Genomic DNA, 144,179 nt, shown 5'->3' on the forward strand with positions numbered 1-144,179 from the left:
ATATGGGCTTATACTATATTCATCTAGATGTATATTGTAGTCGTATAACGGACATGCAGGCTTCACATTGTAAAGGTTTTGTTAGCGTTAAAACCAGTTAATATTGTGCTAATTCTTTCTATCTTTTGTGGTGAGTATGCCCTATCAACTACCTCATTTTTGTGCTAATTTATTCGAATGCTTCTTTTAGTGCTAGGCTTCATTATGATATTTGGTGGTCCATAAACATTAAGTAGGATCTTCTTTTTTAACTGCACAAGAGAGAATGTTTTCATTAAAATCAGTAACACAATCAGATTGGCATTTTTGTATGTCATAAAATTTTAAGTATAAGAAGCCCCTTGTTTTTTACGCGAACACACATAGGCACACATGCAGCCATACCCAACATGCACATAGCAAGGATTCTATATGCCTAAGTATTCTTGAGAAAGTACGCACATCGATAGGATAATTACGTTTGGAGATGTGTACAATATACCAAAGAGATTACGGTCACCTCCTCACAGGACGACATAATTGATAATCCAAGCACGATGATCATGGCTACAACCAACGAAGTAAACACATGTAGTTTTTGGCTATACTCAAGTTGTATTGATCGAGTTCTTATGTTGTCTACAAGGCAAAAATCTTTAAGTATAATATAAGGTGTTAAACTCGACATGTATTTAGGAAAACTTTTTGCTCAGAAAAAAACATCATGTAGATAGAAAGAATAAACATGGAATCAAAATCCTCCTACAAGGTCTCCAACTGGAGTGTGTATAGCAAGGCTTTTTTTTTAATTGAAAAATAGTCAAAATTTTGCTGAAATTTGTCCAAAAAAAATGCTTTTAATAAATTATGGTAAGAAGGAAAACTTATCAAGAAACAAGAACGTGGATAACAATAAGCATACATAAACAATAACTTCTCTATATGTAGACAAGTGTAAAAAATATTATTCAAAATCCTCCTGTAAGGTCTCCAAGTAGGAGTGTGTATATAAGGTTTTTTTGAAACTTTAGTGAAAAACATTCGAAATGTTGCCAAAATTTTTCCAAAAAAGTATGAGAATTACAATAGGAAGAAGGGCAAAAAACTGAGTCGGTACCAATAAAACCCATGACAAAGTAGTATTGCTGAGAGTCAATAATAGTACATGCTACTTGGAAAACAAGGGGACATTAGGAACAACATAAATCTTGAATACTCCAGTACGAGATAGAGGTATGCTAGTAGCACGTTAAGATATAACCAATAGTGAAACTTTTTTTTTGAAGTACTGGCATATCCATAACTTTAACACTAACATAGCGGATCTCTTAAATAGCAAAATTATTGATGATTCTACCTCTAATGCTAGCATGAATTCAAGCAAACTACTTGGATGAGCATTACTCGAGACCCTCGTAAGCTATAGAATATTCAAGACAAGCTCAAAGCATCAGAAAATAGACAACTTAAAGCTAAACCATTAGGAATTGGAGATCCGTTCATTAAACCCAGTAAACCTCTTAGGGTGTTCAAAGGTGCTACCAAGCCATATCTACATAGGAGAGCAAAAGAAAACATTGTATATTATGACTTGGAGTGATAGGAGGGATTTCTCGAGTGTGTAATATCAAGCAGCAGGGGCTACTTGGATACCTGTCACCCATTATGTACAACTTAATACTAATTCAATTTACTAATGGTTGGCTGGCAGGTAAAGGTCCTAGCTTTCATCAAACAGGAGTTTTTTGCTTATGCTCCAAATCCAAGTTTTTGATGTATTGAGTGTATCATTGTTAATGTACAACTAGAATATCATATTTTGATTGACATTTCATAAGAAAGTTACAAATTGGGTGCATATTGTCTATTGGTTTTTATAGTCTTCAAACAATAACTAAGGGTCTCGGTATATGATTCAATTTGAAGGGACTTTCAAATTTAAACACACACACACACACACACACAATTTGAAGGGACTTTCAAATTTAAACACACACACACACACACACACACACACACAATTTGAAGGGACTTTCAAATTTAAACACACACACACACACACACACACACACACACACCTTGGCTCAAATCGACAAAAGAAGAAGAAGTGAAACACGAGAGAGGGAAGCTCTCCGTCGACGGCCTCTCTCGACATCATTCAAAGAGAGGGTGTGAGCAGAGCAAGGCTCTACATCACACACACACACACACACACACACACATATGTCACTTTCATCTGTGGCTTATTGTTTTGAGAATGGATACTGGCTTATATTTAACACTACATGGATGGTAGGTATAAATTAAAAAGGTTTTAAGTAGGACATGGATAACAACTCATAGGTTCGCTGACACATGTAATACATATTCAATGCTAACGAAACTATTCTCTTGTTTATATGGATGTAGGTGAGGACTCTATCTTTACTTAGGATCTTTTTGGCTAAGATGTTGTCCATCACTATCAAACCTAGCCTCTTTCACTTTAGAATAAGTTGTTCTTGACTATCTTATGTACAAAACTCTAGAATGATACCTCATTCTCACTATAATGTACAAAAAGAGTCAAAGAATGAGTTGTTTTTGTGTTAATCATTGTCTTTTGTCTAAAGCTAGGTTTCTTTTGAGTTGTTTTGTGTATAACTTTAATAATAGCAACACACACGTCATGAACACAAGGTCCTCCCAGAAAGCTGGGAAATGTGTATAAGTCTAAAAATAGCAACACACACGTCATGAACACAAGGTTCTCCCAGAAAGCTAAGAACCAGGATGTTGGCTTTGAAGATTTTTGTCTATAGGCTTTGATGGACCCACTGTTTATAATTCCTTGTTAAATTGAGAGGTGTTAGGTGGTCTTTCCTTGTCTATAGATCAGATTCCTGCTCATAGCTATTGTAGTCTTTGACTCTATTGGTTTTTGGTTGCAGATTAATCTAAAATTACTTACCCTTGTGTAATTATTTTGATTCTTATTATTTCAGGAACATTTTACCTATAAACAAACTACTCTTGGATGGACAAGTCGTTTGAGGATTATCTATAGAAGCTGGTTGAAGCATGGAAAACTTCTACAACTAACTATGAACGACATTCATACTGTCTGGCTAACAAAGCCTTAAAACTTTGACTAGAGTATAGTCCTTTTTGTTAACATTTTCACTTGTAGCTCCAATGAGACTCATGGATTTTTTGATATGATACAGCTCTTTGGCTTTAGACTTGACTATTCTATTCTCATCAACTTTATGAGGTAGTAGGTCCATACTCAATGGTCCTACTGCCGACTCATTGAGTATGGTGCCTACACACACACACACACACACACACACACACACACACACACACACACACACACATGTCACTTTCATCTATGGCTTACTGTTCTGAGAATGGATATTTGATAATATTTAACACTACATGGATGGTAGGTATAAGTAAAAAATATTTTGAGTAGGACATGGATAATGTTAACATATACATGTGGTAGTGATGTGTGTGAACACACTAGGACCGCCGGGGCAATTTTTCCCTCTTTAGGAGGTTTTTTCCCCCGTGCATTATATATACACCCATCACTCTAGGGCTATCTATCTTTCCATTGTGCACTAAGTGTAACATACTCTCAGTTGTGTGCCTTGAGCTTCCTTTGTCTTCTCCAAGCTATGTGCGTTTCTCTGCAACCCTAATTCCAACAATTGGTATCATACCATGTGCCATCCCCCGGGCTTAGTCATGTGAGCTTTAGCAAGCATTTGCAGGTCGAGAAAATTTCTATCATTGCCGTTTTCTACATAACAGGTCATATACAGTCTATTGCGGGTTGTACTATATAGCAGGTGCTAGTCTCACTCAGTTTCTCCTCATTTCAGGCAGTTTTCACATCAGGTGCAGACATTTTCCATGGCTAACAACAACACAAATGTGTTCAAGATGTTTGTTGTTGGAGACAGGTTGGATGGGGACAATTACCCTATGTGGGCTTACATGATGCAACATGTTCTTGTGTCAAAGGGTGTCTAGAATATTGTGCAGGGCATTGACGTAAGTCCTGATTCTGCGGATGTTGTAGGTCTTGCTGCAAGAATTGCTGCTATTAGAGTTGTTTTTCCTACGAGAGAACAACCTCATTGGGATGTAAAGGATATGTAAGATCGTGCATTTCTAGCAGGTCTTTATGCAAGCCGCAATGAGACTAAAATTGCTTTTCTGTGTAAAGAGCTGGAATTGAAGATTATGCATGAGGAAGATGATATGGACACTTTTCCTGCTAGTGTGAAGGATATCAATGAGCAACTTATTTCTACAGGTGAAGTCATTTCAGATAGTTCCCTTGTGAGGAATGTTCTTGATGCCTTACTAGATTCTTACCAGACTTTTGCTAGTACTTGGAGACTTATGACCCAAGGAAATCCTGAAGTTGTCAAGTTTGATGCATTATGCACATTGCTGTTGCAAGAGTTACTTTCCAAAAAAAACAAGACTAGACAGCGTGCAGTTGAACATGCTTTTATTGCTTCTCAAAGAAAGGGCAGTAACAGCAATAAAGCCACTTCTTATGGTTCTGTTGCTGCGAGGAGTGGCAAAAATTATGTTCCTAATGCTGCTACTGGCAGCAATTCATCTGGAAATTCTGGTGATAAGGGAAAAAAGAAGATGCGTTGCCATTATTGTAAAGCTAATGATCACTTGATAAAGCAGTGTCCTAAGTTGAAGGCCAAAGAGGCTAAGAAGAAATAGGGTGGTTCCACTGCAAATGCAACCATTCTTGAGTCTTCTGTGAAAGGAGACTCTGATGCTCATGTTGATGCAGAATGGGCTTTTAGTTCAGAGTGCACTTACAATCATACTATCCATGACACATGCATATCAGTTTTGCTGCAGATTCACATGTGTGGTATTTCAACAGTGGTGCTACAAAGAACATTACCTCACATCGTGAATTGTTCACCTCTCTTGAGTTTGTCCCTCATGGGAATTCATTCACTTGTGCAAACAATGCCTCTTATCCAGTTTAGGGGGTTGAAAAGATTGTGCTTATTGCTACAATTGGCAGTTCTTTCACACTTGTTGATGCACTTTATGTACTTGGGATCAAGAAGAATCTTTTGTTTGTGTCTGCACTTGCTAGACTTGGACTTGTAGTCAAATTTGTAGATGACAGATGTACAGTTCATGATCTCAGTTTTGGTGATGAAATTGTTGCATCTGGCCTTTTGTGTTGCGGGCTGTATAAGCTCACTTTGTATGACAAGTGTGGACAAAATTTTGCAAATGCAGTTGTAGATTCAAGGACTGTTTCAGATGCAAAACTATGGCATGCACGTTTTGGGCATCTCAATTTTGCCAGTTTGCTGTGTTTGCAGAAATCTGATATGGTTGCTTCTTTGCCGCCTCTTGAAGCACTTGTCAAACATGTTTGTGAAGGCTATATTTTGGGTAAGATGCAGCGTTCTAAGTTTCCAAAGGATGGTTCAATTGGGGCCACATGCAGGTTGCAGCTTGTGCATAGTGATGTTTGTGGGCCCATGCAAACTCCGTCCTTGGGCAATTACCTTTACTTCATGACTTCCATTGATGATTACTCCAAGCATGCATGGGTATTTCTGCTTAAAGCGAATTCCAAAGTTTTTATGTGCTTCAAACAATTTTTGGCTATGGCTGAAAATGTATCAAAATGTACTATGGACACCCTCCGTTCCGATCAAGGGGGGAGTATATGTCTCATGAATTTTATGCATTTTTGGCTAGCCGTGGGATAAAACACTTATGTACAGTGTCTTATACGCCTCAGCAAAATGGTGTTGCTGAGAGAAAAAACAAGTCACTTACGAAAATGGCACATGTATGGTCAAAAGTCAAGCTTTGCCGCATTCTTTTTGGCTTGAGGTCATCATGTGTGCCACTTATGTACTTAACAGGTGTCCTACTAAAGCTTTGCAGTCTATTACTCCATATGAAGCATGGCATGATAGAAAGCCTTCTATTGAGCACATGCGTGTTTTTGGATGTTTGGCATATGCTTTGGTGCCACAAACACAGCGCAGAACATTGGATGATAAGGCTGTCCAATGTATTTTTGTTGGTTATAGTGCTGAAAGTAAAGGTTACAAGTTGTATCATCCGCCGCAAACAAAGCATATTCTGGTTTCACGAGATGTAGTATTTGTGGAAGATTCTGTTCAGCCCTTGCTGTCATGTACTAGAGACAGTAATGTAAGCTCACAGGACATTTATGACACTTTGTTGACTCTTTTTAGTGGTGGAAGTTGGAATGTAAATTCCAATGAGGCAAATGTACAGCCTATGGGGGTTTCCAAAAATGTTACAGATCAGCCTATTACTGATGCAGATGTACATGATGTACTTGATGAGGAAAGGGCTGAAAATGAGCAGGCTAGAGGTATGCCAGAATGACTGATGCATACATTGTGTGCCAGTAAATTGGATGCACCTTTGTCTAGTCGTACTCGTTCACGCTCTGGCCATGCATCTTATGCATCAGATTGTTATGCTTCTGCTATGTCTAGCTTACATGATGTTGAGGAACCTTTGTCTTTTGATGAAGCACAGAATTCAAGAAATTGGATGGCTACCATGCAATTAAAATATGATGCACTTATAGAAAATGACACATGGACTTTATGTGATTTGCCTCCTGGAAAAAAGACCATGGGTACAAAGTGGGTTTACAAGTTGAAACACAAACCAGATGGTTATGTGCAGCAAAAAGGCATAGATTATGAAGAGACTTTTGCTCCCACTTGTCGTATGAATACTGTGAGTTTTCTATGTGCATTGGCAACTCATTTTGGTTGGGATGTACATCAATCAGACATTGTTACTGCTTTCTTGAACGGTGACATATTTGAGAAAGTTTATGTAACACAGCCTCGTGGTTTTGTCAAGAAAGGACAAGAGGACAAAGTCTGCAGATGTAAGAAGGCTTTGTATGGGTTGAAGCAATCTCCTCGCTTGGTATGAGAAAGCTGACACTGATTTGGTCAAATGAGATTTTCGTAACAGTCCAACTGAAAGCACATTGTATGTAAAGTGTGAGGGTGATGTACTTCTCATTGTGGTTCTTTATGTAGATGAACCAAATGAGAGACATATTGTTGAATTTAAGGCTGATTTGAATGCTACTTTCAAGATGAAATATTTGGGGCTATTGCATCATTACTTGGGCATAGAATTTAAACAGTGTGATGGTGGTATTGCCTTGTGTCAGAAAAGTTACATAGAGACATTGCTATGTAAGTTTGGACTTGAGGATTGCAAACCTATCGCCACTCCCATAGAAACAGGTTTAAAATTGATTCTTCATGATGTTGGCGATCTTGCACATGTCACTCTTTACCAAACTGTTGTTAGATGCCTCATTCATGTATGCAACAAGAGGCCGGATATTCAGTTTGCAGTCTCACAGGGCAGCAGATTTATGCATAGACCAGGGTCTAAACATTGGCAGGCTGTCAAGAGGATTTTCCACTACCTTAGTGGCACTTTACATCTTGGCTTGCTTTATCCCAAGGGGGGATCATTGTCGCCATACTTACATGCTTTTTCGGACTTAGATTGGGCTGGTTGTTTTGACACGCGAGTGTCCACAAGTGGTTTTTGTTTCATGCTTAGCAGTTCATGTATATCGTGGTTGAGCAAGAAGCAACCTAATGTGGCCACTTCTAGTTGTGAGTCTGAGTACAGGCCAGTCTTCACAGCTACAGTTGAGTGTGTATGGCTCAGACGCCTTATGGATAATTTGGGTGTTGGATAGGACGCTGCCACTACACTGACAGTCAGAGCGCATTAGCAGTTGCGAGTAACCCAATTTTTCATGCTCGCACAAAGCACATTGAGATGCATTACCACTATTTCAGGGAGTGGCTCTCAACACGAGAGATTAGCTTGGCTTATGTGCCAACAAAGGACAACCTTGCATATCTTTTCACAAAGGCATTGTCTCGTGAGAAGCTCGAAGCTTTCCACAAAGCTTTGGGCTTACTCCCCTTTGTGGATTGATCATGTCCTCAAGGCATGGCACTTCCCTTTACTCATGTGCCATCTCTCGTTCACCACATCACTCCAGGGGGGATTTGTTACCATATACATGTGGTAGTGATGTGTGCGAACACACTAGGACCACCGGGGAATTTTTTTCCTCTTTAGGATGTTTGTTCCCCGTGCATTGTATATACGCCCATCACTCTAGGGCTATCTATCTTTCCATTGCACACTAAGTAACATACTCTCAGTTGTGTGCCTTGAGCTTCCTTTCTCTTCTCCAAGCTGTGTGCGTTTCTCTGCAACCTTAATTCCAACATATAATAATTGATAGGTTTGTTGACACCTATAGTACGTACTCAAGGCTAATGAATATGTTGTCTTGTTTATATGGATGCATATGAGGACTCTATCTTTACTTAGAATTTTTTTGCTTAAGTTGTTGTCCATCATTGTTGAACCTAGCATTTTTCACTTCAAAAGAACTTGTTCTTGACTATCTTATGTACAAAACACTAGAATGATACCTCATTCTCACTATGATGTACAAAAATGAATCAAAGACTAAATTGTTTTTGTGCTAGCTATCTTTTGAACTGTTATGCACTTTTGTGTATAAGTATAAGTCTAAAAAGAGCGACACACAAATGCATCTAATGGCTCTTGCTTGTGCCTAGCGAAGAGAGAGAGAGAGAGAGAGAGTATAGTTCTCTCTAGTTTGGCAACCATACCTCTCCACCATGGAAAGTCCGAGCTCATGAGTTATGGCTATGGATTCTACGACTACGTTCTTAGCCCTTGTTTGTAGTAGATAAAGCCCGACCGGGGGGGGGGTTGAGTAGCAGACAAGGAGGACCATGGCAACATCAAATTTCAGCCCCAACCATGGCTGAAAACAGCCCATTTTAGTAGAAATTTTAGCCCTCAAACACAGTTAAAAACAGCCCATTTCAATAGCGATGTCAGTCTCAATGAAGGCTCAAAATAGCCCATAAATAGCATAATTTTCAGCTCATTAATCAATAGATTACCATCCCTCATCATTAGACCGGAGTAAGAGAGATATTGGGTTTCGTAGGAGAGGAGAGAGCATATTTGGCATAGCGAGGGAGGAAGAGAGAGCACATCGGCTCTCCTCCGGCACTTTTTGCATCGACTTCAACGGCATTGACAATGCCTAGAGCGAGAGAGTAACCTCTGATATATCTGGCATAGCCTCTACATTGAAGAGCATTCTGGGCACCTGAGATTTTGGCATCTTTGACGAGCGGTGTTTTGACGCACAGAGGAGTGCATATTGATGTATGCTATATGTGGTTTAGATAACAATTTTCTCTAATTGTCAACATAACGGTGGCAATCTACATGTATAGGTGGAGTTATATGTTGCCCTTCGCATTAGATTTTGTGCCTTCAGAGATGTCTAGATCTCTCCATGCATTTTTAGAGAAAATTTACATTACCATTTGCATTTTTTGGCTATGATGTATGACATTTGTGGCTTAACTTGCTCTAGCCTAGTTGGCTATCATAGGTCTTGACAGTTCACAAATTTGCAGATGAAAACTATTTGGAAGGTTATGGTTTTGCAGCAGCTCACAAGTGTGAGAAGTTTATGCATATAGGCTTTTAAGCGTATGACACTGAGGAGTGCAGTTAGAGTGCGGCTAGAGCTCTATCGAATGCATGTATCTTGGCCCGAGCTTGAGTGAAAAGTGATATAAAAAGTGGTTCTGTTGTGGCCTTTGAAATGGAGAGTGGATGGAGATTTTGAGAATCTTGTGAAGATTCCACATAATGGAATTGAAGTAGACCGAGGAACCGTCGTGTGTTTGAAGGAAATTTAAACGTGGCAAGCTTTTGAAAGGTTATACAAGAAAGCGGAGTGGTGATCTATACGCTCGGACGCAAGCAAGATACGGAAGACTGGTCTAGGGCTACCCATGCTATATTGTCAACTTGCGATAAGTAAAGCTTAGGATTACAGTTCACCTACTGTGTTAAGCCGCTGGGATAAGCCTCGATGAGAGGCATTAGAAATCCGACTTGTAATCTTCAGCACCTTAAGGCTCGGCCCGATCTTGAGGTTGTTTTTGTAATTTCATGATGGGCTTAATACAATTTGCTCACAAATTATGAGTTTTGCCACACACACAAAAAAGTTGGTGGGACTAATTTTGAATGAAAATTTTTAAATGGAGTGCTAAAAAATAAGTGGAAATAAAAGGGAGGTAGGAAGGGAGCGAGGGAGGGAGGGAGGGTGGGTGGGGGGGGGGGGGGGGGGGGGCTGCGCGTTTATCATTTTTTTGTTTTTGATGAATAAGGCCACATTACACACACCATTAGAGGCTTGTAGCATGATGGTTTAGCTTGATCCTTGCACTTTCAATGTGATGGGTTCAAATGTGAGTAATGGAAAGTGATATAAAAAGTGGTTTTGTTGCTGTCTTTGAAATGAAGAGTGGATGGAGCTTTTGAGCATCTTGTGAAAATTCCATATAATGGAATTGGAGTAGGCATGCCATGATTCTTTGATGTCCCTATAGTTCATAGGTATAACCTTGGAATGATTTGGATGTTAACTTGCCCTGCACGAACCCCGTTTTGCTAGAAAGACTATGAAATCCATATTTTCATCGTGGTGACGGCACAAAGAACCAAATGTAACTTTGGAAATTTTCCTCACTTTATCAAAGGCCTGACACAACTATTGGGCTAGTTTTTTTTACTTTTGCACTGGTTTTGCCACTTTCTGCCCATTTTGACAACTTAGTGCGTCTTTAGAACTTCTCTCGATAATGGTCCCTTGTGACACCCAAATTGATCATTTGTCTTTAGTACCTAGGTCCCATATGATATGATGGTCCTACTTATGAAATTTTATCGAGTTTTGACAAGTATTTGCTGTCGCATTGCAAAATGATGCTTTGCACATTGTCTGACCAAAATTGATGGTTTGGTGACAAAAAAATAACTTACATTTGTGAACCAAATATACATTGCAACTCCCTTTGACCATTTGAAATCGATGGTGAGGGCAAAACCCCATCTTGAGGAGATGGTCACTAGGGAAATTTTTTACCCCCCAAGTATGTGCTAAATAAGAAAGGTTGACTACTCTAGAGGAAGCTTTGGACAACGATATGGTTTTCTCTAGTCTAGTTGCCTTGTCCTCAACAATGGCACAAAATTTTAAGGGATTTCTCCAACCTCCCTGTATCTTAATATAATAAAGCAAGAACCATAAACAAAATTATCAATCCATGGGATGTGGCTGACTCGACTAGTGCAAGGAGGCTGCAAGAGGTTTTCAATATCACAAAAAACCTAATCGTAGGCTATAGCTTAGTCCTTTCAATTGTCACTCTCTTATGATTGTCAATCACCAAAAGCTAGTCTCACAACTGCAAGCTCTATATGCATGTTTCACAGAGCTAAGGTTCTTCAAACAAAACCAAAACTTGCTAGGTAGGTAGGCAAAACCTAATAGAACCTCTCTAAGGTCTCAAAATCCGTATTAGATGCATGGACAAAAAGAAATATTAATAATAGGCCTAATTTTAGGAGGTCAATTTTGATGTTTGATACACTCTATAGCTCTGTCTAAGTCAGCTCTATCCTCTACTATGTTTGAAATTTAATACGTACTCAATAAGTGTAACAAGAAAAAACAAAAAGAGGTTGGCCATGCAAAAAAAACTTGGAAATTTTGAGAGAAACTTACATTAATGTGGAGAGCTTTTTCCTGTGCTTGCAATGCAAGTTATGGAATTGAAATCGCACTTTGCACGTGGGAGATATGAGAACTAGAAGTAACAAGATAGATAGAGTACTCAAGAGCTAATATTCATTATCCAAAATTTAAGTGGCATGTACACCTCAATCAAAATATCAAAATGGAATTTTCACTCAAGGTAACTCTCTACTATGGGAATCTACATGCGGACGTTAAATCACATACAATCTGGAAGTTCATGGGCCCATTGTAATCAATTTGGCTCTCATATCTAATCAATTACAAAGTAGTCAAGACCCAATCACCTCAAGACTAAATTATATAACCCACTCAATTTGCTTCATGAAGACGAAATAATAAATTACAAAGTAGTCAAGACAAAATTATGGAACGCATTTAATTTGCTTCATCAAATGAGAGAAAATTACATATGAGTCGCATCAAACTGACAATTTTTGGCATGTATTAGCTTAGCAACTAGCATTGAACAATTTTTAGTGTGTTAGTGTGAGACCCAATCACCTGAATTGTTCATCGATGGATCCTTTGGGTTGCAAGGGGAGACCCCCTCTCCCCCCGCCCCCCATATTGCTTGTAACATGTCCTCTAGGATTCGGTTACCTCTTTCAGTTTGACCATTAGATTGCGGATGATCTACCGTACTCATACCCAGAGTAATATCTAGGTTTTTGAAGACTTCCTCCAAAACTTCTGATTAGGTTTTCTATCTCTATTTGACACTATATTTGCGGGCAGATCATATAGCTTGTAGAGATGTTCAATAAAGAATTTTGCCAAATCTGGTGTCTTAACCATTTTCTTCGTGGCAATAACCTTTGCCATTTTGGTTAACCTATCCACTACTACCCACACTGAGTCATTACTTCGACTAGTCTTGGGTAAACCGGTAACAAAGTCCATGGAAATACTTTCCCATTTCCCTTGAGGAATATCTAAAGGATGGAGTATTCGCCCAACCTTAGGACGCTCACGTTTATTGACCTGACATTGCAACGGAACACATAAGTCTCAACGTTCGTAAACAAACTAGTCCAATAAAATTTTCTTTTAACTAGTGCATAGGTCTTTTGAATCCAGGGATGACCTGCACTTGGACTATCGTGACTTTCATTAAGAATGTGGGTACAAAAGTCATCAATTGTTGGTACGTACACTCTACCCTTGTAGAGTAAGTAAGTACCCATCTCATCAATGGAGTAGTTAGCACACTTCTCCCCTCGATGAAGTTTATCACCCACTTTGAAGCCATAACTATCAATACGTGAGAGCTCTCTAGATCCAAACTATACCTCGAAGGCTCGGTTAGTTTCGTTGAACTAACTCTCGCTTCACTACTCGTCACATCTACAACCAACCTCTCTGGACTACACTACATACCGACGAGGGAGGTGGTCATGTCTATGAGATGGTGTGATCAAGTACAACCTGTCAGACCTCTATAAAAGATGGATTGTGCTCACATAGGCCACATAGTGACTCCAAGGACTTTTTATTGAAGAGTGTGAAGTTTAATTATTAATTTGTGGCATGCGACTAAGTGCATCCGCCAATACGTTATATTACCTCTTTTGTACCGTATCTGAAGATCAAACTCCTGTAGGATCTCCGCCCATCAAGATTTTTATTCCCTTCAGTTCATTCTTACTTGATAGTCATTCTAGACTTTCATGATCTATTCGAACTTCAAAAGTGGTAGCATATAAATAGTGTCTCCACTTTTTAGGTGTATGTACTATCGCTTGTAACTCTCAATCATAGGCCGAGTAGTTACGTTGGACACAATCTAAATTTTTTTTTTGCAAAGACAATGTCTACGGATTAGAACTAGGCCTAATAAAGCCTTTGTTCTTCTATTAACTAAATTTCCGCTTCTTATGCCTCGAAGTGGCTTAATCTGTAAGTAAGTTTGCTTATAGGTCTTAAACCTAGCATAACATCGATGCTATAGTCTACTTCTCAAGATGGCGGTAAGCCATCCGATTAACCTCTATTAAATTCATTAAATCATTTACGTACTTTTTCTTAACACTAGTTTCGTACCAAAAAGGACACTTTAGTGTCCTTTTTTCGCGAATTTAAATAAAATGGTACATGAAATCTAGAACACATCTCAAGAAATGCTTTAGCAAAATTATAAAATGTTATTCAAAGTACTCATAGAAATTATAATCCTTGACTGTTGATCATAACCTCAATAGTAACACACTCATGAAAAGAACCTACGCAAAAGAGTATTCAATGTTTCATTAAAATTAATACTCTAACCTAAGAAAAAAATGAGTAGGGTGCATGCAATAATCCGTGGTAACTATTTATATATATATTTGATATTGTTGCAATTGTAATGTGAGAAAAAAATCCTTTGTGATTAAAATTAAATATAGAAAGTTTTGTGGGTCAAATATGCAACATTCACAAATTCAATTAACGATCACAAAAAAACATTTAGTTCATCTAAATTTACAATGTCTATGATGCATATATACTAGATCTATGACTCCATTACATAAAGTGATAATTTTTAATGGTTATACAAGTTACATTTGGTGATTTATGGCATATCCAAAAAATTGTGCATGTTGTAATCATGATTCTTTATTTATCAAAGATAAGCCTTAAAATAAAGTCCAATTTTGGATTTTTCCATTCATCTCACTTATTTGTATATAAATACCTCATATGGACACAATTGGGAGATTTATAAACACACTTTCATTAGTTTTTCATAGCAATGTTTTTTTTGCAAGAAATTACGCACTATAATGTTTTTTAATTGAGCTTAAATTACAAGATGCTTATGAGTTTGAACCCTTGAAAAATGCTTAGTTGATGGGTATTGACCTACAGATACATTATACACCTTAGGTTTTGTCCCATAACCTCATCATGTTAATGAAAGAGGCCTTGAAAGATCAAAATTTTCCTCTTTGTCAGCATTTTCAGGATTTTGGTATTTTAATTATAACAAAAATTTAGTCCCATAACTAGGTTATGAAGCTCAATTTTTTGCTATAATAAGTTTTTTCTTATCCATACACCTTGAAATCTATGCAAAATCTTATTTTGATGAGAAGTTATATTCAATTTATGAAAATTTTGTTAAAACTACACTAAATTTCTATGATTTTTTCATTTTAAAACTTATCATTATAATCTTAATTTGATATTAATTTTGGCAAAAGTAAAAATTGGCTACCTCATACCTGACCTAAGATATGAACGTGATCTATGAAATTTTTTTCTAGATTCACCAAATAATTATGACAAGTTGCTAAAAAAAATAGGACACTTTAGTGTCTCAAGACATTTGAGTGTCCGATTACAGAACTAGTGTTAAGGGTCTCTTTCACCTTGGGGTTAATAGAATTGCATGCATTCCAAATAGGCTTCTCAAACATTGGGTCTCGACCAAGGCCATCTTTTTATTTTTTGCGCTTGTCTACTCAAACAATACTAACAGTTTCGACTACGAAAACAATTTTATTACTTTCATTTACAACAATAGAATCTAAAAGAGGGTAACAAGCAAATACCTCTTGTCTTTGGCCTTTGCGGACCACTCTGTGTAGCTCCATGGAATAAATGATCGGGGTGTGTGTGTGTGTGTGTGTGTGTGTGTGTGTGTGTGTGTGTGTGTGTGTGTGTGTGTGTGTTTCCAAGGGGAAGGCTCTTGTATCAAAATATAGCATTGATAAGAGTGTGTGTGTGTGTGTGTGTGTGTGTGTGTGTGTGTGTGTGTGTGTGTGTGTGTGTGTGTGAGAGAGAGAGAGAGAGAGAGTATGAGTAGAAAACTAGGATAACCTTTCTAATCATCCAAATATTGTGCTAAATGGATTATCTCAATTCAAGACTCTTCATAGATCTTTGATGTCTCTTAGGATTGTTCGTACACCACTACAAACTTCTCTTCTCCCCTTCTCTCTCTCTCTCTCTCTCTCTCTCTCTCTCTCTCTCTCTCTCTCTAATCAATGACTAATCAAGTGACAATCAACATGCTTTATCTCAGGTCTCTTGCTAGGAGAATTATGATCTATTAACAATATCAAAGTGAAAACAACATTTTGTCCCAAGATCATAAGCAACCAAGCATCAGTCAGGTACATGTGCGTAGAGAATCATTTCATTAATTTACATACTCAAATTCGTTTGTAAGAGTAAGTCTAGGGACGTTTGTGATGCCCAACCGCCTTCTCTACGTTCCACCTTCTTTCACACACAACTATGTGCATTTGAATTTTGGACATAACTCATAAACGAGATTCTGTCTAGTCACATGAGTGCTCAATGGGGCTATCTTCTAAAGACCAAAGGTGTTGACTATGTAGTTTTTGGGACCACCCCAAGGTAGGATATGATAGAGCAGTCCCCCACAACTAATGTTTGGGAAAAGTGCCTCACAGCGTAGCATGGTGTCACTTTAAGATTTCAAAATGCCAATTTAGAGCGTGAGGCAAAGTAAAAATTCCACCTAGATATATATATAAAAAATCATAAAAAGGAATTATGCATGGTTAATTAAGAAAAGGAAAATTTAGAGCATGACAATGCCCACTCTCGGGTGTCACTATATGTAAAACCTATATTTCATGTGTGCTTGAGGACTATCATAAAACCCCTTAGTTGTGAGTTTTTCACCAATAAAAAGGACCTTTTTTTCATTCAATTTGTAAAAAAAATCAAGATTATTTTTTTCACACGCTTTTGTATGTGAAAATGTGAAAAAGTATAGAATAAAATAATCTATTATGTTGAACCCACGTGATAGACATTTTTTTATTGTAACGACCCCCTCAAGGCCCAATATACATCCATATGCAACTGATTACGTCGTAGGTAGAAGGATTGAACGTGCTCTCTCTCTCTCTCTCTCTCTCTCTCTCTCTCTCTCTCTCTTTTTGAAGCTCTCAACTTAGGTGTTGCGTACACCATGACAGGGTTCACATCTGCATCAACTTGCTCACTTGTTGTACGATTTCTAATTGTCTATCATCTTCCCCGATTGGCATGTTACTTGAAGACGGTACCACACTTAATGTGGTCATAGTTCATTAAAAATATGAGATAAATTAATATTCAATGTCATGTTTAATGTTGAGGAAGGCCTTGTGTTAGAGGATGAAGGCAACTCATGTATGAGTAGAATACTCTAGAAAGATATGCATCATTGCAAGCACTAGTGGAGGCATTGAGAAGCTAGAAATTGGTGGTTAATTAGGGGAGCTAAGTCTCAATAATAGTGCTTACTATACCCAAAAATCACACCAAGGGAGGTTCATAAGAAACAAGCAGGCATTACACCCTTGGAGAGCAAGGTAATAAAGTAAGGTGATAGCCTACAAGCCCAAAGAAAAGCTCCAAAGACATGGAAGGCTTTAAGAGCCTCCATCATAAAACAGTTTCTGGCAAGCAACGCTCAAGAAAATGTCCTCACAGAATGGCAAAACATGAAACTCTCTCCCTACGAGTCTATCCAAAAGTATGTAGATAAGTTTTGGGATTTATATCTCAAAGCCACTATCTACAAAAAGATAGACTTTGGGGAGCAAGAGCAACAATTATGTGCGGGTATTTCTGAAGAGAAGGCCGAGTAAAGAAAAACTCTAAACCCATGGAAGTGAAGGATCAAAATGAGCCTAGAGGGAGGACTAATGCTCAAACTTCCTCCAAAGGCAACTCTAGCAACACCGATAACAAAGTTAAGGAGAAAGGAGTCTATAAAGGTAAGAATAAACTCTCTGCAATAGAGCTATAGTGTTATCGTAAGGATAACAAATGCTACAAGTGTGGACAACAAGGGCATGTCTATTGTGCTTGTCCCCAAAGAAATGCACGCAACAAGCCACCTTGAGTTTCTATGTTGGAAACTCCAAAAGAGGATGCTTATAGAAAAAGGCTTTTGTTTTTCCTATGCTAGGAGATATGTACATACATGTTTATGAGTCGGGTAGTATCCTATTCCTTGTAAATATGCATGCTTTCACAAGTTAATGAAAATTTATATTTTCATATACATGATTTCTGTTAGAAAGTCTATAAATGAATTAAATGTTTCAACCAGTAACAATATTATTAAATTTAAAAAAAAACGAGAATCAAGAGGAATTAGAATTGACTAAATTCCTAAATGGATTCCAAAATGTTTTTATTGATGATATCCCCGTGAGCTATCTCCACAATGAGGGGACAATGGCCATACAATGGAGCTTTTACCATGAAGCTCACTGCCTAATAAGCCTCCTTATTGAGCTTTACAAAATCCACAATAGGAGTTCGAAAAGGCAATAACATGGACTGATAAGTTTCGAGAGAGATTCAATAATTAGGTCACATTATCTCTAAAGGTGGTATTTCTATGGATCCACAAAAAGTAGAGGTAATAAAAGATGGCCTAATCCAAGGAATCTACATGAGTTGCAAATCTCTAAAGGTATGAGTGCATACTAGAGATGCTTCATAAGAAAAATCCATGCTTATAGCAGGTCCAATACATGACTTAACAAAAAAGAACGTTAAGTATACATGGACCGCAAAGAGAGAAAAATATTTCTAAAAAGTTTAAAGAGAAACTTATTTCTCAACTTATGGGATCTCTCAAAGCTATTTGAGGTCCAATGTAATGCCTGGATGATTGCCTTTGAGCAAAACTTTGCTTCAAGAAGGGAATACCATACCATACGAGATTCAAAGACTCAACTCCAATGAGCGAATGTTGGTCTTATACAAAAGGACCTATGAGCTGTTTTAAATGCTCTAGACACATGGAAGTACTTCTTGCAGACTCCATTCATGATGCAAACCAAGCTCTCGGACAATCAAATGAGGTAGGAAAATTTCTTTTTGCAATTTAAATTCTACTTTGCTCACATTGCTGGCAAGCACAATCATGTAGCCGATGCACTTTCCGGATGGCCAAGGGTAGATAGGATATCAATAGCAACTTACAATGAGCTATGTTTTATGATAGTTAAATATGCTCCTAACCCAGGCTTTAGGGATATGATAATAGCCTTACAAATGGAAGAAAAAGAACCACTCACGTAAAAGGATGGTTATCTTCCATACCTCAATAGGCTATATCTTCCTTACTTCCCATGCTCCTTCCATATGCGGGGCAAAGATAAATTCGAATTTACTCTGCTAGAAGTAAAAGCATACTTGTATTGGCTTACCAAGAAACAATAACATACAAGAGAATGTTTCAAAATGTATGGTATACCAAAAGATGAAGTATGAAAAAAGGACCATGGCTTGCCAACATCCAATTGTGTCGAATAGAAATCCTACTATGACCACTAATTTTAATCTCTATCAGAATTAGAGTAATCCTCTTATGTCGGCCTACTATTCCAACGGATGGCCAAAAGAAAATTTACCAAACTAATGATCCTTGATCTACTAAAAGCATGTGATTCGAAGTAGATCAATGCTCAAAATGAGAGAAGTACTTATCTTAACAAAAGTATGTCTCTAATAACATGAACATACTTCTAAGGAGAAACTACCTTTCGAGGCTAAAGACGGAAGATCCAAAAGTCCCTTGTAGCTTAAGATACCTGGGAAGATCTTCATTGCAAAAGAGTATAGCCGAGATTAAAAAAAAGAATCTTTTTACAAGATTAAACATGCTATATCCATTTATTAGCTAGGCAAAAGAGGCTCCTGCCGTTAGGCACAAAAGAGCCTTATCCTTATTATAATTTTTTTTTTAAAAGTTGGGTCTTACTAAACTTTCCCAAGGCTCATCTAAGGCAAATTACACACAAATGAAGACCCGCCACAGATCGAGGATGAAGCAGAGGAGCTCCAACCCAAGTTCATCCTTCCACAAGAAGACAAGGTATTAAGAAATGGTAAGATTATTGATAGTATCTTATTTAATTATCCTTTCAAAGATGCTAAATGCATGCAAAGAACATGGCTTAAGGATAATATGAACCTTGTCAATGATGCTTACAATGACACAAAAGAGTAAGCAAATGTAAAAGAAATGCATTTTAAATGATCAATGTTTTTGTCTTATAGGACTCTCTTTTTATGTTTTGTGCACAAATTTTAAAGTATGCATACCTAGGATCATGTTTGTGGTAACTACGTCTCCCAAACACCAAGTAGACCTTGTCACTCTACTTTGGAAGTATGATATGGACTAAAAAGAGCAGACATGCTTGCGGCAGACAATGTCTCTCAAGCACCAAGTGGATTAGTCATCCACTCTGGAATGATGTCGTAGGGTAAAAATGGATCCTCTACCCGCTAAGACCAATGGACTAATGGGTGAGACTTTACCATCTCTACCTCATAGTCGAGGACGACTATGATTTCAAGAGATTACCTCATAAAAATTAATAACTATCCAACCCAAATGATTTTCTCATATTAAACTGATCACTTAATGTGGGAGAATACACGGGAACAAGGGTTAAGATATAGACATGTGCTTATAGATCTATCTCAACACGGGGCCAATGGTTAAGGGGCCCAAATGAGAGATGGTCTATCAAAGAGCAAGGCTAACCAATGGAGCATAAGACCTTAGGGTTAGCTTCATTGAAGACCTCCAATAATGTGTGTAAAAGTCCTTTGACCTTAGGCAAGCTAGGGCTGAGCTTGAGGTGGGAACCCGGCCTAAGCTCGAGGTGATTAGGCCTGCTTGAGGTGCTTGTCGTGCTTGAGGTGCTTGACATACTTGAGGTGCTTGATTAAGATGCTTGAGGTGCTTGACTGGCTCCATGCTTGAGGTGCTTGACTTGCTACATGATTAAGGTGCTTGAGGTGCCTTGAGATGCTTGCCTGAGATGCTTGTGGGAACACCCTCTAGTTCAAGTGCTTTGTCATGCTTGATGACTAAGGGGCTTGCTCATCCAAAGTCAAAAAGATCCCTACAAGGAAGGGGGCGAGCCTACAAAGGGGGGGATGAGAGAGAACACACACACACACACAAGGGAAGCCCCAGCTTGAAGAGGCAGTAAGGACACTTGTCAAGTTCCTCCCCATGTTGCCCTCATGGTGTGCCTGAAGCCTATTGGTTGGCCACCCCAGGGGTCCAATGATAATTTAGGATATTTAATTAATTGATTTTGCATTTATCAAGTCCTCTCTCTCAAAGGGGAAAGGGGGACACTTGTCCCAAGGCTATCCCTGTTGCTTGTAATGGCTCCTGCTTGTGATTGGCTAGGCCTGGAGGGGTCCAATGAGCTTCAAGCATGAGCTACAAGGGGGGGTCGACCCAAGCAAGCTAGGGGGGTGCTTAGGGGGTATACTCACCCACACACACACACAAACACTCTCATGGTGTGCTATGCAAAGTGCAAGAGCTCCCTCTCCAAGCAAGTAGAGGTTGAGAGCCTACACCAACACTCTTGGCTATGGAGTGCAAATCCAACCAAGATCCATGCTTCAATGCTTGAGCTTGCCCTCTATTTCTTCTTCATTACTATGCTATTATGTATGCTAGCAACAAGAGTATGATAAGTGAGGAACTAATTCTTTCTCCTACGAAATGTTTCTTCTTCCTCTTCCCTACCCTCATTCCCTGCTAGCTCTCTCCACCTTCGAAGGTGTTAGAGGTCTTGGGACTGAGGCTTGGGATAGTTAATGCTTTCTACAAGTGCATGTTATGCTTATTGCAAGAAGGCTAATGGTTTATTGCAAGTAGATTAATTACTTAATGCAAGTAGATTAATTGTATTGCAAGGTAGATTAATTATTGCTTTAAGCACAAGTTGATGCATAAAAGTATACATCTTCATGCACTCAAATGATTTAGGGAACACAAAGATTAATGATGTTCACAAGTTCTTGATTGTTTTCAAGCTAAGATTGATTGTTGAAATTATGCAAAAGCTTGGTGTGTGAACCTTCCATCTCCATATTGCCAAGGAGGTCTCAAGGAACACAAAGATTGTATTGTACCAAGTCTCTCTTAATGAGAGAATCTATAATACAAATGCCTTTTGGAGGGGGGACCAGCTCCACATAAATCCGGTCCTCAACTGTTGTCATATTCTCTACACTCTCTCTCTTGTAAAAGTATTGTTCATGCCTAGTTAATTAAGTGTTATGATAGAGTTGCTACTACCAATTAAGTTCACCCTCTATGCTCTCAAAATTGCTCACTCTAAATTCCGCTATTCTCTAAGTTCATAGGCCATTCCCATTACAACAACAATCACAAATATCACGAAAATGGAGTTTTTCATACTAAGTTTGCTTTACAGGTGTAACTCATCAACTTTAAACTTACTTTTGAATATGCATAGACATGCTCTAAAAACTGCGGGAAATGTGTGGGAATAGTTAGACATGGAATTGCAAGGAATGTTTAAAAAACGCGATTCTTAACCGTTTTTAATATGCACTTTGACATCACAAATTTATTTTCCACACTCTCACCTACAGGCACATGAATTTTCGCACCACTGGATCACCAAAATCACTTCAACCAAGCACGATGGCCAATTTCAAACCCTACAAGCCAAAATTTGGCACAATCTCAAATTTCAGGTGCCAAATTAGCCCCATATCACACAAAGGGTCTGTACAAACATAAGGAATCACTTGCTTTCTTCAAAACAAAAACAGGCTATTCAAAGCCAAGATTTTCATCGTTTCAAAGGCTACAGTCAAGTCTGACACGTTCGAGCTAGAGCTAGCCAACTCTTTGGAGATTGAAGAGTAGTTAATTGCCAAGATAGATTTGGCAAAAGTAGTCTTGTCAAGTCGAAGCAGGAGAAATTCTGTTGAGCAATATCGAAATCTACTAAAGAGTAACTATACAGATCAAGCACAACATGGATTCAAGTTGAGCCGAGAATTCAAGTGAACCAAAGCAAGCTAATAGCTTTGGCAACACAAGCACAAGTGCAAAAGAGTAGATTTTGCAACTCTATGGCTACAGTGGAGACAACGTCTTATATGCAGATCCAGAAGGCCATAGATAATCGATGAGCAACAAAAGCAACACAAGACCAAGATCTTATTGATCAGAGTAAAGCCAGATCTAAAGAACTCCCAGATGTTTACAAATTTCAGTGGAGCCAAGTGTTGCAAGCTCAAAGATGAAGTGCAGATAGAAGTTCAAAAAATAGATCCAAGTTGTTATCCAAACATCTATACAAGTCACTTTATTTGGTTTCTTCTAAGTTCTCTTTACTCTCTCTCTCTCTCTCTCTCTCTCTCTCTCTCTCTCTCTCTCTCTCTCTCTCTCTCTCTCGCGTGCGCGCGCGCAATGTTGTATTCAACTTTCTTAGGTAATATTGTTGCAAATCTGTGTTTCGTCATTGCATGTCGTTACGTGTTATAGATTAACACATCGTTTTTCTTGTTTTTGAGTGGAATCTTTGAATTAGGAGCACCTTTTATTTTTTTTGAAGCCATTACTTTTAATATTATAGCACATCCTCTCTAGAGCTTAATGATATTATCCCAGTGAACCCAAAAATTTGTTCAAAGCCAATCTCTCTTCCATCGGGAATGAAGCTTTGACGTGGTGTCCAAGGGGAGGTAGGGCAATGCCTGGAAAAATCCCCCACAACCCAGCAAGAAATAAATGAAATATGAAGCCGCCTGGACAAGGTGAGGAGCCGGCCCAAAAGTGGATATCTGGACAATGAAAAGAAAATGCATATGCAAAGGGTGGCCAGCCAGGAGGCACACTAACTGTACATGTATGTCCTAGACCTGTGAAGCAATAGTGGTGTAAGTAACATTTTTTTACATTTCTTTATAGCCAAGTAATTGATCTCACAAAGTGGTTCACCGTCATCTATTAAGCATGCCTTCAGTATGTGGATGCATTTGAACACCTAAATCATCATCGATCGCCAATACACCCAATTTTAGAGTGTTTTGGATCTATAAACCTACATTAAAAGGTTCCAATCAACTAATATATGTAATGCTTATGACAATACAAAGTACTCTAATGCTTGTAATTCTTATAATCTTACATGTTCTGTATTGCAATCTTGTCAACATCTTGCTTTTACAAGTTTTCACCATCCTTACTATGTTTATGTGCATGTGTGTGTAAATTGAGTTATCTTTGTCTACTTGTGTGTGTTTACCTCAAAAAGGGAGTGAGGATGACAGTTGTGATAGGTGAGTGTGTATGAGAGCTTTAGGATTTTTTACAACCATTGTCCCAAAATTTCCAATAGCTTTCAAAGACAAGACCAAGAGATCACTGACATACAAAATATAATTGAAGACTTGCAATCGAAGGAGTTGCAAGAATCTATACAACAAACCACACTACAAGGTAAAAAGTTATAGGTGCAACTAACTCTTGCTAACACTCGGGTAGTACAAGCAAAGGAAAGACTACAATAGCAACTAGATGTGCTCGAGTATAACAAAATCCAAAGGAGTCACTTTTGTTGATCTTGCTTAAAATCATTTAGAAACTAAATATGAACAAGTAAAGTTTTAGTTTAGGGCTGAGCGAATCCAAAGAAGGGAACTTGTCATCATCTTCCTCGAGCAAAAAGAGATGCAATTGAAAGTGGTTGCTCTCAATAGTCAAGTGCGGAAACTGAGAGTGAGCTTGCACAAGAAGAAAGTGTACTAGCAATGAGACTATCAACATTGCCAACACCTGAATTGTCTCTCTTTGAAGCTATTGACTTCTATGGAGTTGAGCAAGCAAAGACCTGCCAGAGTTTAAGCCATAGGGAGAATCCACAACAAAAGAGCAAAACAAGGAAACCAAGTATGTCAAAATCTTGCATGGTGAATATTTCCTAACCTTACAAGTCCATGGATGACATATTTGAGTTCTAGCTCCATGTTCTTGTGTTTTAAAATAGAAAACTTCCAATAAAGGAAAGGCTTACTAATTGTTCGAATCCATCGATGTTGCTCAAGTAAATTCATATCAATATCTTAGTGTGGATCAAGTTGCTACCTAGAGGATAAGGGAGGAGTAAATGGCAATCAACCTATGGCAGGACAATTGTAATGTGAGTAGGCTACTTTGGGGATTGTTACTTTGGCTCAACTCGTAAGTTGTCCTTGCGAGTGTGTGAGTTATGCTTACTGCAAGACAAGACACTGCATTTTCTATATGCTCTCTAGTACTAGTGCCGCTTGAAGAGAAGTCAATTACGTGGCTGAAGGGGATTGATTGCATCAAGGAACAGTATCCCTTTGTTTGGATATAATCGTAACATACAAATGTCGATGCGATGGCCAACTCCCATCTTACCTTAGTGATATCTTGGAAGTAATGCGTGATGGGACATCTGCATGGAGGACTAAAAATGCCCAATTCTTTTTGTTTCATTGTGCAAGGCAAGTGTTGAGCAGGTTGGTACATGCACCCCGAATAATGAAGTTGTGCCCACTGCCTAACAGATGAGTCCAATGGTAAGAACCCCTATGCAAGTTTAACAAACATTATGCAATGCACAATATAGCTATAATGGGTTATCTGAGGACTTTTGTAGCATTTTTAGAACTAGCACAAATTCCAAAGACGGATTTTCCAATAAGGGGCCGGGGGGGGGGGGGGGGGGGGGGGGGGGGGGGGCTCCCATGAAACCTTAACAGGTCCTACGGACCTCTACAGTCAAGAAGCCACAAACCAAAATTTTGCTAGCAAAAGGTCGGAAGTTCTTCAACCTCTCGCTACTCCAGAGAGATGGCTCTATGTTGAGAGTATCCAGATGGACGGTTGGAGAGTGACCTCTTTTTATCACAAGCTATTTATTTCCTCGTTTTGGTCTACTTATGGCCTAACTTAAGGATTTACTCCTCTAGAGCACTTGGGGACTGATTAAAAAAATAAGCTGTAGTGCAAAGCCAGATGGCAAGTTAATTAAGGCAAGAAAAAACTATTTTTCCTGTTAAGAGGTATTGACTAGGCGTTGTCATTTGAGGTGTAGGCCAGTACTAGGCAGTGAGACACTCTCTCATCCTCTTAAGGGGGCCGTTGCCACTATTCTTACTGTTGGATAAGTAATACTCACTAAACCTCTCACCGTTCAGTGTGGAGCTCCATGATCATTTCAGAAATCCAAGAAATGGAAAAGAGGACCCATTGTCCAATGGAATTCATGGGTCTATGGGGGATCACTTAGCTACAAAACAATTCCCCAGATGTTTCAGGGAGAAAGCAACGAGCAACATTCCTTAAACAAAATCAAAATGCAAGACACATGGTGAAAGGCTAAAACTTGTTGTCGTAGTAACCATACTAGCTTCTCTGAACAGAAAGATGATTCGTGCATACATATCACCACCTCAGCGCCAATTTTGGAGCCAACTGATCGCCACTATAAACAAGGAATTGACATTCAAAATACAAAACGAAGGCAGACACACCACAGGCAGGTCAAAGGTATCTATTAGACAACAGCATTTTCTAAATCTTGTTTATACTTGTAAAAAAAATACATAAGCAGCAGAAAAAAGCTGACCTGCCCACTCCATGCAGATACACACAAACACAACTCAACTGCTGATACCAATGTGAGATAAGGTCCATCACAACAAAGGCTGCAAATTAAGACACCCTTTGATCTTCACTACATAGAAATGAATCCTGCCATTGCCATACCCTCCAAACAACATTTCGTTGTCCTTGTTTTGGCTTACTTCTGTCGAGTCTAGAGGAGCTGAAGAAGTGGCTGCACAAGGACTACACTATGAGACTCCTGCAAAGAGAAAAGCAGGATGAATGAGCCAATCATCCTTGGCGGTGCATAAGTTAAATCTCTTTGGGAGCCATAGCTACCAAGACATGTGCCTTTGCCGACCAGCTATCACCACAAGCACCCCACACTCTGGATACACTATTGCACTATACACCTAAAACATTCCCGTACAAATCCAGACTCACCTTTAAGAAAGGCGAACCTTTTCATAACAGATGGTTCCTCGGTGCAAACCTGGCTACTGTTGCTAAGTACTTGATAAAGCCGAAGTGAACGGAATTCGCCTTAAATAAAATCCTCATAAAAGCCTTCATGAAATAGCTTTACAATGTTCAAAAGCTCAAAGCAATGTGTAATGAGTTATTTAAAGCGACCCAATCTGATCGAGAAGCAGTAGAAGGATGATATGCAATAAATGCAACATGTATGTCTATTGAGAATTTAATGCTATACCACGCACTGGATTGAATGGCATACCGCCTCCAGCCAATAAAATGTACCACTGACAAAATTGGATAGTGGCTAGACATCAAGCACTCATCGGAGCCAACACCATAAACGAAATGAATTACGCAGAGAAAACACATCACAAGATCTGAACAGAGGGACCGGCAAGCTCGAGAGAATGGAAGTTTGCCTTTAAAAATATGGGTGGCCTCGTGATCTACTAAACTCAAGTTGCTACAAAACTGACGTTCTCTGCCATTCTGGCAGGCCTCTAATCAAACAAGCTGAACCCCATGTCGTCGTCACTCTCTTCCTTGGGCTCCTCCTGCACAGGTTAAAAAGGCAAAAAACATCAGTCTTGAGCAGTATCAGGAACATACAAGAAAGACAGAATATTAAAGTTACCTTTTTCTCTTCAACTGGAGGAGGTGCAGCAGCACCACCAGCAGGAGCCACAGCACCTCCAGCAGCCACAGCTACGCCACCACCTCCACCTGCCCAGCAGCCAGATAAATTATAGTGCCACCTTAGATGATACTATGCCACAGACAGAACATTCCACAAGTAGCAAAAACTCTGTGGAAGATAATCATAAATCTTGGCATCTCACTTTATGAGGTGCATTGATGTTTCACAGCTGATATGCCCCAATAGTAAAGCAATACAGAGGTGACTCAGTAGTTGGCTGTGGCTAAGGGATGCATACTCCTTAGATACATGCATTCACACGACATACACTGACTAGAACTTCTGGACTACTTACCCCCTAGTGGCTCTAGCAAATACCACTAAACTGCATAAAACACTGACCCTGGCAATAACATCAAATACAACTCATTGCCGCTAAGGTCAAAACTCCTGTTATTCAACCATGACACTGTATCGCATGTTCAGCTCTTACTCAAAGCTTGGAACAGTAGATAAGTCCCTTGCTGTTCCTATTGAACTGTGCATTAGTGATGTAGATGCCTGTGATGTATGTTACCACTTCCATCATCAAGTGTTCAGATAAATTTCATGCCAAACCGCAACACGTTTCACCATTAAACAAATCAGCAACACAGAACCAAGACCCCTAAGTCTCAGTGAATGAGTTTGTCAAGCAAATTTGTAGAAAAGCTTTAGAAGTTTCATGGGTTCAAGGTTTCACCCATGCCAAGGATTTTCATGACAAACATGATCTAGAAGTGAAAGTAGTTATTCACTTGAATGGAAATTTTGGCACTGGTATAACTTTTCCTCGAGCCAATCATGCAGGAAGAGACCATGTAGTGGACAGACACATACCAGAACCAACATTGGAGATGAGGTCTTCGACGCTTCTCTTCTCCAAGAGCTTAGCAAACAGAGACGGCCAGTATGACTCTACCCTCACATTAGCTGCCTTCAGAAGCAAAGAAATCTTGTCGGCCTGTAAGAAGAATGAAGAAAAGAGTTACAACTCCTCCGCTTCTTGTAAAACAAGCTACATAAGCATGCCAAAACGGTGAGATGGAAGCAGCACAGCAGATCTCTACACTTAAGCATCAATGACGCATTGCAGTTAGAACGTAAACCGAGACAACAAAGCTCCCGCTTTTCGTACGTACATAAACCGGTATTCTGAACGAAGATTACCGTGATGGAAATGCCATCGTCGTGCAGGATCAAAGCCGCGTATGTGCAACCAAGCTCGCTAGTCATGGCGTCCGTGCTACAGCGCTAGAAACCCTAATCAACCACTGTAAGGTGCAGAGCGCAATGGGAGTAGCAAGCGGGGTGAGAGCAAGTAGAGGAGCGCTTTTCGTTTTTTTGGGGGGGGGGGGGGGGTTGAGTACGCAAATAAGGTGCGTGTGCGGGGAGAGAGAAAGAGAGAGAACACATGATGTGGGTGGAGCTCGTAAATCTCAGTGTATGAGCATAATGTGAGAATGAGTGAAAGCCCTTTATTCTTTGTAGGGAAAATTATCAAAATACCCCTCTAATTTGAGAAAATTCTCAAAATACCCCTCAAATTTCAAAAATTCCCAAAATGTCCCCGATATTTTATCATAAATTCTCAAAATGCCTTTCAAATTTTCCAAAATTCCCAAAATACCCTTGTTGTGAGATTAAATTTCTCGAAAAATAAATTTTTTTGTAGGTCTTCACAAGAAGAGTGATTGTCTATCGTACAAGATGCTAAAACTACAATTTGAGTTGTTTACGTAGGCTTTGGAGATGAATTGCTTCATTATTTTTAGACATAATTGTCTTTCTTGCGATGGTAACTGGTGACAAATTACATGCTGAGCACTCAAAAACGGATCTCGATTGTCAAAAACGAATGAAGATTAGAAAATCTTGAACATTCCAACCAAAATAGATATAAGGGTATTTTGGGAATTTTTGAAATTTGAGGGGTATTTTGGTAATTTTCCCTTCTTTGTATGTATAAAGATTAAGGAGATAAATGTGGGCGATCGGACACTGTTCAACGGACACGGGCAAAGCACGGTGACCACCGCCTTTACCTAACATTCTCCCACTAAAGGCTGTGTACCGATAAGTAGCGAGAAGACTAGCCTACAATTAGTATATACAAGAGGTGAGAGAAGACGGCTCTCAACCTATGCCCACTGGCTCACTCTGTACTGCTTTAGTATAGATGCAACATGCATACTACTAAGGCTAGAGCTACGATGTGCAGGTACCAAGTGACGACCTTTATGGCTCCACAATGCCAGTGTCAGTCATCGCACGATTGACAACTCCCACTGCAAATGCACCAACCGCATAAGCAAGATCGGGTCTCGAGACCAAAAGATAAGGCATGAGAGACCCGAAATCCAATAAAACATGCACTATGTGTGTCAATATATCCCTGTCAGCAACCTCAGTGCCATATGCATCCTCATCACGAACCACCTGACTATGCATCACCATGTCAGCATCGTCTGGCAAAGGCATATCTGCTGAGAATGACTGTAAAACCGAAAAATTAGCACCAGTGTAATCACACACGGTTGTCTGAAGGACACTGTCTCCCTCAAACGTTTCAGACGCATCATAGAACAATGCATCGGTCTTTGGCTCAATTAATGTCACCTCAACTGATGACTGACAAAGTTGTGCATCCCCAGAGATACCACTGTCTGCGTGAATGTCACCACAAGACAAATGCACAACTTGCTTTCCATGCAGCACATCCACAAAAGAGACACGCCTCATCTCTCGCTCCAAACATGGCTACAAATACACAAAGACTACACCGCCTCGTGTGCAAAAATATGCAAAGGGTATACCAAGCCACTCCTAGCACCTCTGGCTATCACCAGTGATCCCCTATGCATCTGAAATGACCGCTCTCCAAGCAGTACACAATGTCCACTACTCTGCAAATGACACACTGAAATGAGACTCTAGCTAAGTCCCGGTACATAGTGTACATCTCGTAACGTAAGCAATGCACCGCTAGGTAAAGACGTGCATATATCTCCAGCACCCTCTATGTCATATGTTGAACCATTAGCAAACTGCACACAACCAAGTCTCCCATTAGAGAAAGAGCAAAACAAATCACGACGTGGCGTCACGTGAAAAACTACATGCTCGTCTAGTAGAAAATGCGTAGACAATGTGCTATCCCAAGACACAAAGTAGTATGAGACATACATTGCCGAGCTCAAACTGCATTCACATGAGTGATCCCAAGACACAAAGTAGTCTGAGGCATACATTTCCAAGCTCAAACTGCAATCACATGAGTCTCCATGAGCATCAAACCACATAAGGCATACATCGTATCCTCAACTTTTCGAACACCTTGCAGCCGGTCAGCCCATATCTCCCAAACCGTTCAGAATTTGCAGAAATTTCCTTCAGCAAAGTTGTAGACCATGTAAAAACGGTTGGGAGTGATAGGAATGGACCTAAAATGTGTTGTTTTTACAGGTCAAAACAGATCTATAAAAATTTGCAGCTGTGTACCTTAGACGTGCAGGCAATCTAAGTGACGTATCTCACAATTGATAAAGATTTTGAGAAAATTTTCTTCTACACAGTTGAAGAGGACAAAAAACCAATGAAGAGCAAAGGAAATCGTCTTGAACAAAGACGTTTTGATAGGCCAACACAGATCCGCAAAAACATGTTGCAGTTTTTGCTCCTTCTCCACCTACTTCCCCGCTAAGCTCCAATGGTGCTCCCAATCCCCGAGCGTGACTGCACGAATGAGGTGCGTGTACGTAGGGTGAGAAGGAGGTGGAGAGAGAGAGAGAGAGAGAGAGAGAGAGAGAGAGAGAGAGAGAGAGAGAGAGAGAGAGAGAGGATGTGGGTGGAGCTCCCAAATCTCACTGTATGAGCATAATGTGAAAATGAGTGAGAGCTCCTTATTCTTTGTATGTATAAAGAATAAGAAGATAAATGTGGGCGGCCGTACATTGGCGGCGGACACGGGCAAAGCACGGTGAGGCACACCGCATTTACCTAACGGGGGGGGGGGGGGGGATCTCCGTAATTATTGTGTTTTGATATCATCCAAGCCATTATTGTAGGGAAAGGTCATTTAGTGACCTTAGTCACTAATTTCCCAATCAAAAATGCAATTACATGGCAATTGGCGGGAGCCAGGACCCATGGTGGGAGCAGTTTTTATTGGGTGGGATTCTTTCCCTACACCTTAAAGGTCCAAGGAAAGGGGGCCAAATAGTGATCCCTGACCACCTCCTATAGCACATGACAACAAACACTAATTGATTGAGCATACAATTGCATGCAATTATAGCATTTTTTAATTATGTATGCTTGCTTGTCAGAGATCTAGCGGTTGAAAAGTAGATTATGTGGAATAATGGTGACTAAAGGAACAATGCAAATCCTCTTCCCCCGAACTTGGCCCTTGAAGAAATTGGGAGTCCATGTGTGTGTGTGTGTATGTGTGTGTGTGTGTGTGTGTGTGTGTGTGTGTGTGTGTGTGTGTGTGTGTGAGAGAGAGAGAGAGAGAGAGAACTTAGATGGAAAAGAGGAAGAGAAAGAAGTGAATTAATGCAACACCTAGGGCCTAGGTACGGCAAGCCATGCCCTCGTTTGCCCTAGAGAAAACGTTTTCAAGTGAATACTCTTTGTGAAAGCTTTAGTGAAATGCCCTTGGGTCCTTTTGCATCAACACAAACAAGCGACTACTAGGAGACAATCCTCAAATTAAATCAAACTTGGTTAAACAAGTTATTCTTGGTTGGCTTAGTCGTAGAAAATTGTACAGGAAAGCAAAGTGCTAATATGGGCACTTGGGCGCAAGCATCACTCGGAGGATTGGTCTAGGACTACTTGTGCCTTGTTGTCAACAGACGGAATACCAGGGACGGGGGCAAACCTTGGCCATCGGTAGGAGTGGCTGCCCTAATAGCCGTTGTAATTATGATTCATGGATGTTGTCATGGCTTAACATGAGCATGACAAAACCTTGTAATTTTTCGGCTGCTCAATATAATTCATTCACAATTGTGAGTTTTGCAAAATAAAAAATAAAAAATCTTAAGATATAGGATACTATGTTGGGGTAAAGGCATGTAGCTGCATGCCCGTGACTAACACCCTCCCTTGGTACTTTCAACATCAACGGCCTTTCTCGGCCTACCATCGACACACACCTACACATCACTTACACTCACAGTGAGTGATTTTTGGAGTGGGGCCGTACTTTTTGGCTCTCTTGGGGTCTCTCGAAAGATCAATTTTATGAGCACACTGTTCAAAACGGAGTATCAGCATTGACGTCACGAGTGGCGTTTGTTGGAGCTCCGACCAAGGATTTTATTTCGATTGATACATATAGTTTTCTACATTGACATCGCAGGTGGAGTTTTGCACTCGCAAGGATATTGTTTGCACATCGCTTGCACAAAGTTTGTCAGCTTCTGATTACATGTTGTTGGATACAAGTTTTGCATAAGTTTTTGGTTTTGGTGGGAGGTTTATGCATTGGAAGATGTGTTTCTATATGTTCTTTGTGCAATGTCGAGTGCTACCATTGCCACAAGAAAGGACAAAGATTGACACGCATGGCAAAGAGACAAGAAAAAGGCGCAAGACATCAAGAAGTCTGATAATGACAGTGAGGGCAAAGCTAAGATTGAGGAGCTCAATGTGCTAAAGTCTCCTACGATTATAGATGTGTTTGAGGTCCAAACTTCCTCTGATGTTCTAGTCTTTATAGCAGATCTTAGTCCAGATACTCTAATTGCACGAGATGCTAGCTTTGACCAAAATTGGGTCATAGATTCTGGTTCCAGTTTCCATATAACACCTCATAGAGAATGGTCCTCTCCATATCCACATATTTGTGGCAAGGTCAATTTCAGTGATGCCTGTAACATTTAATGGCCTAGTAACTTGTGTTAGCGAAAAATAGCATGAACATAGTGAGCATTTCATTAGAATAGATTCCTAATGAGCATAACAAGAGTGCTTGGGTGGAGAGAGCAACAAAAAGCATAACACCTAGTTAGATAGCATGAACAATACTTCAAAAGAGAGAGAAATTAAGCTATTGACAACAGTTGGGGACCAGATTTACATGGAGCCGGTCCCCCCTCCAAAAGGCTTTGTATTATAGGTTTCTCCCATCAAGAGAGACATTACACAATACAATTCTTGTGTTCCTTCAATACTAGCTAGTGCAATGAAGATGGAAGCTTCAAGCACTAAGCAAAACACTTATAAAACACAACATCAATTCCCTCACGGTCTCAGACCCAAGACCTCACACACCTTCAAAGACGGTGAGAGCTAGCGGGTATGAGAGTAGATTTGAGAGAAAGAAGGAGTAGTCTTACGAGAAAGATGTACATCTCCTCACATAATCACTCATATTATCATAGCTTAGCTTACTAATTAGCATGGTAGAGAAGATGAGCATGCATTGAAGCTTGGCTCTTGGTTGGATTTGCATCAAAAAGCCAAGAGTTGTTGGTGTAGGCCTCTCTTCTCACAAGCTTGGAGTAGGTGATAAGCTTTCCATTAAAGCTTGAGAAGGGGAGAGAGAGAGTCTTCTTGCTCCACACATGAGATTGTGTGAGTGTGTGTGTGATAATGACTTGACAAATTCAGACCCCTCTCTCTCGTGGTCAACCCCTCTTCCATTTTACTCATGCCAACACCCCATTGGACCTCTCCCAGCTTAGCCAATGAAAATTAAGCAACATATGTGATAGCCTTCTAAATCTCTTGTAAGAAAAACTCACTTTTCTTTCGATTAACATAAAGTTTATTCTCTTTTAAGACTTGAAATATTACATGGAGGTGTTGCTTGTGTTTGTCTAATGAATTAGAGTAGATGATGATATCATCAAAGAACACTCCAGTAAAGGTTCGGTGAGGCCTGAATAGCTTCTCCATCAAGTGGTTGAATGTGGCTAGTGCATTGGTCAAGCCAAAAGGCATGACAATGTATTTGTAAAGACCAAACGTAGTGCGAAATGCGGTGTTCACAATGTCTTGATCAACTATCCTTATTTGATGGTAGCCACTTTTTAGGTCAATCCTACTGAAGTAGGTCGATCCTTGTAGCTTATCAAATAGGTCTTCTACCCGTGGAACGGGAAACCTATTCTTGATAGTGATCCTATTTAGTGCTCTACTGTCGACACACATACGATATGTGTTGTCTTTCTTTTGCACTAGTAACACGGGTGAGCAAAATGGAGATGAGCTAGGCCTAACCATGCCCTTCTCAACTAACTCATGCACTTGCCGCATAATATCCTCTTGTTGAGCTTGAGAAACTCTATAAGGAGGTTTATTAGGCGGTGAACATCCTGGAAGGAGTTCAATATCATGGTCATCATTGCCTCGTTTAGGAGGTAGTTCACAAGGGATGTCGTCAATAAAGACATCTTGAAACCCCTTGAGAAAATTGGATAACTCTAATTCCTTGTGATTATTTATATTTTCTTTTGCTAAAGCATTAGGTTCATTTTGAGAATCTTTAACAAAAATCATGTACACGGAAATAGAGCTCTTTATTGACTTATTGAAAGCTTGCGTATTGTACAATGGGTATGGTGTTACCCATTTCCTTAGCATCTATGTACATATCTTTTTCCCTGAACCTAAAGTAGATTCTCCTTTCAGGGAATTTAACATTGGCAGCCATGCGATCAAACCAGGGTGCCCCTAGGATTACATCCTCATGCTTGAGAGGAGAGATAAAGAAGTCCTCTTTGTCCACATAACTTTGGACACGAAGCCTCAATTTCCCAATTAAGGGAGTGATTGAAGCTTCTTGCCCCTTGAAAGCACCATTTGCGGGTAGGATATCTCCCATCTCATAGGTTTGGATGCCTAGCTTGGTGGCCAACTCTGTGGATATGAAATTGTGAGTAGAACTAGGGTCAAAGAGAATAAAAGCATCATGTTCTCTTACCTTTCCCCAAGCATGGCATAGAGAAGATCCTTTGTGGTGAGCTTACTCTTCTTGGATTTTGACCAAGGTAGCTCTAGGAGGCTCATGGCGGGTGTTCTTTTGCGGACAAGCGCGGTACGCATGCCCTTCCTTGCCGCACTTGAAACATTTGTTATCCTTGAGATAACGCTCAAGCTCTTCAGGAGAGAGTTTGTTTTTGCCTTTGTAAACTCCCTTCTCCTTAGCTTTGTTGTTATTGGAATTGCCCTTAGAAGACTTTTGGACATTGTCCTTCCCCTTAGGCTCATTAGAACCCTTGTTTTCCGTAGGCTTCGGATTTCTCTTAGCCTCTGTTTGGAAATTGATTCGAGAAGCCACCATAGTATGGTGTATAACCATGGATATGGTGCGTGGCCTTTGGGAGTTGACATACTCTGCCATTTCTTCAATTAAGCCCGCAAAAAATTGTTGCTTTTTCTCTCCAAAATCCATCTTTTTGAAGACAGTGGCTTTGAGATGTAGGTCCCAAAACTTGTCTACATATTTATGAATGGATTCGTAGGGAAAGAGCTTCAAGCTTCGCCATTCGGTGAGTACTTTGTCTCTGGCATCGGTGGCCAAAAACTGCTTCATGATGGAAGCTCTAAAAGCTTTCTATGTTCATGGAGCTTCACCGTTGGCCGGTAGGCTAGACACCATTGCCGGGCGAACTTTTGAAAGTGCATGGCTACATGGCGTAGCTTAGAGGACTCCGTGAAGCCCTCATCTCCAAAAGCCGCATCGAATTGTTGGATAAAGGCCAAGACTTTGTCCGCAGCACCAAAGGTGGCATCGTAGGTAAGGAAAGAGATCCTCTTTCCTCCCTCTTTGAGCTTATTGAGCTTGGACGACCTCTTCCATGCGGCATAGGATTTCCTATGGCCTCTTATTTTTTATGGTTCAAAAGTTTCACCATCGCTTTCTTCAGGAGATGAAGAATTTGAGGAAGATGGAGAAGAGGGTGACCTCTTTCTCGCCTTTTTCTTCCCTTGATCTTCTTTGTCTGCACCGTCACTTTCATAAGAGGAAGAGGATGAAGTGTGCGATGGTCTTCTCCGTTTAGGAGGTGATGGAGAGCGTTTTGCCCGCCCTCTTCGTGGAGCCATCTCCGCCAAGGTGGCAGGAGACTCACGTCTTTCTCGTTCCTTCGGTGGGGGCTCTTGAGTTCTCCTTTGGGAAGGAGATGCGTCATCAAGAAGCAAATTTTTGAGCCCTTCGTATGGATCCTCTTCTTCCTACCGAATCGGAGAGAGGCCTCTTTTGGAAGTCTCACAAGGAGGCTTCCTAGGTACTCTCTCGTCATGGTGGGGATTTTGGAGAATCCCATGAGCATGAAGTTGCCATTGCACTTCACTTTGGAGGGATGGATTGCCGATGGCTTGTTGAAGCCTGGAAACAAGGTAGTTAATAAGCATAGGGGTATCATTAGTAGCATGCTCATTAGCAAAATCAAAGCTATCAACATTAATTTCACTCTCTTTACTATTGTCATCCATTCTAACAACTTTTAGGTGTACTTTGGCACTTCAAGCCCTAGTTGCTACTCCTCTTTACCCCTTTAGAAAAGCACTCAATCTACTGTACCCGTGGCTCGAGTACCATTAATTGCAAGGAATAGAAGAGAGGGTCTTTCAACACCAAAACAGCACCGGCTCCTGTCAAGCTTCTAATAGCTCAATAGTGGTTAAGCCGTAGGCAGCCCCATAGGACTCCATTATTAAGACCATAGCTCTCGACGGTGATGCCCCGTTATCTACACGAAGGCAGGCGCACTGCAAGGCTGAAAAATCCCTATTCTACTTACTCAATTGCAATTAATAATAACAACCATTTATAGCTAGCTTGAGGACCTCCCTTCTTGATCAAGAAAAGAGAAACCTTGTGCTCTAATACCAATGTAACCTTTAATGGCCTAGTAACTTGTCTGTAGCGGAAAATAGCATGAACATAGTGAGCATTAGATTCCTAATGAGCATAACAAGAGTGCTTCAGCCACATCGAACACCCACTCTACACCAGATTTCACAAGTATAATCGTTATCAGTGCATAAACAGTTGTGAATGGTCAAATTTACACAAAAAACACTCACAACAATAGAATCAATCAAATCAGAGATGGGAGTTGGGAAACTATCAAAGCACTTTTGGGAGGGTTAACAAGGTCCAAACTCACAAGCAAGTTCATAGGAATGTCCAAAATTGCTAGCAAAATCAAGCTATACTATCAAAGTTTGGGAATGAGGTGGAACATGGGATATGATCCATGACCCCCTCACTCCAAATGGCAAAGTCGAGTGGTGCAAAATAAGGATGGTGAAAGCGCGCCTATCCACTGCAGCAATCATAGTTAAATTTTGTTTCTAAACATGGATCGCGATCCATGGCCCCCAACTTGCCCAAACATAATTTTTTTGGTACAGTCAGCTTGTACATGCCTTAGAGATTGTGCCCTGCAAATTTGGTGTCAAATGGACATGAGAACCATCAAAAACCAAGTAAAATTGGGATTTCAGCCACCAAGTAGTCGTTTTGACCCACATATGGAAAAAGTGATCCAATCCTAGAAAAAAAGTGCACCAATAGCTTAAGGAACACGCCAGGAACCTACCCTTGAAAATTTGTCCAATTTGGGTTCAGAACATGGAATGCGATCCATGACCCCCAGATGTAGATTTTGTCAGCTTTGCTTGCAAAGTGTGTGTATAGGCTAGAAATTATGCAATGTGCCAACATTTCAGTCTTTGGACATATAAAGTGATTCATTTGTTAAAGTTCAGCAATGTGAGAGTGTTAGAGGCTGAAAGTGTGTTTTTGGTTAAAGTGCAAAGTCAAGAGAAGTCAACTCAAGAAAAGCCCAAAAATGCATGGAAAGTGGTCCAAACTTGCCAAGGAGACTAAAGGGGTCAAAGAGACTCCAATTGGGCTAGAAACCAACAAACGACTGGGATTTGGGCACTACTTCAATCCCAAATCACCAAAAGAGCAAAATTCCAAACAGATTGATCACAATGAAGGATCAAAGTTGCCAACCAAAACTAAATATGGCAGACCAAATTGGGCCATAACATGGGAAATTGGGGAAACTTGAGAGAAACTTGTCCAAATTTGAAACAAACTTCACCGGTGTGTTAGGGCATGCTATAGGAACAAGTACCCCAAGTTTCACACCAAAAGGATGCAGATCATGGATCGCGATCCATGACCCCTGTAAACTTTCCAAACCAAATTTATACCATGAGGTCCCAAATGCCAAAAATAGCCTAACCGTGGAGTTTCAAGTCATTTGGACTTCAAAACCCTTGCCAAAATGCCAAAATGATCTAAGTCTAAGAAAATTTCCAAAAAGTGGCACAAATTTCCAACCAATGATCCAAATTCCAAAAGAAGTGATCTATAGCATCAAACCAAAGCATGCTTTATCAAATGGTATCACCAAAATTCCAATATGTGTTCCAACATGGAACGCGATCGATGACCCCCTGAGCCAAATCTTACCTGCAACCACATGACCTAGTGTATGCAGTTGTCCAAGATGCATTGGTGAATTTTGGTCAAGTTTGGACTTTTTTTTAATCACGTTATGCTCATTTTTCATTTTATGGTCAAGTTTGCGTTTTTTTCGACGTTCTCGACCAACTTTTTGGCCAAATTTTGGAGCTAATTGAACGTTTTTTTAATGACAAAATGCCTGGCAGACGACCAAGAAAGCAGTGGGAGGCTCCCCCCTCCCAGGTGGTGGATATCTCATCTAATGAAAAAGCTCACATACTAGAGGAGGAGCTGGCTAATGTTCCAACAAACATCTTTATTGGGAGATTTCAAGCAGCAAAAGGCATAAAAAGTAAAAACGACCATATTTCCAAAAGAACAATGGACCTTGCATCATCAAAGAGAAGTCATCGAGGGGTCCAGATGTTTACAAATGGACACGTTTTGTAGAGCCCATGAGCTCTACGCAATACATTGGCGAGGCTACACTCACTTACAAATATGTAGAGGCAATCAAGGTTCAGATCACCACCGACCTTATCAATCAAGCACTGCATCTACCTCCTAGAAATCACAACCTGCTGCTCATAACAAAGGCCATATACAACGACAAAGTGTTCATAAAGCAGCAAGGAAGTAAGTTCACATACAAAGACTTGGTATACTCAGAGACCGAGCTACCACTTTGGATGATCTCTCAACATCTCAAGATACACCTTGCAAGATACACAAAGCAGAATCTGCACATTGCAGTAGTCATGAATGGGGCTTTTTGAGCAAAGGGTAGTCCGCTACGGCTTGGGGAATTATATTTTAGAGAATCTAATCGAGGCCAACATCAAAAGCAGCTAGAGAAACAAAACCTACATGAATGTGAGGCCAATGCCTCCTGAACGTGAGGCCAATGCTTACCAGGATAGTATACTATGCCCTCATAATGACCGACCAACTATCATCGGCTGATTCTCAAATTGACCCACTGCATAAGTCAAAGCATGGAGTTTGAACGGTAGCACGTCCTTCATCGGCACCTGGCACTAGACAAACAAGAGGCCTAGGCTCTAGAAAGCAGGCATCAGAGATTGAAAAGACAGAGATGGAAATAAAGCTCAGTCGCAAAATAAAGCCCAAGAACAGAGACACCCCATCTAAGTTCCAAACCGTAGGGGATGGAGAAGATGAGGATGATGTCACCATACCTCTAGTGTGGATCAAGCGAAGAACAGTCAAAGTAGAAAGATCAAATTCCAATCTCCTAGACTCAAAGATCTATGGAAGAGGCACAAATATTAAAAGAAGAACAAAGGCAAAAGCTGGCCGAAGAAAAAAAAAGGTAGAGGCAACAAGTGAGGATGCGGAACACAAAGAGGAGGAAGATCAAGACAAGCCTCTAAAGCAAAGGAAAGCTGAAAGATTAGAGAAGATTAAGCAATACAAGAGGAGGAAAACTACGGATAAGGTGGAGCTTGCTGACACCATGCGACAACACATCCACAACATTCTCAAGCGCAAAGAGAAGCAAAGAGTTCAAGAGGAGTCAAAGAAACAAAAGACTAATGACCAAGAATCCTCAGATGACGCCTCCAAGAACAAGTACAAAGATGATGGAGAACCGCCAAGGGAGGGATTTGTGTGGAACCCCCAGAAATCAACACTCAAACAATGTCGCCACTCTCCCCCAAGGCCACCACCCCTTATCATGCTCAAGAGTCAAAGGGTGAATCTGAGAATCAAGACAAAGCTCAAGAGCAGCCACCTCGAGAGCAGCCAATTATTGAAAAAAAAAAGAGAAAGAGGAAACATCAACCAGCAACAAGTTCCTCTAGAGCAACAAGAGCCTGAGCAGTGGGACAAGAAGACCACAAGGACAAAGAACTAGAAAGCACGGAGCAATGTCCAACCAAGGAGCAACATCAAGAGAAGCAAGGAGAAATACACAAGGAGAAAGAACCAAAAGCTGGCACCTCTCATCAATGCATCACATCCAAAAGAAGGCTAGTATCTCTGTGTTCAAGGGCTATCATTGAAGATGGAAAAAGTCTTTTCAAGATTTTGACATTGATGGACATTTGAAGCACATTAAACTACAATTCATTTGTCAAAAAGTCATCACCAACCTACGAGAGCTGGATCTGAAGGATACCAAAGTGGAATCAATGGCACTTAAAGAAGAAAATCAGAGACTTCAGCAACAACTTAAAGAGGTCAAAGACACTCAAGGATGAGCTAAAGAAAGAAAAGCAAGACACCGCCTACTACTATAAAGAAGTTTAAGACTACAATGTGGTGAATAGTTAGCTGCAAGAAGAATAGCAAAGGCTGGAAGAGTAGCTTGAAAAGGAGCAGTAAAAGAATGCAAAGCTTGGGGAATCGTATGGTGTAGTCAAAAATACACGAACACAGCATGCAAGACACATCTCCCCCAACTTATACATCATCAGCTCCAACGACAGTTTTTGGAAGAACTAAAAGCACTTAAAGGGGAGCTCGCACAAGAGAAATATGACAGACAAATCTTGACTGCAAGACATAGGGCTATCTAGGGCAAAAAAGATTAGGAAATCATGGAGCTAAAGGAGCAGTTGGCAAAGGCACATGCAAAGTTAGCTGCCCAAAAAGAGGAATATGCTTTGGAGCTACAAAAGAAAGCTATGGAAATCAGTGCCATCAAAGCCAAAGCAATTGTGCCAGCTCAACCACCACCAACGGAGACAAGAGTTTACATGGGTGGACCTACCTCCAATAGAGTTGCAAGGCACATCTAGTAAGGGAGGTTTCCATGACTTTGAAGCCACATAAGAGATACCAGATGCCAAAGATGAAATCAAGAAGGGGATCTCGAAAGTTCAAGATCCTTCTCACCGAGAATACATGCAATACGAACTCAAGGTACTCAAATAAGGGGCTCTCTTGATAATCAAGCCAGATGAAGTGGTACATACCTTGGGCTACAACATGATTCCACTACCACTAATGAAGCAAGAGGCCATCATATGGAAGAAGAAATTATTGCCCACTCTCGAGCCAAATCAAAAGGGGGATTACAAAGATGTGTTGATGATAGTGGATCGGGCACTAGCAATTCTTGAGAATCAACCCCTATGGTGAAATAGATGGTTCAACAAGCGGCCATAGGATGAGACCATCTACAAAAATGCACCGCAGCATCTTAAAATCGATGGTACATTTTGTCCCATCAGTAGAAGGCAATCCTGGGATAACTACTATACTTGACAAAGCAAAAGGTTGTTGTTACTCAACTACCCAGTAATATCAAAGCCGACCAACAACTTCCCACCATCAAATCACTATATGGTGCATACATTACGAGGAGTGATCACACGGATGCAAGATGTCCTAGATTTCACTTGCCAGATGCTGGTAAAATTGCCAAAATGCTTATCACCTGCATCACAGTATTTGAGGACATCGAGGTAGCTATTCACCCATGGCAGGTGTTCCTAGAGGGCACAAGAGGCTTATACTAGAATACAAAACAAAGATTCCAAGCAACAATGAAATCATGGGATTGTATGCTCGTGTCATGTTCCTACCCTCACAGTGTCTACAAACATTTGAGGAGGCGTTCATGATCGAGTTCTTCAAGATGGATTCTACTATCTTCGACCCCATGACAAAGGATCTACCTACCCGACATATCGCATATCAAAGCACCTTAGTGAACAATCCTTTCAAACAATTGGCGATCCAGACGAAGATAGCGGCAAGAGTAGACAAGTTCAACCTACTCACAAAGACGTTGGAAAAGAGGACATTTGACTACTAAAGACTCTAACAAATCAGATTGAAGACCAGCTCTACTGCTGCCAAAGCCAAAGACAAAGCTAAAGACAAAGACCAAGACAAAGCTTGCATGAGGATGTGCAAAGACTAGGAAGCGGGGAATGTTGGCAGATGGACCATACGTGCGCCCTCCTAGTCGAACCCTTCATCATGAGCCCTACAATTTTGATGTCCCATCGTTATTTTTTTGAAAATCTTTGTAATTATATGAGAGTCTCTGATTTCAGTTTGATAAATTTTTATCTAATTTCTAATATAATCTTTGTAATTATATGAGAGTCTCTAATTTTAGTTTGATAATTCCTGAGCTAGTTTATGTAAAATCCGAGTTGTAAGTCCTCTTTTGAGTATGAGCCTTGTTAAGTTGGCACTGACCAAGAAAGCCCTAAGTATAGCTCAATTATTGTAAGTGGGAAAGGAGACACATTATCATTATCAAAAGGTTTTGAGTTTTGAAGCGTACGATTGAGAGCGCCTACTCTTACGCGCTTTGTAATCGATCTATCTTGAGCTCTGGTAATCCAATTTTGATTCCAAAACTTGCATTGTGTTTCTTGTCTATTGCTCTCTAATTTAATTGTAATCATTGTCAATTTTGTTGTAGTTCACGACTACATGTTAGCGAGCTAAATCGATTGTTTTGAGTGCGTTAATGGTTGTTTTTTGACGTTTCAATCGTAAGTGAGTGTTCCTAGACCATATGGTGACCTTTTTGGTATGTTTTGTTGCAATTTTCAGGACCTTGATCATGATGGATAGTGATTTTGGTACCATGTTGAATTGCAACCAAACTTGGTAGGATAGTACCCCCTAGGTGTCTTAGACCTCATCCTAAAGTTTCGTTGCATTTGGGCTTCGTTTGACTTATCAGAAATGGAGACTCCCTCGGTTAGTCCGATGGATCCTCCATATGTTGTTTTGCCAGGGGTCTCAGTGCAATCTGAGCCCACAAGTGATAGCTTTCCTTTTCCAAGTCTAGCTCATCTTTCCCTTGATGACACCATGGCTACCATGCCTACCCCAATGATGGGCATGCCAAGAAATAGGTCATGGACCTCATTTGTTAGTAAAGCACCACTACATGGTAGCTCAATGCCTGCAACAGTACCTAGAAGTGTGTACCAATCATATACACCTATGGGTCCTCGTACTCATGTAGTCCCTACCCCTCCCATTGTTTCAACAACCTATGCTCCACAACCACAACACCCAAGTTCTTATTTCCATGAGACCATACTGGCTAGCATTAGCATGTCACATCCAATGTCTACTATGCCTAGGGCTACACATATGAACTTTGGGCCCCACCACATGGTACAACACCGTACCAAACGTGGAACCCAAGGGCTTCCTATGCGCCAAGCCCAATGCCAATACCTACTCCACATGTAGTCTCTGGAGCGCCTTCACCCATGATGCCTACTCACTTACGTGACTTGGCAACATTTGCTCAAGCTATCGGTCGATCTATTGCTGAGAATATACGTAACACGCCTAATATCACTCGTTTTTTGATGTTTTTTAATGTTTTTTAATGATCAGTTTTTTTTATTAAAGTGCGTGATAGCTCAAAATGATCATATCACTCAGAGAGTCCTGGTGTGCTTTAAAGCACAACCTTCGGTCACCTGAAGCTCCGTTGGTCCTCAAAAAGGTCGATTTTTAGCTACGTGCGAGGCTAAAATACGTAATTTTAAAGGGCGACTTAGGCCTGAGCCTGAGCATGAGCTTGGGCTTGGGTTTAGGAGATATTCCCGATCCCGGTCCTACCTTTAAAATTTTAACTTTTTTTTTTTTTTTTTTTTGGGATAAGGTCGCTGCGGCCGCGATGTGCGCGCGAGCACACACACACACACACCTAATCTACCTACTTACCACTAATACAGCTATTGTTACACACTAACACACTACTACAGCAACTCACTAGCTAACATAACTACTTACTGTACTTTACACAGAACTAACATTATGGATCTACAACCTTAATACTAACACCTTATCACAGAGAAAACACAGTACCTTTCAAAACCTTATTAACAAAGAAAATGCAGTACCTTTCAATTCCTTATTAACAAAATAATACACAATAGTAAAACAAACTCCTTCTTCTCAACACACACACCTTCCTTCTCTACCTTTCCTACAATTGAAATTGCGCCACAAAGCAGCACAGAGTGTCATTCAAGTTTAGGGTATGGCATTTTCCCAGCAACGGTGCTAAAAATGTGCGCGTCTGTCGCACGTGTCAATGCAAAGGACTTGCCGATACACTATGTGCGAGCCACAAATGGCTCCAAGCACACAACTAGCCTAAACTAGTAAGCTCAAAGATGGCGATGGTGTGTCACTCACCGCTCTACGCTTGCTGTTGTGGTAGATTCCTCGCCGTGAAGAAGAAGGAGCTACCGCTACGCCGTGCTCAACCACTTTGCCGCCGCCGTGCCATTGTCGCAATGCTCGATCGCACACACTCTCTCTCTCTCTCTCACACACAATGCTCGATCGCACACTCTCTCTCTCTCTCTCACGCATACACACACACAAACAAGGAGATGAAGAAGAAGAAGATGGAGATGGAGCAAGAGCACTCCTCAATCGCACAAATGAGAGAATGAGTGAATTTTAGGTTTAGTTGACTTTTATATGAGCTCGTCCCATTCACACTTGGGCGCCCATGCTTAGCCAACTAATCCCTTGAATGTTCCAGTTAGAGTGCGCCTCTCATCGGCGATCACTCTTACCCTTTTCCTATTGGACCGACAAGCCCAGTACCTGACTCTACCAAATAAATAATACGGCGTCCGTCTTAGGTGATAGGAATGTGCATGAGGGTTAACAACACCTCGAGTGTCTGCATTGCTGCCGACCCCACCTCTTGAACAAACGTCACAACACATGGTCTCTAGGGCCCAAAATGTCATTCAAACAACACCCTTACCACCTCCAGTGCTAGGACCGCAACCACCACATCCGAGAATCACTTCTGTGAATCAAGTGGGTTGTGAGTCATCTATTGCTTGTTTGGAAGGCTGTGAGGAAGATATAGACCCTAATATTGCCTATGGTATGGATGCGCTTGAAGAAAGTCCACAATACTACATGGAGGACTATTGGGGACAAGTCAAACCTGTCTATCAAGTAGATGCTCTTGATTGAGGCTATTGAGGAGCCATCACAAAGTACACACGTGGTACCAGTATACGTACTCAATCGATGCTCCAAAAACAAAATTATATTCTTGAAGAAAGAGACACGACATCTATTGCCCGACCTCAAAAAAAAAAAAAAACACGAAGGAAGAGATCACAAAAAGCAACAAAGTCAGACCCCAGTTCAAAGACTAACATAAGGACTGGTGACGCCCCGTATATATGAAGGATGTTGAAGAGGATTTTGATTCAGGTGAAACCATGAAGACCAAAACGACCAATAGGAAGAAACCAACAAGGAAGATCGTCATGAGCCACAATGGCCAGGATCCAAGATGAAGATAGGAACTTATCCAAACCCTACAGAGGAGATCGAGCGGGTCAAGCAATTAAGGAGTTTGGTAGAAGATACCCAAAGGGATCTAGAGCTAGCACCTAGGCAGATCCAGATTACAAACACCGTGTTCCCTACGCAACAACAACCTCATCAAGTCCATAGACCCTTAGCCATACCTAGTGTCATCCAAGAAGAAAGTGACTTAAAGTCATGGGGAAGTGGGCGTACTAACTTCTTGTTGGAAAGAATATCTACAAAGGGACTACTTGACCCTATCGAAGAAGTGGAGATCCCATCTTCCCCACGTCAAGGGACTGAAGCCCAAAAGGTGTCGTTAAATATTGCCAAATTGATGGATTTCATGGCTTCAGAGGTTAGAACCACCATCATGTCCAAACTATATGGAGACCCTGAGCTATTATCAGCTCTTTGAGCTTTCCTCAATGGAGAACTGAAGGTTGGGCTACCACAATTTTCACAGATGGATGGAGTTTGGGAGATGCCAATAAAGAAGGAATACTTAGATCCACAACCCAACATAGATGAGAACCTTGTTGTAGAAATACCTCTTAACAAGTTGGGACAATACTTTTAGGGTGATGAATTCAATGCAACCATACCAATGACTACCAAGGGATTAAATGTGAAGGGAATCCTTGATGGTGACATTGGGGTTAGCATTGTGACTAAAAGTTGATGGGAAACTATGGGAAGACCTCACCTTGGAACCACAACCATAATAGTAAAGATGGCCAATGGGTCTATTGTTAAACCTATTGGGATGCTAGAAGATCTCAAGATCAAGGTCTTAGGACACAAAATAAGAATTACCTTCATTGTTATGGATTTTTGCAAGCACATTGTGGCATCTAAGATGATCTTAGGACGTCTCGGAAGCAAAAATGGTGCATGACTGGTCTAAAAACCATGCCTACTTGCAGTTCCAAGATTCTGTCATTCGAGTGGATCTTGTAACTGGTCGAGCACATCCTCTAGGAAACATGCTTATAATTGATCATAGATCTGACACCACAGTTCACTCAACCCCATTGCAGCATTGTTGCACGTGTAAAGCGGACACTGATGTTGGGGAAGATTCTCCTTATATGGATGTACTACCTGGGATGGCCGAGTCGGACAATGTGGATTGGGTCCACATAGAAGCAACCATAGATACTTGGGGAAACAGGGGGACGACCTAGGTAACACTTGAGGGGGATGGAATGCCACCACTCATACCCTTAAATATGCTAGAAGCAATACATGTAGCTTCTGATGACCTACAAGATGAAGGTTTGACTAGCATTGGAACAAGTAGCGTCTTACAAGACTATAGCCCACACGATTTGGGGTTAGAATCATCAATTGAAATTGACTCTGAGGATGAAGAATCTGAGTTAAATCTTAGTGCAAATGTGGGGACAAACCATTAAGGGCCCAGCGGTACCCTAGATGACAGTCTATCCAAGGGAGCAGAAGACATAAGTAGCAATTCATCTGGTGACTCTTCACTAGAGTTCGATCGTAATCGAAAATTAGACAATAAGAGTAAGAGATATAAGAGGCCACGATATCGAGCAAATGTGCGTGCTATAATAAGCGAAAAGAAAGCAGCCAAAGAACAGGCAGAGCTTAAAAAGATCCAAGCAAGAGTTGAGGCTCAAGAAAGACAACAACGTCTTAGACGCCAAACAACGAGAGGCTAATTTGGGAATCACGAAAGCGGTTTTTGAAGACACTGATGATGATTCATTGGAATCCGAGCCAGCTCTACGATATCCAATTGAACTAAATAGCCTCTATAGGAGAATACTATATAACACATTATTGGATACATGAGCTCAACATAATTTGTTATCTTATGGAGTTTGGTATCAGCTAGAAAAACCACCCCTATCCACAAGCACCATCCAAGTCAAGGGTGTCAATAAGAAGAAGACCGCTGTTTTTGGAATCTGACACACTTCTATTAGTTATGACAATGGGGTTGTAGCTCAAGACTTTTTGGTCATGCCTGCTGGAACTATGGAGGGTAATATAAACCTGGGACGCACGTGGATGATAGCCATCAGATGCACTATTGATTGGGGGATTGGGGGTGTCACAACGCAGAAACCAAATCTTAGGCCTACCACTCAAGCCATAGTCCCTGAGATATTGCCTCTTAAGGAAATAAAACCCAAAAGATTGCATGTCCAAGAAGTTGAACCATATGTCCCCATAGCCCACCAACTCTCTAGAGCTTCAACTGTTGTAGTTGAAATAAAGCTTGAGACACACAAAACTCATCCTAATATAACAAAGAAAATATACAAGTGGGTCCCTAAAGCTTCTTTAGTGACCATAGCTAGTGCTAAAAGACAGGAGCCTGGTAAGAGACGTCCCACTCGCCCAAGAAATGTAAAGAAACATTGCATTGGATTCTTAAAAACTATTGGAAGCCCAAAGCTATTATGAAGGAAATGATGAAATCTGGGTTACTTGACCATGTGATCCCAATCGTGTAGCTCCAAAACAAATTGATATTTGAGGAAAGAAAAAAATCACCGAATGCTACACACCCGCTCCAAAGTTAGTTTGAGTACCGAAAAAAGAACGATTTGTTTCACCTAGCTCAAAACCATGGAAGTCAAATGAAGCTTCTTGCTCTTCATGTAGTTCCTATACGGAAATAGTAGCTTCGACATAACCTCCACCTACCATTGTACATATCCATACAAACAAGGAAGAATTTGCACCTCCAGTTGTAAGTTCACCACCTACAACAACGTTGCAAATAAAATAATGGGAGAGTACCTTACCATCCTTGCAACTAGATGAAATGCCTAAGACAATAAAAAACTATTGGTCAAAGTCTTCACCCATAACAACTTGGAACAATTGTTTTCAAAAGGTGACGACATCATTCCAAAAGGTATAATCTACCCAAGGAAGGGGGGAGTGTTTGCTGACATTCATCATTCATTGCTTCCCTCTAAACCTTCCTCCCTGACCTCTTAATCTCCCAATCTTAGGGAATGTATATATAAAGCTTTATATTCACAAAAAACAAGATAAAAAAGTAAAAGAGCAAGAGCCACCAAACAATAATTTGGAAACTTACAAGTTCTATACATAGCACAAAATCATAAAAACACATTATGCACAAGAATACGACCTTTTGACACAACCCTTGTAATATTTGCCCTCTAACCATCATCTATCTGGGTGTACAAATATGGTTAGTACACTAGAATCATCCACTCCTGCCTTGCTAAGAGGTACCCTCGTTACTTTTCACAAGTATTTCACATGGTCCTTTCGGTGCTTGCCTGTGTGGATGGGATTTCGTAGGTACGCTAGCATGTGAGAGGAATTTCGAGGAGTTAGAATGGCTGATACGTCTCTTGACCACGATTGATCCATACTTAGTAGAGAGCGTTTCTCCCATTGCACAAGCCTACCCTTTTGAACAAGATGACTATAGACGTCTAGTGACCTTTTTAGTAAACATTGGTGTCTCTAATGACGAGGAAGATTTACATGATTACACGGATGACACATATGGTCTCACGGATGATGACTTTGTTTTTTCAACGACGAGGATAGGGTTTTAAACTTAGGGTTTCCCCCTAATCTCTACAATATCCTATTGCCTTGACTCTCTAGGGAGAGTGCAAATAATTAGGTTAGGGTTCCTTATGTTTTTTAATTGTGTTCAATAAGGGTTGGTACCTTTCCCACTGATGTGCCTCTGGAAGGTGGATGTTTGGTGGTGACTATTGTGCACTTTGTGACTACATAAGGATGCCTTCAAAGGACAATGACAATGGATATTTACATGTTACGACAGATGTTCTCCATTATATTAGGTGTACTAATTCCTTTTATCTATACTTCCACATTTACAAGTTTGCATCTTGTCATTTGAATTCTAACAATGCATAAAATTTATGAAGTTGTGACATTGCCAATTTAGATGCTATAATTTTTTCAAACTTCTAGTACCTTGTTCTTCACTTTGAGTTTGGTCTATTAGTTGGCTTTAAGTAGGTATCGGGACCTTAGGTTAAACTAGGACACTTAATTGCTAACTTTAATTTCTAAATAGTCTATTAATTTTAGTAACTTTAGTAATATTTTAGGCTATGAGGATATAGTTCTCTCTAGTTTATTCCACCTAAGTGTGATTTGTGTTGTGAAAGTCCATGTGTTAAGCTGGTATTTGAGACCTCGAGTCTCTCGGCTAGTTTATGCTCAAGGTGGTATTTGGGACCTCGAGTCCCCTAGCTACTTGTAGCAACTATGACAACAACAAAAAAAAAGAGAAAGAAAAAAGAAAAAAGAGAAGCAAATAGCACAAACTTCCTTGTATTTTACGTTGATCACACTTAGGTGGTATAAGTGACAAGATCACTAGTCTTTAGACCCCGACGAGAATTCCTAGGATTAACTACTCTTTAGTCGACATTTTTTAATTAACGCTGGACAATCTAGTACTTACTTTAGCCCTAGCTCTTGTGTACTTCTCTTAGAGTCAACTTAATGGACTTTAACTCAATTGCATTTTATTAAAGTACTACGCTTGTTCTAGTTGGCAATGTTACAATTCATGAATTTTTTTTTGCATTTCCTAAAATATCATGTATGCATCTCACTTATTGCATGCATGCACATGCTGCCTTTGAGCTTTCACAATGTTGTTTTTTTTTTTGACACATGTACTCTTATTGTGGATCCCGATGCTACACTGGTATATTTCGAGGACGAAATCTACATCAGGAAGGGGGGCATGTTAACCACCGACGTCTACTTCTAGTAGTCATGGCCGGGCTTGTCAGTCCAATAGGAAAAGGATAAGAGTGATCACCGATGAGAGGCGCACTCTAATTGGAACATTCAAGGGTTTGTTGGCTAAGCATGGGTGCCCAAGTGTGAATGAGCGAGCTCATATAAAAGTCACCTAAACCTAAAAATCACTCATTCTCTCATTTGTGCAATTGAAGAGTGCTCTTGCTCCATCTCCATCGTCTTCTTCTTCATCTCCTTGTGCGTGTCTATGAGAGAGAGAGAGAGAGAGAGAGAGAGAGAGAGAGAGAGAGAGAGAGAGATAGAGAGATAGAGAGAGAGAGAGTGCGATCGAGCATTGCGATGACAGCACGGCGACGGCGAAGCGGTTGAGCACGGCACGACGATAGCTCCTTCTTCTTCACGGCGAGGAATCCTCCACGAAGGTGAGCATAGGGCGGTGAGTGACACACCCTTGCTCTCTTGAGCTTGCTAGATTAGTCTAGTTGTGTGCTTGCAGCCATTTGTGGCTCACACACAATGTAAAACAGGTCCCTTGCATTGACACGTGCGACATACGCGCATACTCTTCAAGCTTTACTATCGTGTAATAAAATTTTGCTTAGTACCTTTAGAGACACCCAAGTTAGATTTTCCTTTCTATTATTGTTGCACTACCCGCTGCCTATGCTTCTACGTTGCACTACAACAAATACAACCAACAACCACCAATGTAATCGTCTACCATCAACAAATTTTATAGAAGCCCAACATAACAAAACCCTTTCAAAAATTTATGCACCACGCCTAGGTTTTTCAAGGGCACAACTTGTTAACAAATTACATGGAGCTTTATATAATGAAGCGAGCAATGATTGTTTCATGGGGTGGAAATATAACAGAGTAAATGTTTATGCATCTAAGAAGAAGCACAAGGGATGCATGCATAGAAAGAAATCGATAAAGGCATGAAAGGAGAAACAGTTCTCTGAATAAAACATCGAAGGAGATGAGAAGAACCACTCACTTGCTGCACACTAGGACTTTAAGATGTTGAATTGCTGCTCACTGCAGATACAAGGAAGGTTGAGAACGTTGTAGACTGTTGGTGACGTTCGTCGCATTTGGGTTGAAATAGTAGAGTGCAAAAGATTGAGCGGGAAAGGAACTAAACGCTGATTGGTTGAATACACCTCCACTATCTTTGGGTTGCACCAAGACGACATCCAAAACTTGCAAGGATTAGGTGTCGTGCTAGCTTCCAGCTCACCTATGGCACACAAAGGCTTATTGCGGTTTGTAATAAGGGACAACACCCATTTTTACTTGGCCTAACTTTATTAGCACTGCAAATTAAAAATAGCGTGCGATTACATAATGTGTAACGGGCCTCATACCTCTTATTGCAAGCCATGAGCCATACTCACCTATAACTATAAGATCTCTTTTGTCTCACCTATTCTCTTACATTATGCCAGCTGAAGTCTCTCTTGGTTCTATAGGCTATGATGCTTACATTTCAATGTTCAGTGCTGTATGTTGCACATTATTTTTAATGCAAGGTTTAGAAACAACGAGAGCGAGTGTTTGAATCACGACTAGTTTCTGTTCGTGCACCCGGTCCCTGCGAGGCAGCTGAGCTCCCCATCAATCCGATTTCATTGCGGAAAGTCTGCAGATGGGCAGCTCCAACAAAACGCAGAATTTGTAACCTGCGATCAGACATCATGCGCAAAAGGGACTTGGCTATTCTCTTGCTGAGCGCATTTGCCATCTTTTTCTCGCTCCAGGTCGAACTCTTTATGCACACACTATGTAGGACATGCCTGCACGCCCACGTATCTCTCTCTCTCTCTCTCTCTCTCTCTCTCACACACACACACACACACACACACACACACACACACACACACACACACGCACGCACGCACACACTGACAGCAAAGTGAGTAAGACAGTCAGTCTTAATGTACTTGTGGGTGCATTTCTTAACATGGAAGTAGGGAATTTTGCGAATTTAAGGGAAATCAAAACAGGTTCATTAACCTCACTAATTTCTTAGAAAGTACTCTGTTTTTAACAGAAATCCTGACACTTGGAATCATATAAGTTTAACCTCACTAATTTGTTTTTAACAGAAATCCTGACACTTGGAATCATATAACCTCACTAATTTCAGGGAAATCAAAACAGGTTACATTAACCTCACTAATTTCTTACGAAGTACTCTGTATTTAACAGAAATCCTGACACTTGGAATCATATAATTCATTGGCATGCATTCGCTTTGCCATGTGCACAACAGTTCTGACCTAATAATTTCTTATAGATAACTGTAGTAATGTGCTTGAGTTTTTGTTCAAAATCTGTAATGGTTGGGCGTTGTGTTCAGTGCATACGTGTTGAGATTGGTGGGGAGAGCATATTATATTTTCTGGGGTGTAGCTTGTGGCATGCGCTTTCCTTGAACACGAGTATCTTTGTTGCCATGTCAAAACTGTTAATTCAGTTACTAGTAGATATAATATATGTTCAATGCATGTGTGTTTGCATGCCTTGTGCTTATGTGATTGCTCATGTATTGCTTTCAAGATGATGCTGGTGATATTGTTAACTTGATTTTTACATGACATTAGAATGAAGGGAATGTTTCATTCAAGGAGGGATGGTTCCACTTTTTGGATGAGTCAAACCCGTTCAAGCATGAAGCAGATCGACTTCCACCACCTCTGGTGACTGATCTTAATGGCGATGGACGTAAAGAAGTTTTGGTGGCCACACATGATGCTGAGATCGAGGTGCACATTTACCTGCTAGTTATTCATCTCTGTCCTTGCGCATGAAGGTCTATGTGCAATATATCCTCTATGTACATATTGCAAGGCCTTATTTAAGTGTCGTTTCAGAAATTTATTGATCCATGGTACGTGCTACTCACATGATATAGTACATTCACAGCAAGCCCATCAAGCCTCCATGTAGGAAACATGGTGCATATACAATGAGTGGGTAAATACGTATGCCTTGATATAGTTTTATGTGATTTCAAGCATTGTTTTTATTAAATTAGGTAAAGAACGGAATGACAGTTTTCTTCATTGTGTGGGTGTGTATGTGTGCGCTTTCTTGTGCACTCTCTGACTAACTGTAAGGTTAAGGTTGTCAAGGACAATTGGCCACTGCTTTTGTCTTGCCTACTCTGGTACCCTTGCATCTAAACAAGTTATTCAAACTCTCTCCTAGACAAAGAAGCAGTCTCCCTGGCTGCACTTTAGTTTCTTTATACAAAACTCTCTTTTTTTGCGCCGGGGGAGGGGCACACAAAAAGTGGCTGTATAATGTGTACAAGAAGACCTCTGGAGATGCTCAAAAGGCCTATAACCTAGAGGTTGTATTAGATGGGGTGTCAATGTAAGTGGAAACGTAACTGCTCGCGCTCACGCTCCATGGTTGCCATTCTTGCTTCGTGCCACGTTGTCATCATGTCCATCATCGTCTTGCACCAAGCCTCCATAGGATCTGGTGCAATCCTTGGCGTAGATGGGGAAGGGGGAGGGTCAGAAAAACCTCTCGGTGGGGACAATTCTTCTTCGCTACTCCCATGCTCACCACCTCCATGTGAAGTATCCATTCCGCTTTGGGTGATGGCCATCCACTAAAGTCTTGGGTTCTTAAGTTCACGAGTAACTTGGGTTCTTGTGGGTCTTGGGTTCTTGAGATTCCTGGGTTCTTGAAGCTCTTGCGATTCTTCTTTAGCTTGCAATCTGTGTTAGAGAAGGATCTTCTCTTCACCCGAGTTCTGCTCTTTTCCGCGGGTGCACCCCTTGGCGGCCTTGCGCTCACACCAAGGTTGCTTTTTCCCACCTCACGTCAATTGACCGGCCGCTAAGTGCACGGTCCGCTCTCAATAAGTGAAAAGAGGCACAAGGGGAGGCTGGACAAGCCCTTCTTTTTTGGGTTTCCTGTCACTCTTCAAAAACACGATTAGGAATTGACACGCCCAAGAGGTCTTGGGTTACGTGCGACCGCAACAAGCAAAAAAAAAAATTCTATGGTTCTTGTGGTTCTTTCCTTGAGTGATACAGAACATTGCCAAAGCTCTGATACCAATGTAAGGTACAACGGAATGAATGTTTAACTTTGCTCAAGATGAGTGCTCCGAACTGTGCTCAAGGTTCCTTTTGTTCTTATGGAAGGGAGAGCCTTCCGTTCTTAATGAGAGAGTGCAATGGACACAAACAAAGTGAATGGACATTGTGCGTGAAAGTGTATGAGACTGAGAGATAGAGAGAGAAGAGAATACGACACCAGAGACGTAAAACCCTCCTCCGAAGGCCCCACTCTTAGAGCGGTCTACTTATGATTGCACAAATCTCTACAATGCTTGGACTTGCTGACGATGTCGACGACGATGAGGACAGCGACGAGACGGGCTGAAATCTGAAATTGCTAAGGGCTGAAATCTGCAAATCTTTATCTGCTGAATTCTGACTCTATGTCGGGGACGATGTCGATGGCGACGATGCGACGACGACGCGCTGAACACGCAAATGCTGAAATCTGCGTTTTCCGGACTGAAACTGCCAACTTCGATGGATCCCACCGCGCGGCGAGGAACTGCTGCGGGAAGGTGAGATCTGCGAGGTTCGGGACTTGTTTTGCTAGTGCTGAAGGCTGAAAACTGAAAACACTAGTCCTATGGCTGATTTTGTCGCGATGATCTGCAAAAACGCTGAGGTTAATTTGCAAACCAAAAACGCTAGGGCTAAAACTGACCTTGCGAGGAAATCTGCTAACGCTAGGAAATCTGTTGTGTTGCTGTGGGAATCTGCTAACGCTAGGGCTGATCTGCTGTCTACTGTCGCCGGGAATCTGCAAGTGCAAAAACCCTGGCTGATCTAGTCCAAAATGCTAGGTTGATGGTGTGGAGTAAAAACGCTAGGCCTCTTGGGGGTTTTGCTGAGAAGTTGCCTATTGAGCGTGAGCTCCTGCTGCCTCTTCTACCAAAAAGTGCTAGCGCTAGGTTTCTATTTATATAAACTTAGCAAAATTGCCCTACCTACTTTCCAACAAAAGTCACTTAAAATAATAAGTGAAAAATGTCAAAAATAGGGAAAATAGGTTTTATGCACTGGAAAATTCCCTTGATGGATTCTGATGGGAATGCTGATGATCATTCTGTGTGCAACCAGAGGATATGCATCTTATCTAAGTGTCTGGACATGCACGGTGTGCGAACAGACTCACAAAGGTGCCAACTCACTTCCTATTCTAGACTGACTTGACTGAACGGAACCCTGGTCATGCTGTAGCTTGTCCACGGACACATAGGGTTGGATGTGTCACATGACATAATTTGCCCTACCTAGTTCCCAACAAAAGTCACTTAAAAATAATAAGTGAAAATTGGCTAAATAGGGAAAATAGGTCTATGCACTGTAAAAATGCTCCCGATGGGTTCTGATGGAAATCTGATGATCATGCTGTGTGCAACCAGAGGATATGCATCTACTCTAAGTGTCTGGACATGTACGGTCTGCCAGAACACTTCATATTCTAGATTGACTGAACTGAATTGAATCCTTGTCATGAAGTAGCTTGTCCACGTACACATAGGGTTAGATGTGCACGTGACACTTCTACACCACACACAAGTTCTCGAGGACAATCTGACAGAGCAGACAAAATTTTGTTTGTGGAAGAATCTTCGTGTCCCGACACTGGACCTATTAGCCATTCCCACCCTTTGTCCATCGCGCATCGGTCGCGCTCCTGTCTTCATCGCTCTTATCTTAAAGAGCATAAGCCATAACGAACTCAAGAGTACACATGGGTTCTCGCGGAGAATCTGACAAAGATAATACCGTTCGGTGGGAAGGCAAAGAAAATTTGAAATCCGGCACGGGAATTGAAGAAAAGAATGAAGAATTGGGCAAATTTTCAGTGGGGAAGTTTGCTAGAGCGGAGTGCAAACATCAACTACAAGTTGACGTGTGTGTGATAAGATTAATGAAGTACTTCAAGAACTCGAAATATGTGAAACGTCTGAAGACTTACCAGATGGATGAGATTCACGCGAGATGGCGAGAGGCCATTGATTCTCCTCTCAGGTCGGGGAGAAAGGTGAAAGGACATACGAGTGCAGAAAATCAGAAGTTGTACTTGCAAAAAGAGTTTGATAGAGCTCTTGAAAAGATGATGAACCAGAGAATGAATTATGAAAGGCTTGAAGCACTCTCAGAAGAAGAAGAAATCGGTGGATTTCCTCGGTTATTTGGGCCGGAAGTCGAGTTTCGAGGTTGGCAAGAAAATCCAAGAAGCGTGCTCGTTTCAAGGATGACTCAACGTTTTCTTCAACGGTTCGTCGTCCTCTAGTTCCAAAGAGGATGAGAAAAGGTGGAAGAAGCGGAGAAAGAGCAAGAAAAGCACATTTTTGAAAAAAATTTAGAAGGCATGGGAGGCCATCTAGTAGTTCGGAGGAGGAGAGCTCGTCCTTTTCTGATAGTGAATAAATGAGCAAGAAGTCCAAGGAGTTCAAGGAAGGGGGTCAGGCCGTCAAGTTTAAAACGTTTTTAGGCTACCACGACACCCTACAAGCCCTTCAGTTCGCACAGCAGTTTAATGTCGCCTTCTCTGGAGGTTGGTTCACAGAACATTCCAAGGTGCGAAAGGCGGCATCTTACTTAAAAAGAAATGCATTGACATGGTGGTCTACTTTGTTGTTTCGCAGAGAAGCACCTGCAACGCGGTTAAAATTCAAGAAAATTTTCACGTCAACTTGGATATCAGATGAATATAAAAGAGATGTCATCACAACTTGGCATCACTTGAGAATGTTTAAGAAAGATACATTGGATGACTACGGCCAAAGGTTTAGGGATACTTATTTGCCCCGGTCTTCATTTCGGCAAATTACTTTGAGAGACTGGATTAAGTGGTTTTGCTGTGTTTAAGAGATTCAAGAGTATTGTCTAAACCAGAAGGACGCCATGCCCATCTCACCATCCACATCAGTCGGAGGTATAGCGAGATCATCGCATTTCTCCAGTTTTTCAACCATAGTTTTGGTCTTGCATTTCGACCCTCATGATCAACGACAGGATATGCTACTATATGTGGATGATTGCGCACGCAAGATTCCTATTGGCACTTTGGCTGCGATTACTGTTCATGATCCGACTTGCCAGAGATGTACTTTACAACCTAAGTCTTTGAGGCACTGTTTCTAGGTTTGTCCGTATGCTCAGCCAATGTGGAGAGCGGCTTGTTGTTTGCTGATCAGGGTGGGCATTCATGATGAGTTTGTAACGTGGAAGGTAATTGCACAGCTTTTGCAATATCCGGGGTCACACCTCTTTTTTTAGGGCTCTCCTACAAATTTGGTATTCATGCTTACTTCGTTGGGATATAGACCAGGCACTCTATAGATGATTCTAGATACACATCATCTGTTGGACCTCTCCCAAAGGGATGGAATTTTTACTGCGATGTCTGGACCATATGGAAGGCTCGTTGTGCTCACCTTCTGGGCTCACAGTCTTCCCCTCCATCCACCACTTTGACAGCTATTTGGACTGAGCTGCTACAAACTCTTCGCAGCCAATGAGACACTTCAGCAGGCTCCTCCACGGCAGCGGAGTAGCATAGATACTCTTTTCTTCGGACATGGGCAAGATCTTCATTTACTGCTTCTTTTAGTGCTAGGCTTCATTATGGCTGAGTCTACCCTTGATCTCCGGAGTCATGACAGAAACTAAGTACGTTGAACTTTGTGTTGATGTATGCTCGTGTGTGTGTGTGTGTGTGGGGTGTTGTGTTTGGGAGCATATGTTAGTACCTAGTTCTACACCCACTATTGGGCACTGACGACGTTAGTGGGGATGTCGTGGTATTTAGTCAATACTATGCATGATGGAGCTGATGGTTATATTGTCTTGTGGGTGACTACCATGGGTCTATACCTTGCACTTTCCTTTATGGGTGAATATGGGCTTATCCTGGATTCATCTAGGTATATTTTTTAGTCGTATAGCGGACATGTAGACTTCACATTGTGAAGTTTTTGTCCGAGTTACGACCAGTTGATATTGTGCTAATTCTTTCTATCTTTTGTGGTGCGTATGCTGTCACAAGGCGGGCACCACGTACCAATAGAAAAGAACAGACTGAACAACTTTAAGCACTTCAAATAACAACTGAACTGAAATGGAGAGAGAGACGACACGCGACACGGAGTGGCGAAATTCCACCCCAGAGAGTATTGGCCCCAAACCTTGGCGCCCCTTTCGGTATTTCTTTATATTACTGCTGATTCGCAAAGTACAACAGCTGGGGAGCATCTCCTCTGCAATCTGCGTGCTGAAGAGTCCAGAGAGGGCCCCCAAGGCTCATATTTAAAGGCCCAAAGCCTAAAAGCATCAAATATGAAAAGCTGACCCCAAAAAATCACTTTCCTAAAATTTCGGGATTTCCCTAAAAATCCGCCGCGATTTCCGGGACGTCCGTATAGGTGCCACATCATCATATTTTGATGTGCAAAGTCTTTTGAGTGTGTTCTGCTTTATTTTTAATGCCTTTATGCCACTTGGGACCCCATCGGACGGGATCCCCATAAGTTGGTAGGACTTCTTCTTCTGTTGCTTGTTCTTCTTAGGGTTTCTAGAATTAGGGTTCAACAGTTAGGGTTTTTGGCATAAATTAAGGTTTGCAGGTTTTAGGGTTAGGGTTTCCAAAATTAGGGTTCAGCAGTTAGGGTTTCTGGCAGAAATTAGGGTTTGCAGGTTTTAGGGTTAGGGTTTCCAGAATTATGGTTTCAGCAATTAGGGTTACCACGTCCTCACTCTGTGACACTTCTTCTACTGCTTCTTAGGGTTTAGGCCCCTCGGCCGGCATCTGTAAGTTGGCTCCATTCTTTAGGCTTTGACACGTCAGCAGTTTGTTACATCTCCCCTTCTTGAAAGAGAGTAATTGCCCGCGATTACAGCATATCTGCAAAACAACTCAAGTTAGCTCAAAAATTTCCGAGGGACAATCAATTTGCTCTTTTTATTAAGGAGTTAGCTTCTCCTTTCTGCTCTTTTGATCAAGGAGTTAGCTGCTCCTATCGGCTGTTTTGATCAAGGAGTTAGCTTCTCCTTTCGTCCAGATCGAAACTCTTGATATTCCGGCGTAGTAAAATTAGCCATCACACCCAGACCGTACTGATCTTCCACGGGTGTCTTGATGCACTAAAATTACATACCCAGGCAATCTCATCCAATTAGGAATATTCAGTGTTTGGCACATCACAATGCAACACAAATGCTCACATATGCATGTTACAAGACATAGAAACATAAAGCCGCCGATGAACACTCCTCCCGCATAACCTAACAAGGTCCGGGCTGGGAGATATTCAACGACTCCCTCATCACTCCTCCCGCATAACCTAAAAAGGTCCGGGCCGGGAGATATAGAGGCCTTTTACAACCAAACGCCCCCCAGACCGCAGCCTGCATCGTTTGGAGGTGCTGAGAGTAACCACTGCTCAGACTTCTTAATACTCCTCCCGCATAACCATCCAGGTCCGGGCCGGGAGTCACACCAACAATTATTTTACAAGCATACAACCAAACACTCCCCAGGCATCGGTCTGCGTCGTTCGGAGGTTTTCAAACATACAACGAAACGCTCCCCAGGCATCGGCCTGCGTCGTTCCGAGATTCAAACAATACCAAAACAGTATTTCTCACTTCTCCACCCAGGAGTAAAATCACCAATCATTGAGACCAGTATCAAACCAGAGTCAAACAATTCAAATCGGCACCAAAACAGGTTCAAAACAGATACCATCCATTTCAAACAAATTCCAAACAGGATCACCAAACAAGCTCAAACAGAACTCAAACTTAAAAAGCAATCTCGACATCAATCGAGCTCGAAAAGTCGACTGACTTTCCATCCTGAAACCTGCACCAAAAATTAGGGTTAGGTTTCTTCCATAAGGTCGTAGCCTAGCACAGCATGGTCCATCAACTCTTGGACAAACAGTGTTTCTTTGGCGGCGATGGTAGTCCCAAGATAGCAATCGCACTCGGTCTCCAAGTTCATCTGCTCGTGAAGAGACATCTACTAGGAGATGTCGAGAAACTTCAAGTTATAATTTGCTAGGGTTTCCATGGCAAGCACCCACTCTGCCAGAAGTTGCACTCCGAAGGAAGATGTCAGAAACCATATAACTTCGGGCAAAAAAATTCTTGAAAACTTGCCAAGTACTTGGAGTATGCTGCTTGGTAGCTGTAGACATCAACGTCTCCATGGCACTACGTCTGAGAAAAACAGTGACTTGAAACAAATCTGGATCCTTCTCTTGCAAGTGATCTTAATTAGCTTATGCCCTGTAAGACACTGCGGTGAAGATGAGAGCGCACCCGATGCGCGATGAAGTAAGGGTGGGAGTGGCTGATATCTCAAATATAATTCAATTCCAATAGCTCTGTCTGCTCTTTTGTAGGACCGGTATGCTTTCAGGAAAGCACACGGCTGATGCTCTGATACCACTGTCACAAGGCGGGCACCACGTACCAATAGAAAAGAACAGACTGAACAACTTTAAGCACTTCAAATAACAACTGAACTGAAATGGAGAGAGAGACGACACGACACGGAGTGGCGAAATTCCACCCCAGAGAGTATTGGCCCCAAACCTTGGCGCCCCTTTCGGTATTTCTTTATATTACTGCTGATTCTCAAAGTACAACAGCCGGGGAGCACCTCCTCTGCAATCTGCGTGCTGAAGAGTCCAGAGAGGGCCCCCAAGGCTCATATTTAAAGGCCCAAAGCCTAAAAGCATCAAATATGAAAAGCTGACCCCAAAAAATCACTTTCCTAAAATTTCGGGATTTTCCTAAAAATCCGCCGCGATTTCCGGGACGTCCGTACAGGTGCCACATCATCATATTTTGATGTGCAAAGTCTTTTGAGTGTGTTCTGCTTTATTTTTAATGCCTTTATGCCACTTGGGACCCCATCGGACGGGATCCCCATAAGTTGGTAGGACTTCTTCTTCTGTTGCTTGTTCTTCTTAGGGTTTCTAGAATTAGGGTTCAGCAGTTAGGGTTTTTGGCAGAAATTAGGGTTTGCAGGTTTTAGGGTTAGGGTTTCCAGAATTAGGGTTCAGCAATTAGGGTTTCTGGCAGAAATTAGGGTTTGCAGGTTTTAGGGTTAGGGTTTCCAGAATTAGGGTTTCAGCAATTAGGGTTACCACGTCCTCACTCTGTGACACTTCTTCTACTGCTTCTTAGGGTTTAGGCCCCTCGGCCGGCATCTGTAAGTTGGCTCCATTCTTTAGGCTTTGATACGTCAGCAGTTTGTTACATATGCCCTATCAACTACCTCATTTTTGTGCTAATTTTTCCGATTTACTGCTTCTTTTAGTGCTAGGCTTCATTATGGCTGAGTCTGCCCTTGATCTCCGGAGTCATGACAGAAACTCAGTACGTTGAACTTTGTGTTGATGTATGCTCGTGTGTGTGTGTGTGTGTGTGTGTGGGGTGTTGTGTTTGGGAGCATATATTAGTACCTAGTTCTACACCCACTATTGGGCACTGACGACGTTAGTGGAGATGTCGTGGTATTTAGTCAATACTATGCATGATGGAGCTGATGGTTATATTGTCTTGTGGGTGACTACCATGGGTCTATACCTTGCACTTTCCTTTATGGGTGAATCTGGGCTTATCCTGGATTCATCTAGGTATATATAAAGATCTTCAGTCTAAACTATGGTCAGGTCACATGGCATTACTCTTCATACAGTTAGCATTCTTCATACAGGCCACCTTGATGTATAATTTGATCGCAAGTACGCAGAAAGAAAAACAGAATTGGATCGCAAGAACGTTGTTCATTCTTCCTCTCTCATTTCTAATGTGCAGGCGAAGATTGAAGAGGATCAGGAGAAGGAGACTCTTTCAGTCTTTTCTTCTCCAAAGCATGACACACAGGATTTGCATGATTATGATACGCATGATGATTTGAATAAGAATGATAAGCATGATGATTTGAATGATAATGACAAGCATAAAGAATTGCATGACAATGACAAGCATGATGATTTGCATGATCTAGATGTGATTTCTCACAAGCATGATGATTTGCATGAAGATGATGTGATTGTTCACAAGGATGATGGTTTAGTTGATACTTTCTCTAGTGAAGCTAACCTCATTGCAGATTCGATCAATCACGAAGAACCGATCTTGGCTCTCGAGCCTAGGTCCAAAGAATCCTCACAGGAAGTACTATGTGTTCGTATGATTAGTCAGCACGCATTGATCGAGTGTCTCATTCATGATCGTTTCCTGTATTTTAGTCAGCGTCTTTATGTGATCCCTTTTTCTAGGCATGACATATTGTACGTTGAGCACGTTTCACTCATGAATGAGCACGGATGTATGCGGATTTCTCATGAAAAGTTGAAAAGAATGCATTCAAGGAAGTCACATTCCATGTCTCTTCCTTGGCATGACACAGTCGTAGAAAGAGCACCAAGCAATTGTGATTTGCCACAGTTGATTCATTTAGATTAGAAAGAAAAGATTCGATCTCATTGTTTGTATGTGTTGGATGAATGGGTTGGCACTCCGTCTATTTGTTCATCTACATTGCATGCACAGTCTTTAGAGAAGACGAGATTTTTTCTAATCACTTTACATGGAATAGATATGTTTATGTTCTTGTGTTGGAAGTGGTTTCAGGAATTTTCAACCATGTAGATTCTTGAAGAAGGAAGAAACATGACTCTAGACGAAGTTGAAGCATTGAAGGAGCTACATATGACTGTGTCGCTTTCGGCGCGACCCAAAGAAGCAAGTGTTGCAGACCTTTATGAAGTTCAAGTATCGCACGACCCACACATCAGAGTGGGCCGGCGAAAAGTCCTTTCGAGGATTCCGGATGTTATTGGCGATCTCCCTCGACGCCATACAGTTCGGTACCAGTACCTCACTTTGAAAAGGAGGGGATGTCACGTGACACATCCAACCCTTTTTGTCCGTGGACAAGCTACAGCATGACCAGGGTTCAGTTCAGTCAAGTCTGTAATGGAATTTGCCTATTCAATTTGAGAGTAGCGGAATTTAATGAGAGTACTTTCAAGAAATGATTTTGTGAGCATAGTGGGTTGACATAATTGAAGATAGCAACATAATCATAGCAATTAGTTAACTTGGCATAGACAATACTTTTGCAAGAGAGAGAATTTAGAGAACATGACAACAGTTGAGGATCGGATTTATGTGGAGCCGGTCCCCCCTCCAATAGACATTTGTATTATGATTTCTCCCATAAAGAGAGACTTGTTACAATACATTCTTTGTGTTCCTTGTGACCTAGGTGAAGCAATGAAGATGGAAAGCTTCATGCATCACCATCATAGCATAACCTAAACTTGAAGAAAGCTTTAACTATACTAAGCCTCAGTCCCAAGACCTCAAACACCTTCGAAGGTGGAGAGAGCTAGCAGGGAATGAGGGTAGGGAAGAGGAAGAAGAAACATTTCATACGAGAAAGAGCTAGTTCCTCACTTATCATAACTCTTGTGCTAGCATACATAATAGCATAGTAATGAAGAAGAAATAGAGGGCAAGCTCAAGCATTGAAGCATGGCTCTTGGATGGATTTGCACTCCATAGCCAAGAGTGTTGGTGTAGGCTCTCAACCTCTACTTGCTTGGAGAAAGAGAGGGAGCTCTTGCACTTTGCATAGTACACCATGAGAGTGTTTGTGAGTGTGTGGGTGAGTATACCCCCTAAGCACCCCCCTAGCTTGCTTGGGTCGACCCCCCCTTGTAGCTCATGCTTGAAGCTCATTGGACCCCTCCAGGCCTAGCCAATCACAAGCAGGAGCCATTACAAGCAACAGGGATAGCCTTGGGACAAGTGTCCCCCTTTCCCCTTTGAGAGAGAGGACTTGATAAATGCAAAATCAATTAATTAAATATCCTTTATTATCATTGGACCCCTTGGGTGGCCAACCAATAGGTTTCAGGCACACCATTAGGGCAACATGAGGAGGAACTTGACAAGTGTCCTTGCTGCCTCTTCAAGCTGGGGCTTCCCTTGTGTGTGTGTGTGTGTTTTCTCTCATCCCTCCCCCTTGTAGGCTCGCCCCCCTCCTTGTAGGGATCTTTTTGACTTTGGATGAGCAAGCCCCCTTAGTCATCAAGCATGACTAAGCACTTGAAGTAGGGGGTGTTCCCACAAGCATCTCAGGCAAGCTTCTCAAGGCACCTCAAGCACCTCAAGCATGGAGCCAGTCAAGCACCTCAAGCATCTTAATCAAGCACCTCAAGCAGGACAAGCACCTCAAGCACGACAAGCACCTCGAGTTTGGGCCGGGTTCCCACCTCAAGCTCAGCCCTAGCTTACCTAAGGTCAAAGGACTTTTACACACATTATTGGAGGTCTTCAATGAAGCTAACCCTAAGGTCTTATGCTCCATTGGTTAGCCTTGCTCTTGATAGACCATCTCCCATTTGGGCCCCTTTACTATTGGCCCCGTGTTGAGATAGATCTATAAGCACATATCTATATCTTAACACTTGTTCCCGTTTATTCTCCCACATTAAGTGATCAATTTAATATGAGAAAATCATTTGGGTTGGTTAAATATTAGATTTTATGACAAGTCAGTTTAGAATAGGAAGTGATCTGGCACCTTTGTGAGTCTGTTCGCAGACCGTGCATGTCCGGACACTTAGATAAGATGCATATCCTCTGGTTGCACACAACATGATCATCAGCATTCCCATCAGAATCCATCAGGGGAATTTTCTAGTGCATAAAACCTATTTTCTCTATTTTTGACATTTTTCACTTATTATTTTAAGTGACTTTTGTTGGAAAGTAGGTAGGGCAATTTTGCTAAGTTTATATAAATAAAAACCTAGCAGAAGGGGCAGCAGGAGCACACGCTCAATAGGCAACTTCTCAGCAAAACCCCCAAGAGGCCTAGCGTTTTTGCTCCACAACATCAACCAAGCGTTTTGGACCAGATCAGCCAGCGTTTTTGCACTTGCAGATTCCCGGCGACAGTAGACAGCGGATCAGCCCTAGCGTTAGCAGATTCCCACAGCAACACAACAGATTTCCTAGCGTTAGCAGATTTCCCCGCAAGGTCAGTTTTCAGCCCTAGCGTTTTTGGTTTGCAGATTAACCTCAGCATTTTTGCAGATCATCGCGACAGAGTCAGCCATAGGACCAGTGTTTTCAGTTTTCAGCCTTTAGCACTCGCAAAACAAGTCCCGAACCTCGCAGATCTCACCTTCTTGCAGCAGTTCCTCGCCGCACGGTGGGATCCATTGAAGTTTGCAGTTTCAGCCCGGAAAACGCAGATTTCAGCATCTGCGTTTTCAGCGCTATCGTCATTGCATCGTCGCCATCGACATCGTCCCCGACATAGAGTCAGAATTCAACAGATAAAGATTTGCAGCTTTCAGCCCTTAGCAGTTTCAGGTTTCAGCCCGTCTTGTCGTTGTCCTCATCATCGTCGACATCGTCGGCAAGTCCAAGCATTGTAGAAATTATCAAGTCAAGTACATAAGAAAAGCTAGCGCTAGCACTTTTTGGCAGAAGAGGCAGCAGGAACCGCGTGTTCAACAGGCACCTTCTCAGCAGGACCCCCACAAGACACCTAGCGTTTTTGGAGCAGATACCTAGCGTTTTCTACTGCAGCAACCTAGCTTTTTCAGCATTTCAGATCAGCCAGCGTTTTGCATTTGCAGATCCTCTGGCGACAACAGATAACAGATCAGCCCTAGCTTTAGCAGTTTGCATCAGCAGATCAACACAGAATTCAGCCTAGCGTTTTTGGATCAGCCCGACCACTCAGCGTTTTGCAGATTCATCGTGACAAAACCTTAGTTAGCATCAGCGTTTTCAGTTTTCAACAGTCAGACTGTCACAAAGTGATGACGTAGCGGACAACAAAAACCATAATTTCTGCCAGAAACCCTAAAAAAACCTGCAAACCCTAATTTCTGCCACAAACCCTAATTTCCGGAAATCGCGGAGGTCAACATTTTTTTTTTTTTGGGGGATATTTTTGAGCGACACAAATCTCAGCTTTTGGCCAGAAAAGCATAATTGCTTTTTATTGCTCTCATTGAGAGAGAGAGAGAGAGAGAGAGAGAGAGAGAGAGAGAGAGAGAGAGAGAGAATTTGCTTTTGCTTTCAGAAACTCTCTGTGAGAGAGGGAAAAGAGCTTTTGCTTTCAAGGCTTTTGATTTTGAAGCTTTTGGGGCTCTGCTTTTGGGCATCCCTTGTAACCTTTAAATAAGTGGTGAGGGCTTAACTTCTCAGAGCATCTGGACGCGGAGTCTGTGAGTGAAACCCTAGCCACTCTCTTGTACTTTCATCTGATTAATATAAAAAGAAATACCGAAAGGGTCGGGGCGTCAGTCTTTGGGGCCAATATCTCTAGGCACGGAACTCCGCCAGGCCAGTGTACATCTATTGTGATCTATGACTTGTAGTGGTTATTTGGTGCTGTCGCGGTTGATTCTTGACTTGGAGTGTCCAAGTCTGTTACAGTGGTATCAGAGCACGGCCGATTTCTCTTCTATGGGAAATCGGATCCCCATTTTTTTTTTCCGTGGCACCTATGGCTTCAGGCAATGATCAGTCGACTCCCTCTGCATCTGGAGATGCGGGCAGGGATCAGAACGAAGATTCCGGCACGGAGTATGGCCCGCCTCCGCCTAGGCCTACTCAGGCGGAGCAGCAAGAGATGGAGCGTCGTCAATTGATTGGCGATGCAACAAAGATGATGCTCAATTTTGCCAAGGACCCGAAGATGGCAAAATATATGAATCAGACCTCTTTGGAAGAGGTACAGACGGAGTGGCAGAGAACCACAACACTCCCGAAACCCACTCTCAAGAAACCTTCTACCTCCAAGAAATATACGGAGAAGGAACTGGAGAACGTAGTTGATGCACGGATGCTCAGCTTTTCGACGTGCAAAAGAAAGACAAAAAGCACGGCAAAAAGCAGAAGAAAGGCACTGACTTCCCGGGATATTTGGGTCGTCGGTCGACATTCGACAAGGCAAAGAAACAGAAGAAGCGTGTCAAGTTTGAAGGCTTACCCAGTTCTTCTTCTTCTTCTGACAGTTCTTCTAGCTCTTCAGACTCGAGCGAAGAAGACAGAAAAAGCAAAAAGCGAAGCAAGAAACAAAGCTTTGGAAAGGGCAAGAAAAAGGCAAAGAAGGCTGCATCTCGCCCAGAGATTGACAGTTCTACTGAGGACTCGTCTACAGACAGCTCATATTCCGATGACGGAAACTTTTATGCGAACAAGAAGAATTTTTTTACAAAGCTAACCAGTATGACTTTCTCGAAGATAAAAGCAAGAAAGTCCGAGAGTTTAAGGAAGGTGGCCACTCGATCAAGTTTGATACTTTTTCAGGATACTCAGATGCTTCGAAGGCTTTGTCTTTTATACAGCAGTTTGACATTGCTTTTGCGGGAGGACGCTATTCAGAGCACTCCAAGGTTCGGAGAGCTGCCTCTTACTCTAAGAGGAATGCTTGTACTTGGTGGTACACGCTTCTTTTAAACAAGACTGCGCCAATTAAATGGCTGAAATTTAAGAAGCTTTTTATTTCTTCTTGGTTGACGCAAGAATATGAACGAGATATACGAGCTGCTTGGAACCATCTTCGGATGACCAAGAAAGATACAATCAATGCTTATTGTGAAAGATTCTGGAGCTCTTTTCTACCCGCCTCTTCATTCAAGAAGATCTCGTTCAAAGAACAGATTGAGCGGTTTACCTTGGGGTCTACCTACAAAGATCCGAGATCACTACTTGGAACAGAAGTCAGCTTCTATTCAGGAGTTGATGAGTCATACGAAGCGGGGCTTTGCCATTCACTCTGGCAGTCTGACCTACCCCACAAATGAGGCCATGACACAACGAGCCGAACAGACTTCGGGGAATGAAAGTAGAAAGAAAAAGAGCAACCCAGAGAAAAAGAATGCACTACCCAAGCTTACTCTTGAGGAGAGAGCTCGCTTCATTAGAGAGGGGAAGTGCTTTGGATGCGGGGAACATGGACATATCTTCGCGAAGTGCCCTAAAAAGGCACAAAAAGAACAGAATGATAAGAACGACGACAGGCCTGAGAGTTCAAGAGCAGCTGAGGAACGTGGCAGAAAAGGCAGATAGAAAAGCAAAACTGGTACCACATGGCGTGGGACTTGCACCGAATCAAATGAATGAAAGTACAAACTTTGTCGCTTTTTGGGGCAAAGTGAAGGATCAGGAAGCTCTTTTGAAGGAGCCAAGGCCAACTTCTTTTCACTTGGAATTGGCAGCTCGATTTGGAATTACGCCCGACAGAGTGACGCCACAGGCGGAGGTAGTTCGACTGGCACCCGTATGGGATGTTTCCATTACACCGAGCATTGACAAACTTCGTTTGCAATGACAGGGGTGTTCAGGGCACGCTAGTGACGTTCTACTCGGAATCCCTTGGTACCACCAGAACTACGCCGTGGTTGACTACTGGGCCGAGAAAGCGACTTTGACAAATGAAGGGCTCAGAAATTGTACTTGATGAACTTCAGTTTCTTTACTCATTCTTTTGGGAGACAACTGAACGATGGATAAAGGTTGAATATGTTTTGACCCGATCAAAAGAACGCCAAGATTTTTCTCCACAGTCATGCCGATTGCTTTTCAGAGGGCGTGAAGATCAAACCATTGATCTGATACCTGGAAGCACGCCACCGAACTGGCTACCTTACCGTGTGAGCCGAGTACAGAATGAAAGATTATGAACCCAATGAAAGACCTCTTGGAAAAGGGCCTTGTCCAGCCTAGTACTTCATTGTATTGCTCTCCAGTGTTGTTGGTTTTGAAGAAAGACGGATCTTGGAGAATGTGCATCGATTATAGCACTCTCAACGAAATCACCATCAAGAACAGATTTCCGATTCCTAGGATCGATGATATGCTCGACAGGTTACAGGGATCCTCGTGCTTTAGCAGGATTGACTTGAAGAGTGGATATCATCAGATCAGGATAGCGGCAGGAGATGTCTACAAGACAGCTTTTCGGACGACTTTTGGGTTATTTGAGTTTTTGGTGATGCCTTTTGGCTTGACCAATGCTCTTGCGACATTAACCGGATGATGGACAGGATTTTTCCAGAGTACAGGCTATCTGTTGGCACTTTCTTTGACGACATCATTGTTTTCTCTAAGAATGAGGCAGAACACAGAGATCATCTGCTTCAAGTCTTTCAGGCATTACAAGATCACACGTTAGTGATTAATGCAAAGAAAAGGTGAAATTTTCCTACCAGAGATACACTTTTTGGGACACATTTGTCAGCAGCAGGAGTGCAAATGGACCTGGCCAAGATAGAGACTATTCGTGATTGGCCCGATTTGAGGAATGTCCATGAAGTTAGAAGCTTCTTGGGATTGTGTTCGTACTACAGGCGGTACATACGAAAGTTTGCAGAGGTTGCTTCCCCTTTGCATATCTTGACACAGAAAGAAGTACCTTTCTCGTGGGGATCCACAGAGGTGACTGCCTTTCAGACCTTGAAAGAGAAATTGACTACAGGACCAGATTTGACTTTGCCGGACTTGTAGAAGTCATTTGAAGTATTTTGTGATGCTTATGGTCGTAGTCTGGGTGCGGTCTTGATGCAAGAAGACCATGTCATTGCTTATGAGAGCCGATTGTTCTCTAGGCCGGAGATGACAGCACAGATTTATGAGAAAGAGCTTTTGGCGGTTATCCATGCTCTTACTCAGTGGCGGCACTACCTACTTGGAGCGGATTTGACTGTCTTTACAGACTATCAGACTTTGCGCTACTACTACTTGCCATAGAAGCAGTTTTCGGAAAAGCAGATGCGGTGGGCAAACATCATGTCACAGTTTCACTTCCAGATTGTCCATGTGCATGGATAGAAGAATGTGGTGGCAGATGCTTTGTCTCGGAAGCCGTTGGTTCTGGCTATTTCCGCGATACATATAGGAGCTTCGAGGATATGGTCGATCAGTATGTCACAGATACAACAAATATTTTCACACGGATACAGGATCGGAAGACAGTAGCTGGATACTCCCTTCGGGAAGGCTACTTGATGAAAAAAAGACTATGTTGTGCGCCACATAACCGTTGAGGGCAAAGGTTGTGACTGAATGCCACTGTCCACCTTTTATGGGTCACCGCGGCATTGCTACCACCATGAAGGGGGTAGAGAGATACTTCTTTTGGTCGAGACTCAAAAAGGATGTGGAAGAGTTTGTGCGCAGTTGCTTGGTATGGCAGAAGGTCAAGTTTGACAGGCATAAGGCACAGGGATTGTTACAGCCTTTACCTATACCCACCCACCCCTGGGAAAGTATTGCAATGGATTTCATTTTTGATCTCCCAAGAACACAGAACGATCACGATGATTTTTCGATTACATGGCACGTCTGAGACCATTATCTCCGACAGAGACCCCAGATTTATGAGTTTGTGTTGAAGGCAATTTGGGAGAACATTAGCACGCAGTTGTAGTTCTCGTCATCGTTCCAGTTGCAGAGGTCGGGCAATTTGAGATTGCCAATTCAATGGTTTTAGATTTATTGACGTCTTGTATCTCGGATCAGAAGACTCAATGGGAAAAGAACTTACCTTTGGTGGAATTTGCCTACAATAACAAGATAGACTCTTCGACGGGGAAGACGCCATTTGAGATTGTTGAAAGTGCTGCGAAGGTTCCATCCTTCCTGAGCACAAAAGATTAGATATTTGAAGCAGATGAATATTCGCGAGATTTGGATACGGCTTTTGCCAAGGTTCGCGAGACTTTGCAGGAGTCTCAAGAACGACAGAAAAAGGCAGCGGATCGCCATCGTCGCGACTTGAAACTGAAGGAGGGTGATTGGGTGCTCTTACTTTTGAGAAGGCACGCCTAAGAAGAAAAAGGGAAAGGAGAGGCTTTTTCCAAAGCTTAGTATGCGATACTACGGACCTTTCCAGATAACTGAAAAGATAAATGATGTCTCCTTCCGATTGAAACTGCCAGATACTTGGAGGATTCACAATGCATTGCATGTGAGTCTCTTGAAACCTGTTAAGGGTAATGTGCCTGATGATGGGGAGCGTGATGAGCAACCTGCAGTGGAAGAAAACGAGGAGACCCTTGTTCCCGAAGAGATTTTGGCACATACGGATACGAAGAAAGGTAAAGTCCGAAGGCGGTTCTTGGTTAAGTTCAAGAACTTTCCTGCATTTGATGCGAAGTGGATGGAGGAGGAGGACCTAGCAGATACTCCTCGGATTGTGAAACTTTACCTCAATGTTTTCGTTTAGCGTAGTCTACTCCAAACGGAACCCAGAATTCAGCTTGGCCGGGGATCTGGTGCAGTGGGATGCACAAGAGGGGAGTCATTCCACTCCTTTGTCAACAGATGCCTCGATTTTGATACTAAAGTCACTGATGTCTCTTTGAGCTTCAGGGATACTGAGAGCTGACAGTATTCTGCTGGATGACTTTATGAAATGGAATTCCTGATAATGATACTGATTTGTTCTTAACTTCTTTTGAGTGCAGGAACTGATAGCCAAAATGACTGCAGCATTTTGGTCTGATTGATCTCGAATAGACATGGTTGCAATAGGGGTTAGTCAATCGGACATCGATGAGGTCCCGATTGGACCTAGATGTGATTGCTAGCTACATTGCCGATAAATCATGGTCTAAGATCCGAATGAATGTTGAATGTCATGTGATGTCCTGTGATGTTTGGTGATGTTCTGTGATGTCGTGTGATGTGACTGTCGATTTGGTACATGTGCTAGATGTGTGTCCCTAGTACGTAGGTACTAACAGTCAGTGTCTGCTAAGACGGTTTATGGCTTTTGTCGGTTTTGCAGGCGTAATCGCGGTCGATTACAATGCTTTCAAGAGGGGGGTATGTCACAAAGTGATGACGTGGCGGACAACAAAAACCCTAATTTTTGTTAGAAACCCTAAAAAAACCTACAAACCCTAATTTCTGCCACAAACCCTAATTTCCGGAAATCGCGGAGGTCAACTTTTTTTTTTTTTTTTTTTTGGGGATATTTTTGAGCGACGCAAATCTCAGCTTTTGGCAAGAAAAGCATAATTGCTTTTTATTGCTCTCATTGAGAGAGAGAGAGAGAGAGAGAGAGAGAGAGAGAGAGAGAGAGAGAGAGAGAGAGAGAGAGAGAGAGAGAGAGAGAGAGAGAGAATTTGCTTTTGCTTTCGGAAACTCTCTGTGAGAGAGGGAAAAGAGCTTTTGCTTTCAGGGCTTTTGATTTTGCAGCTTTTGGGGCTTTGCTTTTGGGCATCCCTTGTAACCTTTAAATAAGTGGTGAGGGCTTCACTTCTCAGAGCATCTGGACGCAGAGTCTGAGAGTGAAACCCTAGCCACTCTCGTACTTTGATCTGATTAATATAAAAAGAAATACCGAAAGGGGCGCCAGTCTTTGGGGCCAATATCTCTAGGCAAGGAACTCCGCCGGGCCAGTGTACATCTATTGTGATCTGTGACTTGTTTTGAAGTGGTTATTTGGTGCTGTCGCGGTTGATTCTTGACTTGGAGTGTCCAAGTCTGTTACACAGACACCGCAGTAGAAGTCCCAAACCTCGCAGATCTCACCTTCCCGCAGCAGATCCTCACCGCATGGTCAGATCCATCGAAGCTTGCAGTTTCAGCCTGGAAAACGCATACTTTAGCATCTGCGTTTTCAGCGTGTCGTCGTCGCATCGTCGCCATCGACATCGTCATCGTCATCGACATAGAGTCAGAATTCAACAGATAAAGATTTGCAGATTTTAACCATTAGCGTTTTCAGATTTCAGTCGTCTCGTCGTCATCCTCATCGTCGTCGACATCGTCGGCAAGTCCAAGCATTGTAGAGATTTGTGCAATCAATAGTAGACCGCTCTCGCCACAGAGAGTGGGGCCTTCGGAGGAGGGTTTGACAATATTGTGGTGTCGTATTCTTCTCTCTCGATCTCTCAGTCTCATGCACCTTCATTCAGAGTGTTTATCCACTTTGTTTGTAATCATTTGCACTCTCTCACTAAAGGAACGAAAGGCTCTCCCTTCCATAAGTAAAAGCAACCTTGAGCATAGTTCGGAGCACTCATCTTGAGCAAAGTTCAACATTCACTTCCGCTGCACCTTACAAGAAGGGATCGGATCCTCTGTAGAAGAAGAATCTTTCTGAGCTCTGATACCATTGTTACAGGCTTGGACAGCCTAAGCGAGAAATGAATAGCAACACACGAACATAAACTTTTACTGAACTTTGAGAGAGAGAGAGAGAGAGAGAGAGAGAGAGAGAGAGAGAGAGAGAGAGAGAGAGAGAGAGAGAGAGAGAGAGAGAGAGAGAGAGAGAGAGAGAGAGAGAGAGAGAGAGAGAGAGATGGATGTTGGGTCCACAGGCCCTCTGGCCACCCTTGTACATATTTATTATTCTTTGGGTGTGAACTATCACAAGTTTGGCACCACGTGCGAATAGAAAAGAACTGACTAAACAGACTTTTAGCACTTCAATAACGATCGAACTGAAAAAGAGAGAGAGAGAGAGCACATGTGACATGGAGTGGCGGAATTCCACCCGAGAGAGTATTGGCCCCAAACCTTGGAGCCCCTTTCGGTATTTCTTTATATTGCTTTAACTGAGTGCAATGCAGGTCTGCACCTTCACACTGAAGCATCCCAGAGAACGAGCCCTCTGCACATATTTAAAGGCCCTTGGCCTTGAAAGGCAGATACATGAAAAGCAATCAAACTCAAAAGCATCCGGCCCAAAAGCTCGCACTGACAATCAGCCAGCGTAAATCATGGAAATCCTTACAAGCTGCCTCGTCACAAGCCAGCGCAAAAATTGGAAATCCGTACAAGCTTCCACGTCAGCAATCAATGTGTTTTGCGGGCTGTCTGTACAAGTTGCCACGTCATCATCTTCTAAGCATGTGTCAAGCACGAGGTGCTAATAGAAAAGAACAGATTGAACAAACTTTTAGCACTTTAATAATGACTAAATTGAAAAAAAGAGAGAGAGAGCACACGCGACACGGAGTGGCGGAATACCACCCCAGAGAGTATTGGCCCCAAACCTTGGCGCACCTTTCGGTATATCTTTATATTGCTTCAACGAGTACAATGCCGGTACTCCAATCCTTGCACCTTCACAGTGAAGCATCCCAGAGAATGAGCCCTTTGCACCTATCCTTGGCCGTGAAACACAGTTACATGAAAAGTAGTCAAACTCAAAAGCATCTGGCCCAAAATATGGCGCTGAAAATCAGCCAGCGTAAATCACAGAAATCCGTACGGGCTGCCACGCCAGCAAGTCGGCACAAAAATCGGAAATTTGTACAAGTTGCCACGTCAGCAATCAACGCGTGTTGCGGGCTGTCTGTACAGCTGCCACGTCATCATCTTCTACGCAGTGGGTTTTGCTTTATTTTCTCTCTTTGTCACTTGGGCCCCATCGGACGGGGTCCCATAAGTTGGCATGAACTCTTCTTTAAAAATAGGCCACTCGGCAAGACTTTGTAAGCCGGTAAAACTTCTTCTACTGCTTTAACATCTTCACTTAGGGTTTAGGCCTTTGAGCCGATCTGCAGGTTGCCTCCGTTCTTCAGTGGCTTGACATGTCAGCAGTTTGTGACATGAACCACCCCTAGGGTCACTTTAAGTGACCCTAATAGTGTGTACCCTCATAATAATAAAATATAGCGTTGAATAGTGTGTGTAACAAACTTGGACATGTAACCGACTTGGACACTCCAAGTCGAGATTCTACCGCGACACCACAAGAATTCACTTCAAAACAGTTCCTAATTCACAATTGATTCGACACTAGCCCGACGGAATTCCGTGCCAAGAGATATTGGCCCCAAAGACTGGCGCCCCTTTCGGTATTTCTTTTTGTATTAATCTGCAACTCAAAGTACAAGGGAGTGGTCGGGACTCACTCTTAGACTCTGCATCCAGATGCTCTGAGAAGTGAGAGCCCAACAACTCTTATAAAGGTTTACAAGGGATGCCAAAAGTAGAGCCCCAAAAGCTTTAAAATCAAAAGCCCTCAAAAAGCAAGGCTCTCTCTCTCTCTCTCTCTCTCTCTCTCTCTCTCTCTCTCTCTCTAGCTTTGCTTGTAATTTAAAGCAATCAAAAAGATTCTCTCTCCTCTCTTTCTCCTTGCGTAGCCAAAAGTTGTCCCGTTGCTTTTCTGTACGTTGCTTCCGCAAAAATGCGCCGCAAAACACGGGCGTCCGTACAGCAAGCCACGTCATCAGTCGGGCGTCCGTTCTGCAGGCAGTGCCACGTCAGTATTCGGCCCTTAATGTTCAGGAGCCCAAGCGGGTGTGTTGTGTGTGTACTGTGTAGCCAGCAGCCACGTCACCAATTTGTGACACCTCCCTCTCTTGAAAGCATTGTAATCGCCCTCGATTACGCTTGCAAAACAGACAGAAGCCATAAATTGTCTTAGCAGACACTGACTGTTAGTACTGACGCACTAGGAACACACATCTAGCGCATGTACCAATCGACAGTCACATCACACGACATCACAAGACATCACGTGACAAATCACATTCAACATTCATTCGGATCTGAGACCAATATATATCGACAATGCAATTAGCAATTGTCACAAGGCGGGCACCACGTGCCAATAGAAAAGAACAAATTGAACAGACTTTTAGCACTTAAATAACAACTGAACTGAAAGAGAGAGATCACACGCGACACGTAGTGGCGGAATTCCACCCCAGAGAGTATTGGCCCCAAACCTTGGCGCCCCTTTCGGTATTTCTTTATATTGCATCAATACAGTACAAGCCGGTACTCCAGACTTTGCACCTTCTCTAGGAAACATGCCAGAGAATGAGCCCTAGCCTCATATTTAAAGGCCCTTGGCCTTAAAAGCAATTACAGTGAAAAGCCTTCAAAATTCAAAAGCTCCTGGTCCAAAAAGCAATGTCAAAAGCTGTCAGCTTTTCGTAAATCGCGTTAGTGTTCGTACAGCAGGCCACGTGTCAGCCTGTCACGTCAGGAAATCAGGGTTAGGGTTAGGGTTTTAGCAAAATTAGGGTTTCTAATTTTAGGGTTAGGGTTTCAACAAAATTAGGGTTTCAATAGAATTAGGGTTTCGGACAGAATTAGGATTTTTGATTTTAGGGTTAGGGTTTCATCAAAATTAGGGTTTTTGATTTTAGGGTTAGGGTGTTTGCACGTCAGCAGCTTGTTACAGCAATCACTTTAGATCCACTCAGGGTTTCGGACAGAATTAGGATTTTTGATTTTAGGGTTAGGGTTTCATCAAAATTAGGGTTTTTGATTTTAGGGTTAGGGTTTCTGCACGTCAGCAGTTTGTTACAGCAATCACTTTAGATCTACTCAGGACCTTAGAGATGCCCGATTGACTAATCCCTATTGCAATCATGTCTATCGAGATCATTCAACGCAAAATGCTGGAATCATTTTGTCTATCAGTTCTCGCACTTAAACAAGTCAAGAACAAATCAGTGTCATATTATCGGGAGTTCGAGTTCATAAAGTCATACAACAGAATGCTCTCAGCTCTCAGTATCCCTGAAGCTCAAAGAGACATCAGTGACTCTAGTATCAAAAAATCGAGGCCTGTGTTGACAAAGGAGCGGAGTAACTCCCCTCTTGTGCATACCCACTGCACCAGATATCCGGCCAAGCTGAATTCGGGGTTCCATTTGGAATAGACTATGCTAAACCAAAAGCTTCAAGGTAAAGTTTCACAATTTGAGGAGTATCTGGTAGGTCCTCCTCCTCCATCCACTTCGCATCCAATGCAGGATAGTTCTTGAATTTAACCAAGAACTGCCTTCTCACTTTACCCTTAATCTTTCTGTCCTTATGTGCCAATATCTGTTCTGGAACAAGGATCTCCTCGTTTTCTTCCACTTCGGGTTGCTTATTAGGCTCCCCATCTTCGGGAACATCGCCCTGTAAGACATTGTGGTGAAGACGGGAGCGCACTCGATGCGCGATGAAGTAAGGGTGGGAGTGGCTAATAAGTCCAGGTTGCAGGGCCAAGATACTTCAAATAAAATTCCAAAAGCTCTGCTTTTTTGTAGGACCGGTATGCTTTCAGAAAAGCACACGCCTGATGCTCTAATACCACTGTCACAAGACGGGCACCATGTGTCAATAGAAAAGAACAGACTGAACAGACTTTTAGCACTTCAATAACAACTGAACTGAAAGAGAGACGATACCCGACACGGAGTGGCGGAATTCCACCCCAAAGAGTATTGGCCCCAAAACTTGGCGCCCCTTTCGGTATTTCTTTATATTGCATCATCAAAGTACAAGCCAGTACTCCAGACTCTGCACCTTCTCCAGGAAGCATGCCAGAGAAGGAGCCCTAACCTCATATTTAAAGGCCCTTGGCCTAAAATGCAATTACAGTAAAAAGCCTTCAAACTTAAAAGCATCTGGTTCAAAAGAAGCAAAGCCTAAAAGCTGCCAGCGTAATTCACGAAAATCCTTACAGCCTGCCATGTCATCAGCCAACGCAAAACGCGGAAATTTTCCCTTAGGGTTAGGGTTAGGGTTTTTGCAGTTTTAGGGTTTATGGCAGCAGAATTAGGGTTTGCAGGTTTTAGGTTTAGGGTTTCCAGAATTAGGGTTTCAGCAGTTAGGGTTTTTGGCAGAAATTAGGGTTAGGGTTTCTGCTCTCGGACAACCACGTCATCACTTTGTGACACTTCTTCTGTTACTTGTTCTTCTTAGGGTTTAGGCCCCTCGGCCGGTAGCTCCGTTCTTTAGTAGGTTGACACGTCACCAGTTTGTTACACTGATACCACTTTATGCGATGGGCACCGCGTGGCAACAGAAAAGAATAGACTGTACAAATTTTTAGCACTTCAACAACAACTGAATTGAAAGAGAGAGAGCACACGCGACACAGAGCGGCGGCATTCCATCCTAGAGAGTACTGGCCCCAAACCTTCGTGTCCCTTTCGGTATTTCTTTATATTACTTGAACTCAGTACAATGCCGGCACTCACGCTCTGCACCTTCACACTGAAGCGTGTCAAAGAATGAGCCCTCTGCACATATTTAAAGACCCTTGGCCTTGAAAAGCAGTTACATGAAAAGTAGTCAAACTCGAAAGCAATTGGTCCCAAAAGCACTAATGCTGCCAGCGCGTTTTGTGAAAATCCGTACAGTTGCCACGTCAGCATGTCAGCGCGAAATCCCCACGTCATCAATTTTTAAGCTTTGTGTGTGTCTGTGTGTGTGGCCCCCCTTGAATTTTTAGTTCCTTTAGGTCACTTAGGCCCCATCGAACGGGGTCTTAAAGTGGTGGGAACTCTTCCTTAAAAATAGGCCACTCGGCAAGACTCTGCAAGTTGGTAAAACCTTCTTCTGTTGCTTCTAGGGTTTAGGCTTCTCGGCCGGGATCTGGAGGTTGGCTCCGTTCTTCAGTGGCTTGACACGTCAGCAATTTGTGACACAAAATCAGCCTAGCCTAAATTTAGGAGGTTCCGTCCAATTCTACCACATCATCAGGCTACAACGCAATTCGTGGAAGTCCGTACATCGTGCCATGTCATCAGTGCAATTCGCGGGCGTCCGTACAACTACCATGTCATCACGTTTTTATGCTAGATTTTCGAGTGTGTGTGTTGTCTTGCTTTATTTTAACCGTCTTGTGTCACTAGGGCCCCATGGGACAGGGTCCCATAAGTTGGTGGGAACTCTCCTTTAAACTTAGGCCACACGTCAAGGCTTTGCAAGTTGGTGAGGCTTCTTTGGTTGCTTCTACTACTTCTAGGGTTTAGGCCCTCGACCGGGACCTGCAAGTTGATGTACACAGTTTTAGGTTGGAGGAATCCAACAAGCCACTTCCCGCATTGATTAGATTCTCGCGTGGGCAGATATGTGACAGTTTCACCTAGAAACTAACCCCCGGTCAAACTTATTAATAAATCATTTTTATGATTTATTTTTGAGGAATTTGACAGAAAAATTACCTATAACGGGAGTAGGGACACCCATTGATTATCATCAGAGGAAGTTAGCGCTAATCAGACCCAGCTGTTTCAACAGGCGAGCCTTGGCGTTTTCTGCCCCAAATCAGCCCTAGCGTTTTGGAGTCCATCAGCCAGAACTGCATCCTAGCCCAAGCTTAGCAGATCAGCTACCGTTTTCAGTTTTCAGCCCTTCCTCGCTGGAGGTGTGTGAAAATCTGCCAGCGCCGATGCGGTCCCGTACTTCGGCAGCCCATTGAGTGCTACCTGTGCAATGGCTGATGCTCTTAGTAGGATCTCATAGGTGAAATGGTTTGAATGCAGCGATGGTAAATACCTTGGGTGCAATGACAATGGCATTTTAAGGCTACCACCTCTCTTGTGCAAGAGCATCCCGCCTCCAATCTTCTGTCTTTGTGTTTCGCTCTCTTTTTGTTTCAATTCTTTTGAAGAAGTTATGCTAGTATTGTAGTGCGTTGCAATTCTGTTAGGATATTGTTTATTTTTCTCCATTTTACAGTCATTGGTGATCACTGATTATACACTCAATGCTTGGGTCAGATAACATGCAATGAATAGGGTGAACTTTGGCACTTGCAAGACTCTTTATAATATTCTTATAGCCTATGTCTGATTTTGATTGAATTTTTACAGGTCTTAGAGCCTCATCATAAATACATAGATGATGGATTCAGTGAAGTGCGTGTTTTGGCTAAGGTGTCACTTTTACCCGACAAAGTGCGGATTGCAGCTGGGAGATTACCTGTGGCAATGTCAGCGGGTTCCATTCAGCGCACATTCAGAGATGGCGATGTCAGCAAGCAAGTCTTGGTGGTTGTGACAGCAGGATGGAGTGTTATTTGTTATGACCATAATTTGAACAAGTTATGGGAAACAGATCTGGGGGTATGTTCTGGGTACATAGAATCGTGTAGTTCATCTCTTCACTTCACAAGTACAAATATGGTGGCATGTGATGACCTTGATCAGATATTCATACAGCACCTGTCTGTGTGCCTGCGCACGGGCACAACTTGGCTCTTCTAAAACTTGTATAATTTCCGAGACAGTCTCGTTTGATTATGTTCTTCAGGAAGAATTCCCAGCACATGTCCGACACAAAGAGGTCTCCATCCTGATAACGAACTACACATTGAAGCATGGGGACATGGGGCTTATAATTGTTGGTGGAAGTGTTGATGCTCAACCGCAGGTTTTCCTTGATGACCGAGCACATTAAAGTTTTTCTTTTCCTTTTCTATGCAACTATTGCACCTGTATCAAATCTTCTTTTTTGCATTTTCACAGCTACTTTTAGATCCATTTGAGGAGGAGTTAGTGGCAGAAAAACGAGCACAACGGTTTCGTCATGCAGCTGAAGAGGAGCAGGTTTGGTTTTAGAATCTATTATACTTCCTTCCTTGTATCATTGCTTGTTATACGACAATACAATGGTTTCGTCATGCAGCTGAAGGGAAGCAGGTTTGGTTTTAGCACTTTCTCCCTTGTATCATATCGTGCTTGTTACCATCCCTAAAGCAACATATACAAAAGTTGGGTGCCCTCAGGAGCTCTTCTACTAAAAGTTGACGCCCCTTAAAAGAAGAGTAATCGGCCTCGATTACATCTGAAAAACAGACGTAAAAAAGTGAACCAGCTAAGTAGACAATTACTCTATGTATACATGATTTTGACCACTCAAACCATGCCCTAGAAAAAAGACACCGGTCATTGAACAATCACAATCACATTCACATCATTATCCTCATCGAGAGGTCATACATGAATTGTGATTATTTTAACTTAGCAATCACATCCTGATCACCGCACTGATCTCTAGCGGATGTCTATACTAACGCTCGTCATTTCAAGATTATCATCACCTCTCAGGTGAACCAAGACAAAATGTTGCAGACATTTCATCTTACACATAAATAATTAGACAATTGTAAGAGTACATGAATCAATCAATTTTAAGGAATTTTATCTATAACATATTCATACCATGGAAATCAAGCTATGTACCTGTCATATAAAGTCACTCATCAGAAACCCCAAAATGTCAAGGGCAAATCGATTGACTTTATTCCCATCTAGGTTATCAGCTTGTCAGCACCCCCAAAATGACAAGGACAAATCGGTCGACTTTATTCCCATCAAGGTAATCAGCTTGTCAGCACCCCCAAAATGACAAGGTCAGATTGGTCGACTTTATTCCCATCTAGGTAATCCGTGACAAAAGAATGGAGTGGCTCCCGTCTCGTACAACACGCATTGCACCAGACTGAACCTGCTGATTTGACATGCACTTTTGGAATAGTCGCAGCTGGACCAAAAGCCTCAAGGTAAAACTCTAATATCTAAGGAGTATTTGCTCCATTCACTTTGCATCAAGTTCCTGAACTTGACCAAATACTTGCGAAAACAGCTCACCCTTCACTTTCCTTGTATGCTAGGACTTGCTTAGGAATAAGAATCTCTTCGGTTTCTTCTACCTTTGGTTGCTCCTTTGGCTCCCTGCCCTTTGACGCTTCACCTATGAAAGGTCTGAATAGACTCGCATGAAAAGCGTTGTGAATCTTCCAAGTATTTGGCTACCCTTCACTTCCTTTTCCTTGTGTGCTAGGACTTGCTTAGGAATAAGAATCTCCTTGGTTTCTTCTACCTTTGGTTGTTCCTTGGGCTCCCTCTCCCTGTCCTCTGACACTTCACCTATGAAAGGTCTCAATAGATTCACATGAAAAGCATTGTGAATCTTCCAAGTAATTGGCTACTTTAGTTTTAAGCATGCATCGTCGATCTTTCTTGAGATCTGGAAGGGCCCATAGTATCGTATACTTACCTTAAAAAGCCCCTCCTTATCCTTCTTCTTTCTAAGGCGTGCCTTTCCAAACCTAAGAATCACCCAATGATCTTTCTTCAACATGAGAAGGTGCAGAGGGAAGAGTACCGGCATTGTATGGAGTTCAAGTAATAAAAAGAAATACCGAAAGGGGCGCCAAGGTTTGGGGCCAATACTCTCTGGAGTGGAAGTCCGCCACTACGTGTCGCGTGTGCTCTCTCCCTTTCAGATCAATTGTTATTTGTAGTGCTTAAAGTTGTTCAGTCTGTTCTTTCCCATTGGCACAAGGTGCCCGTCTCCCGTTTCGTGACAGTGGTATCAGAGCTTCAGGCATGTGCTTTTCTGAAAGCATACCGGTCCTACCAAAGAGCAGATAGAGCAAGGTAGCTCGAAACAAATCTTGGATTCTTCTCTTGCAAGTGATCTTTATGGCTTATGCCTTGTAAGACATCACGATGAAGATGGGAGCACACCCAATGCGCGATGAAGTAAGGGTGGCAGTGGCTACTAAGTCCGGGGTCGGGCCATGAAGATTTTTCAAAAAAGTTCGTGCCACAGAAACCCTAGCAGATAAAAACTTGAAATTTCTCGACATCTCTCAGTAGGTGTCTCTTCTTGAGCTGATAACCTTGGAGGTCCGGTGTGATTGCTATGTCTTGGGACTACCATCGCCGCTAGAGGAACATTGTCTGTCCAAGAGCTGATGGACCATGTTGTGGTCGGTTACGACCATATGGAAGGAACCTAACCCTAATTTTTGGTGCAGGTTTCAGGATGTAATGACTAACTTTTGGAGCTCGACTGATGTTAAGATTGCTTTTTAAGTTTGAGTTCTGTTTGATTGATGGCTGGGGATGTAACACCGACAATCTTGCTAGCATATGGATAAAGCTTTTGCACAGGCCTTGCAGTTGGTGGGACACCTCAGCTCGCTCTTCCAGGGCAGTGGCAGAGCGCTGCCATTGTTCCCGAGACGACGGTCTCGTATCTCCAAGTTCTTTACCCTTACATAGGGCAAGATTCCTTCACAATATACCTCGGCAAGGTTGCTCTACATAATATATGGGCTCAGGCCAATCACACCGATCCCATAACAGCCGGGGGAGTGGTCATCTCGACTCACCTCTTCCAAATCCAAAGCCGCCTGTGAGTCGTTTAATTCAAGCCTCAAGGGCACATGATCATCAACCAAACGCTGCTTACCTTGGGATCCCACAACATGGATATTGCCACGGTGGAGCTGTTTTGGCTGGAGCCACCTCAAGTAATGGATTGTACTGCTTTGTTTAGAAAGTGGAAGGTTCGTCTGTCGTGGTTTGAGATATTTTGGTAGTGGCTATTGACCCTGGTTGGCCTGGCATTTACAGGCCTCTGTAGCATATTATGCACACTGTGAATGCATATTTTAGACAGTTTTCCGTTGTCCAAGGGTGGACAGTGGTTGTTGGGAGAGATTTTGAATGGCCAAGTGTTTAGTATATAGAGATTAAGTTGAAGAAATTTGTTTTCGTTGGGTTTCGGAAAATTTAGTAGAGTAGCAAGCAACAATCTATAGCTGCAATGTAATCCAGTAACGGAGGACAGCATAGCTTGTAATGCCAATTGATTTTCGTGCTCTGCCAACACTGGTGTAGTCAACAGTCATAGTTGCACAGCCATTGCTGAGTGTCATGCCCAGGAAAAGACATTGAGGTCAGGTATTACAATGTATTTAGCAGGTTCGTACTGGTGATCTTCTTAGCAGAACTTGTCTGCTTTGAGCAATATTGCAGATATTGACTCCATTCTCTGCAGGATTATAGCCTCTCATTGTTAGCTGTTTGACAGCCGGTGCTAAGATGGGGTGTTAAGTCATTTTGTGCTTTTGAGCTTGCTTACTACACACATGTAGTCTTGTCTGGGTTGAATACATACAGCGAGAGTGCACAAGGCATGCTCGTTTCAGTTGGCATGTGACAAATCATCGAAACGTATTTGTTTGGTTGATCCAGTTCTTTGAGAACCATGTTCATTCTGACAGCAGAGGGGCTAGTTTTGAGTTTCTCCTCTTCTACATTTTTAAGTTACGCTTAATATGGTCATCGATTCGGATTCCAGACATAGTGTTGACCAGTTGACCATGTTTGCAGAAAACTGAAGATTTACCTCCTGAGAGAAGTGGTGAAACAGCTCGACATATGCACTATTATGCATTCGCAGGTCGAACAGGGGTGCAGCGGTGGTCTCATAAAACTGAGGTACGTTTGTATTTTGCAGCTGACTACAATTTTCCTCGGGTAGTATGGGTTTTTAAACTTACTAGCACAGTAGTCCTCTGCGATGTTTGCTTGAGTGGGTTCGTTTTTGACTAGAAGTAGTGGCTGGAAACTAGGACACCTGTATGGCAGTAGCAGAACAGTTTTTGCTTAAAATCTGGCTACATTGAATTTGACTCCTAAAAATATATTGGTGAGATTCAAATCTCATATTTCTGCAGGATTTCCAAATGCCTTACGTCCAGTGTCTAATATATATTTGAAGAAAATTTTGAATCTTTTTTGCAACGAAATAGCTGACTGTTCCTCTGCAGGATTACCATAGGCCTTCCGGGGAAGCTGAATTGATTCCACAACATAACTACAAACTTGATGCCAACAGCATGAACAGCCGTGGCAAGGGAGAAGTAAGTCAGTTAATTCATGTTTTCCCTCCTGCAAGAGGTAATGTTATAAAAGCTTAAGTGAGATATGTCTTTGCAGTAGTTTCAATGAGATACATAGGCTCAAGGTCTAGAATTGCAAGGTATCTTGGACCTTTGTGTCAACGTAGACCATAAAAAGCTTCAAAAGATGTAAGCAAAGACAATAGCTTGTTGACAATGGTTACGTTGTTTACTTGGCATGTATCACTAAGCAGCACACAAAAGAATCAAATTTGTGCAGGGCGTAGATCATACAGTAACCTTGACATTTAGTTGAAACTTACAAGAGAGGCAGCCATTTGCATTTTGGGATTTACAAAGGGGGTTCATCGATTCATTTTAGCCATCAGCGGTTCTTAGTCACGACTTTGCAAGGCATGAAACATGTACTGAGGTGGAGGTTTATTCAAATTGAACACATTAAGCTACTTCGTGTTAGAAATTACTAAGATTTTCAAGGAATTGTTGCTTCCGTACAAGTAGATTAGATACCTTGTGAAAGATTCCCTAAAGAGCCCATCATACGAATCATGAAAATAGCTGTTCTGTACATGCTTCATGTGGAAGGACTGCTGGTCAAGTTTGGGGACTGGGTGAGTTTATAACAACCACTACAGACAGTCCAGCTTCATGTGACAAAATTCGGTAGTCTTAATTGTAATTTTATCCAGACGGGTGGCCCAATAACTTTAAGTCCTTGACCTGTTATCTATCTTCCTGACATAAGCAATTTCTTTCATTGAATCAATTCTGTACCTTCCGCCTATACTGTTTGTTAAGTTCGGTCATGTAAGCTTGCTCCTAATTGTTGCCTGGACAGTATGTGATGAAGATTTATGAGCTTTGAAACAGTGCAGAATCAATTATATGAAAAATGTGATATGCAGGTGGAGTGCAGGGAATTTCGTGAGTCCATTCTAGGAGTGATGCCACACCGTTGGGTAAAGCTTTAGTACAGAATCTTTGTCTTTACGGGTTTGCAGATCATTTCTTGATGATGACTGGTTCTATGCATATTTTAACAGGAAAGGAGAGAAGATACAAAATTTGAGCTAGCACATTTCCGCAAGCATAAAAGGAAGGCCCACAAACAATTGCCTGGAAGGAAATCAACATTAGGAAATCAGAAACCAGATGATGCTCTCAAACCTGGAAAAGATCCTGGAAATAAGTTGGCAAATATGATCAGCAAAACAGCTAGTCTGGCTTCAAACACAAAATCAGTGAAAGTAATCGTGATTTTTAACTCTACTTTTGAGTCTCAAATTTCATGCAACCCATATTTCTGCTTACTTGATTCTGGTCGGGTGGGGGGGGGGGGGGGGGGGGGGGAGAGCAATCTAAGAGTAATTATAATTTGTGAGAGTTAGAAGAGGGAAGTTGAATTTTTGAAGTCATATGTTGACTCTTCCCTAGAGAGCTTGCTAGGAGAACTTTCTCCTCAGAGAGAGACCTCAGGTCCTCGTCCCTGGGCACCCCCATATGAGTTAGTGCAGCACAACAAGAGGAGATTACGAGTCAAATTAACGACCTTTTGGCTGAGGGCTAATTCAACCCAGTTCTTTACCCCTTTGTTTGTATTGATCACAGAACTCTACATAAGATAATGATCAAAATCGAATTCCTATTTCACGGATCGATGTCATTTTTGACAGGTTGCGGGGATCCACTCCAGCTGGATTGATCATAAGAGTGGATATTACCAGAATAGCATTGCACCTGGGGACATTCTCAAGACTGCTTTAGGACTACCTTTTGAGTATGAGAGGTTCTAGTGATGCTTTTGGTTTTATCAATGTTCCTGCAGCTTTGAAAAGGATGATGGACAGGATTTTCAAGGGATATCCAATATTTGTAGGCACGTTCGTTTATGACATTGATTCTTCTCCTGAACAGAAGTTCAGCATAGGGAGCATTTGGCTCAGGTGTTCCAAGGTTTAAAGCAACACGGGTTAACTGAGCGACGAGTGATTTTGTCATGAAGGAGATTCACTTCCTTGGTCATATAATCTACCTAGAAAATATATGCATATCTCTGTAGAAAATATGTGCATGGATTAAGCAAGTGTTGCAACCATTAGGGATTGGCCAACCTTAAAGATTGTTCATGATTTCAAGAGAATCTTGGGCTTATGTTCTTGTTAGACCATTCATCATGATGTCTGCAGAGATTGCAACACTTATATGAAATTCCCAAGATAGGAGTGTAAGGGTAAGCCCAACTTGTGGCACCATATGGGAATGCCCTCTAGCCACCTAGGAAAGAAATATGATGAGATGGTCCAATAGCAAGAGGATGCAACCTCTCTAGCCAAAGATTGTAAAGCACCAAGTCTATATTAGAGTCTATTTTCCAATGAATCAATTACACTTTGAGCTAACTTCACTGTGTCTATATTTTCTCTCTATGCTTTTGCACTTGTCACAAATTGATGACGTGGTAGTGCCCGGACACACACTCACGACGTGTTGACGTGGCTTGATTGTACGGACGCCCGGACTAAGGGCTGGTAGATAGTACGGACGCCCGGAAAAAAGCGCTGACTGGTTGACGTGGTAGCGTACAAATTTTACGCACTTTCCGCTGACTGGCTGACGTGGCACTGTACGGATCTCCGCAGAATGTGCTGATTGCTTTTGGCAGCACTAGCTTTTTGGGATGAAAGCTTTTAAGTTTAATGCTTTTGGGGCTTTACTTTTAGGATCGCTTGTAACCTTTATATTGGACCCAAGGGGGACTCACTCTGCAGAGCATGTGGATGTAGAGTTTGAGAGTGAGCACTCGCGGGCAATTGTACTTTGCTCAAAGATTAATATAAAAGAAATACCGAAGGGGCGCCAATCTTGCTTTTGGGGCTTTACTTTTAGGATCGCTTGTAACCTTTATATTGGACCCAAGGGGGACTCACTCTGCAGAGCATGTGGATGTAGAGTTTGAGATCGAGCACTCGCGGGCAATTGTACTTTGCTCAAAGATTAATATAAAAGAAATACCGAAGGGGCGCTAATCTTTGGGGCCGGTATCTCTTGGCACGGAACTACGCCGGGCCATGTCGATTCTCTCTCTCTCTCTCTCTCTCTCTCTCTCTCTCTCTCTTAATTTTGTGAAGTGTTTTGAAGTGAATCTTTGTTGTGTCGTAACAAAATCTTGACTTGGGGTGTCCAAGTTTGTTACAGTGGTATCAGAGCACGGCCAATTTCTCTTCTACCGGGAAATCCGATTTCTTTTCTAGCGACACTTATGGATTCTGAAAAGAACCAATCGACCTCTATTAACCACCGAGGCATGAGGAGGCAACACAAAAGATTTAAACGACTTAACAGAAGATGAGGACGGGCCATCTTGGCCTACACAATATGAACTTTTGGAGATGCAACGTCGACAACAGGTTGATGAGTGCACAAAGCAGATGCTTCAGCTTGCTAAAGATCCCCAGTTTGCAAAATTTTTGACTCAGCAGTCCATGGTTGAAGTGCATACTCAGTGGCAAAAAGTCACTGAACCACCAATAAACCGGCAATCAAGAAACCTCCTACTCCAAGGATGTTTACAGAAGAAGAACTTTAAGAGGTGGTTCAGACCTATATTAGTTAGCTTTTGGACACGAAGAATCAATCGAAAAAGCAGTTCAAGAAGCGCAAGAAGGGGACTAACTACCCTGGTTACTTGGGCCGTTAATCTTCTTTTGCATCTGCAAGAAAGGAGAAGAAGCGTGTGCGTTTTGAAGGACTACCCAGTTCTTCTTCCTCTTCTTCTAGCTCTTCCGACTCGAGTGAGGAGGACAGAAAGGGCAAGAAGCGAAGCAAAAAGCAAAGCTTCGAAAAGAACAAGAACAAGGCAAAGAAATTCAGATTCCGACCTATTTCTGACAGCTCTACGGAGGAGTCATCCTCAGACAGTTCAGACTCCGACGACCACATGTTTTACGCGAAAGAGAAGCACTTTTACAGAGCCAACCAATACGACTTTCTCGAAGATAAGAGCAAGAAGACAAAGGAATTCAAAGAGGGTGGACAATCATTAAATTTGAATCCTTTTCTGGATTCCGAGATGCTCCGAGGGCTTTGGCGTTCATCCAGCAGTTTGACATAGCCTTCTCTGGAGGGCATTACTCAGAGCACTCCAAGATCGGGGATCTTCGGATGATTAAGGGAGATTCTTGGGATGCATATTGCGAGAGGTTTTGGGACTCTTTTTGTCATAAAAACTAATATCTAATAATTCCAAATGATTTTCTCATGTTAAACTGATCATTTAATATGGGGAAGTACGAGGAGAGTAAAAGCTAGAATATTGGTAAGGCAGCAGACTCGTCTCTGTCAGGGATCCAAAGCAGGGAAAATAGGGATCCAAAGAGGGACAGCCTGCAAAAGAGCACTGTGCTTCAATGGGGCTTAAAAGACCTAAGGTTCAGCTCCATTAAGACTTCCATAGGCTAAGGTTCCAAAAATTAAATCTTTTATCCAATGGCCAAAGCATAGGGAAATTGGATGGTCATGCGAAGACAAAAAAGTCTTCCCACATCCCTAGGAAGGAGGGGGCGAGCCCATATTGTAGGGGATGAGAGAGAAACACACACACACACACACGCACACTCCAAGGCTCCCCTTTTACACAAAGGGAATACTGGACACATGTCAAGCTCCTAGGCCAGTTGCCGCCAACCTCCCCTCAAATCCTATTGGATGGTCATAGAGGTGGACCAATGAGAATTAGGCTAGAGTAAATTTGGTCTAATCAATTTAAAAATGCTTGATAAAAGAACCAATAGAAATTAAGCTCCCTAGAAGACTATTGGATAGTCTACCAAGGGGTCCAATGAGCATCCAACAGCCCAATGGCTTGCCTGATTCCTATTGGCCAGAAGACAAAAAGGTCCAATGAGAGTTTAGATGAATTATTTAAATACCTAAAGCTCTCACAAAAGGGAACGGGAGGCACTTGTCAAAAGGCTATCAACTATGCTTCTAATTTGTGATTGGCTAAGCTTTATAGGAGCCAATGGGAAGCCAGCATGAGCATTTAGCACCAAGATGAGAGAAGGGGCTGCATTAACACACACACACACAACTCATGTGTGCAAGAACTCCATCTCCTTCTCCAAGCATTGAGAAGTAGAGGCCTACACCACCAACTCTTGGTTATGGAATGCAAATCCAACCAAGAGCCAAGCTTCAATGGCATGCTCATCTCCTCTACCATGCTAATTACTAAGCTAAACTATGCTATTAGAGTGATTATGTGAGGAGAATACTTCTTTCTCGTAAGATACCTCTTCTTCCTCTCAATCTATCCTCATTCCCTGCTAGCTCTCACCATTTTTGCAGGTGTGTTAGGTCTTGGGACTGAAAGCTAGGGACAATAGGTGTGATTTTCAAGCATAATTTGGTGCATGAAGCTCTTATCTTCATTGCACCAACGAGTTTTGTCAAGGAACACAAGAATTGTATTGTACAAAAGTCTCCTTTGATGGGAGAAGCTATAATACAAAGCCTTTATGGAGGGGGGACCTGGTCCTCAACTGTTGTCGATTGTTCTATTTCTCTCTCTTTTCAAGTATTATCAATGCCAAATTAGCTAGGTGTAAATTGCTATGTTGCTTTCTCAATTAAGTACTCTCTATGCTCATTAGGAACTTGTCGTTAATGAAATGCTCACTATGTTATCAATTTCCGCTACACACAAGTTATTAGTGCATTAAATGTTACACTTTTCTACCGACCTCTTCATTTAAGAAGGTCACATTTAAGGAACAGATTGAGCGGTTTTGCTGCGGACTCCCTACAGAGATCCGAGATTATTGCCTTGAACAAAAATCGGACTCTGTTCAAGAATGAATGGGTCATGCGAAATGGGGTTTCTTGATACATTCGGGGAATTTGACCTACCCCACTGATGAAATCTTGATTCAAAGGACCAAACACACTTCGAACAATGAAAATCGAAAGAAAAAGAGTCCCTAGGAAAAGAAAGATACACGACTCCGACTGACTCTTAGAGAAAGGGCTATGTAATAGACTTGGACACTCCAAGTCAAGAATCAACCGCGACAGCACCAAATAACCACTTCAAAACAATTCACAGATCACAATAGATTTGCACTGGCCCGGCGGCGTTCTGTGCCTAGAGATATTGGCCCCAAAGACTGGCACCCCTTTCGGTATTTCTTTTTGTATTAATCAATCATCAAAGTACAAGAGAGCGATTAGGTTTCACTCTCAGACTCTGCGTCCAGATGCTCTGAGAAGTGAGGCCCTCACCACTAATTTAAAGATTACAAGGGATGCCCAAAAGCAGAACCCCAAAAGCTTGAAAGCAAAAGCAGATTCTCTCTCTCTCTCTCTCAATGAGAGTCAGTAAAAAGCAAGTTCTCTTTTTCTCTCTCTTTCTCCCGAATCATAGCAAAAAGCTGAGATTTGCGTCGCTCAAAATTTCCAAATTTTTTTTTTCCAACCTCCGCAATTTCTGGAAATTAGGGTTTTTGGCAGAAATTAGGGTTTGCAGGAATTTTAGGGTTTCTGCTGTCCGCCACGTCATCACTTTGTGACATACCCCCCTCTTGAAAGCATTGTAATCGACCGCGATTATGCGTGCAAAACTGACAAAAGCCATAAACCGTCTTAGCAGACACTGATTGTTAGTACCTACGTACTAGGAACACACATCTAGCACATGTACAAAATCAACAGTCACATCACACGACATCATAGGACATCACCAGACATCACAGGACATCACATGACATTCAACATTCATTCAGATCTGAGATTATAATTTATCGGCAATGTAGCTAGCAATCACATCTAGGTCCAATTGGGACCTCATTGATGTCCGATTGACTAACCCCTATTGCAACCATGTCTATTCGAGATCAAGTAGACCAAAATGCTGCAGTCATTTCGTCTATCAGATCCTGTACTCAAAAGAAGTGAAGAAACAAATCAGTATCATTATCAGGAATTCCATTTCATAAAGTCATCCAGCAGAATACTGTCAGCTCTCAGTATCCTTGAAGCTCAAAGAGACATCAGTGACTTTAGTACCTGTTGACAAAGGAGCGGAGTAACTCCCCTGTTGTGCATCCCACTGCACCAGATCTTTGGCCAAGCTCAATTTCTGGGTTCCGTTTGGAGTAGACTATGCTAAACCAAAACATCGAGGTAAAGTTTCACAATCCGAGGAGTATCTGCTATGTCCTCCTCCTTCATCCACTTCGCATGAAATGCAGGAAAGTTCTTGAACTTAACCAAGAACCGCCTTCGGACTTTACCTTTCTTCGTATCGTTATGTGCCAAAATCTGTTCAGGAACAAGGATCTCCTCGTTTTCTTCCACTTCGGGTTGCTCATCAGGCTCCCCATCATCAGACACATCACCCTTAACAGGTTGCAAGAGACTCACATGCAATGCATTGTGAATCCTCCAAGTATTTGGCAGTTTCAATCGGAAGGAGACATCATTTATCTTGTCAGTGATTTGGAAAGGTCTGTAGTATCGCATACTAAGCTTTGGAAAAAGCCTCTCCTTTCCCTTTTTCTTTCGTAGGCGTGCCTTCTCAAAACGTAAGAGCACCCAATTATCCTCCTTCAATTTCAAGTCGCGACGATGGCGATCCGCTGCCTTTTTCTGTCGTTCTTGAGACTCCTGCAAAGTCTCGCAAACCTTGGCAAAAGCAGTATTCAAATCTCGCGAATATTCATCTGCTTCAAATATCTAATCTTTTGTGCTCAGGAAGGATGGAACCTTCGCAGCACTTTCAACAACCTCACATGGCGTCTTCCCCGTCGAAGAGTGTATCGTGTTATTGTAGGCAAATTCCACCAAAGGTAAGTTCTTTTCCCATCGAGTCTTCCGATCCAAGATACAAGACTTCAATAAATCTAAAACCACTGAATTGGCAATCTTAGATTGCCCGTCAGTTTGCAAGTGGAACGATGACGAGAACTGCAACCGCGTGCCAATGTTCTCCCAAATTGATTGTCTCAGACGTGCCATGTAATCGGAAAATCATCGTGATCATTTTGTGTTCTCGGGAGATCAAAAATGAAATCCATTTCAATATTTTCCCAGGGGCGGGTGGGTATGGGTAAAGGCTTTAACAATCCCTGTGCCTTATGCCTGTCAAAATTGACCTTCTGGCATACTAAGCAACTACGCACAAACTCTTCCACATCCTTTTTGAGTTTCGGCCAAAAAGTATCTCTCTACCCCCTTCATGGTGGTAGCAATGCCGCGGTGACTCGTAAAAGGTGGACAGTGGCATTCAATCATAACCTTTTCCCTCAACGGTTGTGTAACGCACAACATAGTCTTTTTCATCAAGTAGCCTTCTCGAAGGGAGTATCCAGCTACTGTCTCCCCATCCCGTATCCGTGTGAAAATATATGCAAAATCTGTATCTGTGGCATACTGATCGACCATATCCTCGAAGCTCCTATGATGTATCGCGGAAATAGCAAGATCCAACGGCTTCCGAGACAAAGCATCTGCCACCACATTCTTCTGTCCCTGCTCATGGACAATCTGGAAGTGAAACTGTGACAAGATGTTCGCCCACCGCATCTGCTTTTCCGAAAGCTGCTTCTGTGACAAGAAGTTGCGCAAACTCTGATGGTCTGTAAAGACAGTAAAATTCGCTCTGAGTAGGTAATGCCGCCACTGAGTAAGAGCATGGATAACCGCCAAAAGGTCTTTCTCATATATCTGTGCTTTCATCTCCGGCCTAGAGAACAATATGCTCTCGTAAGCAATGACATGGCCTTCTTGCTCCCAAAAGAATGAGTAAGAAATTGAAGTTCATCAAGTACAATCTCTAAGCCCTTCATTTATCAAAGTCGCTTTCTCGGCCCGGTAGTCAACCACGGCGTAGTTCTTGTGGTACCAAGGGATCCTGAGTAGAACGTCACTCGCGTGCCCTGAACACCCCTGTCATTGCAAATGAAGTTTGCCAATGCTCGGTGTAATGGCAACATCCCATCCGGGTGCCAGTCGAACTACCTTCGCCCGTGGCGTCAGTTTGTCGGGCGTAATTCCAAATCGAGCCGCCAATTCCAAGTGAAAAGAAGTTGGCCTTGGCTCCTTCATAAGAGCTTCCTGATCCTTCACTTTGCCTCAAAAGCGGTAAAGTTTGTACTTTCATTCATTAGATTCGGTGCACGTCCCACGCCATGTGGTACCAGTTCTGCTTTTCTATGTGCCTTTTCTGCCACGTTCCTGAGCTGCTCTCGAACTCTCAGGCCTGTCGTCGTTCTTATCATTCTGTTCTTTCGGTGCCTGTTTAGGGCACTTTGTGGAGATATGTCCATGTTCCCCGCATCCAAAGCACTTCCCCTCCCTGATGAAGCGAGCTTTCTCCTGAGGAGTAAGCTTGGGTCGTGCATCCTTCTTCTCTGGGTTGCTCTTTTTCCTTCTACTTTCATTCCCAGAAGTCTGTTCGGCTCGTTGTGTCATGGCCTCATCTGTGGGGTAGGTCAGACTGTCGGAGTGAATGGCAAATCCCCGCTTCGCATGACTTGTCAACTCCTGAATAGAAGCTGACTTTTGTTCCAAGCAGTGATCTCGGATCTCTGTAGGTAGAGCCAAGGTAAACCGCTCAATCTGTTCTCTGAACGAGATCTTCTTGAATGAAGAGGCGGGTAGAAAAGAGCTCCAGAATCTTTCACAATAAGCATTCATTGTATCTTTTTTGGTCATCCGAAGATGGTTCCAAGCAGCTCGTATATCTCGTTCATATTCTTGCATCAACCAAGAAGAAATAAAAAGCTTCTTAAATTTCAGCCATTTAACTGGCGCAGTCTTGTTTAAAAGAAGCGTGGATCACCAAGTATGAGCATTCCCCTTAAAGTAAGAGGTAGCTCTTCGAATCTTGGAGTGCTCTGAATAGCGTCCTCACGCGAAAGCGATGTCAAACTGCTGTATAAACGACAAAGCCTTCGAAGCATCTGAGTATCCTGAAAAAGTATCAAACTTGATCGAGTGGCCACCTTCCTTAAACTCTCGGACTTTCTTGCTTTTATCTTCGAGAAAGTCATACTGGTTGGCTTTGTAAAAATTCTTCTTGGTCGCATAAAAGTTTCCGTCATCGGAATCTGAGCTGTCTGTAGACGAGTCCTTGGTAGAACTGTAAGTCTGTGGGCGAGATTTAGCCTTCTTTGCCTTTTTCTTGCCCTTTCCGAAGCTTTGTTTCTTGCTTCGCTTTTTACCTTTTCTGTCTTCTTCGCTCGAATCTGAAGAGCTAGAAGAACTGTCAGAAGAAGAAGAAGAAGAAGAAGAAGAACTGGGTACTCCTTCAAATCGAACACGCTTCTTTTGTTGCTTTGCCTTGTCAAAAGTCGATTGACGACCCAAATATCCCGGGAAGTCAGTGCTTTTCTTTTGCTTTTTTCCGTGCTTTTTTGGCTTTCTTTTGCGCGTCAAAAAGCTGAGCAATCCGTGCATCAACCACCTCTTCTAATTCTTTCTCTGAATATTTTTTGTGAGCAGAAGGTTTCTTGAGAGTGGGTGTAGTGGTTTTCTGCCACTGCTCATGCACTTCTTGAAAAGAAGTCTCGCTCATATATTTTCCAAATTTCGGGTCCTTCGCAAAATTGAGCATCATCTTCGTTGCATTGCCGATCAATTGACGACGCTTCATCTCTCTTTGCTTCGCCTGAGTAGGCCGAGGCGGGCCATACTCTGTCTGAATCTTCGTTATGATCCCAGCCCGCATCTCCAGATGCAGAGGGAGTCGACTGATCCTTGCGTGAAGCCATAGGTGCCGTGGAAAAAAAAAATTGGGATCGGATTTCCCGTAGAAGAGAAATCAGCCGTGCTCTGATATCACTATAACAGACTTGGACACTCCAAGTCAAGAATCAACCACGACAGCACCAAATAACCACTTCAAAACAATTCACAGATCAGAATAGATTTGCACTGGCCCGGCGGAGTTCTGTGCCTAGAGATATTGGCCCCAAAGACTAGCGCCCCGTTCGGTATTTATTTTTGTATTAATCAATCATCAAAGTACAAGAGAGCAGTTAGGGTTTCACTCTCAGACCCTGCGTCCAGATGCTCTGAGAAGTGAGGCCCTCACCACTAATTTAAAGATTACAAGGGATGCCCAAAAGCAGAGTCCCAAAAGCTTGAAAGCAAAAGCAAATTCTCTCTCTCTCTCAATGAGAGTCAGTAAAAAGCAAGTTCTCTTTTTCTATCTCTTTCTCCCAAATCATAGCAAAAAGTTGAGATTTGCGTCGCTCAAAATTTCAAAATTTTCAGCCTCCGCGATTTCCGGAAATTAGGATTTTTGGCAGAAATTAGGGTTTGCAAGAATTTTAGGGTTTTTGCTGTCCGCCACGTCATCACTTTGTGATAGGCTAACTATCTCAAAGAGGGGAAGTGTTTTGGTTGCGGGGAACAAGGGCACATCTCCGCAAAGTGCCCCAAAAAGGCACAACAAGGACAGATTGAAGCTTGACAGGAACCGTTGCTCTCTTGGCTCTGTTGAACCCTCTCTTCTATTCCTTGCAATTAATAATATTCGAGCCACGGGTATAGATGCTTGAGTGCTTATCTTTGAAGGTAAAGAGGAGTAGTAAGTAAAAGAGTAAAAGTTTACCAGTAAAATTTGCTAGTATGGCTGACAAAGGAAAAGAGATTGAAATGAATGTTGAGAGTTTTGATTTTGCTAATGAAAGAGCAACTAATGATGTCCCTATGCTTGTAAACTATCTTGTTTCTAGGCTACAACAAGCCCTAGGCAACCCATCCCTCCAAGGGGAAGTGCTACAGCAATTGTGCACCCATGGTATTCTGTAAACTCCCCACCAAGAAGAGAGAGTACCTAGGAAACCTCCCTAGTGAGACTTCCAAAAGAGGACTCTCTCCAATAAGGGAAGAAGAAGAGGATCCGTACAAAGGGCACTTTTGGTTCTACGGACAAAGTCTTGGCCTTTATCCAAGTTCCAACAATTCGATGCGGCGTTTGCAGATGAGGGCTTCACAGAGTCCTCCAAGCTACGTCATGTAGCTATGCATTTTTAAAAGTCCGCCAGGCAATGGTGGTCTAGCCTACGAGCAAACGGTGAAGCTCCACAAACATGGAAAGCTTAAGAACTTACATCATGAAGCAGTTTTTCGCTACCGATGCCAAAGAAAAAGTACTCACCGAATGGCGAAGCTTGAAGCTCTCTCCCTACGAATCTATTCACAAATATGTAGACAAGTTTTGGGATTTACATCTCAAAGCCAGTGTCTTCAAAAAGATGGATTTTGGAGAGCAAAAACAACAATTTTGTGCGGGTTTAACTGAGGATATGGCGGAGTATGTTAACTCCCAATGGCCACGTACCATATATGTGGTCATACACCATACCATGGTGGCTTCTCGAATCAATTCCCAAAGGGGCTAAGAGAAATCTTAAGCCCACGAAAAACAAGGACCGTAACGAGCCTAAGGGGGAGGACAATGTCCAAAAGTCTCCCAACCAACAACAACAAAGCTAAGGAGAAGGGAGTTTATAAAGGCAAAAATAAACTCTCGTTTGAAGTGTCAGAGCGTTATCAGAAAGATAACCGTTGTTTCAAGTGCGGGAGCAAGGGCATGCTTATCGTGCTTGCCCCCACAAGAATACATGTAATGAGCCTCTAGAGCTACCTTGGTCGAAATTCAAGTAGAGGATGCTCATCACAAAGGATCTCCTCCATGCCATGCTTGGGGAAAGGTAAAAGAACATGATGCTTTTATTCTCTTTGACCCTGGTTCTACTCACAATTTCATATCGAGAGAGTTGGCCACCAAGCTAGGCATCCAAGCCTATGAGATGGGAGATGTCCTACCTGTCGATGGTGCTTTCAAGGGGCAAGAAGCCTCAGTCACTCCCTTAATTGGAAAATTGAGGCTCCATGTCCAAAGCTATGTGAACAAGGAGGATTTCTTTATGTCTCCTCTCAAGCACGAGGATGTAATCCTAGGGGCACCATGGTTTGATCGCATGGCTGGCAATGTTAAATTCCCTGAAAGGCAAATCTACTTTAGGTTCAGGGAAAACGATATGTACATAGATGCTAAGGTGTTGGGTAGTACCATATCTCTTGTACATAAGCAAGCTTTCAATAAGTCAATAAAGATGCTAAGGTGTTGGGTAGTACCATATCTCTTGTACATAAGCAAGCTTTCAATAAGTCAATAAAGAGCTCTATTTCCGTGTACATGATTTTTGTTAAAGATTCTCAAAATGAACCTAAAGCTTTAGCAAAAGAAAATAAAAATAATCAAAAGGAATTAGAGGTATCCAATTTCCGCAAGGGGTTTCAAGATGTTTTTATTGACAATATCCCTTGTGAACTACCTCCCAAACGAGGCAATGACGACCATGCAATTGAACTTCTTCTAGGAAGTTGACCGCCTAATAAACCTCATTATAGAGTTTCCGAAGCTCAACAAGAGGAGATTATGCGGTAAGTGCACGAGTTAGTTGGGAAAGGCATAGTTAGGCCTAGCTCATCTCCATTTTGTTCACCCGTGTTATTAGTGCAAAAGAAAGACGACACATATCGTATGTGTGTCGACTATAGAGCACTAAATAGGATCACTATCAAGAATCGGTTTCCCGTTCCATAGGTAGAAGACCTATTTGATAAGCTACAAGGGTCGACCTATTTCAGTAGGATTGACCTAAAAAGTGGCTACCATCAAATAAGGATAGTTGATCAAGACATTGTAAAGACCGCATTTCGCACTACGTTTGGTCTTTACGAGTACATTTTCATGCCTTTTGGCTTGACCAATCCAGCCACATTTAACCGCTTGATGGAGGAGCTATTCAGGCCTCACCGAACCTCTATTGGAGTGTTCTTTGATGATATAATCATCTACTCTAATTCATTAGACGAACACAAGCAACATCTCCAAGTAATAAAGTTTTACAAGAGAATAAACTTTATATTAATCGAAAGAAAAGTGAATTTTTCTTACAAGAAATTCAGTGTTTAGGTCACATTATCTCTCAAGATGGCATCCAAATGGATCCATCAAAGCTAGAGGTAATAAAAGGATGGCCTAATCCAAGGAATCTACATGAACTAAGAAGCTTTATATATGTGTGCATACTATAGACGCTTCATAGAAAAGTTCTTATAAATCGCAGGACCATTACATGACCTAACAAAGAAAAACATTAGGTATATATGGTCCACCAAGGAGAACAATGCTCTATAAAAGCTTAAAGAGAAGCTTATCTCTCAACCTGTGCTTACACTGCCGGATTTCTCAAAGCCATTTGAGGTCCAATGCGACGCTTGTGGTGATTGCCTTGGAGTTGTTTTGCTCCAAGAAGGGCACGCCATAGCCTATGAAAGTCGAAGGCTCGACACTGTTGGGCATATATGAGAAGGAACTCTTAGCAGTTCTGGAACAGCCTTGGACACTCCAAGTCGAGATTCTACCGCGACACCACAAGAATTCACTTCAAAACAGTTCACAGTTTACAAATGATTCGACACTGGCCCGGCGGAGTTCCGAGCCTAGAGATATTGGCCCCAGAAACTGGCGCCCCTTTTGGTATTTCTTTTTGTATTAATCTGACTCAAAGTACAAGTGAGTGGTCAGGACTCACTCTCAGACTCTGCGTCTAGATGCTCTGAGAAGTGAGAGCCCACACCACTATTAAATAGATTTACAAGGGATGCTAAAAGCAGAGCCCCAAAAGCTGCCCATAAAAAACTGCCCCAAAAGCCATGTGATTTATCTCACAAGGCTTTGCAAATAAAGCAACTTAAATCAAAAGCTCTCTCTCTCTCTTAGGTGCAGAGGAATGAATGTTTGCGCTTTGCTCAAGATGAGTGCTCCGAACTGTGCTCAAGGTTCCTTTTAGTTCTTATGGAAGGGAGAGCCTTCCGTTCTTAATGGAAAGTGCTATGATCACAACAAAGTGAATGGACACTGTGAGTGCGAGTGTATGAGACTGAGAGAGAGAGAGAGAGAGAAGAGAGATACGACACCAGAGACGTTGTAAAACCCTCCTCCGAAGGCCCCACTCTCGTCGGCGAGAGTGGTGTACTTATGATTGCACAAGTGGTACAATGACGATGCAATGGACTGATGCAACTTGGGACTATGCCGGTGACGACGACGACTTTAGGGCTGAAATCTGCGGTCTTCTAACTTCTGTCCAAAAACACTATGGGCTGAAAATCTGGGACTGTTTTCGGTGGCTGAAAATGACTGTTTTGGCTGCGTTTTTGATGGCTGAAAATGACGATACTTTGCAAGTCTTTACGGCTGAATCTGCTGCTATTCATGCATGCTGAAAATGCTGCCTATCTGCGGCCAAATGGGCTGAAAATAGAAAACGCTGGGGGCTTCCTGTAGCGTTAGTGAAAACGCTGGTTGGCTGGGGCAGTTGGCAATGATCAAGGCTGAAAATGCCAGGGCTAGGGTGAGGTGTGGCGATGATAGCAAAAACCCTAGGCTTAGGGATGTTCTGGGCTCGCCAAGGAAGGCTTGGAGAGGTCTTGCTGAGAGAGAAGGGGTACTTGCTGCCTGAGGGCCTGTTGTGCTCCTTGTTCATCTGCCAAAGAATGCTAGCTTTGGGTTGCTTATATATTTTCTTAGCAAAATTGCCCTACCTACTTTTGTTGGAAAGTCACTTAAAAATAATAAGTGAAAAATGTCAAAAATAGGGAAAATAGGCTAAATGCACTGTAAAAATCCCCTAACTGATTCTAATGGATTCTGATGATCATGCTGTGTGCAACCAGAGGATATGCATCTACACTAAGTGACTGGGCATGCACGGTCTACGAATAGACTCACAAAAGTGCCAGATCACTTCTAAATCTAGACTGACTGAACTGACTGAACCCTGATCATGCTGTAGCTTGTCCACGGACACATAGGGTTGGATGTGTCACGTGACACTCTCCTTGCGTAAGAATTGCGTAGCTGAAAACTGCCCACGCATCAGCAGCTAGCGCTTTTGGCACCGCAAATTGCGGAGGGTCCGTACGGCATGCCACGTCAGCTTTTCCCCCGAACTTGCCACGTCAGCATTTGCTTGCTTTTTCGGGACTGCTGCTAGGAGGTGTGTGTGAATACTGGGCAGCCACGTCACTGAATTGTGACATACCCCCTCTTGAAAGCATTGTAATCGCCCTTGATTACGCCTGCAAAACAGACAGAAGCCATAAACTGTCTTAGCAAACACTGATTGTTAGTACCGACGCACTAGCAAGACACATCTAGCACATGTACCAATCACATCACACGACATCACAGGACATCACTTGACATCACAGAACATCACATGACAAATCACATTCAACATTCATTTGGATCTCAGACCATGATTTATCGGCAATGCAATTAGCAATCGCATCTAGATCCACTCAGGACCTCATAGATGCCCGATTAACTAATCTCTACAACCATGTCTATCGAGATCGTTCAGACCAAAATGCAACGGTCATTTCGTCTATCAGTTCTTGCACTTAAACAAGTCAAGAACAAATCTGTATCATATTATCTGGAATTCCAGTTCATAAAGTCATATAGCAGAATACTGTCAGCTCTCAGTATCCCTGAAGCTCAAAGAGACATTAGTGACTCTAGTATCAAAAATCGAGGCATCTGTTGACAAAGGAGCGGAGTAACTCTCCTCTTGTGCATACCCACTGCACCAGATATCCGGCCAAGCTGAATTCAAGGTTCTATTTGGAATAGACTATGCTAAACCAAAAGCTTTAAGGTAAAGTTTCATAATCTAAGGAGTATCTGCTAGGTCCTCCTCCTCCATCCACTTCGCATCCAATGTAGGATAGTTCTTGAATTTAACCAAGAACCGCCTTATCACTTTACCCTTAATCTTTCTGTCCTTATGTGCCATTATCTGTTCTGGAACAAGGATCTCCTCGTTTTCTTCCACTTCGGGCTGCTCATCCATCATCGGGCACATCGCCTTTAAAAGGCTTCAAGAGACACATGAAAAGCATTGTGAATCCTCCAAGTTTCGGGCAACTTCAATCGGAAGGAGACATCGTTTATCTTTTCGGAGATCTGGAAAGGTCTGTAGTATCTCATACTAAGCTTTGGAAAAAGCTTCTCCTTTCCCTTTTTCTTTCTCAGGCTTGCCTTCTCAAAACGTAAGAGCACCCAATCATTCTCCTTCAATTTCAAGTTGCGACGATGGCGATCTGCTGTCTTTTTCTGTCTTTCCTGAGATTTTTGCAAAGCCTCGCGGACCCTGGCAAAAGTCGTGTCCACGTCGCGCGTGTACTCATCGGCTTCAGAAATCTTATCGTTCATGTTTAGGAAGGGTGGAACCTTCGTAGCACCTTCAATAATCTCAAATGGCGCCTTCCCCGTCGAAGAGTGTATTGTGTTGTTGTAGGCAAATTCCACCAAAGGTAAATACTTTCCCCATTGAGTCTTCTGATCTGAGATGTAAGACTTCAATAAATCTAGTACCATTGAATTAGCAATCTCAGATTGCCCGTCAGTCTGCGGGTGGAAAGATGACGAGAACTGCAACCGCGTGCTAATGTTCTCCCAAATAGCCTTCCAAAACAAACTCGTGAATCTGGGGTCCTGTCGGAGACAATCCTCTCGGGCATGCCATGTAATCTGAAGATCTGGGCCACAAACAGTCTCGCTAAGTGATCCGGCTTGACTGTTTTCTTCACTGGAATGAAATGAGCCTGCTTGCTAGATCTGTCAATAACAGTCCAGATACCATCGTGACCACTCTGTGTTCTCGGGAGATCTCCATTGCAATACTTTCCCAGGGGCGGGTGGGTATGGGCAAAGGTTGTAACAATCCCTGTGCTTTATGCCTGTCAAACTTGACCTTCTGGCATACCAAGCAACTGCGCACAAACTCGTCCACATCCTTCTTGAGTCTCGGCCAAAAGAAGTATCTCTCTACCCCTTTTAAGGTGGTAGCAATGCCGTCGTGACCTGTAAAAGGTGAATAGTGGCATTCGGTCAAAAGAAGTATCTCTCTACCCCTTTCAAGGTGGTAGCAATGCCGCGGTGACCTGTAAAAGGTGAACAGTGGCATTCGGTCATAACCTTTTCCCTAAACGGCTGTGTAACACACAACATGGTTTTCCTCATCAAGTAGCCATCCTGAATGGAATATCCCTCTACTGTCTCCCCATCCCGTATCCGTGTGAAAATGTCTACAAAATCTGTATCTGTGGCATACTGATTGACCATATCCTTGAAGCTCCTATGATGTATCGCGGAAATAGCCAGAACCAATGGCTTCCGAGACAAAGCATCTGCCACGAAATTCTTCTGTCCTTGCTCATGGACAATCTGGAAGTGAAACTGTGACAAGATGTTTGCCTACCGCATCTGCTTTTTTGATAGCTGCTCTCGAACCTTTAGGCCTGTCTTCATCCTTGTCATTCTGTTCTTTCGGTGCCTTTTTAGGGCACTTCGCGGAGATATGCCCAGTTTCCCCGCATCCAAAGCACTTCCCGTCTTTGATGTAAAGAGTTCTCTCTTGAGGAGTGAGTTTGGTTCGTGCATCCTTTTCTTTCTTTTCTGGGTTGCTCTTCCTCTTTCTACTTTCATTTTTCGAAGTTTGTTCGGTCCTTTGCGTCATGATTTCATCTGTGGGGTAGGTCAAACTGCCCGAGTGAATGGCAAATCCCGTTTCGCATGACATATCAGTACCTGAATGAAATTTGACTTTTGCTCTAAGCAGTGGTCTTGGATCTCTGTAGGAAGACCCAAGGTAAACCGCTCAATCTGTTCTTTGAACGAGATCTTCGTAAATGAAGAGGCGGGTAGAAAAGATCTCCAAAATCTCTCGCAATATGCGTCCAATGTATCCTTCTTGGTCATTCGAAGATGGTTCCAAGCAGTCCGTATGTCTCGTTCGTACTCTCGAGTCAGCCAAGAAGAAATAAAAAGCCTTTTGAATTTCAGCCATTTAACTCGCGCCATCTTGTTTAATAGAAGCGTGGACCACCAAGTTCGAGCATTTCCCTTGAAGTAAGAGGTATCCCTCCGAATCTTGGAGTGCTCTGAGTAACGCACTCCAGAGAAAGCTATGTCAAACTGTTGTATGAAAGACAGAGCCTTCGAAGCATCTCTTTAACCAGAAAACGTGTCAAATTTAATTGACTGTCGACCTTCCTTAAACTCTCGGACTTTCTTGCTTTTATCTTCCAGAAAGTCATATTGGTTGGCTTTATAAAAATTCTTCTTCTTTGCATAAAAGCTGCGGTCGTCAGAGTCCGAACTATCCGAAAACGAGTCCTCAGTAGAACTGTCAACAACTGGGCGAGATTTAGACTTCTTTGCCGTTTCCGAAGCTTTGCTTTTTGCTTCGCTTTTTGCTTCGCTTTTTGCCTTTTCTGTCTTCTTCGCTCGAGTCAGAGGAGCTAGAAGAACTCTTAGAAGAAGAAGTACTCCTTCAAATCGAACACGCTTCTTTTGCTTTCTTGCCGACGCAAATGTAGACTGACGATCCAAATAACCCGAGAAGTCAGTTCCTTTCTTCTGCTTTTTTCCGTGCTTTTCTGCTTTGTTCTGCACGTCAAAAAGCTGAGCAATTCGTGCATCAACCACCTCCTCTAATTCTTGCTTTGTATACATCCTTGGAGTAGGAGGTTTCTTCAGTGCCTGTTTATGGGGTGGTTTTGTGGTCTGCCGCCATTGTGAATGCACCTCGTCGAAGGAGGTCTGGCTCATAAATTTTGCAAATTTCGGGTGCTTCCCAAAATTTTGCATCATCTTTGTTGCATCGCCGATCAATCGTCGACGCTCCATCTCTTCGAGCTCCGCCTAAGTAGGCTGAGGCGGGCCGTACTCGTGTGAATCTTCGTTGTGATCTCTTCCCGCATCTCCGGATGCAGAGGAAGTCGACTGATCTCTGCTTGAAGCCATATGTGCCGCGTGAAAGAGACCGGATTTCCCGGTAGGAGAGAAATCGGCCGCGCTCTGATACCTCTGTAATAGACTTGGACACTCCAAGTCGAGATTCTACCGCGACACCACAAGAATTCACTTCAAAACAGTTCACAGTTTACAAATGATTCGACACTGGCCCGGCGGAGTTTCGAGCCTAGAGATCTTGGCCCCAGAGACCGGCGCCCCTTTTGGTATTTCTTTTTGTAGTAATCTGCAACTCAAAGTACAAGTGAGTGGTCGGGACTCACTCTCAGACTCTGCGTCCAGATGCTCTGAGAAGTGAGAGCCCAAACCACTATTAAATAGATTTACAAGGGATGCTAAAAGCAGAGCCCCAAAAGCTACCCATAAAAAACTGCCCCAAAAGCCAAGTAATTTATCTTACAATGCTTTGCAAATAAAGCAACTTAAATCAAAAGCTCTCTCTCTCTCTCTCTCCCCCCCCCCTCGCGTAAGAATTGCGTAGCTGAAAACTGACCACGCATCAGCAGCCAGCGCTTTTGTTGCCGCAAATTGCGGAGGGTCCGTACGGCATGCCATGTCAGCTTTCCCACCGAACTTGCCATGTCAACATTTGCCTGCTTTTTCGAGACTGCTGCCAGCGGGTGTGTGTGAATACCTTATAAGAAGCCACGTCACTGAATTGTGACAAGTTCTGCATGCTCTAGACTCGTGGAAGCACTATTTATTGGGGTTTCCTTTCATTTTGTAGACGGATCACCAAAGCCTTAAGTACTTCATGACGCAGACCAAGCTCTCCGACAAACAAATGAGGTGGGAATATTTCCTTTCGCAATTTCATTTTCATATTGCTCATATTGCTGGCAAGCATAATCAAGTAGCCGATGCACTCTCAAGACGACCAAGAGTAAATGCAGTTTCCATAGCAACTCACAATGATCTATCTTCTATGATAGATGAGTACGCGATTGATCCCGATTTTAGAGATGTGATTTCAACCCTTGCAATAGGGAAGAAAGAAGAACCATTTACCCTACAAAATGGTTATCTTCTCTATGGCAATAGACTCTGCGTTAGTAACTCACTACGTGAGAAAATAATGTATGAATCTCATGCTCCTTCTTATGCGGGGCATAGAGGGATTCAGACTACCCTAAAAGGGATTGAAACATATTTCTATTGGCTTGTCATGAAAGCAAACATACAAGAGTATGTTTCAAAATGTGTGGTATGCCAAAAGACGAAGTTTGATAGAAGCAAGCAACCTGGATTGTTTCAACCTTTGCCAATCCCTAATTCACCGTGGGAGAGCATATCCATGGATTTTATCTTTTGATTGTCCAAGTCTATCCATGGGAATACAGGAATATGGAGGATAGTAGACGGGTTTAGTAAACAAGCACATTTCATACCTGTCAAAAAGACTATCAAAGCCCATCAAATGGCAACCCTCTTTATATCACAAATCTTCAAGTATCATGGCTTGCCAATGTCCATAGTGTATGATAGAGATCCTAGAATGACCAGCAATTTCTGGAAGGGTCTCTTTGAGAATTTAGGTACAAGGCTAAACTTCTCTTCGGCCTATCATCCCCAAACGGATGGCCAAAGTGAAATAGCTAATCTAACCATTCTTGATCTACTCAAAGCTTATGTCACAGAAGTAGATCAAAAATCCTAGTGGGAGAAGTACTTACCCTTAGTGGAGTATGCTTACAATAACACTGTACATACTTCCACGGGAAAAGCACCTTTTGAGGTGATAGAGGGAAGATCAAAAAGTCCCTTGCTACTCAAAGTACATGGGAAGATCTTCGTTGCAAATCAATATAGCCGAGACTTGCAAGAATCTTTCCAAAAGATTAAGGATGCTTTATCGATCTCTCAGTAAAAGAAAAAGGCTGTTGTTGATAAGCACAGAAGAGCCCTAGCCTTTAAACAAAACGATTGGGCCTTTCTTAAGTTTCCCAAGGCTCGATTAAGGCACACAACGGGCAAGAATCCTACGGGACACCAAAAGTACTATGCTAACTTAGCAAAAAGGTACTATGGTCCCTTCCAGATTCTTAGACCAATCAATGAGATGGCCTATCAACTCAAGTTGCCCAGCCATTGGCTCATACACAATGCTTTCCACGTGAGCCTCCTAAAGCCTTACAAAGGAGAGCCACCTCAAGAAGCAATTATTGAAGACCCATCGGAGATCGAGGACCAAGAAGAGGTGTCGCAGCCCGAGTCAATTCTCCGACACGAAGACAAGGTATTACGAGGCGGTAAGACTATCCGACGATATCTTATCAAGTTTAAAAATTATCCTTTTGAAGATGCTAGATGGCTGCAAGGCATACAATTAAAGAATAACCTAAACTTTGTCAATGCTTACAATGATTCCCTCGAGTAAGCAAATGTAAATATGTATAAATGAACAAAGTTTTTGTCTTATAAGACTCTTTTTCTTTATTGTGCACAAATTTTAATAAGTATGTATGCTTAGGATCATGTTTGTGGAGAAGATGTCTCCCGAACACCAAGTAGAGCTTGTCACTCTACTATGGAAGATTGATACGGACTAATGTGCAGACATGCTTGCGGCTGCTAACGCTCTCAAGCACCAAATGGATTAGTCATCCATTCTGGGACGATGTCGTAGGGTAAAATAGGGGTACTCTACCCGCTAGCAAACTGACTAATGACTAGGCTTTATCTTCTCTACCTCATAGTCGAGGACGACTATGATTTCAAGAAAGAGGTAATGTCATAAAAACTATTATCTAATACTCCCAAATGATTTTCTCATGTGAAACTGATCATTTAATATGGGGAAGTATCAGGAGAGTAAAAGCTAGAATATTGGTAAGGCTGCAGACCGCGCTGCAAACCGGTCTCTGTCAGGGATTTAAAGGAGCGGAAATAGGGATCCAAAGGGGGACAACCTGCAAAAGAGCAATGTGCTTGAATGGGGCTTAAAAGACCTTGTTGTCTTAAAGCTGTCCAAGTTGGAAAGTGATTCGCTGTAAACTGACTGTACCACTTGTCTGCTAAACCATCCAAGGTTGATGGAAACAGCACCAAATAAGCATCTTCTCTATTAAGACCACAACCTCTACAGAGAGATACAAATCTCCTTGCATGGTCATCTGCATCTTCTGAGGAGAGTCCCTTGAAAGTAGGAAACTTGAGGTTTACCTTGGCCAAAACACTGGTTAATTCCTCCATGGCCTCTTGCTCAAGAGCCTGTTGGTCAATAGCTTGCTGTAACAAAATGGGAGAGGGCTTTACTGGGGAAGGTGACTGGAAGATGTAGAACCCGATTGAGGAATGGATGATGCCGTATGTAGAGGTATGGGTGATGGGGTTGGTGGATTCTACTAGGTACCAAGGGTTGATGCCTTCTATGGTAGTACTTCATAGGAAAGGCTCAGCTCCATTAAGACTTCCATAGGTTAAGGTTCGAAAAATCAAATCTTTTATCCAATGGTCAAAGCATAGGGAAATTGGATGGTCATGGGAAGACTAAAAAGTCTTCCCACATCCCTAGGAAGGAGGGGACGAGCCCATAATGTAGGGGATGAGAGAGAAAACACACACACACACACACACACACACACACACACACACACACACACACTCCAAGGCTCGCCTTTTATACAAAGGGAATACTGGACACATGTCAAGCTCCTAGGCCAGTTGCCCCCAAATCCTATCGGATGGCCATAGAGGTGGACCAATGAGAATTAGGCTAGAGTAAATTTGGCCTAATCAATTTAAAAATGCTTGATAAAAGAACCAATAGAAATTAAGCTCCCTAGAAGACTATTGGATAGTCTACCAAGGGGTCCAATGAGCATCCAGCAGCCCAATGGCTTGCCTGCTTCCTATTGGCCAGAAGAAAAAAAGGTCCAATGAGAGTTTAGATGAATTATTTAAATACCTAAAGCTCTCACAAAAGGGGAACGGGGGACACTTGTCAAAAGGCTATCAACTATGCTTCTAATTTGTGATTGGCTAAGCTTTACAGGAGCCAATGAGAGGCCAACATGAGCATTTAGCAAGAGGGGTCGACCAAGATGAGAGAAGGGCCTGCATTAACACAATTGTACACACACACACACACACACACACACACACACACACACACACACACACACACAACTCATGTGTGCTTGAAGAACTCCATCTCCTTCTCCAAGCATTGAGAAGTAGAGGCCTACACCACCAACTCTTGGCTATGGAATGCAAATCCAACCAAGAGCCAAGCTTCAATGGCATGCTTATCTCCTCTACCATGCTAATTACTAAGCTAAGCTATACTATTAGAGTGATTATGTGAGGAGAATACTTCTTTCTCGTAAGATACCTCTTCTTCCTCTCAATCTATCCTCATTCCTGCTAGCTCTCACCATTTTTGCAGGTGTGTGAGGTCTTGGGACCGAGGCTAGGGACACTAGGTGTGATTTTCAAGCATAATTTGGTGCATGAAGCTTTCATCTTCATTGCACCAACGAGTTTTGTCAAGAAACACAAGAATTGTATTGTATAAAAGTCTCCTTTGATGGGAGAAGCTATAATACAAAGCCTTTATGGAGGGGGGACCCGGTCCTCAACTGTTGTCAATTGTTCTATTTCTCTCTCTTTTCAAGTATTGTCAATGCCAAATTAGCTAGGTGTAAATTGCTATGTTGCTTTCTCAATTAAGTACTCTCTCTATGCTCATTAGGAACTTGTTCTTAATGAAATGCTCACTATGTTATCAATTTCCGCTACACACAAGTTATTAGTGCATTATGTTATGAGCGCGTATAGAGCTAGAAGAGAGAAAGTGGAGGCGCTCACAATGTACAAGAACTTGAGACTTGATGATAAGCTTAATCTTGACTTTATTAAGAGAGCTAGATACAAGACTTGGATTACATGACTTGAGTACAAGACAAGGCTTGATTGCAAGGACAAGACTTGAACATAAGACAAGAACTAGAAGAGGGATTTCCTCATAGGAGCCTCACAACTGGTGTTGGGAAGACTGAGGGGCTTGTGGCCCAAGACCCCTATTTATACTAGTGCTTGAGGAGGTTAGAAATTTCTAGGTTCTTCTTGAGGAGGTTAGAATCTTCTAGAACCTTCTTGATCCTTCTAGTTCTTCTAGAACCTTTTGGATCCTTCTTCAACTTTCTAGAGCTTTCTAGAAACTTCTAGATTCTTTCGAAATCTTCTCCAAGATTTTAGAAACTTCTTGATCCTTCTAGTTCTTCTAGAACCTTCTAGATCCTTCTTCAACTTTCTAGAGCTTTCCAGAAACTTCTAGATTCTTCCGGAATTCTCCAAGCTTCTAGAAACTTCTAGAATCTCCTTGATACTTTTAGAACCTTCTAGAGTCTTCTAGATCCTTCTAAATTCTTCTAGAGCCTTCTAGTGATGATGTAGGCGATGACACAAGACGATGATGCAGACAGCGATTGACTCAAGCATCCATGACACATTAAATGTTACACTTTTCTACCGACCTCTTCATTTAAGAAGGTCACATTTAAGGAACAAATTGAGCGATTTTGCTGCGGACTCCCTACAGAGATCCGAGATTACTGCCTAGAACGAAAGTCGGACTCTATTCAAGAATTAATGGGTCATGCGAAACGGGGTTTCTCATACATTCGGGGAATTTGACCTACCCCACTGATGAAGTCTTGATTCAAAGGACCAGACAGACTTCGAACAATGAAAATCGAAAGAAAAAGAGTCCCCAGGAAAAGAAAGATACACGACTCCGACTGACTCTTAGAGAAAGGGCTAACTATCTCAAAGAGGGGAAGTGTTTTGGTTGCGGGAAACAAGGGCACATCTCCGCAAAGTGCCCCCAAAAGGCACAACAAGGACAGACTGAATATAGGCCAGAGAGTTCTAGGGCAGCAGAGGAACATGACAAAAAAAGCAAGATGAAAGCAGGATTGGTACCGGATTGCATGTGAACGATCCAAGCCAGATAGATGAAAGTATAGAACTTTGCCGAGCTTGGGGTAAAGTGAAAGATCAGGAAGCCCTTATCTTTTTCGATGGAGGAGCCAAGGCCAACTTCATTTCACCTGAATTGGTGGTGTGGCTCGAGATTACGCCCGACAGGATGGGGCCACCAACACAGGCAGTTCTAGCGGCACGCAGACGGGATGTAGCCATTACGCCTGTCATTGGCAAACTTGGTTTGCTATGTCAGGGGTATTTAGGGCACTAGGACTTCTACATCATGCCTTTGGAAGGGTATGATGTCCTCTTAGGAGTCCATTTGGTACTATAAGAACATCGCAACAGTCGACTATCGGGCCAAGAAAGCGGCTTTGACAATTGAAAAGAGCAAAAAAATTGTACTAGATGTAAAATTGAAGGGCAAGTGTGTCCCTATTGTATCGACTTCGGCCATTTCAAAATTAATGAAATCTACTCTTTTTGTTTACTCGATCTATTTGAAAGAGTTGAATAATGAACATCGAACGAACATGTCTGAATTAGACAAAGAACGCCAAGATTTTCTTCACACACATGTTGATTGTTTCTCTGAAGGCCTGCCAGGCGAGTTATCCCCATCTCGTCCTGAGGATCATACTATTGATTTGATTCCTAGAAGCACACCATCGAACTGGCCACCTTACCGTGTTAGCCGAGTCCAAATGAAGAAATCATGAACCAAGTGAAAGACCTTGAAAAGGGTCTTATCTAGTCGAGTACTTAACCCTATTGCTCTCCGGTTTTGTTGGTATTAAGAAAGAAGAATCTTGGAGAATGTGCATTGATTATAGAGCTCTCAATAAAACCACTATCAAGAATAGATTCCCGATTCCAAGGATCGATGGTATTCTTGACCGACTTCAGGGATCCTCTTGTTTAGCAGGATTGATTTGAAAAGCAAATATCATCATATCAGAATTGCTCCGGGAGTTGTCTACAAGATAGCCTTTCGGACAAGCTTTGGTTTATACGAAATTTTTGGTGATGCCTTGTGGACTTACCAATGCTCCAACAACTTTCAACTGAATGATGGATAGGATTTTCCGAGAGCATCGATCTTTTGTCGGCACTTTCTTTGATGATATTATAGTTTTCTCCAAGGATGAAGCAAAACATCAACACCATCTGCTACAAGTCTTTCAGGCATTGCGTGATCACAGATTAGTTATCAATGCCAAAAAGAGTGAATTTTTCTTGCCAGAGATACACTTTCTGGGACACATCGTCTCAGCACAGCAGGAGTACATATGGACCCGGTCAAGATTGAGACTATCCGCAATTGGCCAGATTTGAACAATGTTCATGAAGTTAGTAGTTTCTTGGGCTTGTGTTCTTACTACCGACGGTTCATTCGGAAGTTTGCAAAGGTAGCTTCCCCTTTGCACATCTAGACTCAGAAAGGAGTCCCTTTCTCGTGGAAACCGACAGAGGTGACTGCCTTTCAGACACTTAAGGAAAAACTGACTACGGGACCAGTGTTGGATTTGCCTACTTGCAAAAGCCATTCAAGTTTATTGTGATGCTTGTGGTCATAGTCTGAAAGCGGTCTTAATGTAAGAAGGCCATGTAGGAAAGCAGATTGTTTTCAAGACCAGGATTGACAGCACAGATTTATGACAAAGGGCTATTGGCAGTGATCCATGCTCTTACTCAGTGGCGACATTACCTACTCGGAGCCAATTTCACGGTCTTTATTGATCATCAGAGTTTACGCTACTTCTTGTCACAGAAGCAGCTTTTAAAAAAGCAGATGCGGTGGGCTAATATCTTGTTGCAGTTTCACTTCCAGATTGTCCATATTCAGGGACAGAAAAACTTGGTGTCAGATGCATTGTCTCAGAAGCCCCTAGCCTTGGCTATTTCCGCGATTCATCATAGAAGCTTCGAGGATATGGTTGATCAGTACGTCACCGATCCGGAATTTTCCGATGTTTTTACTTGGATACAGAACGGGGAGATAGTGCCAAGGTATTCCATACGGGATGGCTACTTGATGAAAAAACCAATGTTGTGTGTTACACGACCGTTGAGGGAAAAAGTTTTGACTTAGTGCCATTGTCCACCTTTTACGAGTCACTGCGGCATCGACACCACCTTGATAGGTGTGGAGCGTTATTACTTTTGGCCGAGAGTCAAGAAGAATGTGGACGACTTTGTTCGCAGTTGTTTAGTATGCCAGAAGGTCAAGTTTGACAGGCATAAGGCACAGGGATTACTACAGCCTTTACCCATCCCCCCCCCCCCCCCCCAAGGAAAGTATTGCAATGGATTTCATCTTTGATCTCCCGAGGACACAGAGTGGGCACGATGGCATTTGGACTATCATTGACAAATTTAGCAAGCAAGCTCACTTCATTCCAGTGAAGAAAATAGTCAAGCCGGACCATTTAGCGAGACTCTCATTGCACAGATATTTCGATTACATGGCATGCCTGAGAAAATAGTCTCCGACAGAGATCCCTGATTCATGAGTTTGTTTTGGAGGGCTATTTGGGAGAACATTGGCACATAGTTGCAATTCTCGTCATCATTCCCCGCAGACAGATGGGCAATCTGAGATTGCAAATTCAGTTGCTTTGGATCTATTGAAGTCTTAGATCTTTGATGAGAAGATTGAATGGGAATTTTTTTGGCCTTTGGTGGAATTTGCCTACAACAACACGGTTCACTCTTCGACGGGGAAGGGGCCGTTTGAGATAATTGAAGGTGCTCCAAAGGTTCCACCCTTTCTCAGCACTAAAGACAAGTTTTTTGAAGCCGACGAGTACACGAGGGACTTGGACACTGCTTTTGCCAAGGTCCGGGAGGCTTTAGAGAAATCTCAAGAACGACATAAGAAGGCAGGAGATTGACATCGACGAGATTTGAAATTAAAGAAAGATAATTGGGTGCTCTTACGTTTTGAGAAGGCATGCCTAAGGAAACGAAAGGGAAAGGAGCGGCTTTTTCCAAAGCTTAGCATGAGGTATTATGGCCCTTTCCAGATTAAAGAAAAGATAAATGATGTCTCCTTTCGACTCAAGCTGCCCGATACTTGGAAGTTTCACAATGCATTTCATGTGAGTCTCTTGAAACCTTTTAAACGTGATATCAGTTGATGGGGAGTGTGATGAGCAACCCGAAGTGGAAGAAAGCGAGGAGATACTCGTTCCAGAAGAGTTTTTGGCACACAAGGAAAGAAAGATGAAAGGTAAAGCGATTCGGCGGTTCTTGGTTAAATTCAAGAACTATCCGGCTTTGGATGCAAAGTGGGTGAAGGAGGAGGACCTAGCAGATACTCCTCAGATTTTGGACCTTTACCTTGAAGCATTCGGTTTAGCATAGTCTACTCGGATAGAACCCCAAACTCAGCAAGGGTGAATTTGGTGCAGTGGGTTTGCACAAGAGGGGAGTCACTCTGCTCCTTTGTCAATGAATTATCTTGATTTTGAGTAAGGTCACTGATGTCCCCTTTGGGTTTCAGAAATACTAATGGGCTGACCAGTATTCTGCTGTATGACTTAATGAAGCAGATTTCCCGAAATTAAAGATGATTGATTTGTGCTCTCTCACTTGACTTATTGAGTGCAAAGCAAGAACTTAAAGACAAAATGACTGCAGCATTTTGGTGTCATAAATCTCTATAGAGATGGTCGCAATAAGGATTAGTTAATCGGGCATCAGTGAGGTCTGGATTGGATCTAGATGCGATTACTAAATATGTTGCTGGTAGTCATGGTCTGAGATTTGGAATGAATTTTTCTGTGATTTGTCATGTGATGTCCTATGATCTCGAGTGATGTCTTGTGATGTCCAGTGATGTGACTATCGTCTTTGTACAAGTGCTAGATGTGTCGTGTCTAGTGCGTCGGTATTAATAGTCAGTGTCTACTGAGACAGTATATGGCCTGTGTCTATTTTGCAGGCGTAATCAAGGGCGATTACAATTTTTTCAAGAGGGGGGTATGTCACAAATTAATGACGTGGGAGTGCTCGGACACACTCACAACGTGCTGACGTGGCCTGATTGTACGGACGCCCGGACTAAGCACTGACAGATAGTACGGATGCCCGGAAAAAAGTGCTGACTGGTTGACGTGGCAGTGTACAGATTTTCCGCACTTTCCGCTGACTGGCTGACGTGGCACTGTACGGATCTTCGCAGAATGCGCTGACTGCTTTTAGCAGCGCTAGCTTTTGGGGATGAAAGCTTTTAAGTTTAATGCTTTTGGGGCTCTGCTTTTAGCATCCCTTGTAACCTTTATATTGGACCCAAGGGGGCTCACTCTACAGAGCATCTGGACGCAGAGTCTGAGAGCGAGCACCAGCGGGCATTAAAAGAAATACCGAAAGGGGCGCCAGTCTTTAGGGTCAGTATCTCTTGGCACGGAACTACACGGGGCTGGTGACTCTCTCTCTCTCTTAATTTTGTGAAGTGTTTTGAAGTGAATCTCTGCTATGTCGTGACAGAATCTTGACTTGGGGTGTCCAAGTTTGTTACACTTGGCTTAGCCTAACCCTAATCTCCATCTCTCTAACCCTAACCCTAACACCATGGTCAAGCTAAGACTCCATCTTCCATAGCTAAACGCTTAACCATTGGTGATTAGGGTAACACACACGTGGTATCAAAGCCGACGGTATCACATCTAGGCCAATCAACCTTTTCATTTGATTGTCATTAGTAGCTCAATTAATCTCTTGCATTATTAATAGATTCCACTCTCTAATCAAAGTTGAAAGCGTACTAATCATCACTTGGGGTATGAGCATGCTCCGCTACCCATGATGATTAGGTGAGAGGGAGCTAATTCCACGTGCCCTTTGCATATTTTTTCAATTAGTCTTTGCATCTCCTTGCATAGTAAGCAACCTTATTGGCCCCTTGTATTAGCAAAATTGGCGTTCATAATTTGTCTGTGGGCGTAGCTCTCATCAAGAGCTTTCCGTAGCACTTCTTTGAGCCTAAATCGGCCAAGGATTGCAATTTGAATTGATCAATTAAGTTGACATCCTTTTGAAGCTCAGTGGTTTTCTGCAGATCCAAAGTTTTGTGTGTGTGTGTGAGAGCAATTGTGTGAGACAAAGAAGTTCTTAATGTTTTTTTTTTTTTTTTTGGAAGCCGAGAAAGTGGTGGTGGGAACATATTTTTATTAATGTATATTGTCTTGACTTCTTTTGCCCCACTTGCTCAAGGGTGCCCAATGGATTTCTTCTTTTGAAGTGCATCGTGATGCTTGTGGTAGAAGTTTCGGAGCAGGGTTCCAACAGTTAAGGGCACATGAGGTTGGATATGAGAGGATAATGCTAAGCAGTCATTCATGCCTTATGTTCTTGAAAGCAATATCTACGTGGTGTTGATCTTATTGTTTTCACACCAAAGGTTGAACTTGTCATGGGAGATGGGCACCAGGTGCCAAAGGAAAAGAACAGACTGAACAACTTTAAGCACTCCAAATAACAACTGAACTGAAAGAGATGCACGACACAAGACGGGGAGTAGCGGAGTTCCACCTCAAGAGAGCACTGGTCCCAAACCTTGGCACCTCTTTCGGTATTTCTTTATATTACTTGAACTTTGTACAACACCGGAACTCCATCCTCTGCACCTCACGCAGAGCATGCCAGAGAATGAGCCCTTGGCTCATATTTGAAGGCCCTTGGCCATGAAAAGCAGTTACATGAAAAGTATCAAACTTAAAAGCTGCCACCCAAAGCTGCTCTGCGTAAATCACGGAAATCCGCACACCTGCCATGTCATCATGTCAGTGCGAATCGCGAAAATCCGTACAATTGCCACATCATCATGTTAGCACGAATTCTAGGAATCCGTACAGCTGCCACGTCATCAGTTCTCCGTGTGTGTGTGTGTGTGTGTGTGTAGGCTTGTTTCATTTTAATGCCTTTATATCACTTGGGTCCCATCGGACGGGGTCCCATAAGTTGGTGGGAACACTTCTTTAAAAATATTCCACTCGGCAAGACTTTGTAAGTTGGTAAAACTTCTTCTGTTGCTTCGGCTTCTTCAGCTTCTTCTTCTTAGGGTTTAGGCTCCTCGGCCGGGATCTACAAGTTGGCTCTGTTCTTTAGTGGCTTGACACGTCAGCAATTTGTGACAAAAGTATTTTCTTGCTCAAGTTGTTAGACAAGCAGAGGAGATGGTGTCACATTTTCTCTCCGTGTTCCACTTCCGGATTGCTTACGGGCAGGGGAAGAAGAATGTGGTTGCTCAAGCCACTAGTAGCAGCTATCACTGCTATAATCTAAATGCGGCTTGTCGAAGATGTTAATACAGCTTTCATTCTTTCTCTAGCCCTCCCAACTTAATAAAAACATTGTGTGATTTTTTATTTATTTACTTATTTATTTTGGACTCTTACGGCGTCAGAGCTCCTTGAGATTCTGGCAATGCTTCTTTCAATTCATTTGATCTATGCCAGCCAGAGAAAGCTTATGCTGAGTATGTGGTTTGTTAACTTATCTGATTGGCCAGGAAATGCATGGGGGAGTGTGCAAGCATGGAAAATCATCCACAAATCGTATTTATGGTTGGATATGGTTGCTAAGAGGGCTGGGTGGCACACCAACAGAGTTGGAGCTGGGGTGAAAATAGTAGTGGGCTGTGCCAGCTGGGGAAAGGGAAAATATAGGCTGCTGCAGGTGCCTACAGCCAAGCTTGCAGAGGAGATTGAACTGGGCATTGTTGAAGAAAGGTAGTTCCCATTGGAAGAGCCCAAGGGGGGTGAGAAAAACAGGGTTGGGGTGGAGGTTATCAAGGAAGAAGGCCGTGCGGGGGGGGGGGGGGGGGGAATTGGGTGCGGGGTGGGACACATACCTGCCAGAAAGGCAGGATAGCGTACCAATGGAGACGGAGTTGAGATACTCATTTACGTGCCAAAGGTTTTTGTATACCACATGGAATGCTTGATACTAGTACTGCACTAAAGGTAGAATCTTCATGAATGATTTTTGTCAAAAACAAAATCATGATTGTTGAGAAAAGGATTTATTGGCAGAAATTTTCACTCTGCTTTTATGAGGTGAAATTTCAGAAAATCTAATTGTTATATGTTCTGCAGAAGACACAGTATTTACCGACAATAACTAATCTCACTCAACTTTGGTGGGTTCCAAATGTGCTAGTGGCACATCTGAAGGAAGGCATCGAGGCCATTCATTTGGCTTCAGGACGCACTGTTTGCAAGGTGAGTCGAGGTTTTACTAACTGGGGCTTATAATGCCATGCTTTTTTTTATTTTGAGGAGTAAGACAGTGCTCTTAACTGCAGCTTTTACTTCAAGAGGGTGGCTTGCACGCAGATGTCAATGGAGATGGTGTGTTAGATCATGTACAGGTATGGGGTTCACAATGGCAATGATCTGCACTGGAATTCCTTCGCTGTTCACATGTTTCAGTGACATGCTAAGTGTAGAGAGGTCTTGTTTTCCATGAAGAAAAGGTTTTGCATCTAGTGGATGTAATTTTGTAGTCTTTGTAAAGATGCTCAGAAATTCGGAGTGATTTGTATGTCTGAGACTGATATTTGGTGCTGGGTTTTCTCAGGCAGTGGGTGGTGTTGGGACAGAGCGTGTTGTGCTCAGCGGGCTAATGGAGGCTATACGACCATGCACAGCCATTGCAACATCCGGGGTTCCTGTCCGTGAGCAACTTTTCAATGCTTCCATTTGCAAGCATTATCCATTTGGTGGCTTTCACCATGGTTTTGCCCGAGGTTCAGACTCTACTCCTTTGGAAGCTGTAACACCTGTGCTACTTCCTATAGATGATGGGCATAAGCATCGACGAGGTAGTCATGGAGACTTGATCTTTTTGAATAGTCGGGGTGAGGTAAGATTAGATTCAAGCATTAAAACTTCTGACGAGGCTAGACGCCACCATCTCACAAAGCATATACACCAGTTTGCGGAATCGAAGAGAGTTTAAAATTGCTTTTCTTTCTTCATTGTGTGTTTGGAATGCAGGTTACGTCATACGGCCCAGGTCTGCATGGCAAAGGTGCGATAATGCGGTGGCAAGTTGTTACAGGAGCTTCATGGGAGAACTCTTTCTTCCAAGCTGGGGTTGCTGCTGATAGGATCGTTCCCACATTGAAGGTGATCTCGTTGAGGGCTCATGGGCCACCACAGTTGATCCTCGTGGCTGGTGAGAGTGAAGCAGCAATTTTATCATCTAGTGGAAGGCAGCTCAGAAGCTTCTTCCTGCCATCTGCACCTACACATGAACTAGTCGTTGCCGACTTTTCTGGTGATGGCTTGAATGATATTATTGTAGTTGCATCGAATGGTGTGTATGGGTTTGTGCAAGTGCAACAACCAGGGGCACTGTTTTTCAGCTCGCTTGTTGGTTGCCTCATTGTGGTTATGTGTGTGATATTTATTGTTCAGCATTTTAGTTTCTCCTCAGAAGGAAAGAAGCCGGGCCCAAGATAACTGGTGCTGGATTTTGAAGGGCTTTGTATGGATCACCGGACACATTGCCTCGAAAAATTCTGATATAGGCATGGATCCATATCAAGGTTTCCACGGCTGTTCTGTTTATATGTCAATGCGGCTGTTACCGTTTGGCTGGATGATCAAGACTGGCTCTTGTTGAGATATTTGAGATGAATGAAAAGGAGTTTATTGGCTGTTACATGAGTTATATGAGATTTAGGCAGTAAGGATGCTCACTAAAATGCTGGAATTGTATTGTGCAAAGCGATGACGCATGTCCATCGTGGAAGATGTTTACTTGTTTTCTTCCTTCTTTACTGGGCTTGTCCATGGATATCGTGTGATTCTTCCATATTGGTAGGCAATGAATTTTGGTAAGGCCATGTATATATGGCCTTTGGGTTTTACCCCCTCTGACTAAGCACCGAATGACCTATCGATTTACAACAATACTGCCTAGTTATAATGAAAAGTCTTGATAAGCTTAACGAAGTTCAATACCTACTCATGTGAAACAAAAGGCCATTTTGAGATACATTTGTACTTCCATGGAACACAGCTGTCACCTCCTATTAGCAAGTTTTTAGTAGATTTGTTGCCTCAGATTGATCAACATTTTTCACACATTTGTTTTGCAGTTGACAAATAGAATTTCAAAATTTTTTGGCTTTCCTTCTTGAAAAGGCTCTTTTGTCTCAAATATAATTGTCATACACCATGCCCTTGGTAACCAAACACATCGTAAAGTCAAAGAGGCCCATTAACAGAGGGCAACTTTTTCTCTCTAGCTTCAACAAAATAAGTTAAATGTTGCCTTGCTTCTCGTAAGTTAAATCTCTCCTATATTGGCCTCTTTGTTCAATCATTGCTTCCCCCCTTTCTCCATGCCATAGAGGAAAGCCATCGTCTTTCCCTTACAACGCAAATGCCTCCCAACCCCCTTATTCTATATCTTTAGCATGCAAATCCATAGAAGTCTCATTCCAAGAAGAGAAGCTGAATAAAGATGTAGGTTTTAATAGTTGAAGACATTTACCCACTACAATGGAAGATGAGATATCTTGTTTTCACTTAAGCATGGGTGTAGTCTAAATCACTTTTTATTTTTAAGGTCAGTTTGTTTTGCTAGTTTGTTTTGCCTGATTTTGAGAAGGATGCTTGCAAAGAATGGGAGAAGCTCTCTCTTGAAGAAAACAAGAGGGTTACTTCTTACATGGCTAAGTTTTGGTCATTTTCTCTACACGACAAGTTCTCTTACAAGGAAAATTTGATGCAAGCCTTCCAATTCCCATACGTATTGTACGAAGCAAAAAGAAACTTGTAGTTAGTCAACCATTGTGCTCTCAGTAGACACCCTCGAAAAAGCAAAAGTATAGTACCTAATGTTTAGTTGCCAAAAGTAGTAGATAATCATTCAAGAGCTCTCAACAAGCACTCCCGTTTGCATCCTTCATTCATCATTTTGAGTGTTAAACTAGCCAATGTTATGACAAATGTGATATAAATAGGAAACCTACACAAATAACCATAAAACGGCCATAATGTAGAGGGTCGAAGTAGGTATTAAATTGAAAAGGTTTAAAATCTTTACAAACCAAGAGATCAATTGCACTAACATTGCTAAGAACCATTTTGAGGTCCCACACTCAAAAGACTAATAAGATGAGAGTCAAGGGGTCCCTATGGAGAAGTAGCGAGAGCTAGAGGTGAGTGCGATAATTATGCCATTATGGTGATTATAGAACCTCTTCTTGGCTCATGGGATGCCATCATGTCCATGATTGCAGCTAGTATCATTGAGATGTGGAAATTAAAGTAGAGAGATTACTACTAAGACATGTAGTTACTAAGCCTACAAGTGTGAATGTAAGCTTTCTTTGTAAGGGAGAGACCAAAAGCAAGGGATTATAGAATTGTCTTCTTGGCTTATGGGAAACCTAGCATTCTTGGAGTTGTTATAATAGAGACGTGGATGCAAAAATAGAGACTATTATAAAAATTGGTAGTGATTAAACCTACAAGGATCAAGGTGAGCTTTTTGTGTTAGGGAGATACCAACAGTTAGGGGATGGCCTTGACTAGTTGGAAAGACTAGCTTTACTTTGGGAAAAAGTTACTTTTCTCTTTTTTTTACTCCATTTCTTTGTTTCTCCCTATTTTTTTCATTTCACCTTCTTGGGCCAAGTTACGAGACTAATCATCAATCAGGGCTGATCTCAACCTTTATCCCATCCTCAAGGCCTCAACATAAAGGATTGTCCGTTTACGAGGTTACATCTAGGTCATTTCAATCTTTAAAAAGCATGTCAAAATCCATTGGAAAGTGATTGGTATTTTTAATGTTTTGTAAGGTTTATGGCATTCCAAGAGCTTGAGATTTCCATTATTGCTAGCTTCGTAACCCAATTATTGATATATTTAGAAAACACATTTGAGTATCAAGCTTACTTTTTCACGACACAATAATTTGTGTATAACAAAACCATAATTGATGCTAATGAAGCTATAATTGAGTTTTGATGTCATTACCCCACCATCAAATCATAGTGCTTCTTAATCATGCTTGTATTTAAGGGAATAAGAGACGTCTTGACGTCGATCTATTTTAACCTATGATACCTTTTTGTGGTAGGTTGATGATCTAGTCAATGCTTGCAAGAAAAAGTCTATTGAAAGCATGTTCATCATGTTAGTAGAGCATGCACAAAGCCTAACTAGAAAGACAAAGACAAAGGATTTCATGATTCATGTATATAAATCGAGATCTTGGATCACACCCTAATGTGTAAAAATTTCATACCAATCTACAAGTGCTAAAAATTGTACATACCTACATAAGTATCCTACACATGATACAAGTGCTATGTAATTCATATAAAAAATTCACTTACCTACATAAGTATCCGATGTCTTTGTAATAGCTTATCAGGCTCATGCTTAACAATACTCTTAGGGTGTAGAATCTCCTCAAGCTCATCAAACTAAGGTGATTCTTTAAAACCCTTTGTGGGAGGACCACCCTTGAATGGTTTATGTCAACTTACATGGTAGAAATTATGTAATGAAATTGGCCTATTTTTCAATCTTGTTCCTAGATTTTCAAAGAGACCTTTCCAGAAATTACTAGTCATTCTAGGATCTCTATCTGACACGATGGATGTGGGTAATCCATGGTGCTTGAAAATCTAAGATATGAAGAGAGTTGCCATTTGATGTGCCTTAATAGTCTTTTTGACAGGAATAAAATGTGCTTGCTTGCTAAACCTCTCAACTATTGTCCATATTCATGTATTCCCATGGATAGACTTGGGTAATCCAAAGATGAAATCCATGGATATACTCTCCCATGGTGAATTTGAGATAGGCAATGGCTGGAGTAATCCAGGTTGCTTCCCACTATCATACTTGGTCTTTTGGCATACTACACATTTTGAAACATACTCTTGTATGTCCACTTTCATGGTAGGCCAATAGAAGTACGTCTCTACTCCTTGAAGAGTAGGTTGAATACCTCTATGCCCGCATATGGAGGAGCATGGGATTCATACATAACTTTCTCACGAAGGGAATGGGTAACACATAGCCTATTGCCGTGGAGAAGATAGCCATCCTGCAAGGTGAATGGTTCCTCTTTCATCCCCAAAGCGAGGGCTGACATTATGTCTCTAAAGTCAAGGTCAGTAGCATACTCATCTATCATAGAGGATAGATCATTGTGAGTAGCTATAGACACCGCATTAACTTTGGGTCGTCGTGAAAGTGCATTGGCCACTTGATTGTACTTACCAGCTATGTGAGCAATATGGAAATTAAATTGCGAAAGAAAATTTGCCCACCTCATTTGTTTGTCGGAAAGATTGGTTTGCGTCATGAAATACTTGAGACTTTGGTGGTCGGTTCGTAGGAATAATGGAGTCCCCAATAGGTAGTGCTTCCATGTGTATAGGACATGTAGAACAGCTAAAAGCTCTTTCTCATAAATGCCCAAGACTCGTTCATCAATATTGAGCCTTCGGCTCTCATATGCTATGCGATGCCCTTCTTGAAGCAAAACTGCTCCAAGGCAATCACCACAAGCATCACATTGGACCTCAAATGGCTTTGAGAGATTCGTAAGCACAAGGACTGGTTGGAAAGTAAGCTTCTCTTTGAGCTTTTCAAAAGGATTTTACTCCTTAGCATTCCATACAAACTTAACGTTCTTCTTAGTTAAGTCGTGTAGTGGTCCTGCTACTTGAGAGAATTTTGCTATGAAGCGTCTATAGTATGCGCACATACCAACAAAGCTTCTTAGCTCATGTGGATTTCTTGGGTTAGGCCATGCCTTTATTACCTCTAACTTTGATGGATCCATTTGGATACCATCTTTAGAGATAATATGACGTAGGTATTGAATCTCTTGAAGGAAGAATTCGCTTTTCTTTGGGTTGAGAAAAAGCTTGTTCTCCCTCAATGCTTGAAAAATCCTATGTTCCTCCAAAGACTTGGAGTAGATGATGATATCATCAAAGAACACTCCAGTGAATTTGCGGTATGGTCTAAAAATTTTCTCCATCAAACGATTGAACGTAGCTGGTGCATTAGTCAAGCCAAAAGGCATGACTAGATATTCATAAAGACCAAACGTTGTGCGAAATGCGGTCTTTAAGATATCTTCATCCACTATCCTTATTTGATGATAGCCACTCTTAAGGTCAATCCTACTGAAGTAGGCCGAGTCTTGTAGCTTATCAAACAGATCTTCTACCCGAGGTACGGGAAATCTGTTTTTGATAGTGATATGGTTTAGTGCTCGATAGTCCACACACATACGGTATGTACCATCTTTCTTTTGCACTAAAAGGACTGGAGAACAAAAGGGAGAGGAACTAGGTCTCACCATCCCTTTGTCTACCAGCTCTTGTACTTGCCTCATGATCTCCTCTTGTTGAGCTTGTGAGACTCGATAAGGAGGCTTTTTAGGTGGTGAGCTTCCAGGAAGGAGCTCAATACGATGGTCATCATCCCCTCGTTTTGGAGGTAAGTCCATAGGGATATCATCGATGAACACATCTTGGAATCCTTTTAGAAAATTAGGCAAGTCTAACCCTTCTTGATTCCTACCATTTACATTTGATGAAACATTAGTATCTTTTAGAGACTCTTTGACAAAAATCAGGTACGCAGAAACTGAGCTCTTCATTGACTTATCAAAAGCAAGAGGATTTACAAGTGGAATAGTGCGACCACGCTCACTAACATCTATATACATGTTCTTTCCCTTGTAGGTGAAGTAGATTCTCCTTTCAGGGAACTTCATGTTGGCAGCCATGCGATCAAACCATGGTGCCCCTAGGATAACATCCTCATGTTGGAGAGGAGAGATGAAGAAGTCTTCCTTGTCGACATAGCTTTGGACATGAAGCCTCAACTTCCCAATAAGGGGAGTAACGGAGGCTTGTCGTCCCTTGAAAGCTGCATCAGCCACTACTATATCTCCCATCTCAAAAGCTTGAATGCCCAACTTGGTGGCCAACTCCATTGATATGAAGTTAAGAGTAGAGCCAGGGTCAAACAAGATGAAGGCATCATGCTCTCTTACCTTTCCCCAAGCATAGGAAAGTGATGATCCTTTGCAATGAGCATCCTCTTTTGGAGCTTCGATGGTGGAAGCCCTAGGAGTCTCATTGCGAGTATTCTTCTTGGGGCAAGAACGATAGCCATGTCCTTGCTCCCCACACTTGAAACACTTATGGTCCTTGCGAAAAGCTTCAAGCTCTTCAGGAGAGAGTTTGTTTTTACCTTTGTAAACTCCCTTCTCCTTGGACTGATTGTTGTTGTTGTTGGAATTGACTTGGGAAGTATTTTGAAAATTGGTTTTCCCTTTTGCATCATTTTTGTCTTTGTTTTCCATGGGCTTGACATTACGTCTAGCCCCTTGATGGAAATTGATGCGTGAAGCAACCATGGTGTGATGGATTACTTCGCTAATAGTACCAGGCCGTTGAGAGTTGATGTATTCGGCCATCTCTTCAGGTAATCCGCACAGAATTGCTGCCTTTGCTCGGCAAAGTCTATCTTTTGAAAGACAATAGCCTTGAGATGTAAATCCCAAAACTTGTCTACATATTTGTGGATAGACTCAAGGGAGAGGAGCTTCAAGCTGCGCCATTCGGTAAGCATTTTGTCCTTTGCATCGCTTGCATGGAATTACTTCATGATGGAAACTCGTAGAGTTTTCCATGTCTTTGGGGCTTCACCATTTCCACGAAGGCTAGCCCACCATTGACGAGCTGATTTTTGGAAGTGCATAGCTACATGGCGTAGCTTAGAGGACTCTGTGAAGCCCTCATCTCCAAAGGCCGCATCAAATTGCTGGATGAAGTTCAACACTTTGTCGGTAGCACCGAAGGTGCCATCATAGGTGATAAAAGAGATACTCTTTCCTCCCTCCTTGAACTTCTTTAGCTTTTGTGACCTTTGCCATGCAGGAAATGATTTGCGATGTCCTCCCCTCTTGTATTCTCTAGGAGAATAACCATAACTTTCGTCAGAAGAGGAGGAAGGTGAAGAAGAAGGAGAAGAGGGTGACCTCTTCCTAGCCCTTTTCTTCCTTTGTTTCCTCTCTTGCCTTTCAGAGTGATGAGGAGAAGGACTATGTGTTAATCTTTTCCTCTTGGGAGGAGTGGGCGATCGTCTAGACCGCCGTCTTCGTGGAGCCACATCTTCAGAGGAACTTAAACTTTCATTGCTTTCTTGCTCTTTGGATTCCTCCTCTCGAATGGGAGAGAGTATTCTTTTGGGGGTCTCTTCAAGAGGCCTCCTAAGCTCTCTCTCTTCTTGGAGAGGAAGGGAAATTCCATAAGCACAAAGTTGTTGAGTAACTTCGGTTTGCAAAGCAGGGTTGCCCATAGCTTGTTGCAACCTAGTGACGAGATAATTCACAAACATGGGAGCATCATCATTAGCACCTTCATGTGCAAAATCAAAGCTATCAATGTTCATTCTACTCTCTTGATTATTGTCAGCCATGTTAACAAAATTTATGTATGTACTTAGTATATGCTTTGGCAATTCAAAACCTTAGTTGCCACTCCTCTTAGCCTTTGAAAATCCGCTCTTAAGTATCTACACCCACGGCTCGAAGTGGTTAATTATAGAGAGTAGAGGAGTAGGTCTAACATAGTAGAGTTGCCAAGGGCTAGCTCCTTTCGGACTTCTTATGGCTCAATAATGGTAAAGCCGTAGGCAAGTCTAAAAAGACTCCATTATTAAGTCCAAAGCTCCCGAGGTGTGCACCATCCCCCACATAGTGGGCTCAACAAAACCGTTAATAGATCCCAGTTCCACTTACCCTAATATAATTAACAACATCAACCATTTATAGGCTACTTAAGGACCTCTCTTCTTAAGCAAGAAAAGAGAAACCAAATGCTGTGATACCAATGTAATGAAATTGGCCTATTTAATTTGAGAGTAGCAGAAATTAATGAGAGTACTTTTGAGAAATGACTTTGTGAGCATAGCGAGTGAACATAATTGAAGATAGAAACATAATCATAGAAATTAGTTAACTTGGCATGAATAATACTTTTGCAAGAGAGAGAATTTAGAGAACATGACAACAGTTGAGGACCGGATTTATGTGGAGCCGGTCCCCCCTCCAATAGGCATTTGTATTATGATTTCTCCCATTAAGAGAGACTTGTTACAATACAATCTTTGTGTTCCTTGTGACCTAGGTGATGCAATGAAGATGGAAAGCTTCATGCATCACAAACATAACATAAACTTGAAGAAAGCTTTAACTATCCCAAGCCTCAGTCCCAAGAGCTCAAACACCTTCGAAGGTGGAGAGAGCTAGCAGGGAATGAGGGTAGGGAAGAGGAAGAAGAAACATTTCGTAGGAGAAAGAATTAGTTCCTCACTTATCATAACTCTTGTTGCTAGCATACATAATAGCATAGTAATGAAGAAGAAGGAGATGGCAAGCTTAAGCATTGAAGCTTGGATCTTGGTTGGATTTGCACTCCATATCCAAGAGTGTTGGTGTAGGCTCTCAACCTCTACTTGCTTGGAGAAGGAGAGGGAGTTCTTGCACTTTGCATAGCACACAATGAGAGTGTTTGTGAGTGTGTGTGGGTGAGTATATCCCCTAAGCAACCCCCTAGCTTGCTTGGGTCAACCCCCCCTTGTAGCTCATGCTTGAACCTCATTGGACCCCTCCAGGCCTAGCCAATCACAAGCAGGAGGCATTACAAGCAGCAAGGGTAGCCTTGAGACAAGTGTCCCCCTTTCCCCTTTGAGAGAGAGGGCTAGATAAATGCTAAATAAATTAATTAAATCTCTTAAATTATTATTGGACCCCTTGGGTGGCCAACCAATAGGCTTCAGGCACACCATGAGGGCAACATGAGGAGGAACTTGACAAGTGTCCCTTTTGCTTTCTTTGTACCATGCATGCCTTGTGTGAGTGTGTGGGTGTTCTCTCTCATCCCCCCTCATGTAGGGCTCGCCCCCTCCTTGTAGGGATTGAATCTTTGACTTTTTGACACCTCAAGCCCCTCATTCATAGGCCTAGTTCCCACCACAAGCTTGGCTCATAAGCACTTTAAGCTTGGGCTGGGTTCTCACCTCAAGTGCAACCCTAGCATCTCAAGCATGTCAAGCACCTCAATCATCAAGCACCTTAGTCATCAAGCATGACAAGCAGGACAAGCACCTCGAGCTGGGTCGGGTTCCCGCGCCTCAAGCTCAGCCCTAGCTTACCTAAGGTCAAAGGCCTTTTACACACATTATTGGAGGTCTTCAATGAAGTTAACCCTAAGGTATTATTCTCCATTTGTTAGCCTTACTCTTTGATAGACCATCTCTCATTTGGGCCCCTTTACCATTGGCCCCGTGTTGAGATAGATCTATAAGCACATGTCTATATCTTAACACTTGTTCCCGTTTATTCTCCCACATTAAGTGATCAATTTAATATGAGAAAATCATTTGGGTTGGTTAGATATTAGATATTAGATTTTATGACAAATTATGAATTTATTAGTGGGCATGCAACTTCAACCTAGAACAAGTTTTGTTGTAAGCATACACGGAGGTCATTTTTTACTTTTTAGCGGACTAGCAATTTTTGCCTACTAGAGGTTTCATTGATGTTTTCCTAAAATTAAAATGAAAGATTATGAAATCGTTTTAATTTAGTATAGTCCTTTTTCCAAACAAAGTTTTTGTCGTGCCATAGCTTGAGATGAGCCTTGCACACGATATGCCTTAAAAAAAGCTACCAAGCCACCTTCAACTCAAGGGAGAGCCTATGCTTGCTAGCATCGAGCTTGTACGTTTGTTGTGATTGGCCTGCTAAAGACCCTAGTGCACTATGGGTGAAGGTTGTTCAATTTTCATTGCTTGACAAGTGTCCCCAAGTGGACTTAAAAAGTCTGGTAGAGCCGGTAGAGATGGGGAGATCGATTGAGTGGTGTGTTGCATACTCTTCTCTCTCTCTCTCTCTCTCTCTCTCTCTCTCTCTCTCTCTCTCTCTCTCTCTATCTCTCTCTCTCTCTCTCTCTCTCGCAGTTTGAGTGCAACAGAGAACAGAGAAGGAGATTCTTATTTTTCCTCTCAAAGGGTCTTTTCACATATAATTCAACATAGAACTGAAACTGAGCAGCTTGAAGCTTGGAAGCAATTGAGAACATTGCTCGCTGGGAGCAAGAATTAAAAGAGAAAGTGATTTTTTTTTTGCTCTCTCCGAAAGGGTGTGTTCACACACACATAGTCGATAGAGAGAGATAGAGAAGAGAAAAGAGGGTTTCCCCCCTGAATCTCGACCCCCTCGACGACATTTTGGCTTTGACAGTTTCCCAATTTCCAGCTTTGGAAGCACACACTGATGCATAGTAGCTCCGACGGCCTTTTCGGAGCAATTTTTCTCGTAAGCGCGACTCTCGGACGTTGATTTCGACCACAAATAGTTGGTAGATCGTGCTTTGTGCTTGGTTTTCGATCGAAGTGTTTTTCCGACCAATGAGGTAGTGTGTTAGTTTCCAAGAAGTTTTGCTCATAGGTTGCGCGTTTTTTGTGCAGCACAGATAGTGCTCATGTATGATTGTGTGGGACACTTTAGAGAGCAGTTTTTAGCATGGTTTTGTGCAATCTCATGCTATGTATGCATTTGCGGATATAGTTTGAGCTAGGTATAGCTCACAAGTAGCAGGTTAACAGATTTGCAACGTTTTTGGATAAGTACAGGTCCATAGAGCCACTCGTTCAGGAGCGAGCCAGTTTGCCAGGGTTTTGGACAGTGCATGTATACCATTTGTGGATCTGTTTATTGAGACACTGAGTGTCTGTCTATGCTTTATGCGGTATTGGTGAGATTTTTTGAGTTTTCACTCGGTTTTCAAGGGAAACTTTGTCGGATTTTTCCCAGATTATTGCCATGTTTCATGCGTATCTATAATTTTGCTCTCTGATGGTTTGGTGGTCAAGTTTGACTTCCACTTTGACAGGGTTGTCAGCTTGGACACAATTTAGTGTTTTTGTACCCACTCTCGCAGGAGTGAGGATTGGATATGCTCGTGTGGCTACAAAATTTGTCAATCTCATAGGTTTCACAGTTTTTTTTGCAGATTTCTTGCAAGCAGTTTCTCTTGGGGGATGCGTTTTGAGCTAGTTTGCTCACTGCTTGCGTATATTGTTATGCGCTTTACACTCCATTAAGCTGCTTGTCCTAGAGTGTATGCTTGCAGATATAGCAGATTGTGGAGCTGTTTTATGCATATGTGAACATCGATTTTGATGCGTTTGATCATGGTTTCCATGATTGTGGAGTGGTTGAGTTATTTCCCACTTTGTTGCAAGTTTTGGCATGGTTTATTGTAGAGATTGTGCTTGAGGTTTTGCTCAGTTTACAAAGGAGATTTGCTAGATTTATCCCAGGATTTCTTGTCATAGTTTGGTTTCTTGGCATTCAGTTTGCAGATAACAAATTAGACGCCGTTGTTTTAGATGTATGAGCCAGCAGCAAAGATCTATGTGTGATACACATGAGGTTTTTACACATGCTAGATTAGTGGCTTCATTTGCCAATAACGATGATGTCACATTTTTCTTTAGAGTTCCTCGTGATTACATGTCTTTGAGAGGTGACGCTTCTCCCTCTTGGTTACTAGATGAGGATGCAGTTTTTCACGTCACATCACATCATGAGTGTTTTAACTCCTTCTCTAGTGGGAGCTTTGGTTGTCTACACTTGGCCGATGGTTCGGTGTTTGACATTGCAGGTGCAGGATATGTTTGCTTGTCATTGCCCAGTGGTGCATCATATACGCTACGACATGTGCACTATGTTCCTCAGCTATGAGACAGAGCTTGATCTTAATGAGACAGTAAGCAGATTGTGTGTCAGACATTGCATAGAGAGAACTCTTTCCAAATGCATTGCGGATCATTAGTGATTGCCAAAGGAGCCCACAGTGGCTTGGTATATCCTATGCGTGTATCTGAGGTTCGAAACAACATATTCTCGATTTTGTTGCTGGCATGCTTTGAGCGAGAGACGAGACGTGTTTCCTCGGCAGGTGAGCTCCACCATGCTCACGAGACAGAGAATTTAGCTGTGTAGGACATGCAAGTAGACTCTGTAGAGACAGAGGTAGAGCAGCAGTGCTCGAATGAGATACAACAGGTGTTATCAGAGTCTGTGCCGATAGAGATTGAGAGGTCTGCTCCCTAGAGACACATCCAGAGATGACTGACATGGAGTTCTTTGATATGCTCATGCTAGAGGTTGATGAGTTGGTGTCAAGACGCACAGTTTCGTCCATGGGTGAGAGAGATGTAGCCATCCCAGTGTCGATGTTAACACATCCATATGTGATAAGTAGTCCTGATGATGTAGTACATCAAATAGTGCATGGGAGGCTAGGACAACCAGGTTTGTGCAGATTTTGTCAGTGTTCAACGTCTCATATACGACCTACTAGTATCGAGGCCCGACCTAGCAGATGCAATGGGAGCATTTGCAGTAGGGATTGTCAGTCGTATGGTAATTGACACTAACATGATGCTTAGTGGAGTTTTGCAGATCATATAGAGTTGTCTACGGGATTTACATGCAGGCTCTAGTGTGGATACGTATGCTTGTCTATCACTAGAGCCAGTGCGAGTGCATGTAAATCGACTGAGCGAGCCAGTGAGCATAGGTTGAGAGAATTTCTCACGTGTTTTCTTGTACATACTAGTAGTTTAGCTAGTAGGACTCACTTATTGGCACAATCACCTTTAAGTGGGAAATTGTTGGGGTAAAGGCGTCTGTGCCTTGTCCGAATGCCCAAGCTATGGACGCTCGCCCACTGCTCACCTTGTTGTGTGTACATATATACAACAATAAGGAGTAGCTCATTTTGAGCCCTACTCTCTCCTTCTTCCCCTTCCCACACACATCGCACTACGCATGCATTTCACATTGTATATCACTCTTCAACAACTCTGATACCAGTTGAAGAGTGCCGTGTAGTGCAAAATACGTGCACGGTGCGGTGTGTGTGGGAAGGGGAAGAAGGAGAGAGTAGGGCTCAAAATGAGCTACTCCTTATTGTTGTATATATGTACACACAATAAGGTGAGCAGTGGACGACATCCATTGCTTAAGCGACTGGACAAGGCACATACACCTTTACCTCAACAATTAGTTGTGTTTGCCTATTTCATTACAAACTTCGTCAGTGGTTTTGAGATAATGGAGGTTAACAATTACTATTTTCTCATCCATTTGAGGGTGAAAGTAAAAGCTTAGGTCGAAAACTAAAATTCTTCTTCCTTAAAAAAAAAAATTTATACAAGGAGAGCATTGAAAACAATGCCATGATACTTAAAGACATGTGTAACAATGAGGCTAGCTTTATCAAGAGGCCTAATGCTTCTTTTGATATCAATACAAATTGTGCTTGATTGTTGAATTTCTCAAGTATTGCCAAATACCTGTGTTTATGAGAATAAATTTCAAGATTTATAAAACAAAATCCATGAGAAGATTGTCTCAAAGGAATTTTGGTATTACTAATGGTTGGAATGACCTTGCTTGCTTCTTGGATCACATTCAACCGTTTGGAATGTCAATCGTTGAGAAACATGTGTACAAAAAGAAAGTTTCACGTGTATTTGTAGTAGCTTGAACACACAATGCTTTGGATAGAGAAAAGCAAAAGGTTTTTTCTTTTCATTGTATAATGCAATCATCATATTAGCAAAAAATGAACCTGTAGCGTATGCATCTACCATGTTATGTTAGTATGATCATTACAATATGCATTTGAAAAACATTGGCTTTTGATTGCTATGAGGGGCAAGTTTATAATTGATTATAATTTTTTACATCACGATAACACAAGATCTACATGAGACAAGCAATTTATCCCTCATTTTCTTATTGAATAACCTTGCTTGTATCATTAAAGTATTTCAAGCCTTGGTGATTCATAACCATGCTAATGGATGCCAGAAAGGCAATGCTTTAAGAAAGACATGCATTGCATTGTTCAATTATTTATTGTCATCTTCTTGTTACACCCTCTAGAATGGTGTTAGGAGTAAAATACCTAGAAAAATTGCGGTTACATCTTGGCATGAGTTGCTTTGTACTAATTGCGAGAGATATAATATGATGACAATAATCTTTACCAAATATTATGTGCCCAAGAATTCTAAACTTAATTGAAGTTTAAATCATCGTTGGGTTACACTGATATTGTATGGCCTTACCATCTAATTGTTCTACGTTAAAGGAATGAATCCATCCAAAATTTAAGGTTGCCTACCATGTTGAATGATGGAATGCAAGCCAAAGAGAAACATTATCATGCTTGTGAGGGTAGATGAGGAAGTCTTCCTAATTGACATAGCCTTGCACTTGCCATAAAGTCAGGGCCATTGTGTTTATGAGTACTTAAAGTTTATTTCTTAAAAAAAGCACCATTGGCTTAAGGTGCATGACCCATGTCATTGGCATTGACTACCAACAACACCACATATTAGAGAGTTTGAGACTTTCGAGCCAATTTTGGAATCACCAATGTCTTAAAGATTTGGCCAAATGGACAAATCCCAAATTATTTTTTAAGGTCAAATCCTTTCACAAGGTACTAGTTGAAAAGATCTTTCAAGCCATGCTCTCAAAACCTTGGCTAAGATTTGGCCATGTGGTCAAATCTTAAGCTCATTTTGAAAGTGGGAATGGAGAAATTCCAAATTCACTAATATGGTGTTCAACCTTGATGCTAGCTCAATCCAAATTAATCTATGGAATATTTTTAAAAAACTAACCACTATCTTAACTAGATAATTGTCCTTACACAATCCATATAATCCTTGATTTCTCCCCTCGAGGAAGGGAGCCATACAAATTGTGGGCCTGGCCCATTGAGCCATCCTCCGAGCCTAGCCTTCTATGACAAAAGGGTTGAATCACAAAACAAAGGTTAGGAACAATGTACTCACAAGATTTAACCCAAAGGAGAGCCTATGCTTATGTTTGTTGTGATTTTGCATGGCATCTTTTATTGTTTTAGAGGCCATTTGAAGAGCATATGTATTATTCACTTTATTGTTGTATGCATAATTCACTAAAGGAAGGTACTTCCCGCATTGGCTGTGTTTGCCTATTTTATTACAAAAGTCTCTAGTGGTTTCAAAATAATGCAGATTAGCAATTAGTATTTGCTCATCATTGGAGGGTGATAATAGAAATTGGGGGAGCATAATTGGCAAGCTTGATGAAGCGAGCTCTCGAGCAAGCTTTCCCTCTCCCCTCCACTCTTGTCACTCACTACTACGAGATGCCGTCCATTGTTGCCTCTACCATTGGAAGCAAGTGGCACTTTTTTTGAGCCATCGCAACCCCTCTTGCTCCTCCATGTTGCACCACCAATGTCCAACCCTCCTTCTGTCTCAACCTCCAACCCTCTCTCTCTCTCTCTCTCTCTCTCTCTCTCTCTCCATCTTTGAATGTACCTATCATAGGTAGCATCATCTCTATCTATTCATCTCCATCTCTCTCCTTAATTTTTTTAGGTAACATCTCTCTCTCTCTCTCTCTCTCTCTCTGTCTCTCTCTCTCTCTCTCTCTCTCACACACACACACACACCTTTGTGCATTAAATCTCTCTCTCTCTCTCTCTCTCTCTCTCTCTCTCTCACTCTCTCTCACACACACACACACACACACACACACACACACACCTTGGTGCATTAAATCTCTCTCTCTCTCTCTCTCTCTCTCTCTCTCTCTCTCTCTCTCATTCCCTATCTCTCTCATCTTTGTGCATTAAAGGGGGGTGCATATGGAACGAGCATGAGCACATGACACTCTATATCCCTTTTCATAGTCTTTCATATTCTATTATGTAATGCACTCTAATGTGAACTAACAGAAATAATGTTTGGCATTCTTTTCAAGGAATCACACATGACTTTATTCGTTTACTCAATCTACAACTAGTCGTATTGACTCTAGTGGTAAACGTCTGTATCCATGCTAGAGCTTGCATGCAAATCCCACATACATCCCTATATAGTTTGCACAACTCCACAAGGCATCCTGCTAGTGTCAATCATCATATGACTAATAATCCCTATTGCAAATGCTCCCACTACAATTTCTAGGTCGGGCTTCGATACTAGTAGGTTGTACATGAGACGTCCGAATACTTAAAAAATCCACACAACCCTGGATTTACTAGCCTCCTCATCACTATTCGTATACATTGCATCATCAAGACCACTCATCATGTATGGATGTGCACTGGCAAACACTAGGATGGCTACATCCCTCTCATCAAGGTGAAACTATGTGTCCTGGCATCAACTCATTAACCTATAGCATGAGCCTAGAAAAGAACTCCATGTCATCCATCTTTTTCTGTGTCTCTAGGGAGCATACCTGCTCTACCTCTCTTTGCACAGACTATGATGAAACTTGTTAATGTCTCACTAGAGCTTACTGAGACTTTACCTCTTCTCCACAAAGTCTAGTGGCATGTCTTACAGAGCTAAAAGCTCTATCTCCTAAGGATACTAGAGCTCACTAGTGAATGAGACACGTCTTGTCTCTCGCTCACCACATGCCAACAAGAAAAATCAAGAATATTCCATCTCCTACCTTGGATACATGCATAGGATATACCAAGCCACTCTGGACACCCCTAGTAATCACCAGTGATCTACAATGCATATGAAAAGACTGCTCTCTAAGTAGTATTTGACATCCATAATCTTCTAACTCTCTCATTGAGATCAAACTCTATCTAAATTGAGGAGCATAATGCACATGTTGTAGCATATAGGATGCACCACTAGGTAATGACAAGCATATATCTCTTGCTCTTGAAATTTTGAATGTCGAACCATTGGCCAAGTGCACATGGCCAAGCCTCCTGCTAGAGAAAATGCTAAACCAGTGACGACATGGTGTGATACGAAAGACTGAACAATCATCTAGTAAACCCCATGAATAAGTGTCACTTGTACCAATCACATAAGCAGGAGGGACCCTAGAGGTCAACTTGACATCACTGTCACTGGCACATGAAGCCACCTCTCTAACCTGTGTCAAAACTCACATGCATCATGCATACATATTTGCTGCATACGTCTGAAACAAAGACGTCTAATGTGCCCCGAGTGACCACAATGCTAACATCACATATATAAAAAATTATGAGACCATTGTCTCTTACACGTCATCATTGTTGACTCTGAAGTATCACGCATGATAGATGTCATACCAATGAATAGCACATATGTGTAAAATGACTACAATAGGTATATAGTGTAAAATCCACAACTCAACCTAAATCTATGGAGTAGCCATGCATAGGCAAGCGCCAATGCGAGATTTGGAAGATAAATAGCATCACTACACCAAGTGATCCCAATCCAAGGACAAACAACTCAATCAAGCGTAAAATACATAACCATATAGCAAGTAGTGAGCAAGCACAATGCTCAAAAAATTGTCTGCAAACTTTGATTAGTGTGAATCCTTATACCTATAACCTATAAAGCATGTCAGAGCTCAAAACTAACTACCTCTAACTCGTACCCACAAGAGCATACACAAGAACACAAATCTGTATCAAACTGGGACTCACACTTGACCACTAAACCATCAAAGAGTAAGCTATAGATACATAGAAAGTATGGCAAGAATCGAGGAAATATTGCAAATAGTTTCTCTAAAATTTGAGCAAAACTCAAAAAATCTCACAAAAATTGCATAGACCATAGACACACACTCAGTGTTTAAGTAGCAAATCTATATCCGGTAGACATAAAGTGCCACAATCTTGGCAATCTATGGACAAGTGTACCTATCCAAAATCCATGTATACTTGCAAATCTGCCACATGCAAGTTGTAATATCCGCACATAGCAAGAACTGCACAAAATCGTGCTGGAAATACTCTTTGAAGTAACCCACAGTCAAAGATAAGCACATAACCTGTGCATCATAATCCACACTGAAAAATCGCAGCCTGTGAGCAGAGAGGGGGGGAGAGAGTATAATAGAGGCAATTAAGTTTAGAAATGACATTAACTTCTGTCATTGGATTTTGCAAAAGTCTTTGACTCAATAAAGTGGGACTTTATATCCAAAGTCTTAACTATGATGAGCTTTGGCCCTCGGATGAGCACATGTATTTTTTTGTTGGATTGGGGATTTGCTTCTAAAATTCTTTGACATTGGAGAGCTTTCTAAGCTTGTGCACATTGTTAGATCAATCAAAGAGGAGTGCCCATAAAGCCTTATTTGCATATGTGGACTGAGTATCACCTGCTCCATATGTGACTGCGCTGAGTTTGAATTGATCAAGGACCTTCTCAAATGCGGGTGCAATCTCTGCCCCCAAAATGGCAAGCAGCGCCTCCCTGGTTGGAAGGATCGCCAGATTGCATTGGATGCGAAGGATGTGCCCGTAGGGCACCGCTCGTTGGATGCTCTATTTGGCTGCATGTTGCCACGTTTCCTCCTGGGCTGGTCATCAGTGGGCTGATTATTGGGAAGACCCCCTCAAGGGGGCTACATCTTTGAGGGGGCGCCAAGAAGGAGTCCCTCTGTTGGCTGAATAACCATCGTGTGCTCACAGAGAGATCCACGCCATCAGACCGCTGTTCGGAAGTAGGAAATATCCGTATACTGGCCCCTGGATGGGCTTTGCCCAAGATGGTGGATTGAAACACTCTCTACGAACAGGCGGTGTCTCATGTTTGAGGCATGCTACTTTTGCAACCTGCCACGCTAGAGGAGAGAAAGGTGGCAAACTGATCAAGTGCCTAGAGAGGCGGATAGACCTGCATAGGGAAGGTGGCACAGCAGAGAGTGAGACCATAGTTTTCTTCTGACCTTGATGGATGGGGCGCCGAGGCTTCCCTTCCTCAAAGGGCTTGTGGTGCTTGGAGCCTTTGTAGATGCCTTAAGGCTGCAATTGGGTCTGGGCACCAGATATGGTTGTGGAATGTTACCATAAATATGTGGTAGTAATGTGTGTGAACACACTTAGAATCGCCTAGGATCGTCGGGGTATTTTTTCCTCACTAGGAGGTTTTTTTCCTGTGCATTGTATATATGTTTATCATTCTAGGGCTATCTTATCTTTCATTGCACACTTAGTAATACTACTCTTTGTTGTGTGCCTACAGTTTCCTTTGTCTTCTCGAAGTTGTGTGTGTTTTTCAGCGACCCTATTTTCAACAATTGGTACTAGAGCAGGTTGCATCCTCCCGAACTTAATCATCAGTATCGTCAACACACGTTTGCTCACTTTTTTAGATTTCAATGAGCTTTAGTGAGCGTCAACAAGTCAACAAATACTTCGGGAGAGTTTGTAGAGCTTAGTCTACTGCACTTTATGCACCTGGAATAAAAAACAACCACTACAAGAGGTTATGTGCACTTGTGATGTTTTTAACGACGAAAATACATTGGGTTTTTATACTCCCCAACGTCGCTAACAACGTCACTACGAAAATGTCGTTATTATCGTCGCTATATAGCGACAGTTATAGTCCTTCTGTAGCGATGCTTATAGCGACATATCGGAACCTTATATAGAGACGCTTATAGCGACACTCGAGAGTGAAATTTTTTGGGTGGCAGGGCATTCAACCCATTAACCGTACTAAATATTTTCAGAATAGAGTAAACCTAAATGAATCCAAGATAAGCCCAGACTCACCTTTGAAAGAAAGTGCAAGGTATAGACCCAAAGTAGTCACCCACAAGACAATATAATCACCAACTCCATCATGCGTAGTATTGTTTGCAGAATAAAGATACAAAACTGGCAAAAGTAATTGGACGAAAGTAAATCAATGACTATTATACATATCATAGGCAAAATTACTTGATTGTTAAGCTTTGCAAATATATAATAGTTACAACATAATTGTCATTATTGAGAAAATACATGATTTTCAATAGTTACAAAAAGACGTATACACGTCATCTCATTATACATGCTATGACAAAAGGAAACTAGTGCTATTTGGCTATGGCTAGACTAACGTCGTCTAATCAGACGTCTCATCGCGTCCAAACGGCATATCTATCGGATTTTGCAGAAAAAAATAATAAAACTTTCTGTAAGTAAAAACATAAAATTACAAAATAATCTTTTTTCTTAGCTTACCATTAAACAAATGTAAAAGAGTAAAGCGAAATACTACCCATGCCGCCGTAAGAACTCAGATGTCCATCAAGGTGTTTAAGCCCTTTTTGTCTGCGTACTTGCACTCGTACGGTGTGGGATCACGTCCTGTCACATCGACCATTGTTCAAAACATACAAAGAATCCATTATTTTAGAATTTAAAAGTACAAATAGACGTAACTACCAAACCTAAAGAGCAATGCAAAAGCACTTACAAAATCAGCCTCAAATGATGTCCACCTGTCGTCCCCCAAGCGAGCTCCCTGCCTCTTCTTGCGCTTTGGCTGCCTCCTTTTGTTGCTTCCACTTGTCAGGATTCTCGCGCGCTGCTTGCTTCACATTTTTTCAATCTTCTTTGACCAGCCAATCTGGTGTGTTCCACCCATGCTTTATTGCTTTTTGTTCTTCAGAATGCTTGTGCTTGCAGTATTTGCGCATTGGAACCTTCATCAGGTCTTCATTGAAGCGCTCATCCCGACTTAACACGGGACACTCGTCATGCAGCATGCTGATGACTCTATCTTTTAATTCATTTGGCACTTCACTCCAGGTGTTTAGTATGTAGTGTCTAAACACCTGAGAGCAAAGATGTGCATGCGCGAGATCACCTTCTTGCCTTCGTCATCCAAGATGATGCCGCCGTTGATGTCGACCGAGTACGGCAAGCCCTCTCGCCTGTGACGCGCGAACCTGGGTGTCTTGGTAGGGGTCTCTAACAGCGTCTTAATGGAGGTACGGACGTCAAGTGTCTCCAATGGAGTCTGAGCCCCAAAGCGAGGAGTGTTGATTGGGGTGACTCTCGGAGGAGTAGCTAGTGGTGTGTAGCTAGGAACGATAGATAGCCGCGCAAAACCTGGCGTAGATAGCAATGCCGTGGGGGCGGACAAAGAAGGGAAAGGTAAGGAGCCTCGTCGAACAGGAGGTGGTGTCGAGGCAACAACAGCGGCATCCCCACAGCAACCGCCACCGCCACCACTAGAGCATCTGTGTCTAGACGAGTGTCGTCTTGTCGACACCGAAGCTTCAGAGCGCGCTGAATGCTCCAAAACAGAGGGAGACGCTGAAGGAGTAGAACGACATGATGGTGCTCCAGAACGACGACTCTCCTCGTACCACCTCCTCTGCTGGGGTGACAAAGAAGAAAGAAACTCATCATCATCCGTACCTGCATTAAAAGCAAGAAAATGTAATCTTAATATTGAATGGAGAAGAAAACATGGACAAGTTATAATTTATACTATAGATAATAGGGAGAGGGATTCCTGTGTAGAGAGAGAGAGAGAGAGGACTCATAAAGGGGGAGGGATTCTTGTGTAGAGAGATTCCTGTGAAGTTCTTGTGAATTTGTCTCCGTGTGCATTCTACATATCTTATAAAATCTAATCCCCTCCTTTATGCAAAGGCTTGACCCAATCAGTGCTCCAATTACAAGGCATACCATGTTGAAGTGCAACGTTGAACATACATCCAATCATGTGTAAAATCTCTTGTTCATTTGATAATTTCCAGCTTAATACCTTGAAGATCTCTCAATTTGTGAGTGGCCAACTTTTTGAGCGCGCCACACACACCCTCAATAGTAAAAAAAGATGGCATATATGGCATTTGGTTGCTCATATAGTTACCTACAATGTGTGTACATATCCATAAGACTCAAGTTACCAAAACTCTCAACCCGCTTGCCCTTCAAGTTTCACCAAATCTTCCACATGCACATGCCTTTTCTTGGACTTGAAAAAATTTGATGCTTGAACTCCCGTCTTCTTCTCTTCTTTTGAATCAATGTCTTGTATGTATGCAAATGACTTTGATAGTTGTCTTTGTTCATAGTTGCACCTAGCTTTATCAAAGACTTTCGAGCATCTTGGCATTCTTTATCAAAGCACCTTTCGCATGATCTATCTTTGTTGATACCATGGGCATGCTTTATGAAAATATATTCTTTGGCACAAGAACAAATAACTTGCTTGAAAGCTTCCCATTTAGTTTTCACTAGTACATCATATCGAAGCTTTCCCATTAAGTTGTTTCTCCACATGTAAGGTCAATACATAAGGTCCGATGGTCTGATTTTGGGGTTCATCGATCAAATGTAAAACAATTTATGCGATACATGATGGCTTTGGATAGTAGCATATAGTCAATCACACTATCCCGATTTTGTTTTCTACATGTGAATCCATCGGTTCCACTCCACAAAGATACACCATTAGCAATGGACATACCCGTACTATTGCATATGTGCAAAAGTAACTTTCCATAGTGATCTGACTCTTTCTCATCCATTGAAGTACGATCATACAAGTGAACTTTTTCCAACTCCCTTAAAATGTATGGTATATCAAATTGTTGAGCATCCTAGCTCATGGTGTTAAATTTCTCCTCTTTTAATACATGGTCATACTCCACTTTTCTCATGCGCTCCTTCAAAGCATTCAAGTCCACAAGCATTTATATATCTTGACTTCCTCTTCAAGTTGCATCAAATGTGTTGTTTGCATTCCAAGTGTCCTCTTAAGATTCTCATTCTCAACAACAAGAACCCTTATCATGCAAATCTCCACTGCAAGTGCCTATAATGCATCTCATAACTAGGGATACAACTCTTGATGATATATGCAAAGTTAGGATGTTGTATAAAATGTTTTGAGAGCACATGTGCTCAAGGATACTAGTGTTGCCTCAAGCATAGTTGAGGAATTTTGACAATCTCTCTTAATGAGCACAAGAGGATCTTTTTCTTCTATTTTTTTCTCTCACATTTGTACATATACTTGCACATATACAAGATTAAAGATTGGTCTCCAAGAGGTATAGACCTATTGCACAAGGGCAGGAGCTAGATATCCCTTATTATCCAAGTAGAGAAACCAAATAAACAAAAATGAAGAGATCTTACAAACATGGTGTAGAAATGACACATAACATCCTTTGATTGGTTGTGAGCTAGAGAGAGTGAGGGTGAGTTGTTGGGGTATAAAGCCCAATGTGGTCGCCCAGGTAAGTGGGCGGGCCGCCAGGTATGTACACATATTCTTTTGTAAAAACCTAATAAGAACTCACTATGCTCTACACATTACAGTAGAGCGAGTTCACCATATCGTCGTGCTCTTCTTCTCGCACTCTCTCTCGCGTCGCACTTCCGCTCGTACTCCTTCAACTGGTATCAGAGCTTAGATCGAGGCTCGGGGCAGCACTGCAGGAGGCTAGAGTCACCAACTCAGATTGGAGTGAAATTCAACAGGCGAAGACACGGCCCCAAATATCGTGGAATTGTTGTCAGAATTTCATTCTGAGGTCATCTCGGCCACCGTTTGGCTTCAACAAAGGTCTGCGCAGGCCATTTTCGACTACGTGGTCTCGACGGGTGCAGATCCGACTTTGCAAATTTGGGGTTTTCGGCCTACGACTGCAAGTGCTGAGGATATCGACACTCCCAGAGTGTTGATTTATGGCTGTCTACACATCGAAGGACGGCTCACAATTCTTGGAGGCGTGTCACATACGACACGGGCGCATCTACACAGACTGTAGGCGACATCCACTAGTTCATCAGGTAGCTTTTGTTTGCTGCTTGATATTCCAGATTTCATCCTGACATTGCAGGTACTTCCACATGGGATGTATTGTCAGAGATGATGTATGTTTGTTGAGGGTTTGCTGGCTGTGAGTCACGCAACAAACAACCGCCGCAGCGGTTACAACATATAGTGGGAAATTTATGGATGTATGACTTTGTGGGAAGTCTATGTACTGTCAGATTTACTGCAGCCTTTGTTGAGGGTCGAGTGAGGTTTTATTGAGCTGGGGGATTCTCGAATGTTGAGATCCTTTTGGTGATACAGGTCTTGGAGCGATCCCTCGAGCACCCTTAGATAGGCAGCTAGGATGTATTGACTGTGAGTTAGACAGTTGGGATTGCATCTTTGCTTTACTACCGTTGAGGCATTGTCACAGTCTATGCTTACAGGACAGTGACAGGACAGTGAGAGACAGTACATGTGCAGGACAGGTTTACCCGCAGCTTACAGTGTCAGAGAGATAGTGTTTTTGAGCTGTTTTTTGGTCTGTTTTTTAGTACACCAGAGCCATTTTACAAAGGAGACTCTGCCGAAATTTATGCAGAATTTGAAGCTTTCTTGGTTCATTTGACAGGTTGATATTGGTTCAGAGGTCAGTTTACAGGGGAAACTCTGCCGAATTTTTCCCAGGAAAGTAAACTACTATGAAGCGTAGCTATGGCTGGATCACAGGACACTGCTCTTTACAACATCAAGAAGCTGGATGGAACCAATTTCCCATTGTGGAAGAAGCAAATTTGGCACGTGTTGGTACAAAAGAAGCAGATAAAACCTATAAAGCTCAAGGGGATAAAACCAGAAGATATGGACGAAGATGAATGGAGCGAAATGGATGAATTGGCACTTTCTACCATTATGCTGACTTTGGCAGAAAGCGTTTACTTCAATGTAGCAGACGAGATGTCGGCTTATCAAGCATGGTTAAAGCTGAGTGATCTTTATGAGAAGTAGAGTGCAGCTTCACAGGTATACTGGCTTAAGAAGCTTGTTGACTTGAAGATGAAAGAAGGGACACCTATGTCCAATCATCTGAATGAATTCAACACCATCTACAGTCAGTTGTCAGCTCAAGGTGTCAAGTTTGATGAACCTGTTAGAGCTATGTTCCTGTTGATCACATTGCCGAAAAGTTGGGACACTTTTCGCACAACTTTGAGTAATTCTGCACCTCCAGATGGTTTGAACATAGCAGGTGTAGAAGGAAGTCTGCTTACTGAAGAAACCAATAGAAAGACAATGGACAAAGGCAAAGGAACAA

General features: G+C 42.2%; 2 protein-coding genes across 2 annotated transcripts; one reads left to right on the forward strand and one right to left on the reverse strand.

Annotated features, from left to right (window-relative positions):
* Positions 1 to 26,936: 26,936 nt before the first annotated feature.
* On the reverse strand, positions 26,937 to 28,638 carry LOC147456608 (uncharacterized). Its single transcript, XM_086515038.1, has 4 exons — positions 28,459 to 28,638; positions 28,129 to 28,252; positions 27,247 to 27,335; positions 26,937 to 27,166 (listed from the first exon to the last, which is right to left on the reverse strand). Exons 1-4 carry the CDS (start codon positions 28,522 to 28,524, stop codon positions 27,113 to 27,115), a joined length of 333 nt encoding a protein of 110 aa, XP_086371164.1. The 5' UTR covers positions 28,525 to 28,638; the 3' UTR covers positions 26,937 to 27,112.
* Positions 28,639 to 52,320: 23,682 nt separating this feature from the next.
* LOC147456609 (FG-GAP repeat-containing protein) lies at positions 52,321 to 119,849 on the forward strand. Its single transcript, XM_086515040.1, has 13 exons — positions 52,321 to 52,578; positions 53,425 to 53,586; positions 80,496 to 80,747; positions 80,935 to 81,054; positions 81,150 to 81,230; positions 84,813 to 84,920; positions 85,253 to 85,345; positions 86,251 to 86,304; positions 86,389 to 86,592; positions 118,277 to 118,402; positions 118,486 to 118,551; positions 118,761 to 119,045; positions 119,180 to 119,849. The coding sequence occupies exons 1-13, from the start codon at positions 52,516 to 52,518 to the stop codon at positions 119,645 to 119,647; spliced, it is 2,082 nt and encodes a 693-aa protein (XP_086371166.1). The 5' UTR covers positions 52,321 to 52,515; the 3' UTR covers positions 119,648 to 119,849.
* Positions 119,850 to 144,179: the final 24,330 nt, after the last annotated feature.

The sequence above is a fragment of the Adiantum capillus-veneris genome, chromosome 6, assembly GCF_014529385.1.
Source record: "Adiantum capillus-veneris isolate H3 chromosome 6, ASM1452938v2, whole genome shotgun sequence".
Lineage (NCBI taxonomy): Eukaryota > Viridiplantae > Streptophyta > Polypodiopsida > Polypodiales > Pteridaceae > Adiantum > Adiantum capillus-veneris.

Bases quoted from the DNA above. Each gene is read 5' to 3' on its own strand.
- LOC147456609 (XM_086515040.1), top strand. From the start codon at position 52,516: ATGCGCAAAAGGGACTTGGCTATTCTCTTGCTGAGCGCATTTGCCATC. The intron at 80,748-80,934 runs GTATGTTCTGGG...TATGTTCTTCAG, and splicing joins TATGGGAAACAGATCTGGGG to GAAGAATTCCCAGCACATGT. The intron at 81,231-84,812 runs GTTTGGTTTTAG...CCATGTTTGCAG, and splicing joins ATGCAGCTGAAGAGGAGCAG to AAAACTGAAGATTTACCTCC.
- LOC147456608 (XM_086515038.1), bottom strand. From the start codon at position 28,524: ATGACTAGCGAGCTTGGTTGCACATACGCGGCTTTGATCCTGCACGAC. The intron at 28,253-28,458 runs GTAATCTTCGTT...TTCTTCTTACAG, and splicing joins ACGATGGCATTTCCATCACG to GCCGACAAGATTTCTTTGCT. The intron at 27,167-27,246 runs GTAACTTTAATA...TAACCTGTGCAG, and splicing joins CTCCAGTTGAAGAGAAAAAG to GAGGAGCCCAAGGAAGAGAG.